This window comes from Varroa destructor, unplaced genomic scaffold (assembly GCF_002443255.2).
Source record: "Varroa destructor unplaced genomic scaffold, Vdes_3.0 BEIS01000006.1, whole genome shotgun sequence".
Classification (NCBI taxonomy): Eukaryota; Metazoa; Arthropoda; class Arachnida; order Mesostigmata; family Varroidae; genus Varroa; species Varroa destructor.
Genome location: NW_019211459.1, coordinates 10,014,410 through 10,157,380, shown reverse-complemented (window position 1 = coordinate 10,157,380; position 142,971 = coordinate 10,014,410). Strand labels below are relative to the sequence as shown.

The following is a 142,971-nucleotide window of genomic DNA, read 5'->3' as shown; positions in this document are numbered from 1 at the left end:
TCGGTGGTAACATCCAGGCAAATGAACAAGGAAAAAAACAACGGGGAACGTAACGAGAACAGCGAATAGGCAGATATTATTCTAAAAAGCGGTGTTTCTCCTTCCACGGTTCGGCCAGCTGTTGTTACGCCTATAATAGCGGGAGGGGGACGGGGGAGTACAAATAATGGGGTAGATTTCGTATATATATACTGCTGTGAGTATATGTACTTCTATGGCGATAACAGCGGAAGCAGCGATGTCACAAGTCAGCGATGATTACATTAATATTGAATAAGCGGCAAAATATTCAAGCTGACAACAGGAGGAAATTTTACGTTGAGGGTATTTGCCGTAGCTGTTGTTGCATTTGTTGTTAGAGTTGTTGTCACTTTCTTTCGTGCTATATTACACCCGATTTGTTTTTGCACATTTTTTATTCGTGGTTATTATCGAATCGGCAGATTCACCTGTGTCGTCACTTCGATTCCTATCGTAACTAGTGCTAGAATTGTTGTTAAAATTAGCAGGAACGGAAGCGTTCAATAATAAGCAACGATTTTCTCCTAATGCCGCTCCATAGAAATGCAGAGGGCGGGGGGTAATAAACGCTGTTTAGCTGATGTAGGCATGCTCTGGTCGAGTGGTCGATGCCTATTGTCAATGAAAAGAATCACTCGCTATTTTACGCCGCTGCGGTTTTTGCGGTCCTGCGCCGATATGTCCTAGCGCATTCCTACATCGGGTAGCATGCGCTGCAGCGAATAGAATATTCATAAATTACTTTACTTATGGGTATTTCAAACGCAGACTGTTGCCTATTTTCCGGAACTGAATCAACGATACGCTGTGGAAAATATGCTCTATGGAAGTCGTACAGCGATACGAAGATGCCATATTTTTGATCGATTCTGTTCATACTGTTTGTACATAATGGACGATAGGAAAAGTAGTCGCGCATGAAAATTATTGCTACATTGATAGAATACAGAAAAAAAAAAAAACGTCATTTTCACGGAAATCTAGCCCCATAAATGTAGTCACCGGTTGTATACTTTTCTCTCGTTCCTTCGGTCTTGCAGTGCATCAATATCTTTAGCGCGAAAAATTACGTTCATTCGAAATTATAGAGTCAACGGGTATTTAGTGCATGCGGGAAACGTGAACCAATGCTTACATATATAATAGTCTTTGCTAACTATATATAACTACGCGATTTATCGTAAGTTAAAAGTTTTGTTACAACTGGGAACCTTATGATAGAGTTTGTGCTGTGCTTTAGAGAGAAAAACGGCTGAAATATATTACTGTTTTGACCTCGGTCATAACCTGCGATCGGTATGATGGAGAACGCAGCTGTGATTGTACCGGTTAGAAGAGTGGGGTGTATTTGTTTTTGGAAGATCCAAGATATTTTCTTTTGCTTCCATTTAGTCAACTTTGGGGCTCATTCCACTAATAGCACTCGCAGGCCTCGATAGAAACTGCTGGGTTGTTTAGCTAAATATCAATGATAAGCCATTAAAAAACTATTTGGTGCCGTAGAAACAGTAGAAAGTCATTAAAAAACAAGATCATGTTTCGGTTGCAGTTCATTATTTAGCATGACAGGAGAAGCAAAAGTGTGACTGGTAAAGTAGATCGTTAATTACAATCAGTATTGGTTATGTAGACGTGGATTAATTCCTGTTAAAGATGGCGACCTTGTCGTTTGCAACAGTAGATATGGCTAAGCCCACTGTTATAAACTAACGCTACCACTAACCCAGGATCGGACCAATAGTCGACTGAAAGCTATATTGTCTCTATGAGCCTGAACAAAATGTAAACTTTACGTGTAGCATATATGATCGTCATATTAGGAGGTAAGATAAAAACATATTAGCATTTGGTTGTCGGCGTAAGCACAATGGAGCATCTATCGATATCTCCTGATTGCTCGTAATCGGAAGTCTAGTCAAATAATTGTCAACGGTCGGACACAATCTCGCTTTCTGTTTCAGACCTTGCTAGCTTCATATCGTATTATGATTGTATCTTTATATTATGCGGATTATAAATGCATTTCCTAAATATCTGCCTGCAAACCATCGGCATTGGGACGTTTCACCCAATGGCGCTTTCCTCAATATCATTTTTAACGGTTTTGCGGGACCGCTATCACAAGAAAAGCTAGCGTTGCTTTCAGCGCACGATAATGATTTATTTTTGACAGACACTTTTGTCACAGTTTGACGAAGTATATACCAGCAATGAAGAGGACTCAAAGAAATGCAGAAAGGCGATGATCAACACAGACCAGCAAAGAAGAAAAGAGACATTTTTGCAGAAGGAAAAATTACTTCTACGAAAGGTGCCGAGAACCGGCGTAATTTTCCTGCTGTCTGCCGAAATGGACGACGAGCTACGAATAGAAATAGCCCTATTGGTTTTTGGGTGTTGAGCAATTTTTCGAGTGCTGGTGGCTTGTCTTAATCCAGACTAGACGTTAGCCAGTAACGAACCCCACCAAGCTCGAAGTAGCGCACCTAAGGGGACCCCCAAAGATGAAAGAAGATTACTGTTCATTAAAATCGAAATATTCTAATCACTACTCTGCACAGTGCTAAACTGAGGCGTAAGACAGCAAATTGATTGGCATCCTTTATAGAGATGCATTAAGGACGTTGAGCTAGTTCATTTTGCATTTGTTGGGGACAATTCCAGAGGTGTCTACTTCTCCCAAACCGCCTTTATCGCGTTTCACTCAGGTTACAGAAACATATTTTTAAGACGTCTCTCAGCTATTCTTTTCATTTACACATGCGCTGTTATCGTGTCTCCACTCTTCTCATATTACTACCACGAAACGAGGGGGTTTAGGGGCATATAAACCCAAATAGTACTACACGAAAAACATTAGCCGAAAACACTCTTAAACGAAAAGGGAGTCTAGTAAAAATACACCGTGTTAACCAAGAACAATATATAAAACGCCGCTATTTGGCAGCTGCTAAGTGGAAATAGGCTGGAGTTTCCCTATAGGTATAGAGGAATCGATTTGTTAGCGAATAGGGCCAAAGAAGAGGCAAAATCCCATTGTCAACTTTTTCGTTGTCTACCTTCTATATGGCACTCTGCCTAGAAACCCGGCTATACAGAAGCCATATTCATTTGCTTAGGGTTTAGTTGATTGTTTGATATCTCTGACTACCACGAACTACTCAACAGTATAAGCTAGACAATGTGTGTCCTTAAATAGCTAGGAGATCCGACTGTTTGCTATAGACCATTGCTTTTAGGTGTAGATGGTGTGAGAAACTTCAACCAGCTTTAGTCGCATTGGCCTGTATCGCTGAACGGTTTATTTTTCGATGAAAAGGTATTTATTTTTTCTCTTTTTTTAGTGCTTACGACATTTAACACATCTTCTCTATGTCATCTATGTGAGCACTCTTAGAGTGTAGTACCAGTCGCATAGCCGGGGCCTGTTATACCATAGAAACATAGACAGTGGCGCAGTCTTGGACCTCGTAACACACTGGGATTAACACTCTATGGCAAAGACAAAACAATACTGTCATAGTCATCGTAGTAAAGGCGTTTCATATTGCCTAGATGCCATGACCCAGGTCTCGTAACGGTCGACCAGGTATCTTGGTAGAGATCTGATTCACTGATCACAGGTTATTTGTTTTTGGTCAACAAAATTCAAATACAACGACCATCCCATATAAATGAATGATGTTTTATTGTATCAGGGAAAAGGACAGGGAAGATTGAACTAATTTTTATAGTAAGCTTGACGATCAACGCTCGATGATAATATTAACATACATGCTATAGACATCAATGAAGTTCTTGTGACGTGTTTGCCTATCGAAGTTAGATACAGGTAAGATGGTCGATGTTGAAAAGTGGGCGTAACAACACATTGGTTTCAGCTGAGAGCTAGCCGTCTGAAACAACGCTAGTATCGGACAAACTGGATTGTTTTTGTTGGAAATATACAGCCGATTAATATCCTGTGCGCTAACATCAACGCTAATGTCAAGGTGCAGATTTCTTCAGATGAGTAGAATATCGAAACCCTCGCACTGAAGACGATTTTGCTTATCCAACCGTATCATCGTTAAGCACGTCTAGCTTAATTCACATTGTTTTTTTTATCTACATTACACGGTACAATGTTGAATTGACAACATACAAATACGTTATTTTATCTTGCTCACTCACACACTGAATAGTGATGTTTAACCTTATACCTAAAGATAGCGGTGTAATTTAGGTACATATGGATATACCTTGGCCAGATACTATCAACAGGTCACGAGTGATTTTATTAGAACGCATTTTACTGCGTTATCCATACAATCGTACGTATATAGGTAACAAAAGAGAAATGACTTTTCTGATTAGCAACAACAAACAGACGGACCCAATTTATTCAACGCCCATTTACGACGACAACGACGCTTAACAATGCAAGGGGAAGAACAATGAAAGGAGTCAAATTATCTGCCATAATACGACAATTAAAGCGTAGACAAAACAAGCCCAAATTACCAAGGCGTCCAGCAGTCACAGTCGGTTATAAAGTAGGTAATACGTTATGGAGTTGCCAATATAACTAAGTGTACCATTAATAAATACACTATAGACAGCTGTCAGTGAGGACAACAACATCGTCTCATAATTGCATGATGTGCGGGCTCAAGCGGACGCATCGTCCTGGTGTAAGCTTTTTAACTAAGCCATTTCTTCATTCTGATTTCCATCGTTTAGACCTGTAGCAGGTCTTGTCCGTAATGCATACCGGTTCTTTATAACATAATTATACTATTTTCGAAGCACTAATTCATCATACGCGACTATATCTAATTCCATTTCATGCGCCATACAACAAGAGTAATTAATAGTCAATGAACATTTTTTTGTGAGCAAATCAATTGCAAGTGACCGTCTTGTCTGTTAGGCCTTTGTCTTTTTTAAGGCACGGACAAAGGGCCAATGTTTAGTCGAAGATGAAAACAGCGAACGGAACGAAAAGAAAACAATCCACCCAATTCTTTCATCGCTGAGACGAGTTATTCAACGTCGAACCCGACGCCCCATAAGGCCACATTGGCCAACTTATTGACGCACCATTGTCGTCGGACGGAGGCACGATTTTCACAGGCCCTCAGCTATAGCAACAGTGAGATAGGCTGTAACGATGAAGTAACAACGACGACATAGTCACAACGACAAAATCAGCAAACGGAATAGCGATACTGAGCTCTGGTAGACATACGTCTCGATGCATTAGGTGTAAAAACACACACTTTGAACTGTTATTTTCGGTTTCAGTTCAAGCCGCAGCAGTGACCTAATATATTGTATTTTCTTCAACGCCTACCACACTTCGTTGCTATCGTTGTTTTTTTTTTCTAACTAAATGTGTATACTATTATACCGAACTCACATCGTTTCTTTCTATTCGCCAAAACAGCAGCTTCATACTAAAGTAAAGCTCTTTTGCTATTTCGATACGGCTTTAACCTTCGAACAGCCTTCATCGGCAGCAGACGCTAAACATAATAAGCGAATAAACGGTTTTATTTAGCGAAACCCCTTTTTTGTGGGCAGTCACAGACAGCCACCATACGCATGCTGACGCCCACTCGAAATTCATGTTGCAGCGTCGCGGTACAGCCACGGCGCGTACATACGAAAGTACATCGTTGCGGAAGGGAGGGGGAAAGGGAGGTAACAACAACAGACAACAAAGATAACACAGCGAACAACGATTTGTTTAACAAATACACTATCATCATCAGGGCGCACAGGATTCAACTGTTGGATAAGGAAAGAAGTGTGCATTGGGGTGCAACGACGTGCCTTTGCTGCTCCGCTGCTATACGCTGTGAACGGGAGAAACTAAACTTGATATTTATCATTAAAACGTCGAAATAACACTGCTACATTAGCGGCCAGCTGGGCGCCTGCGGGTCGGTAGCAAGATGACTACTAGCCATCCCCTTGAAATGAATCAGTGGCGTTTCTTCGTAAGATAGTTATTGTCCATTTGGTGTCGTGCTATGGACGGTGAGTAGACCTGGCGATAGATTTTACCACAACTGGTAGATATTGTACTCCGTAGTCCATCTAGTCGGGGAAGTTCATCAACGATCGACGGCTGTGGAGACGGTCGGCCAGATGGACTTCGGCTCCGTCCGACACGTGCAAATCAGGCTGGACAAAATAATATCAGTTTTCCTAGCAACTACGTAAATGAAGAAGCAAAATTGGTCATTATTTGTTATCCTTGCAGGTGCTGCTGGAGACTAGTATAGGAAGTAGGAGAAAACAGTTGCACAAGATGGTCCTCAGTTGTAGGAAACAGGACATGGCTTTCGGTAAGCACAAGTGACAATTCACCTAATGATATGCGACGAAAAGAGTAGCGAGATAAGTGGTTGGCCTTTTTAATCCTCTGCATCGACAACTTTGCCGAGCCAGTAATTTGCAGATGCGCATTACGTTTAGATTGTTAGATGTAAAGATGTTTTCTAATCCTAAACTAGGAGCCCGGTGCCTTCGCCGAAACAAAGATTACCTCAAATATATCACGGATGAAGGATGTAGTAGATGGATACTAACTCTACTGAGTTTTCATACTGCAATAACCTTATTTTTACGCAATCCTAGTTGATTCGTTCTAACGGAATTCCCGCGTTTACCAAATACCCTTCTGCAAAGGCCACCTGGGACATAACAACTTTCTCATTTCCAATACTGGTCTGTAGATAAAAGCCACTCTAAGAGATCACTTTAAAAATGCGATCCAGCCACAGCCAGCAGAATCCCGTATACCTACCTACATGATGCCACAATCGAAATAATTACGTTTCCATCACAAAGCGTCTTCGACAAGAGACCATACAATTATATTTCTCTGGCGCGAACGCCAGAGAAATACAATTTTTTTTTACCGCCGAATTTGCGTAGTGCATACATAGGCTGTCAGAGAAAAACATCAATACCGAAACAGTTACATCTTCCTTGTGACTCGTTTTCAATCCTGCTGTTGTGTTTCGGCTAATAATATCCTACTTTTTCCTGATCTTTTCACCATTTTTCCCTCGGTAAGCTGTAGTTGATTGATTACGCGACACAACGCTCGCGGATTTTTCAGCTCGTTGCTAAAAAGTTGCAACGTTTTTTGGCTAGTATTTATACACGGACAAGCGCGTGAGCAGACCGCTATCGTGTTGGAACATGTGTAACATGCAACAACAAGCACTGTTCATTAGGCAGCGCTATGTTGTTACATGGATAATTGTATTACTCTTGCGGTAAATGCGACCTTCCATCCGCTTCGCCTCTGATCATGCTTAATAACCAGAGATTAAGACTGAAAGAGGTTATGCAGTCGTTGTCTGTTTGGCGTGTGTTTGCGAAGTCGGTCTGGTATGATGAAACGGGCTATATAGAAGCGCCGCTATTGGCCCGTTGCACCCATATAATTCTGTTGTTAGATCATTATTTTGCCCTGATTGCCAACTATCATTAGTGTAGATTTCTACGTCTTACTCCAGTACCAGCTTTAACCACTCGACCACTAAGGGCTACAGTAAATAACGAAATGTGTAGTTTCTAGCGTATTTGTTTTATATTCATTATATTCTTCATTAAAACGCTTACCCCTAACGTGGCAGAATATACGAAAGGTGCTAGTTGCGTTTACATGTTCAGATCACAGGCAATAGAATACTACTCACTGTGACAAGTTTCGTTTGTGACCTAGCTAACAACACATTTGAGTGATTCCGTCTTAATAACACGTGGTGCGTCTAATAATTGGACATTTACATCAAATGAATGCCCTTCATCGTGCTGCTTGTAGTAAACTATTGGTTCGCGTCGACACGAACGATTGACCAAGAATGATTGATCTTAGTTTGTTCAGGATAGTCGAAGCTTGCTAAGCGCAAGGCCAATAGGTATGACAAAAAAAGGAGCCTACTATTGTGCATATATAGACGGAGCTGTGGCTTTATCATGAGTTGAAGGAAAACGTCATTATCGACTAAACTCAAACATTATCAGATTATATTATGAACAATGTGTTGTGTTCAGAAGAGTCAGAGCTCAACTATCATATATACGTAATAATAGACGCACGTTCGGCAAAAGCCGAACGTGCGTCTATCATTTGGACGAGGGCAAATCATAATATGTGTGTACTAAATAGCAGAATAACCTGTTTTTATTTAGGTGTGAATCTTTCGACGGAGCGTCGACAGGTATTCGTTTTCCTCCGGGTTATAGATAACATTTATTATAATAACTACAGTTTATGACCGTGATAATTATTACTCTCCTTATTATCGATGCCATGGGAATTTGACAAGTTGCCTACGGTTCGAACGAGCGCATGTAAAACTTACTTTCATAGAAGAGCTTATGGCGTTAGCTTTTCGTCACTGACTGCGGCAAATAACCTACGCAAAAATGAGGGAATTTACCCTCCTGGTGAAGCACCGTGTACTCTGATTGATGAATCACTTAGTAGTTACTATGCATAGACACCCTTATTCGTACGACGAGGTAAACGGACGTATTCTAATTATAGTTTTTTTCTTTGGTCTAAGCACTGCATGAATATATCTTATGGGTTAATCGGGTACAAAGACCACAAACGATTACTTTCATACAATATCAACATTAATATTGCTTCCATAGATATAGTGCTTATGTACCAATAATAGATTATACCATATGGATCGAGTTCTATTCGTATTGGCCTATTGTTTCCTGGAAACTTCATGGGTCCACCTTCCTCGAGGTTTGTGACATGGCGTCTGCATTGGGGCACATTGTGAGCGATTTATGAGGTCAACTTGTGTCAAATGGTGCTTGTTCGTTGTCTGATGTATAGCAGAACTTGTTACTCCGATTAATTAATCAACTGTAGGATCGTTTGAGTTGATACTATACGTAGGGCATTGTTTGCCCTGCGTAAACTATCATCAACCAGAATGCCCGGATCATTCCCGTGTAACCATGCTAAGCATACTCGAGGCGTCGAAGAATAGCACTAAAATAAACAAAAAACATATCGCTAATGTGAACGATGGTCGCAACATCAGTGGTTCAGGCCCTGTTGTGTAAGGTAGTCTGGCGAAAAGGTATGCCTATTGCTGACCACGAAAAAATCGCGACACGCCTAAAAGCGCAATCTAAACGTAACTAAAAACTTTTCTGCCTATTCTTTTTCAAATTCGTAATTCATGCCACGGGGCTACGCGTTTCGTGCTTCGGACCATTTTTGCCCATATGCGATCTCATCGTCATTAATTGATTTGATCTTGTCTCCCATTTTGCTCGCCCGCGAGCCCTGGGCCGCAAATGCAGATTTAAGCATGCTACATGCGTGTTCTTCAACGCCCCAACTATATTGAGAAATGAACATATCTAGAAAGCACAATGACCGCCACGTTTACACAGAAGTTCACCAGGCGCCCTCAACGTAGACACTGCTCTCAATTCAGCGAGACTTTATGCTATGATATTTAACATATGACTAATACTATGGATGTATACTACATGCGTTTATAAGTAACACGTAGTGCAATAGGTTGGCTGTTCGAAACAGCCGCACATTTATTAAGAACGTATTACGCATATGTTTTTCTCTCCCTTCTTTTTATCGAACATAAACATTTCTAGTACAGGCGGCCCGCTCCTACACCGACAATGCTACGATTAGTAATAATGTAGCGCCAAGTGCTTGCATACCTCATCGTTCCGTTAGCTTCTTGTCCTAATTCGACCTTGCAACCTTCTCCTTAGACCGTCATCAACAACCCTCAACGGCCATCGCTGCCACCCACAGCATAATCTCTAACATCATCATCATTACTATAGACGACTGGTCAGCGTCCTTTGCTTCGTTCGTATGCAACCGATTTAGCTATGCATCGTCCCGCTTCTCTTTTATTTTATCCTCTCATAATTAAACTGTTACATTGCGCAGTTTAGAGCGTCTGTCTGCGGTGATCGACGGCCGTCCACAATCTTCTGCTCGATTGACTGCCTAGCTAATTGGCCGTTCGCTGAAGCGATCAAGCCTCTGGCCAGAACCCGCCGCCACTGTCTGTTTACTATCTCGATATCTATATACGTAACGTCTTAGTAAGTGGCCCATCCATGAAGGAGCATACCGATAGCCTCGAAAGGTAACGCGACAAACAATAACATTAGCAGTAATGGCGTGGTTTCGCTGATGACAGTCATAATGAAAGCAGCGCATTAAATGGCGTTGACTTTGACATTGTCGTGCTTGTTAATGGTGATGTTTTCTAGTTACGTCGTTGGACGACAATATCCACCCAATCTATCGTGTTTGCAAAGTGTTCGGGCGACGAGCTTTGTTCAGTCAACTGTTCAACGAAACAAACCGCTCTTGCAGGTGGTTCGCGTACGAGACCTGCCGTTCGTGGTGCTGGTAAGAGAATTGGATAAGAAAAATAAAGGCAAAGGCCTAGTGATCAAGGGCTGACTAGCTGATCGCGCACAAGTAAGTGAGCTAACTTTCGTAGCGTCGCCAGGAGACCTCATCAACACAACGGTATGATCTGCACTATGAGAATCTGCAACGAGAGCCAGCCGGACAATTTCACTTCATCTGCTGAGCCCTCTCCTCTAACCCCCCGGCGGCCGCGTTATTCTAGTTTCTCTCCCTCAAGGTGCTCCTTGTCCCGTCCGTGCGATCCAGGCGCAGATACAACGACAGCTCTGACTGCGACACTGCGTTATGTGCGGAACACCGCTGTCGTTGTTGCCACAAAGGTAACACTTACCCTTTACAGTTACCACAATAAGTACTCCCGTGTAGTAGTACTACCGCTTCTATGGTTAAGATTAAAGGCCGTGTCTGCGCGCTTCGCACATTGGAGCATCAGGAGCCAGCGAATCGCACCGCATTTTACGGAGGTGACGCCGCCGCCGCCGCCGCACCCGCTGGGGCAATGATCGTTGAAAGCTAGCCCAATGCTTTCGGATGCTCGACGAATGAGCGAATCGATGCTATCTCATGGATCGCAGGAAGCTTTCTTGCTCATATACCAATAAAGAATGGTGAGTTATGAACAACAACAATAACACAGCTGTAGCCGCAGCGGCCGCGGCATATTGTCCTGCAACGTCATACTGTATTTGCTTTCGCAGACCGAAGTCAAATAGGTCTCGATAGCAGACGAAGAAAATGCAGGTCTACCTACTAGCGGCGTTATCATCTAATTGAGTGTTCAACGGAAGGCTAGCTTGCCAGTGTCGCAGAGGTAACAAATATCCTCTTCCATATGATGCATATTAGCTATCGATCTGTTCTACGGCACGATGCTAGATAGCGACAATGGCCAATAACGATAAAATTGCGGAGATAAGCAGAGATTTTTTTACTTTCGCTTTGTGGCTCTATTCAGTCCGGTAACTATACGATAATAATAAATATAAGTGCGTGTATGCATAGCTATAATACAATGGTGTTTCCATTTGTCGGCAGATTTTCTATATGTACTTTAAGCTATGTAGGAAGTCGATAAAATAAGGACAAGAAGAAGTTAACCGTCCACGTATTGTTTTAGAAAGCACAACGTAAAAGATCGAAAAAGTTATTCGGTCCGTCCTCCATAGCCTGATAATAAATTAGATCGTTTTCTAGGTTCATTTATTTGCAGCTATTTGTTAGGTTCACTGAACGAATTTGTATCCAAAGCTTCGTTTATCATTTCTAAATTATCGAAGTATCATCGACCGTCTGCATGAAGATTTTTGCTGATAATTTAGAATAGCTGTGTTTTTTTTTCACATTGTCACACTACTTAAATCCATGTTATTCGTGCTTAGATCCCATTGAAATGTCTAAGACAAATTGTAAACAATGACAGTGCGAACGCCGCGTCTACTATCAGACCTTTTATCGACTACACCATTCATTAGCACTGGAATATAAAGCATTACGCATTATAAATGGAACAACTCTATAGATAAAAACACACATCTGTTGAACCTGCTTCTATGAGACAGTCGTCTACCATGCAGATAGAGAAACAATCTGTGCCAATGGTACTGTACCGTTACCTCTTACTGCAGCCCTGCTAACTAAAACAGGTCTACCTTTTGCCGGCCAAAAAGCTTTTGAGCGGCCTCACTCAGGAAATAAACCTTAGCTACATCGGTAGGTGTATTTGGAGACGACTTCATCGGTAACTTTTCAACATGACAAGGTCCGCTTCACTTGATAGAAACGATTCATATGGTCCTAGCATACTCCGATCATTCAGGTCTAGATGCTATTAAAACAGTTTTAGAAACTTCATTGGCCTACCTGTGACATCACAGGACTATTTTTATGTTATGGAATGCTTTAACAACTGATGTTTGTCCATTTAGGTATATAATGTTAGCCCGTCGAAATACATGATCTTTATTTGCAGAATTTATTTATGATCTAAATTTGTGAGCGGTGACGATATTCTAAATAAGACTGAGAAAAAAAAATATAGAACTATTCGTAATGACTCGCATTATGGCCTGATAGGAGACTGAGGACGAATGTTTTCGGTAGCACATTGCATTTCCTTAAAGCCGCTCTAATCTAGCGCCGTAAAGGTACTTCAGGAGTGCACAAGCTGGACCGCAAATCTAGTCAAATCGCAGATCAAATTCTATAGTTGGTTGACCAGCAAGAGGCCGCGCCCATACTTAACTGGAGTACCTCGAAAAACCTAAGCGGATAGCCTAAACTTGACCCAGAATCAAAAATCTTGAATGCTCCTTCGCGGAGCACATCGAATTCACTCTTCACTGTTACTGCTGAAATCTGCCGTAAACCGTTCGTTGTCACAGAATGGGACACGAAGCCCAGATAGGCCCAACCCCTTCAAGCCGACTGTACCTAGCAACTAGAGCAGAATCGTGTACACAGTCAACCAGCTATTTGACACATTTAACGACTTCTTACACGTAGTAGTAGCAAACGGCTTGTCGTACATACTTCATATTATTACATAACTGCAACCCAGACTCAATTAGCTATTGGATACCATCAGTAAATTACATAAATCTTAGCGCAAAATTGTACGATGGCCAATGTTTTCTATTGGACAATGTCGCTTTATATGGCAGACAGTTTTCGTAAAGGTAAGCCTGGCTAACGAGAGATGCTCATATAAAATCGTAGTTACCTGATGTCGAGTATTGTATTTCAATAATGTAGTCTATAATATTGTAAACTAAAAGGCATCATAAAATTGCTTCGGCAATAAAAAATGTACAGAGTTATAAATAAAGCTCTTTTGGCAGGACAGGCTTTTACATATCGTAACAATATATAAAAATGTAAATATGGTCTGTACCACTGTGGTATATGTGTTGTGACGTCCTTTCACGCCAATGGCGCGACATCAGCTGTTAGTGAACGATAATGCTACTGGGACAAGCTTAATAACCCATTACTTAGGTCATCATTCATCTCTTCTAGTGCCGCCAAGTAATAGATCAAAATAAAAACATTCGGACGATACTAATGGTCATTATGAGCTATTTGTCTCGCACCAAACAATGTTTCAAGTTTTACTAATATTGGTTGTTATTATCAATATTTAGCCCACAGAGCCTTGTTTGGATAACTCCCCCATGGTAGCGAATAATGAATGGACACGACGAACAGCTCAAGCGTATACGCAGATACAATATGATAACGTACAGCTCAACTAACAATAGAGAAGCGCCACTGAGAAGTATCCATATTTATCCACCTATTACAAACTTCAATGAGAATCTCGTCCGTAGTAGCTTCAGACGGACCCAGGAAATGACACCACTATTTACCGTATAAGCAATACTATCTTCGTGTGTTATAAGATTTCTAGGCGAACGTACGCGCCTCGGGGGAATTAATATTTCAGTAGATTTTTTTTTGTTTCGTTCACACTATATATATATATATATATAGTTATTTCACCTTCCCGACTCGGTCAGTGTTTGATTGCCATTCCTGCTGAATGTCCTCCTCTGGCTTCCTCTGCCGCTTTTCCTACTTCACTTAACGGGCCTTGCTATCTTTTCAAAACTCTTTCAGGCTAAAAGCTGCATTATCGAAGCCAGCCGGAAAGCCGTCATTTTCCTTGTACAACGAAAAGATTTTCAGCCCATGCTGTACGCTATGCATCGATTCTCGCGGACGTAGAGATGGATTCGTTTTTGGGCACGAAATTGCAATTCAGCCATAGCTATTGGGTAGCAAGTGTTTTTTTCTCAAGAAATTCAGTCACTTTCTAAGTGACTGTTGGACGACCTTAAAGGATAGCATCGGATAGGAGATCCGTTCTGACATCGTGTATCTATCTACCGGTAAAAGTCCAGCTATTAGCCCTGTCAACTAGTATTACATTATCGCTCTAAATGCTGAATCTGTTGTCTGAGCCTATACATGTAAAAGCAAAAAATACGCTGATTCAACAACGATCAAAATAGAATCGAAACAAAGGCAGTCATTGGTGAGAGCGACCTCTTCCATATACTGTTTGCTGTGTATTAATTTGAAAAGTCATACCCAGAAATTGCTTTGCCGCATTGGAACCGTCGGACGTCATGGGACTAAGCGATTTATATACACATATATATATATATATAACTTCGCTTTATCTTCTATTCTACATTCGATCCACGTTCTTCTTTACTTCGTCGAGCAAACGAATTAACATTAAACTATTTACTGGCCGTTGACGGATCACTTCTATTTTATGACAACATTAGCTATATCGTTCATTGAAAGCCGTAATCAGCCCAGCAAAATTACGGGCCCGATGATCCATTTAGTCTCTCAGTCAACATACTTTTGAAAGCTAGTTTTGTATGGAAGTATGGAAAAACAAATTCAACAAGTGCGTCACTAATATTTTAGCCAAACATATAAAACGAATAAAATATTATTAATTCACCTATTCATATATATATATATATATATATATATATATATATATATATTAAGCGTATATTAAGCCTATATAAAAGAAAAGTCGACTATGTTGTTCTCGTAATCTTTGATGCGTCCGACAACAATGCGCCTACATAATCAAAATGGAAGAAGCGTCAGACAGAAATATCGCCACGCGGAGCGGAAGTGTTACATCATTGTTAGACAACGCGGTCGTTCAATTACTTGGTTCAACGAAACTATACTAAATCTGTGTGGACGGGTATATTCTGCTAGAAAAAATCTGCCCAGATAGGAGGTACCTGAAATACCTTAGCATATATATATATATATATATAGAGCTTTTGAGACCCAGTTTGTCGCTTTTAGCAAACACATCCCGTGGGATAGAACACCACCTAATATCTACACTATAGTACACATTACAAGAGTGGACATGTGGAGTGCGTTCCAAAAATGGCGCTTATCATCTTCGTGCCTGGGTTCACTCAAAGAACTACACACCTACGCCATTTATAATTTCGATGCAGACTACTAACGGCAGGTATTATGCATGGTAAGACGTAATAATAAATAAACAAGCCACTTTCTCCATTTAGTTTTTACGGCCCAGTTAATTTCAGCGATGAATCTTCTAGAAACTAAAACGGATGATATGGGTGGCTCGTTAACGGAATGGGTAAAATCTGGTAGGACGGCAAAATCGCGACGCTTACTTACACCGATGCCGCTGCGGCAGCCCTAGTAGCCTTATGAACAAACGAAACGGGCTATGATTTTGCTCCGCGTTGACCACGGAACGATTCAACTGGTTCAAAAGTTTGATCATAGAAATTATATTCTTAAAGTGAATTAATGAATTGACCATGCCACATGGCACCAGTGCCAATTGGTTCTGGTTGCCGCAAGCAATTTCGCGTTGTTTCGCTGACACCTCCATCGGCGTGCAGGTCTGCATTTCCGTCAGGCGAAACGATCGCCGATGACGAAATCAACGTCCTCCTGCGTTGTCTACGAGCGCCATATTAACGTTCCGTTGCAGTAAAATCGACTAATTCTACTCGTCTTCGCTCTGCTGCAGCTGTGGCTCTTGGCAACACCACGAATTTTCCGCCTGAGTAATTGAATGTGACCTCAGAATCACAGAATAATTATACAAACAAAAACAACAAATATAAAAAAAAGTATACATTTATGCTCGGCCCTATTCGTTGGTGTCGACCACGAAGCCGAGCTTCTCTCGAACCTAAATTGCGCTGACCTAGCGTGCGGTACAGGATTTACGATGGAAAAAGTTAACCTCTCGAGCAGACGACAAAGCTGTTTTGTAAGTCAAAACAAAAGGATTGCCATGGGAAGCTAAATCGGTAGCCATACATATATATTGTTGTCAATATGGCTGCGCATCAGTCTCTCTCCCTGCGATTGCAGGCCTGCTCGTTTATCGATCCGTGGATAAAGTAAGTAAGTAAACAGCAGTTAAAATCGAATCTAATTACACAATCTTAAATGTCGCATCGTTCTTGAATGAATACTACAGATTTTTTAATATATCATAAAACGCTGTATGTGTTCAGAGTGGCTCGTCCAATCGGCCGACTCGGTTCATCTGTGCCGTACGTAGTCTTCGGTTTGCCAGTTCGTTTGGTAACTATCAGCGTCGAATATTCGACGAGGTTCAGCGAATAACCGACCATTGTCAGGAGATCCTACACGTACATTTCTCGTCGTAGAAAAGTCCAACAGCTGCGGCGGCAAAAATAGTTTGCCATCATCAAGGAATCTAGGAACATTGTCTGCCCTTAATTACCATATGACTATCGCAGTTACTGGAAGCACGAAGAGACTCACTGTGTCGTTGAGCGTATACGTACAGTACGTCGACATAGAGTCGCGCGCATCTGAATTTCTTTAATTGAACAAGATAAACCAGAAGAAAGGAAAGACTAACATTTGCTGCGATGATATCATCGCTAACTAAAGATCGCTGTATGATTCGGCCCCCGCCGCCATAGCCCCTACAGCCCACGCGGAATACCCCGTCGACTTATCTAATATACGCATTCGAACGGTCGAATAGGGGTACGAGTGGAAAAGAATAGGGGCAGTAAGACCCTACAGTGAGGTCAAAAAAATGAACGTCCGAGCGTTGCTGAAGGTTTCCAAAATAATATGTCGACGAATGAACGTTCCTTACCAGTAGATGAATAGGTAAACTGAAATTATCGCGAAAGAGGCAGAATGAAGGGAAAAGACATAGGAAAGCACACGGCTGTCGAGCAAACAGTGGCCCAAGCAAAGAATCGACATTTCTCAATAGAATATAACCTCGAACCTAGTCATTGCGGCGTGTTCTGTTACCTGAAATGATGAATGAAAAGGTTCCTCAGCTTTGGCTCGGTTTGGCTTATCATCGGCGTGTTGGGGTCACTCGGTAGCTTTTACCATATCCCATATGTACGTAATCAAGTAGAGAAAGTAGGTGGCTCAAGATCTCTAATACACATCCGCTAACCTCGTGTGTTGAATTCGTTTCGTACCATACGGATACCGCAAGAACTTGTTATCCAAGCCTCCAAATCAATGACTGTTTTCTATATCGAAACGCCAGAATCTCTCCATTACTAATATTTAGTAAGTATTTTATGCCACTGTATCGGGCTATAGAAATGCTCTAAAGGGATTCCCTTAGCTGACCCTTTGTCGGACGGGAGTGTCTCACAACTTCCGACTTTATAGATTCTAATGACAGTGCCACGGAAAGCTTCATTACTATCGACTGCATCCACTCAGTCTAGGTACATTTTTATGGCTGGCATAGGTAAAGGCATTTTATCTCTTCTAGGAGATCTTTCTCCCTTCCTGCTTAGGTCTCTAACGACCTAATGTGTCTTGCTGTATTTGTCACCTGTCGTTGACAAACGGTTCACAACTATCAGATGAATACCGTCCCTTAGCGGAAAAAATTGTTTTTGACAAAAAGAGTAATTACTTGCAACGCAGTCAAGTCGCCCTAGCAAGTTACGTCAGGTGTAAAATGTAAATCTGTTTGGCACGATACGCGGCACGACGAAAAGGTAGACCATCGTTTGATCAGCAAATCGTCAATACCAGTCTAAAGGCCTCGCAGTAGTTACATTTTACATGAACGCGTTAAACCCTTTTTGAGCTGCAAAGGTTGAATATATTACGTTGGCTTCACTAGGTCTCACCTACGCCAAAAAGGTATATGCAATTATATAGTGAGCAACAGACAGATTTGCTCAACCAAATAGCGCTGCTTTATATATCGTTTATAATATAAGTACTACGCGGATAAACAAGCTCTCAGAATTTCTGTCGACTAAATCTTGCTTTGGCTTGTGAAAAACAAAGTACAAAAATTGACAAAGAAAACGACCAAATCACTATAGCATGTGGATTCGTATCTATTTTAATCAGATATATGTCTTATTACTCTTCCCTATAACCTAGCCTAAAGAGACTTCAGGCCTACATGGCCTAAGTTCTGTATCCAAAGTTATTGGAGTCGTTTTACTACATTGTGACATTTAACCCCTGGAGCTTCATCCTTTACCTAATATTGAAGCTGGCTGACTAAATAATAGGCCGCCAAAGAAAATGTAAGCTATGCTTGAGACATATTTTAAGAGTTATTATTTATTATAAGAGATTCTAAGTGACATATTTTATACATAAGAATATTTTCCAGGAATTCGCAACCGTAACCAACTGTATATATATTCATCATACCGTAACACTTGAAGCTATGGCGAAACATTTTTTTTTCGAAAGTACAATTTCAGGTTTGTTATGTAGAGCTCGGTAGATGTCTCGTAAAAATTTAATTTTTATTTATTACACACGCGGAAAACATTGTTAGAACCGTTGTCGAAATGATCCATGCATACATACACATAACACATGTTTTACGTCCAAACGAGCCTTTTTCTGCCTTAAGGCTTTGTAATGCTTCGACTGCCAAGATGACCAACAAGAAAAATTAGCAGAAAGTAACTCTTGTGTTCGCATGCGGCTTAACTATGGCCGAATCATTTTATTTATTTCTGTTGACGTTTTTTGTACATTTTATAAAAACAGATTTCGAGGCGCATGCACGACATACGCATCTCAGCAATGCCAGTCTTTTTTTTACAGTGTTTCACACTAGCATATGCCTCGTTCTCTCATACAGCCGGCATGAACCTGCGGGAAGGCGTCAGCTCCAACCCTAACTAAAAGATCCATTGATAGAACCGGTTGACGTCTGTTTAGCCAGTGTCAATAGCTCGAAGTAAACCGTGGGGCAATCACGCCTTCACCTGTTTTCAGCCTTGCTTCATTCACGTGAGCGATTTGCCCACGCAAGAAGAAAAGATCAACGACGCACAAACCCCTGGGCGACAAAAAAAGGCGAAGTAGATTGACCAGTGTCATCAAACATTTTGTAGATAGCTCTAGATTCCTGTTGCTGGCCGCTTCTGTAAGGCAGGTAAACGTGAATGAACTGTGACAATCGTGGTAGTAGATGAGGGCGATGCTAAGACAAAACGACGTTATTAGGCACCGTTTTCGTTGCTTTTTATCCGAATTTAAATGTAGCGCCACTGGAAAAACCAGCAATGACAGACACAGCAGTGGTAGCTGCCCGCACTTATTGCTTACCACGTATGCCGTATCGCCTGGCTGGACACGCCTAAAGTTGCTATTGTTTTGGTAGGTAACGATCGGCCATTTGAAAACGTCCGTCTGTAGCATACACGCTGTCTATAGATAGTCGATCAACCCATTGCGTGCGTGGTCATCAGGAACAACAATTGCTAAACATGAAGAATGATATTAATGGAAAAGTCGAAATAATTTTTAGTTTTTGGGTAGAGTAGTATGGTTAAAATAGTAAATAACAATCTGAAGGCGTGACACATTTTCCGCAGCGATTTTGATAAGATCAAGACCGTGTAAGACGGCCACGACGACTGGCCATCATTAGTTGCTCGTCGATGATGCTGACGATTCGGGAAAGTTTGCACGTATACAGTACGTCGATAGCTATTCGGAGACGAAAGGCGAATCACAAAATGCGTTGGTTCACAAACAGGCAAAGGACCCTGCCCACCACTATCTTTCCAAGCAGCACCATATCCCTCTACTGTACATTTAAACACACTATTCATACGTGTATAGGATGTAATTATCTACCAAATGTTCAGATAATTTTTACTATCGCCACCTGCAATTATGCTGTGAACCCACAAACGCACCGGTGCTTCCCTTAGAAACTATTATTGTTACTATTGTATTTAAAATACGGGTTTGAAATGCAAACGACCACAGCTCACCTACTTTTGTTCACTCCATGTTACGTGGACGTAAGTTTGACGATGGTTAATGTGTGTACTCGTTACTTAGTACGGCGATGAGTGTCAAACTTGGCCTGACGGGTCCAAACCTAAATACAAATACTACGGAGTCGGGCCAATGAACACGACATCCCTACCGTAAATGGTGTGGACATGGGTGAACACGCACAAATCTGCGAGGAACGAGCTACGCCCCTACGGCGGACCTCAACTGAACGTTATGAATTGAATTGAATTGAAGTGCCGCAAATCGTAGACAGCGCCAATGGATCTGTGCACTTTGTGTGTACAATAAATAACACACTGTGTATGCGCATCAGTTACTTCAGTTTCGGAGAGCTGGTGGAAGAGACGTGCTGGCCATTTGTAGAAATGTACCGTGCCATCAATTCAAGGTCAACAATCTCGTCGCAAAGTGATGGCACCCATTGCACGCAATATCGCAAAGTTATATAACAATATAACAAAGAAGCCGTGAGTGGGCTGGCTTCTGTGTTGAACTTAAGAGCACATAGAGAACTTCTCGATGACGTGGGTTCTTCAGAAGAGAGGTTTCGCATGCATAATAAAGCTCCGTGTGTGAAATCGCTCCTCCAATAATAGGTCGTGAGGCAGGCCCACAACCCATTGCATGTGACCATCATCATCTCTGTGTTACGTTGGTAAATTCGTCACTGGGCAGAATTTAAAACTCTCGGTCCTTCCCATAAATGTGCATCGAAATTAAATTGTCTATTATATTTCAAGTCAAGGGAAGTAGTCGATTATAGTTAAGCTCAGATTGAGTTTCAAGTGTTACACGCTATTTCAGAAAGAACTTTTCCAACTTACCGTACACAATGTAATATCCCAGTTTAACTTATCGCAAGGTGCCATTCTATATCTATTATAGAATCATCATGTCAATTCGCCTTAGTTTACCAAATGCATGGTTAACTACGTTATTTCTATCCTAAAAATAGCTGCTTTTGCTATTATCTATTTCATACTACCGGAAGTGAAGCGCAGCTATTTTAGGACATCACCTGTTATTGTCTCGTTGTGTACAATGTGTATACGAATTTAAAGCAGAATTTGTTTGTGTCAGCCGTTAGTTTAAACAAGCTCAGTGGCAAATCACCAAAATGACTGGCATATTGATTCCCTATTCATATTAGCACTTGCGTCCCTACTAACAACACCGTACATAGCACATCGAGCTACCATCTACTATATGTGAGCTTTTTTTCAGGCATACTCTTTCAAGTTTCGTCCTCTGTCAACACAGGGCCAGGCACGACGCTACGAATTTAACTATACAGCCACAATTAGTACGATAGCTCGTTTCATCGGGGTTCCCTTTTATCACCTTTTTCTACCTGCCCTCGCCTTCGTGTGGGTGATACTTGGGCTCTTCCTGTTGCTGCCTTATGCATTCTTCCTGCAGGAAAATCGATCTACCTCATGTGAAGGCATGTTGTGCCAACATTGTCGTGCCGGCGTAGATTCGTTTGGTGATGGGGTAACCGCTGGCCAAGACGAAGAGCTTTTAATGATAGAAGGCGAAGCGACGGTGGCGTCTGCAGCGACGACGTTCGTGCCTATTTCACTCGCTGGCGCGCTAGCGTGAACGTTGGCGGTTACGTGGACAGGGGGGCAGACGCTGTTTCGTATGAAAACGTGGTAGCGGTTCGTTATTCGGTGCCGTTACTATTGTTGTCATTACTGGTATGTTTGTTGCTGATTATGTTGTTACTGCTGCGATGGGGTCGGGAACGTGATAATACACTGATTAGATAGAACGTATATACAGTCTGTATATGGGAGGGCGTTATGCAACAAAATGAAGTGGGGTTACGGTTACGTTCTCACACTAGCTGGATAGAGTTTAAGGCCTTTCGCCCAAGTTAATACGGTATTCAAATAGCTAGCTAAGTAAAATCATAAGCAGGAGGGCGGTGATTGAGTCAAAGCTCGATGCTGAAATGCAAGTGAGCGAAATGATTTCAGTACGGTTGTCTGTTACAGCTGTGTCAACCTATTACTGCAACAAAAAGAAGGTGATATAGACCATTGTTGCTTTTACCACCATGACCGACTAAGCCGCGTCATCAAGACATCTTGCTAGTGTATAGCTCTATGATCAATTGTGTACATGATGGAAACGCGTGTTGCAGACATTGACAGTGTTTCTTATTTTCGGCCATACTATGGTCGGCTATAATGTTATTATATGTGCTTCAACTCAAGGGATCGATAGAGAATTTTTAGAAGAATATCAACGTTTTTAGATTTCTTAGTTAATTCATTTCTAAAAAAGTTGGTATTACAATGACTGTTAACCTGTTATATACACCTGTACAAAATTATGGAATTGTTAGTTGAATATGTGGAAATAATATCGCCTTTTGCCGTAATTGTGCTCATGCAGTTGAAATAAGACAGGATGACAGGAAAGCCAACGACCAAAGTGCAGGAACAGGGTAATAAGCGCAGTGCTCCAAAGGTTCTAAAACAACCGGGCGATTTGGGCACTAAATGAAGCGCTTCTGAGCCCGTTTTAAGTGGCATCGAAAAAATTGGCATACGACTGTAGCGTCGGCTATATCCTTGGATGAAATTTGGCTCGCCTCTTCTGAGGTTTCAAATGCTTCAAATTACTAATAACTGTTACGGTATACCGCAAGCCGAGGTCGAACTAACGGGTCCTCTTAATTCGCTTCTATTGACATCATATGGTCGATTATTATGGTGGCGATAACAAATACAAAGACGGTTCGTTACGAAGATTCCTGATAAAGGGTATAAGGGCAAGAAAGGCGGTTAGAAGGACAGAGCCACTGGGCTGGGTCACCGTGTTTGCCACTACAATGAGTCAGACCAGATAACCAATTTTACCTTTGCGGAACCAGTGAATTGTGTCGTCAAGGGAGCATATTTGATGGCATATCTACTACGAATATCGTGAGAATTTCCCTACAAGTTATAGCTATTATATGATTCACGAACAAACGATTACGAAACTAAAGTCAGTGAGCGACTTAGGCTAAATTCGTACTTGTTTATATGTAGATGTTAAAACCCGGAAGACATATTGCCAGGTTCGTAGCCATAACCAGCTATCGTAAACAATTTTAGAGAGCTAAGGCAACAAGGTAGAGAAAAGTGGCGAATAATCGTAGAGGGGTGCAAACATTGCCAGCCTGTCTGACGATAGTGATCAATGTTTGTAATGATCAAACTTGTAAGCTAATGGCTCGACTGCCAGTAACATCCTAATTATGATTTTCGATTAGGGGACTTTTTTCGCTTTCATTTAATCTTCGACAAACATATTACAGTGCCTAGGTAAAAAAAAAATACCTGCTCATTAATAGCAGTATAAATATTATGATAATTCCGCTGTAAGTAACCTGTTTAGTGACTGTTGTATGAAATGTAACTAAGCTCAGATTCAATGTATTCCTGTACCCACTGGCCACGGCTGGTATCGTTAGATTATATTATATTATAATAATGATATTTTTTCCAAAATCTCCGTTGCTCCTAAAAAGGGGTGAGTTAACACTTATTGAGTTCTTGGTGCACAGAGTGATCTCCGAATTGCAAGATTCTGGACAATGTCATTTTGTAGGGCCCTACAAGGACAGAGCCTAGTTATTTAGCAGAGTTTAGAGGCTTTAGAGGCATACTTAGGCATTCTCATTTCTTGATGAATTAATCGTATGTAAGCAGCATTTGATGAAATAGATCACTCATTCCGGTAGGGTAAGAGATGTGTAGGCACTCACATCCTTATTAACCATTATTGCCAATGGGACGCATCCGAAGACACACAGTTTGGCAACTCTCTGCCCACAGAGAGTATTATTCAAAAGGAGCTTACTAATATACGGGTACAGGCGAATCTGAAGGACAGCTTTCATTCTTAAACTAATCGCCCCTGCTGAGGTCGTCTGTAGTCTTGGCAATAACTAACTTGCTCGGCACAAAATATATGATACAGGCATGTTACGCTAAAATCAAAAAAAAAATTGTATGCACAAAGATAATCAACGTAGAATCATTAACAACAGCATGACCCGTACTACAAGGTAAAATTCTGACCGGAAGATCGATCCTGTCAAAGCTATAATTTTCAACGGGTTTAAATAACGTACATGATATAACCCTAACTAAAGGCCCTTCTCGTTCATTTTAAATTCAAACAAAAAAAAATAACACGAAACAATAAGCTGATAGGCCACCGTGTCGTAATAGGCGCAAGTGACGCTAGTTGAAACCGAGCTAAGAAAGACCTTGGGTGACCGAAGATGGTATTAATATGAGTCGGATAATATAACATTCTCAAGAGGAGATACTTGACCCTATTCGTGGATAAGGTTCATAATTCGTGAGGATCCTTATATCTCACAATTGGCCAGGGCTGTTTCCAGAATTTAAAAAAATATGTTTTTCCAAAAAAACGCAAGCTTCACAAGAACAAGACAAAGCTTTTCATATTCCCGGAAGGAAGCGAAACATCGAAACAACTGACCGGCTGGAACGCCACCAGGTTTGTGGAAAGACGAATATATATATAGCATTCTACCAAGACCTAGCTTCGTATGAACAGCTAGATATCCCATTATAAATTTATTACATGTTATTATTACAAACAACCTGATCTTTATGGAACATTTGGCGATGCTGGGGTACCTCCTGAAGTAGATCTCGTGTCGACAACTTCGCAAAGCAGGACATGATCATCACCATCATGATACGTTACCACAGCATCTCATCTATTCTCCACATGGATGTGAATAGGCCGCAGAACTTTTTTTTGCAACTTCTTTCTTCGTCACCCACAATATCTTATCGTTACCCCCCCCCCCCCCCCCCAAAAAAAAAAACGCGCGGCACCATAGTTGTGGCACCTCTGTATGCTTCAAACCGGGTTTCGAACATAAGCCATGGTCATGTTTTTTTATAGCGTTCAACAGCTCACCGTATTACATGGCGAAGCCTTTCGCTTAAAAAGAGGCAACTTCACTAGTGAGCCATCTATAATTCAGCACACTTGCGTCACATGAACTTCCTACAGCCTCTTTAGCGTTATGCTACTGAATAGATAGATGATCGACATAATTTGTCCACCGCTATTCTTTCGTATAACCACCAGACTTCTAGCAGACCCATCATCCTAATGATACATGGGCATCGGACTTCTTATTCTCAAAGCGGAGAAATGTTTAGGCAGGCAAGAGATCTTCTCCTTGACGCTGCTGCTGAGCGAAGATGTACCAGACCCAAGTAAAGCCCCACGGGAGGTCTAGTGTGCGTGATAAAAGTGCGGGTGATTCCAGAAGCACTACCGAGCTTCTGGTATCGCTTGCTGGCTATCTGACAATGAAATCATTCCATAAGAATATGCGCGGCCTCGGTTAGTACTACTGACACAGCATGCCTACCAGTAATGTCCAAACAATTAAGTGCCTAGCGCCAGAAGACGGTCTTGATTCGTACACGATTCTGGCTCCCAGAAGCGGCACCATCAGCTTCTCGTCCGGTAGCACCTGCTTCTGATCAGCTGATCATACCTCACAATACACTGGCGGGTGGCTAACACAAATGGCTACGTAAGGCTATGCCCCTATAGAACTGCATTATTCAGTGGGAGTAGTAACCTACTCCCGAAGGCCGTGGCCATAAAAACTGCTCTTTTCGCATTATCACCAGCTAAGAACAAACAAATTGAACTAATCGAACGAGCGACTGAGTAGATATACACTTCTGTTTAGAAAAAGAGCCCCTTCAGTATTGTACTACAGTGATTATCGGTGGCTTTTCATCTCTTGAATGCTAAATATTGATCACAGTTACCCATTTACATTACAGATCTATATGTCGATTACCGTTTTCGTGGGTTGAAATTTGGGTTTAGGAGAGCCTGAAGACATAAGGCTAAGAGACGCTCACTGGATGAAAATATTTGGATCATCGTATTCTGTTAAAAACTCACAGGACTTGATTTTGCTTTTCATTGCATCAAGCCAGGACGGCCCGTGCAGGATAAATGTTAACGCTGTATTTAACCTTAAACACTCGCTAACCTTCTGGCATTGACCGTTCGTCCGTTGCACGCCTAGGCTGATCAGATCAAATCAGGTGCTGTTATACGCCGTAGTATACGTGCCTATGATATATCGGAAAACAATCTGCCATGGAGAACTAGTAACAATGTACAGCACTTCAACTATTTTAATTTGGACGTCCTGTATCCGGATAGTTGACCGTAGAATACGCACTTTTTGAATGTAGATGCTATAATTTCATAGTTTTTTTTTTAAATTTTCCAATTCGAAACCGTCGTCGCGCCACTGCAAGTTTGCTAGGCCGTTTCAAAAAGAGTTTTCTTGCGTCGCAAAGCGAAACCTGCTAGTCGATATATTTCAATAGAGCTCTGCTAAATATAATCGATTACCTCTATGCTTAAGCGAATTAAGCCAGGAGCAGCTGCATATTGTTCAAGAGGGCCCGTAAGGTGTCACTTATGCAATAGGAGTTAAGTATTTAAAAGACCAAAAATAAAAAACTTACATCGTTAAGAACTTTCTGCATTTTACGTTCAATGATGCGAACATTGAAAGTTTAATATTGTATTAGTACAGCGTACAGTTAGTGATCTTGGGGACACAGCGGCTGACGTGGCTTTGCATGATTATCATAATCCATAATGTTTTTTTTTCCGCTAGAAACGAAAAGCTGATTCGCAATAGAAGTAAAACGAGCGTATATTTTTAGACATCACGTTAACAATTACTTTTGCCAGAAGTATCAGTGGTTACAACCGGGCTTGGTTATGCGTACTCAACGGAAGCTCGAGTTAACCAGACTCCAAACGATATCTTTATCGTCTGACTGAACAACGCAAGGACGGAAACCAATACCTGGCAATTTCAACACTGAGCGTAGACCCACTTTGTTTATAAAACAAGTATTATCCATTTTAAGCAACGCCTTACGGCGTAAGATGCAAAACTTTGAGTAGGTGGTATACTTGGTAAAAACAAATGTGCAATCAACACAGATATAAACATGCTTTTTTTTTTCTACTAATAATCTTGTATAATACTTAGATGTCAATGAAAGCTAAAGCTAATAATGCGGAAATTTAAGGGGTAATGCCTATAATATTAAGGCCAAACCCAATTTATCTAGATAATTCTTAATGATCGAATATAAGATATATGGTAATACGATTATGTGTGCGAGGTTGAAACCACTCAGCAGATATATTACATTTTAGTTTAGACGATTAAATTTCTAAAATAATTAGAATATCAGAAGTATATAACGCAACTGTATTCAACGGCGGTTTCAAACAAAATAATTTTTTAATTTCTGCTGTATAATCCGCAATTATATATATATATGTATATATATATATATATAATGTTTCATACTGGATGTACAATATAGATCCTAGAAACCACCAAAAGATTGGTGTATGAAAGGGAACGGGGCTTTAAAGAGGTAGAAAAACAGGTAAGAATACAATAAAAATGTTATGTAGCAAATAAACTAATTGCGCTTCTCTTACTAACGAGTTTCAAAAACATGTGTTTCTGGGCTTTACATGATACGACTATATATGTGTAGGCGGAACTACCTAAATTAAACACTGACCGGCCTTACTATATGCAACAGGTAGGCTAAGCAACGAGTATGTGAAAGCGATATATCAACAGAGTAATGAGATAATACGAGGCTTGTAAGAAATTTCCGTTCGGACATGGAAAAAGCAACTGTTTGTAATACTGGCTGTTTATATTTAGTAAAATAAAATATATGGCTAGCTTGGATGCTTAATAATTGGGTATCATAGTTAGCGGCCGAACAAGCAAGGCCAACACCTTCTAACAAAAAGGCCAAATAATAAAAATGCGAACCTGTCATGTATTAGCACACAGGTGAAATTGACGATAAGTATTTCTACTTCAGGATGCTAGGACACTTGCATTTTTTGCCACGGGTGTCAACATGCGGCAAACATGAAAATCTACATAGCTGCTCTTCGTCTTGTAGTTTTATTTAGGCAGCAGTATTATATAACAATAGATATTTGTATTTTTTTTTAAAAAGATGGCTTCACGAAAAGGAAAAGATGTGATTCGCGTGCAATTTCACGACGGGCCCATGAAGAACTCAAAAAACTTGTTTTACGGTTACTGTTTCGAAACCTTGACGCCCTCTGTGTGTATGGCCTATTCTAGGTGCGTTATCCTTGTATATGTTAAGCCAAATATCTTGTTATCCACTTTTTTTCATACTTGACCGTTTTGACTTGTCTACGTTCGACAATCTACTCTCGATGACGACCGAATAGCTAGAATGTTATATCCATTAACTTTATTGGTGCGTTAAGTCAAGACAAAATTGCCACTGGTTACTGTGCCAGATGTTATTTAAATGATTTTTTCTTACGTTTAAATACTATTGCATACATTTCTCAACTTATTTTTTAAGTTGACTCATCTCTACTATACTGTAAGCTTTTCCTAACGTGAAACTATATTAAGCGAGTCAAGCACAGCCCATTACATAATAGACATATTCTTACCTGCGTAAGCAGAGAGTCTGTTCGCTCAAACTTTTCAAGGTTATGACTAATTATCCTGTAATTATAGTCCAAAACTCTAATCCAAGAAGCACTGGTATTCGATACCACCTCACGATGATGCTTGCCTATTCACAATGTCGTTAAATTTAATATGTACAACGATACGTTTGGTCTGTTTTCGTAATGCCCTATTCTGATCTCATATTAACGCCTGCTTTTAACTTACGTGGAGAATCTCACCGTCACGTCACCCCAGCGGCACCCATCCCAGGATAATTCTAGAATAGGTTGCCCATACTTGATCTCAGTAGGAAATCGCTTACGAACACAACACTTCTGTGATCGCTGAAACAACCGATACTTAAGAATTTACGGCTCCTTTTTGTAAATCTCCAAAGAACGCCTCTATTGTGTCATCCTAGAATAATCTCGTCCAAGACTATAATTATATCCCATATCTATCGTTAACTAATAACGGCGACCGAACAACCCCTTATTCGTGTCCAACAAAAATCTCCTTCCCAACTAGTTGACCAAGTAGGCTAAAACCAAATCCAGATTTAACTCTGTTCCATCTGACAAAGACCCGAATACGTCGTAAATTACAGCACGCGGGTACTTCTTTCATAACAAAAACACGCGCACCGCACACTCACTGTTAACTAAAATCCAACTGTGCACATGGCAGAGCGATGAACATACTCCACACAGTAGGCTATTCTGCGCGCGCCCAGCTCCCTTGATAGGGCACACCACTGTCCCGGGCGACCTTTGTCTTCTGGGCTTTTAGCCCAGATCTGCTGCAACAACCGCTGTATTGCGGCGAAAACCACTTCGGGCTACAGCATCAGCTGCTGCAGAGCCGCTTTGCTGAAGTCGACTGCGCGAAGTTGTACGTCGGACGTTGCCAGCGCCATCTTCTTACAACGCTGTCGCTACGCCGTGATGGTGGTCTCCTCGCTTCGAATAATTTCAGCGCGGCAGACGAACCCTCTCGCCGGCCGGACACCACAACCACACGACGACGATTTCGACGCTTGCAAATATCTTCGTGGCCCACAAGGTGGCGTGGCTGTTGAGCGAACATGATGCCTTAGCATGAGGCAAATAGCATAGAAGTAACTCATCTCCTTACTCCATTAATTTAACAATATTATTATTTAAGTTATCGTGTAAATAAACCGGCCAATTTACCATCCACCCACATGAGAAGCAACAAAAACGAAATAGCTACTCGTTTACCAGTGCTAATAATACAGTGAAATAGGCACTAAAAAAGAAATCACTTCTTTTTCAAAGAAGCGTCTGCTCAAATTAAATTATAAGGCTGTCTTAGATAGCATTTATATATACAAGTCCATTTTAGTCAACTGGACCCGCTGGTACACAATACAGCACTTGGCCAGCTTAAGCCTAAAGACTGAAATTCGCATCCGTTTATTAGGGTCGAGGGGAAAAACAGCATAAAAAAATGATCATTAACCCATTGAGACACAGTATTTTTGCTGGCACTCAAAACATGATAAACCGCCTAGACATGAACTAAGAGCTTTGTATGAGGTCATGCATAAATCAGCAGAAAAAGTGTAATCTTCTTGGCAATACTGCAATTTCTCTTCTTATGTGTATAGAAATTAACCGACATAAATAGGCGTTATAGGTGGTTTCGTGTTTATTAGATCCTCTTGAGTTTACATATATATATATATATATATATATATATATATAGACATACTGTTTGGACAATGAAATATTTTTCTGCTGTTTCGATGATAACTCGCATTAAGAATCAGGTCTCACCCGAACGACCCTTGGCAGACGTTTCCAATTGGCCCGGTCGGCTATGGGCAACCCGCTAAATTTCAACTTCGCCAACAGAAAACAACTCCAACAAAAATGGGTATGCATATAAAAGCACGCACTTTATATCAACATTAAAATAGGATATATATTGATGCCTAAATTGTATGTATGTATGTATGTATGTATATATATACAAAAGAAATAGTGTATCTCATGTACAGATGAAGTACGAGCAACAACTGGACTTCAATCGGAGCGAGACGTATTCTATTCTAGCAAGTATGATGCGCCGTTGTCTAACTAACTTATAGATTGGCTGACACCGTTTCCGACTGTGGAACTGAAAAAATTTACATCTGATACAACGTGAAGGGTGAGTGACACTTCTCCTCTGAAGTTCCCTATCGTCTTCCAGGGCTAGCTGTTGCATTGTACCTAATACACCACTTGTAGAAGCCACTATGATCGGTGCGAAAGGCCTTTTTTCCAAACGAAAAATTTGACTAGTATTTTTACATACTGGATGCAATCAAAAACGGGACATATTGTATAGGCCGACAGTTGAGCATGGTTCCACCAAGTTCGTGATCCACTGGTTTTCAATTCAACTCTTGAGCTGTTTTAAGCTTCGCTCCGAACCACTTTGAATTTTCATTTAAGTTGGTATCTTGTCATCATATTGAGTGATCGAATCGTTCACATGCTCGCAAGTGTAATACTTAAAAATTTTACCAAAAATGTGAAATTCACAACAATTCAATTTGAAAGCCATGAATAGAAAGTCGTCATGTCTATTATTTACGTGCTCATTTGTGTGAGTCTTGCGACTGTTGTAGCAAACATTTTAATCCTCACCCCCCTCTGTTTAACTATAATATAAAGCTGATACGTGAAACACTTTGGTAGGTATTGATTAGGAACGACATCCAAAAAATAGTTCTCAAATGATTTCGGTTTGAACTTAGAATTTCAAATGAAAGTTTTGGTCGAAAGATTTTTGTTATAGCCGTAACTCGATCGATTACTGAAAATAGCTTGAAAGAAAGTTCACCAATAAGTTTCATGGCTATTGAAAGCTTTTTGTCCTTAAGTTGTTTTTGCTGCATATGGCTGCATTGGTTTCGGAATGATAGCATATGCCATCATAAAACGGGCATTATACCAAATTTTTAGAAGCAAAAAGGGTATGGTAAAGATGCGTCTGCTATGACATTTTCCAACAAGAGCATATACCCAAACAGGATGTTTGCACAGCAATATTTATTCGTCACTGTACTGTTTTCTCTAATCGTAGCAACTTATGTAACTTGTATGTACAATAATAGTCATATTTATGACAAGATAAGTCTTCCGTGTAATAAAAGCATCTGCACACAATTATAATTATACAGAAGGATTATCTTTCCTATAAAAATTACTATCGTATTTAAATTAAGTTTCAATTGTCAGAGCTGAACTTCTACGATACGAAGGGATCATTGTTGCCGGCGATGTTACAGTGATAGACAAAATTGATTCTTAGATATTAGAATGCTTTATGTAAAGCTTGGATAAAAATCGTTCGTCTGCAATATATCACTGTTTTTAAGGAATTTTTATTTATGGTTTGAAAAATCGTTGACGTTATGTTGCTTGCAGGTTTCGAGTAGGTGCAGAAATCCAAATTGTGAATACTTGGGAGTTTATGTAGATGTGCGGAAACGCAAAAACGAAAGGCTGGCCAATATTACGACTTGATGCCGTAATAGACATCCTTAGGAAAGTTACTATTAGTCTGAGCCAGATGACAAATCCTATTGTCTTTGCTAATTCTCTCTGGTGATTGGTCATCATGCCTATTAACGCGAACTAATTATGAACGTAACTTTGACACTTTCTGTTTTCTGTATTCGTTTACTTTTCACGCGGAAGAAACTACGTAATTATCCACCATGTCACTTTGATGTCAGTACGCGTGCTGGATTTTAACTACATAATTGCTCGAAGACGTGGTAATGGCGGTAATTCTATTAAGACGCCTGGGTCTACAGAGCATAATAAAAGCAAATTTCCGTTTAAAGAAATTGGCATGTCACGTACCCCTTTGAAAAGATATCATACATGGTTACAGTATCCGACGTATGAGCAGTGTGGGTCAAATTGCGACATATAGTAGGGAAAACAAAAATATAAATAATAATAATAATACGGATATTATTTTAAATATAAATTTAAAAAGACTTGCTGAAAGCAAACTTCCACAAAAAAGAGGTTGGTTGGTTGAATTTGACAAGATTTTTGCTATAATTTCCATACCTTTCGGCTCTCTCGCTCGCCCCAGTTACAAGTGACTGCAACAGGCCCTTCATCATGAGCTATTTTAGCCCCCAGCAACGGCCACAACCGTCCTTCGACAGCTCCACTTCACTTGGCAGATTGCGCGACTGGGATGAACCCGACCCGTAGCTAAAAGCGTCTATGAGTTTGTCGTTGACGACACGCTCGACTGCGGGCGCGCTGTCTTCATTCCTGATCTTGTTATAACACTACGGGATGCCACGCTGCAATTCGTTCGTTAGCGAATCAAAAGAAGATGCTCACGTAACCGCTGCGTAAGGGTAACATCGAACGTGTCGATATTCCTTTGTTACATTTAACCATGTGTACAGACATTTATTCATGGATAGATATAGATGGATTATTGACAGGTGACGCCTCGGTCAGAACGAGTCCGCTGGTTTTACCTTACCGGGTCCTTATTTTGGTCATTGCCCGGTCCCGGCTTCAATCCTGGCATAGTCGGCGGCCAAAGCAGTGCGTCATATTATTGTTGCACAAAAGATGTCTTCAATAAACCTGCCCAACGGAGGCGATCGCGAACGGGCTGGTTTTCCTATTACTGTAGCTACCCGGCAAAAGTCTAGCTTGCATTTTTTGTAACTTGCTGTACTTATTACATTGGCATGTAAAGCTTGAATAACGCTGTTCCACTGCGTTTGCTGATATGTTATGATCTTATGGCTTTCGTAATTTCCTGTGCGTGAGCGGTTCTTGCTACATGTCAGCAATGAGTCCGATACTGGTTTTTGTAAGCAGCGGTACATTGAAAGCTACTCGGTTACTATTCGATCCCATCTCAACGTCTTTCTAAACTCCCAAATACCGAACATTATTAAAAGGTTCGCCACTTTCAAAGTTGCTGCTCGTGGGAATACAGTGTAAACGTTATGTATTCTATTAAATTGCATTCAATATATATTTTTTGGACAAGTCAGTAGCGTCTAACTCTAGAAAAGTTCGGCGCGCTTTTTCAAAAAAATCTAACATGTCTACCCGCGTGTTTATGCCGTTTCCATTGACATTTCGAATCGCATGTATTTTGTTGGAAAGAGATAACTGTTATCAGCAAACGCAGATAAACTACCCATGGCCCCTGGAAAAATCTATTCAATTTCGCTGTCTTAATGCCCTGCACATTCGGCACATAAACATGTTAATAATCCTTGAGATTTTAGCCACTTCAACAGAAATTATTGTCAGTCTTCCTTTTGGATGATTTGGGTGCAGGTCCGAATACTTGAACTCGATTAGACCTTTGGGTACAATCAAGCAGGCACCTATCTGATCTACCGAACAAGGGTTACGACTCTTCTATGGATAGCATATTCTTGCTGGGTACGCCAAATACATTTAGATTTAGCCATATTTAAGAGCTTTATCGTGTTGATTTTAACAGCAGTACTCTATAAGGACGGCGATATAGGCACAATCTGATAATTGTAAATTATCAAAAATTTGATTAGAAATTTCAAATTTTTTAATAATGAAACAATGCAACATAGTGCTACAGATTGCCGGCGGGCATTCCAATGTAGGTGCATTCCCATGGAGTGCTTGACAGCGATACTGGTCGTAAAACTTGAAATCGTAAAATCGATGTTACCGAGATCTTTTATAGATTTAAGCACCCAAATACCATCCAAGTTACAACAGTATGTCGAAGCTTCAGAGGTCGGCTCATTGGAAATCGGAAAGGGTTATGCTCTCTGTTCACGATATTGAAACGCATTTTCTATCGCTATTTGTAACGCAGGTCGTTCTACAGGATTATGATAGCGACTCCATAATTTAAGACGACTGGTAAACATATTGTGTTTTATACTATAGGGTGCTTTTCATATGTGCTAAAAAATTAAAAATATAATTCGAGGGAAGTGCCTCGCGGGCTGTGCTATCAGCAAGCTCCTCCTGCAAAAACAATTATTGAGGTTTAATGCTGAAAAATCGGCTTTTGAAGTAATTAAATAACCAGGAAAGTTAGCGCCTAACGACGTCGAAGGAAATTAATGTATCTGTTAGTTCAAATTATTTTGTTAAATACTCTAGGTAATGACAGTAGATACATTCAGACATCAGATTGTTTTTGCTGTACAAGGCCCATTATTGGATTATACCACTGGCCTGTAGTGGTCAACATTTGGGTTGGCGCTGTTTCGGAAATCGACGTAATCATATATTGCTCAAAATTCTGGGGGGTGCTGGGGGGGCTATACCGTCCTCATTCGATTTACAAAACCAAAGATGCAGAGCTTTTAACGCCAAAATCATGCCACCTGCTTATTTCCTTATATTTTTACCGTCAGATATTACGAAAAATGGACAGGAAAATACTAAACTTCGTGAAATCGCTGGTTACAATTTTGTCACCGCCCCTCAGAGATTCAACGACAAATCTTATTCAGGACAGCATAGGCCAGATGCGATAATCGCTACGTTTATATCCAGATCTGCTTCACGGCATTGAACCGACGTTCTGACTAGAACACCTACTCCACCGCCGCTGAAGCTTAGGCTGCGTATAACTAATTTTCCGGCAGTGTCTGTATGCTACAGCAGTGGTTACGAATTCCAATGGCAATTTTTTCCCTGTAAAGCAATACGGTAAAAAATAGATCATTCGATCGCGGCCATCTCTCATTGATACGTATATACGGATGTACGTATTTTTAGCAAAATCATTATATGATTTTGCTTAAAAATAGCTTAATGACAAACGTCGACACAATTTCCACTAATAGTCGACCATGGTTTCACAATATGACAACAGATATACGAAGTTGATAGTGCGCGGTTTTAATGCATGTAATTGCTCGTTGCGTCAAAATAGGTGGTCCACGACACCAAAAAGACCTGACGGCGACTGACCGTAAATCGAACGGTAAATGGGTGCGCAAAGTACTATCAGTGGGGCTTTATAGTAAGGGTGGCATCTTTACAGCAAAAAAAAAAAACCGTAACAAACGACTCTGCGAAACAAGAACTGAACACGAGACCCAAGCCTCACAACAAATACCAACGCTAATAGAACTGAAAAACAAATCTGTTTACTGACGTCGAGTACGAACAAGCCGTAGTCAGATACTGTCTTTAAATTTACTGCGCCATCGGTGTGCTGAGTTCCTGTCAGCTAATTAGAAATGGATTTGGTATGAGGATAAAAATAAAGGATATCGCTGCTTATTAAAAAGGTTTAATAGCCGACATATATGGCGTAGGGACGTTGAAACGTATCTGATTTAACTCATGCTCTTCATGCAACCCGGTCAAACTCTAACGAACGCTGCCAGTCGCTAAGAGCTGTCTGTTCCAGTAACTTATTTGCCCCTGTTTCTTTGTTGTGTCACCAACAAAGATAACAAGAGATATACTAATCGCTTCAAACTTACGCGTGTAGCATCACTTTTTAGCGCTTTACCCCTCATGATTCAGAACCTGTCTTCAACTAAAAATGGATTTCTTAATTTTAACCTCGCATATTATACAATAGCGAGATATAAACATATCGACGATAAACTTCTTAGTGAGCTACGGAAGCAGTATTCGACCCCGATACGGTTAATGGCAACAGCTGTTGCAAGAACTTTATGCCCGTCGTCAGTAGTAACTTCAATATCTGCCTGTAGAGATATCTCTCATTTTACTAATCCGTGAGAATGGGATCCAAACCTGTTTTAAAGATCCGATTCATAAAAAAAAACCCAGATTTCATGATTCTCTTGAAGTACGTGTAACCGAATCTAGAACAACATAGTATCGTACGTCACGACTAATGCAGTTTTATTTTGAACAGGAAGATTTGATGATGGTGATTATGATACGCGCGGCCATTCATAAAATCCAGAACCGTTATTCAGTATATGCATTGTTCTTTAGAAGTCCGTCGCAGCCAATGAGGTCAGAAAGATAATAAAAAAAAAAAAAGGACTGTTCATAAATATAGTCCAAGCGAACGGCAGGCTGAAGGAATAACTCTGACAGTTAATGAATTAACACAGTGGCAGTACCGAAACGAGCCCAAAGGACTCATGCTTTCGAGGCCAAAACCCATGAAAAATCCTGGCCCACAGTACAGCTCGGACTTGTTAAATGCTCCAAGCGACTGTCTGTAGAAGAAGAAATGAAAGTTCCTGTAAACTGCAGTTCAGTACCGATGAGATCAAACAAATTACCTGAACGTAAACCTTTAACAGATGGCCTAACGAAGAACTATCACTAACGGCAACGGGTCTATATAGAGTTGTTTCGTGTATCTTGTTTTAAGTATAGCTGTTCCACTATAACAACGACGAAAAAGAATGCCATATCAATAGTATGGAACAGTGAATGCTTGATTATGGCCAACGTAAACAACGTAGCCAACAGCTAAATGTAGTCATACAAATTATTATTATGGGTACTTATCCTATTTTCTTATGTACATAAAATGTAAAAACAAAAATAATAAAGATTGTTTATAATATTATGATTCAAATTGACATACAAATTGCTCTAACTCTGCATGTCGCACTTAACAACTGTCTCGTATTGTGACGTCAGAGCATTATCAAACCGACTAGACGTTTCGTTGGCGCTGTTTGTCCTTCCACCAGAGTTAACGTATTAGCACTGAAATAATAGTACAAAAGAACTCACCATTCTCTATATTAAGTCGTGTGAATTCTTGAGCATCCGTTGGTGAAAGCGGTCTTCGGCGTTCCGTCTGTTCAACATTAGGCACAAGTTGGAAGGCTCCGCTAACTTCGTAAGGACTCACTTCCAAAAGATGAAGAGAACGGGGGCTAGATATGACTGCTATCCCGTTTTCTTCATAACCTGAATCGACCAATCCATTGTACTTATGCATCATTTTCGGGTCGATATGGTCGAGTGAGCTAACTGATGGAGAACTGGTCGCTCTTTGAACTTTTTTCTTCAAGTCGTCCTTAAAAAAACATCGGATACTGTTCAAATACCCCATCCGTATTCGATTACGTTTCTGGTAATAAACGGAGGAAGAAGACGAGGCAGAGATCAGACCTTTGTCGCTGCAACCTTTAGTTCCGTTGTCCTTCCATTTTGGTTTTGAGACCCTCAAGGATTTGCTCTTCTCTCTATTTGATTTGCTTGGTAGTGCCGATGTTACGTTTGCGACTTTTACTTCTTCCTGAAGGTGACATTCACACACATACTCCTCGTCAAGCTTATCGAATTCGAGTACCGCATTTTTTATCGTGTCGACCTGTACCCCTGTATCGGTTGTCTCTACTGCCGATGATATGGCTGTAGTTGAAGATCCCATAAGCTTTGGTTGCTCTATAATCGAGTTTACGCGATTTAGAAGGATTGCCCTTTGCTGAAGTTTTTCGAGAAGGGAACGCCTAAGCGATGAGCCTCGTTCAGGACAAAGTTCGTCAAGATTTAAACGATATCCAATACCAAAGATCGACCCTTTAGATGAAGCAGATGAGGACGAGTCTGTCGTATCGGGCTCGTGACGTCCTGTTGCTGATGATTCAATGTTGTCTAGATTAGTTATGTTACTGTTTTCTGGTAGTAAATCTGATAACGTACCGGATCGTGGTGGAGGGGTTACCCCCATCCGAGGTAGGTTCCGTGTGGGGCATCGAAAGCTCCTGTTACTAATTTTTTTTTGTGTTTCCGACGATAAATTACTTCTCTCTAAATGTCCTATGCTACGACGAAAAAATGAGTGCTGAAGTTTAGGCCCATTAACTTCATTTTCACTCACGGGTCTAGGTATGACTCTAAGGCGAGGTAGCGGTGAAGAGATGTCAGATATAGAAATTTTGCGGGGACGCCCTTTTAAATTGCGGTGCTCCTTTGACTTTTTAACTCGAACTGGATCAGATTCAAGATTGTACGTCATTAGAGAGCATGGAGAGTCAGAAAAGACTTTTAATTTTCCACTGCGCTTCACTATTTGAGCATATTCTGGACACAATAGCTGCTGTTGAGGTTCACTCCAATTTTGTGTAGAGAAAAAACAAATGTTTTCCATATCCTGAAAGCTTGGCGGAGCCTTAGGAACGACAAGATCCTTCGAGACAGCATCGACTACTCGAGGAAGGTGATCTTCAGAACCCGATGACTTGAAGTACTCTAAATTTTGCTGTTGTGTTTCAGTCGTGCAACACTGGCAGGGTTCATAGGTACAGCTAGGTCCAGGCACATGCGCTCGATATGGGACCTGAGAGTCGACTCCAGCTTCGCTCTTTTGCATATCGAAATAAGGCAACGAATGTGCCGTGGAAGAGGAAGCCTCGTCCGTGGCAGAAAGCGAGTCCAATCTATTTTTTGGCTCGGAGCCTTGCCAATTGTCGAAGTGTTCATTTCCATCTCGGATGGTCCGATCTGAAAATGCTCTTCGTAAACACCGCTTAGCCGCTAGCAATGGAACGTTTTCGATGTCATTATCCTCGTAGACGGAACTATAGTTGAGGTTCAGTAAAGGTGGACCCCGTAACACAGCTGACTCTTTAGTGTGCCGACATAGCATACCGTCAGAAAACGTATCGGCAGATGGGCGGGTCCGTAGAAATTTCAGCATTTCCACTCATAGAAGTACGAAGCAAGCTGCGGTAAAAAAATACATCTAGTTGGGATGATCATGAGTCAATCGAATATATACTTGTTAGCACTCATAACTCACAATCGCATACCATTCGTCTTTATCGAAGGCCTCGTACCTACAAACACGTATAATCCACAAAGTAAACCATGAAACGAATGTTTCGTTCACAATCATTTTCATAACCACTGAAGTGTCCACGAATCTCACATATCAAATGAGTGCATCGCTTCAACGATTCTTAGGATACTGAGGAGACCCGGACAGCAGGTCTCGAAAAGGTGTCCCGGACCAGGCCAAGTCTACCTCCTTTGTGCTGGCTTTAATTCAGTCAGCCGCTAGACTAGACAATCTGCTTGTCTACGCGGCCATGTGCCCGCAGGATTCTAGCAGGCTTAATTATGTAATGGCGATCCCATGAACCTACGGAACAGTAGTGTCTGGAACTAGTGCCGGCAAACACAGAGATGTTGTGCAAGAAACATTCGGTAAAACCAACGTGCTGTAATATAGGCGACTTTCTCAGGCGCTGCAGTGTCTAAACTCAGGCAAGTGTTCTGACCTTAATCAGATCGCACACCCACCTGCGACTCCGGCGTGGGTGCGGCGAAAAGCAGCAGTATAGCACAAGACTTTTCTTTGATACTGTCACCATGTCTGGAAGTTTAGATGTAGAACGCTTTGCCTATCGGAAATACATCGAAGAACGAAAACCAGATCACCGATGAGCGTCACACGTGAAATCATGACAAAGGTCATAATAATAGTTGTGTTGGGTTTTATCTTTTCATGTTCATCTGATTGTGTACGCATTACGTAGCGATATATAGTAATGACTTTAAAATATATTGTCAATAAGAACCTCTTTTTCATTGGTACGCCTATGAATGCGATTTCAGTCTCCGCTCACAGTGGTCCTGTCTCCACGAAACCCCGGGTAAATCAATCATGATGGTCCAACGAAGAAACCTTCTATATATAATAGATATGGTGCGCTATAGTCGTGAATCCAATATGTTTCTTGCTGAAATAAATCTGGTTTGTGATTGAAAACAACTTTACAGCCCAAGGAAACACCACGTCGATGATCCAAATTTCCAAACATATAAGTATATGTCCGCCCCACAACCCTCATGTTCACATAACGTTAGAGCCCCTTGAGCTTATCGTCTTTATCGTTCTATTCGCTTCACACTCTCTTGAATTTGTCACTCTTTTTTATTTGATAATGAAGAACAACCGTAATGGCCACCGTCGCAGCCCGTGCTGCTTCTGTCGCCGTTGAGTGCCTTGTGGCAAATCGACAAGCGTAACGGTTTTTGTCCAGGGGTTGCAGGCAGCAAGCAAGAAGGAAAGAGCGGAAGAGAGAACGAATGAACGAAACGAGAGATAAAGGCGGAAAGGGGGCCTATTTGGACCGATTTCTGCTTTTGACGCAACCACCACGATCGTGCGCGCCTTAGCCGCAGTCAACAATGCGGGCGACCCAAGCCGAGACACACCGTTAGCATGCCGGTGTCCTTATATTTCACCCCAGACGAAAGAACTCCCAGCCACTGGTATCTGTTGCCACTACCGCGATATCAGAGTCAACATGGTCAGTGGAAGCAACACGGGAACAGCGCCGTCAACAATAACAACAGCATCAGTAGCATCATTCCGACTGTCATCACTAAGAACGTTTTGAATCAAACAATTTCATCTCACCCATAGAATAGCTTTGGTGGCCGAAGGAGTAAGCTAAGCTAGGTAAGTGCCCGATCGCTGGCGGTTGTTCTGACTACTGCAATCTGTAGTCTACGGCCCGTTTCCAAATGTATTCCTCGCTAAAGAGGCTTACGCTGAAATCAGCTTGAATTAGAACCGACGTCAGTTGCCGCTACCGACGATCGTTGCGAGGTCGTTCAGTAAGGGTCTTCCTGTGATTTTCATCTTTCCTATAGATAAAGGTAAAAGGGCGTCCACCAATGCAAGTTGCCTCTGAGAAACAGAACTGGTATGCTCCAAGTGGCAATTGACCACGCTAGGACATGTAGTTAGTGCAGTTGTTTGGCAGCACAAAGTTTATCGCGGTACTCAGCCTTGCCGCTACTGTCTCAACTGTCGTCTAGATAATCAGCCATCCGTGACGTTTTCGAACGGCGGTGCATCAAAAAGATGACACCAGCCGGAGCTCAATTTAAGTTAATACAATTAAGCTACTATTACTGCTAAATAACGCTACAGGCGAGCCAACAAAGCAAAAGTAATACTAAAGAAGGTATGTTTTGAGAAACGCAAGTATTATCATATCAAGATTAGGTTATGTTGAACAACGCTATCGTCGATGCTACTGAGCGAGCGCTTTGATGTGTTTGGAGTATTCTTTAAATAGAGAAGAAGCAAGATTATTTCAAATTAAATTATTTGCAGCAAGCTGACGAAAATGTGATCCGAAATAGTCTCATATAGAATTACCTATTTTGATGAATTACAGCATAAACCAATGACGCCCATTGTATCCTTTCAAAGAGGAATAGGTATTTGTCTTAGATTCGAAGCCATTCTCATACTATTCGTAAACATCAGGTTCGACATTTTATGGTGCTAATTTTAGAGTGTTTTTGAAGCCGCCGTATTTTTAAAGAACTCATAAAAATTATCATATTTGTTTGTAGTTATATTTGCTTGAGTCATTTCCCATTTCCAATAACTAGTTTTCGGTATGATGCAATAACGCAATAAAAAACTAAAAAAGAAATAAGCAAACATCTTTCAAATTGATTAAAACTTACGCCTTCCTATGGCTACTCCCTCCGGAATATGTTGCTCGCTTAGACCGCTGCTGCCGTTGCACCGAAAGCCGCGACCCAAAAAGACACGGTTAAGCCTTAAACGAGGTCCTTTTCGACGCGGCGGCCACTGACCATTCTCGCATGTGGGTTCAATGCCACATTGCACACCTTTATGGGCAACATCATTACACGCACCGCTTCGAGCGAGTTTTATCCCAGACAAAACATCATTCCGTTCCAGAATACGTAACGCAGGAAGTAACCCTGTCTTGCTTTTGGTGCCAGTGCATTTATTTATAGCGTCCTTGTCGCCATTGACATTTGAAATCACTTGCACACCATCAGCGTTCTCAAGCGTGACAGACCGGCGTCTTTTACAGTCTTCCGGAGTTCCAGGACTTTGTCTGTTATTTACACTAGCCGACATCACTAGTGCCGATTTTCTGCAAGAAGCGGATTCGACGCATTCCCAATGACCAGACGCAGGATTAAAAGAATTTCTCTTTGTAGCCTCGGGGCCTGCGTTAGCGTTCTCAATTGTACTCACCGTACTCGTTACGGTCGACGCACGAGTCAATGAACGAGAGCCGAACCCTGGGTTTTGGAGCAATCTTGCAGCGGCGATCTGGTAGGGAGGAGGACCTGGCAGCGAATCTCGCCTACGGAACAGCATACGTTGCGGCTTCGGCGGTGGATCCGGCAGGGGTGTAGCCACATATTGACGTGAAGGCAATGCCGGTGGCCCCGATGGAGGTATCCAGTGAAAGTGAGCTAAATGAGCTGGGCAAGCTCGATCAGCTGGGGCGTGTGACAAACAGCCTAAACAATGTGGATCTGCCACTATGCCTGGTAAGAACATCGCAATAGCGGTTAGATTCGCCAAAAAAATAGCGTCACTGATAACACCTTCTGACAGCTTCACTTGATACGCCTAAATTGGTAAGTCTTATCTTACTACTAGTTAAATTCAGTTTCAAAGAGGCATTGTTCCAATTGCCAACGTTTCAATTGAACACAGATACACTTGCATGTATCCCGGTGAAATCTATGCAGATATAACGTTGACCTATCAAGGGTGCTTTGTCGACAAATAGCTTTGATGTTAATGTTCGAAATAAAGCCCAGTAAACTGAACAGAGACAGGTCAGCAGAGATCTGAGAGCGGTCGGAGTATCGCTGCATAACGCCCACCAGGATTTTCGAAAGACAATGTCATGACGGATAAAAGGACCGCATGTGCTCGGAGGGGATATGTCTGTACGTCTGACGATGGTTACTCGCGTTCTGGTTTCGATTTACACTTCTAGGAGAGGCTATTGCCGTGAGCTATTTAATATGGCCTTTTAGGGTGTCCCTTAGCTTCCATGCGTACGATGAACATTTCAAAACCGATGGTCAAGCAATTAAAATCCGTCAAATATATTATGAAACAACAACCAGAGAACAAACTGATTCAAACCTAATAAAAATAGCGCAATAAATCATGAAACAAATTCATAATGTAATTATCATTCATAGTGTAATAAGTCCTACTTAGTTTAACTTTCTTATATTGAAAGTGCATTAAGATGATAATAATAGGAGCAAAAATCTACAATTATTTGATAGTACTAATTTTGTAAAACAAATATATCGTTGTCATTTTCGTTGTTAATTACTTACAAAAATATACCAAAAGATTGAGTAACACATGCTAAAATAGATACAGAATGAGTAAACGATTCTTTCTGTTAATGCTACTGTTGTTATTACTCTTATTATATGTGTATTAATAGTAGTAATCAGCTGAAAACCTTTTATTACCTACTTTTGCTCAGTGTTATGGCAAATTACGTTAAATATATTTAGACATTAGATATAAGCCCGCTTGATAAGTATTCCAGCGTGTTTGGGAAACAATTTCGCGCATAAAGTTGCGCGTAACGTCGAATTAAGGGCCGTCCGCATTGCAAGAGTAGGCAGGATTATAATAATCTAAAGGTAGAAACCGTGAATTGTGCGCCTAAGCATGATGCGCCTATTCATTCTACTATTTTCGTTTGGACCTGAGTCAAGTACTGGCCTAGTCGGATTCGCCAGGGAGAAGTCAGTGTATAGGTCATCTGACTATTACTAATATTTACAAATAAACCTTGGCTAGACCTTTGGTTGGCTTTAGGCCAAATTTTCGTCTCAACTTTTTAATAAATAGTGGTGTTTCACAATGCGAATAGCTGAGCCAGTAAGTAGGTAAAACAAGCCGGGAAACGCCTAAAGCTGACAGCGATAGCAAACCTGATTAACCGCGAAGCGTTTCCAGATTAACGATGATATAATATGCATTAGATGAGGAGACTCCAGCTCTGAAATAGTCCAGGATCAACGAAACACCAAAAACTCATAAAAATAATAATCGATAAAGTCAGTGGTGACTAATTCTATGCGACCTCTTGGAGCAGGCAAATGGTCCCTTGAATGGCTAAGGTGCTCCTCAGAATTGTCGTATATGCCAGCTTGATATGAAAAAGGATGTCAGACTCAACCAGGCAGGCTACAGTTATGGCTCAACATAGCCAGGCTTGAATTTAATTAGCAGTCGTCGCTCTTAGACCCTTAAGTCTTGGGCGTTCGCCAAGAAATGTTCCTTAAAAAGAGCTAAAGGTGGCTCAACGAGGGTCGACGAGGTGCTCAAGTTTGAATCGCTATCAAGTTTGCTGGTATCGTACCACGCTCTATCACAGCGTTGGTGCGAATACATCGTGAAGACAAATATGACTCCCTTCAGCATTAAGACATACTGATTTGCGAGGACTTTGATGGGAATTAAGAAAGAATGCAACATTTCTACATGTAGCGCAGGTCTTTATCGTTTATATTCGTTATCGGTGCCTCGAAATTTAATCATATTCACATTTTAAGGCCGCATTTAGTTCTAAACGAAAGTTCTTCCTATTAAGTTTGCAACACAATACTCGACATAATATGTTCTCTGTCATTAAGTTAGAAACACTTACGTTACGAAACCTTTTTACCTGTAATAAATGTTACCTAGTATCATGTAATGCAACACAACTATTCTACCGTGGGGCCTGGAGTAAATAGTCATAGCTTTTTTTTTTGGTTAAAAAAGTGGCAGTCATTGTTAAAAATACAAGAAAATAGAAAATATATGAGATATGATAAATCCAGAATTTGTACGCAGCCACTCTGCTGGGACCTAATGTAAAGTCGTTCTTTATGCCTTAAATATCCCAGTGTATTGAGCGGAGAGCGAACATAACATAGCACAATATAGTGTGCAAATAAAGTACTATATAAGTTTATGCGTTTTGATGAAGTATTACTAAAGGTTGCCGATCATAATACGTATTTTAAGAACCGCGTCATTGTTTTACCAAAAAGTCACGCTACATTTTACGAGATGCATGTTAGAACATATGTGCAAATCCTGATTTTCGTCGGTGGTCTCGTAGGAATGATGATTATTAACGGATTTGTTAAACGATCAAAATGGCGATATAGGTTAGAGTAAAATAAACAAAGCCCATTTCGTGGGTCTCGCTGTTCACAGCGATGTAATACACTTGCCACGCCAGGTGGGAGCAGAAAGCCGGAACGAACACGTTAACGTAAACCGCTAATTTAATAATGGCTTCTGTGTTCTTGTACCACGCTTCTCAAGTAAATCAAGACGTCCTTATACATATTAGAAATTTAAAAAGGCGGGCAACGTAGCATTATCCGATATGTAGGATGCACAAATACCTGGAATAGCATGAGAATAGCACATGCTTAGCGCATACCCTAGTTTATTTTGAAAAGTAAAATACGCACGAAATTACTAAATCGTGAAAAATAAAATATATATATATATATATAAAAAAGCAGACCTTTCCGCATATTGCCTGTGAGCATGTCCAGTGACGTACCTATATTGACTGAACTTAGATGTTTATTTTCTTACGAACTGAAATCGAATACATAACTTCTTAGCTTCTTGAAGAAGTTATTACGTTTACACTTCCTCAACTCGGTTTGATTATACACGAGAATTATGCCTATGGAATGATCAGTAAATGTTTTCTAGAGACGGAACCATCCTGGACGACAAGCACCACCCTAACTGTATAACACCGATAAACTTCCTTTAGCTTAGAGGTACGAACGGGTTACAGATAATAACATCTCGTACTTTGTTCTTTGAATAAACATCAAACGGTAGCGGCAAGCCTATCTCGCAATCAGCTGGCAAAAACAGTTTACGGTCGCTATTTGTTTGCCTGCACTCGATAGGCAGCATTTAGTTATAGCCTATAGATAGTTATAGCCTATCTTCTGCTTGAAACTATTTATCAGTCTTATGGAATGAAAAAATACATCGACGATCATCCGACTTTTCGATCAGCGCGTGAATGGGTTCTATGCAAGCACATACAATACGCAATATAGCTTAGGAGGTTCTTGACCAAACTAGCAGCACTTAATTTGTCTCGTCTACAAAATTAAATTTAGATCTGAGTTTATTTGTATTATCTTTCCTGTGTCACACATATAAGCGAGTTCCCTGCAAAACCTAGCTTTATATCGCTATTGGATAGTTTGTACTCACATCGATTGAATTTAAAGCTTTACGTACCTGGACCAGTTAAATACTAGAACCAGCCACATAGCACAGGGATATTCTAAACTGAAAATGTTCCATGATTAAAATTATATCGCTAAAACCGTATTTCATCATTTTAGTTCGTTTACTTCAGGTTATTACCGTACGGGTCTCTTCAATAATGAAAGGATAGAAAAATAACTGAAAATCAAGCTTCCTTTCAATGGCATAAAATTCTATGGCGATCTAGTAACTTTTTAAATATGCGAACTTGTAAAGTATCTAAATAATCAAACTGACCGGTATTCATAGGTTCAGTGTTAAACGTAATCTTTTTTTGACTCCTAAAATTCTATTGCCCGAAATGTTGATAAGTGTCTGTGAAGGCATTTTGGTTGAACTAATTAGAAATGTTAAATCGAATTTGATACAATTGAAAAAGAAACTGAAACTAAAAGCTCTGAGCTATGCGTCTTTTGGATGCATAAAAAAAAACAACTTCACAGAAAAATAACCGTCATCACTTAAGCCTATTCTCTGTATAACTAGAAGTCTGTTCTTGAGTATCTGTCTGCCTGTCGCCCTAGAATTATTTTCGTAGAGTGGTTGCTTTGAGCTGAGGATTTGCAGGTACACTAGAATTTCATTGTAGCAAAAGCTGCGTGTGAGATAGGCCTGGTTGGATGAATACTGTTCTACCACGAGAACTCTTTCTCTTATAAAGCGTAATGCAAATTCAAGCGAATAACTGCTTCGCTCTGCAGTCGCTAAGAATTGTCGCAGGGCTTCTGCAGGGAAGTTGTTTACTCTTTGAAACTCTAAAAAAAAAAGGAAGAACATTGAATTAGAGCAGATTCTTCACTCTACCGCTATACACGAGCAGGGCGAGACTTGCCAGCTGATTCAGTACATTACTAAAACTCGATGCCTACCAATCCTGAGTCTATAACAAAAGAAGCACGCTAGATAGAACAGAATTAATTTCATACATGACACTCACAACTATACTTCCATTTAACCATATCAGCAGGCGCTGAGTGAAGCCCTCGATATATATCTACTTTTTCCAAATTGAAAATTTAGAGCATTCAGCCTCGCTCGACAAACATTCTTTAAATCGAACTTTGCTTGGCAATTTCGGTTAATCCTCTAATGTGCTAGCCGATAAGCGAGATATATGCGTATCTACTTATCGTAACGAGCAAAAATTTATTTAAATACTTTGTATAGTCTATGATTTATTACCACGAGAAAAAAATGTCAATTCTCGTGGCAGAAACACAGAAGTCATACTGTTAATCCTATGATGTCATAACTTCTATAAATCGTGCCTCAGTTTGTGAGTCGTAGAATTATTTCAATAGTTCGCTCTATACGTTACTACTAGGAAATATTGAAAAATGGTAGCACAAGTATGCATATCTGCTCACTGTGACTAAATGGAGATCGGCACCACGCCTGTGTCATGTTGTTCACAGACTTAATAGGTGATCTTACGATTTTACCTCGAAAGTTGTTTTAGTTTCAATATGAAGCGAGCGTGACTGCAATAGCGTGCCTCATTATTAAAGTATTTCAGTTAAGTCCACTTTCTTAGAATGTTCGTGATGCCAGTAATTGGTATTGCTTCGATGTTTCTATATAGCTAACTTTCTAGAGCTTCCTCCCCTTTAAAGAAGTTTTCTGAGGAAGTTATGTAGGTGACGGTACAAAGCTGTGACGCTAACCACTGAACACTGTCATATGTCGACCTTGATTGAAAGGGAACGAATGCGAGATAGTTCACATCGGGTTTGCGATCCTGTTTTTGCTAGTGGCTGCTCATTAGCATAGACCAAGTTCAATCTAAAAACGTTCTCCAGTGACAAATATGCCAGTACTAAAATGTCTCGTAGTTGTCAGTGTGCTAGCCGTATTTCCCATTCCAATGGTTTACTCTACCGAATGTCATCTCCGCGAGCTCGATCTGTGCTTAACTTCAGCCGCCAGCATTAAAGCGGTACCAGTAAACGATGATGAGATTGACAAATACTGCAACCTAATCAGAGAAGCTATTGAGTGCCTATCAGCTTACGTAAAGAAGTGTGCAACACCTATGCAAAGGGAGGTTATCGCCTTCTTCACTGGTCGCGGATTCATAGAGCAGGGTGAAAAATTCTGCACTAAAGGTGACGAACTTCGAAATAACTACCTAGAGCAAGCCCCATGTCTCGCCAAGGCACAAATTGACGGAAAGAGGTGTATGAATGATAGTCAAGTTGCTTTCGAGAAATTTGAAGAAGTACCATTCCAAAACAAGATCACATTCGTGTGTTGTGTGTATGCCCGATACAAAAAGTGCTCACACGATATTATTGAAGCTACATGTGGCGTCAAGGCGGTCGAGAGTAGCAATACCATGATTCGGCTACTTTCATCTAATCTCATTCCAACCGTTTGCTATGGCTTCGACTCGAATCCCAGCTGTGCCTCGCTCCTGCCACCAGCCGGCACCTCACCGAAAAATAATGGCAAATCAGTCGTCAGCAAGCTCATATCAGCGTACGTAAGGTCGTAGAAGGATCACGAAGTTTCCGGAAAATCAAAAGGTCGAAAATTCAAATATCGATACTGCTGCTAAAGCTAAGAAAAGTTATGGAATGACATTTACTCTACATTTCAACTTAGTTCCGTATCAACATTTCATAAGGTATATTTGCCACATTGTATCGCTTATGCGTATACAGGGTTATAACTGAGACACTCGTACTTTGTAACCGGGTGGGTAATTAGGTTTGGTATCGTTTACAAAATGCACAGGCAAGAAGGCACATCCGGTAAACGAGATTAAAAAAGTGATCATCAAATATTTTAGGAATCAGGCTATAAAACCTGAAATAGTCTTGAAAATTAGCAAACAAATAAACATTTTGATCAAATACAAATGAGCAACATAGGTCCTATACTGGCTAATTTTTAAAGACGTGCCTCTCTTAGGTCGAAACCAATGCAAAATTTGCTATAGTTTGTAGAGCATTATTATTATTTGTATTATACAGAGTACTATTATCTGTAGAGCATTCATTTTTAACTAATAATAATACATGTTAGAAAGAAAAGTCTATATTCACAGGTAATATTAGTAAAACTTACATTTAGAAAGTTCCAGAACTGTAATAAAAAAAGCCATGGGCAGGCTGTAGTAACATACGAAATATTTCTGGCATTAAGATTTGCTAGACATAGAGGATAAAGCATGAACTTAGAGTAAGCAATTCGATTTCACCATAATTCCAATCGAACCCTCTATTTTTACCGAATTTTTACAATACTTTTTCCATTTACAACGGTTGACCATCGGTTTTTAATACAACGACGCCTTTTAATTCCAATGCGCGCATTATCGAGTGTGCAGACTAGCATTTCAGGCATTATCTTTGACTTTAGTTCAATCAATATTCCATAATCACGCAACTGAGTAAAATAAACGTTCTCGTTTACTTTCACCAGAAGCAAGTTGCAAGTAAAAATAAATCACTTATTTTCATGTCATTTATCCATACATGGGTTTTTGTACAACTTTTCTGAAACGAATTGCTCAGAATGTCCAACAACACTTCCTGCCTTTCCAGATATTCTATAGTGGACAGCGACTGGTCAGGCGAATCGTGTTCGTTAAGTAACTAAAGAAGAAAACATATTGAGAATAAACGTTACACAACCACAATGCGATACGCCTTTACGCAGTAGCGCGCATATGAGGTATTAGGTTATTACTAACATTGCGTATTCTACCCATCTATTGGCAATGCGATGCACAACAATTTACAGCATCACGCATGCTCAGCCACTACCTTAATAGATCGCAGCTTGAGCATAGTAATATCAAAGTACAGAATAGCGTGCGTCAAGAAGCTACTATATAAAATCGGCTAAGCTTAAAATTCTAATTTTATAATTTTTTTTATGGAAAGATCTTATTTTATACAGTTTCAGTAGAAAATATCGCTTGACATGATCATAAACTTGCTCATTTCCAAGATTATAAGTATTTGTCACATGTTTTTCCAAGGACGAAGACCGGGGTTGTTTTCAAAAATTTTTGAGAGGAAAACTCAATTTTGAGAAACCTGTACTCGGCCCAACTCGATATACTTGTAGGTATATCATTGTCTTTGGTCAAATATGTTCCGAAAATCGTTCTCGCTAGTAATATTATCCTGTTTGGGATATAGGAAGCTCCTTCTGTACTCGAAAGGCCTTTTATCTTCGTAACGAAACTTCCATGTTAACTGAACAAACTACATTTTGAAATGAGTACTTCTACAATAACATTAAATAAAAGAAAAGACATCCAAAAGATATTTTACAACTTATTTCTATGCATCCTTTCATTATATCATTCTCATTCCTATTCCTGTCTTATTTACCTTTGGGATCTGTTTTTATTCATAGCTAATTTCGATTGCTTTATTATCATTTCATTTTTAAACCGAAACCTTTGTTAGGCCAATGATATTAATGATCGTTATTTTATCTGAATAGTTTTTATTTTGCTAAATGTTAAAGTGATCGAAAATTGGTGCATCCACTATAAAGCCTGAACTCTAGGTAATGCTATAGTTATTTGAACAAGACAATATAATGGTACTCTTATAGTGAAGGAATGCTTACGATGGATATGGGTGTCAAACCCACTATCTAATAAACCAAACGGTGAACAAATCGGGAGTTCTTCAGATAGTTTTTCTATCTTCATGATGGTGTAGCGCTAGCGTACCTGTTTACTGACGTTGGGAAGACGCGAGGCGGTCTACGTTAAGACCCGGATGAAGCTTCGTTTCAGCCAGCCACTTGAGGCAATGCCTAATAGCAGTCCTGGGTGTATAGCTCAAAGCATTCATTTAAATGCATCTGCTCTTGGAAAGTTCAGACATTTACTACAGTAAAAGGAAAAAAACTCAAATAAACCAACAGTCAACACGATTTCTTTTTATTCAATTTATTTCAATTAAGGTCTGTGGATATTTGACTATAGTGTCTAACCATCATATATATATTATAATATCCAGAGTAGCAGTATTCACTACGGCATACCATGTATTTTCAGCGGTGTCACCTAGCATACTTAACTGGATGGTGACTTGGATGAGTAGTTCTTCAGCTAACATGTTAGTTCATAAATTGTTTATTAGAGACAATATTTACTCTGTTTGTGAATATGAAGTTACTATATATACATTCAATACATGTGTACAATTCGTACAATTTCTGCTTGGTTTAATGGCGAGAACATCTTATTGTTATCAAAACCAGTTCGCAGCGGTATTCTTATTACACTACAACGAAAATCATGCTCATATCGGTAACAGTATGCCTTCAAAGCAACGAATAGAATTTCTTTTTCGGCACAGGCTCGACATGTCGGGTATATCTGGATACTGGGCGGATAGAACAGATCTTCAAAAATAGGATTATTCACCTTTCACAACAGGAGAGATTCCACAAATGACGATGCCTTAATCCTAGCAATGTACATGACATACTGCGTTGCCCAATGACAGAATGAACATTTAGACATAATCTTGGTAGAAGGTTCGATTCAGAAAGTTCGTTAAAGCTTCACTTCAACTGAACAGACTTCTTACGTGCTCAACTTTTTTTGTCTTCAATTTTAACTATTCTGAACCTATAGTGTACCTAATATTTGCATGTATTTCACGTAAAGATCATTTTGCGTTAAACACAAACTTTTTTTTTCGAATTATCTGGCCAGACGATACTATCTATCATAGTTTACAACCTACCTTCTCAGATTGATTGGGTGTCTCTTCACCAGCGTAATTCTAAAACCAAAGCGTTTTCATACTTCTCAAACGTACAGTGAATGCCCAATTTGTATCAAGTTTATTCTTTGACTTGAAAAGTCTACTAAATATACCCATCGAGGGCATTCGAAGCTCCAGCACTGATATCGTAAGAGAGCTTCTTTGTTTGAGGTACTAAAAGAAACTAAGGAAACACGGTTATGAAAACTGTTAAACTTTACTTGTCGGATACTGGTAAAGCCATCGTTAACAATGATCGTCGGTAACACAAGTGAATATTTCCTTTTATGTGTCTAACCAAACAAATTTTGTGATTCGGCTTCAACAAGTAATTGCCTTCTGTTGCGATCCCTTACCCACGGGTCTCGCGCTAGTACCATTTCTATCGCTGGTGGTACTGCAGGTTTGCCGAACACACATCTCCCAGGTATCGAGTAACGATGTGATGGAATATTGCGAGGGCATCTTTCCCAGGTGAACGGTAAGGGAATCAAGCACATCTGACAGGAACTCTGTACTCGCATACTGGGCCCTATTAGCGTTACAGCGAGGTGGATGTTCCGGGTAGTTTTCCGGGACTGTCACAGAGATGGGTGGTACACATGGAAGTGTCTTGTCGTCTGTCCAGAAGAAAATTCATAATGGGAAAATAGAAAAAGAAGACGGGAGTGAATAATTTTTTAGCTTATAACGTAGCAAATAGGCTGTAGTGATAACATTCGAACCTTAATTAAATGACAAGCGGAACTTCAGTTATGAATGACAATGCTAACCCTTCCAAGCAAAAACATTGTTGCTACTAAGAAGGCAAGCCCAAATTATATGGGCGAAATATTCTATGATAAATACCATGATATGATTACCATATATATATTCTATGATACATAAAACTATGCTGCAATATCCTACATGTCTAGACAGAAAGTGGAATCAATTTGTAACATGGAGAGGTCTTTGCGTTGCGAAAAACAATCGTACTAGGAGCCTCCAGTGAGCAGTATTACTTACAAAAGCAGCAAACTGCGTATTTCAGCTAGGTATCAGCCCACGTCAGGTCGCACTTACCGAGTTGGCAGATAAGATTGACAGTCCGACATCCACTATGCTGAACTGGATCTAGCTGTACTTTGAACCGCTGGTCAAGATGGGCAATTTCGCCCTGAAGGACATCGGGAATTTCTGCTGCATCTTCAGATCCCGCCGCAGGACGACGGCGCTTAACAGGTGGCGACGAAGGTGGAGATGGTGGAGAACTTAAATACGCCGCGCCAGTCAACATTGTTATTGGCTGACCAAATACTCGTTGAAGCGTGTGGTTGAACATTGGACTTTTGATGTTCGCGTTGATAGCATCTAACAGTGGCTGCCATAGGTTGTCGTTTTGTAATCGGGCCATCGACTTCACCGATGGCACGTGACCAATATGGTCTCGTGGCACGGGTAGGCCGAGGTCGAGTTTCTCGAGGACGCCCTCGCACTTCACCAGCACTTCCATTGGACAGCGCCGATTACTGTCCGATAAAATTTCGAGCAAGGTGTTCATTTTGCTCAAATCCTTCTGCCGATCTTCATCCTTGTCTATACGTGCAATCATCCGGCGAAGCGGTTCAATGTATTTGCTTAGCTGTTTTAGCTTGTCAAGATAGACCTGTTCCTCGGCAGAGCTGCGGGCAGCGGCTGTTCCCGGTCCCACCACGGCATGACCACCACCATGCTGTTGTTGCTGTTGTTGTTGCTGTTGTTGCTGTTGTTGTTGCTGCTGCTGCTGCTGCTGCTGTTGTTGTTGCTGCTGGGAATGTTGCGCGGCAGGAGATGCAACTGATCCGATAGGGGTATTGAGAGCGGACCCTGGGGAAGGGGCGCCCATTTGCCCTCCTCGAAGGTAACCCCCCTGAGCACTGACGCTTACAGGTGATGGTGAATGTGCGTACCCTGCGGGGGACGGTGTCATTTGGCTACAGCAAGTGCGTTGAAAACAACAGTGTGATAAACCAACGACAGTCAAGTGTGAAAGTGTTATTAAGTGGCTTTGCGGTTTTGTTTGTTGCTTAGATGTCTAAACATTGTTGTAGCTTTTGATAGCTGCTATTTTAGCGTAAAATGGTCGGCTACTGCCGAAGACGTAGGCAGGAATACACTTAGATAACGTGGACTCAATACACAGAATCAACAAAATGCAAGCAAATACACAGAGTTAACTGTTCAAGAAATGTCAGCTGCGATTCAAAACAATGTTGTTAAGAAAGAATGGAAAAAAAATAGAGATATTTTATGGGAAATAGCACTAACGCATACGTGGACGATTGCTGATTTGACGTGCAAGTGAAAAAAATTATATCTGGTAGTATTAGCGAGACGGAGATCTTCAAGACGTTGATGGACCAAGTAGGCCAAATCGACGCAAAACATGAGCAAAGACAACAATAACGGTCGGTGGCTACTGCCGCGCCCAATATTTGCTTCCGTAAATTTAAAGCCAAAATATTGAAAAATACAGTTAGAATATAGTTTTACATAATAGGTCATGTATTTTTTTTTTATAAAATGATTAGTTACTTAGCCATTGATGCACCCATCGGAGACTGTACTGCGCCTTGGTTCGGGACCTGAAGAATCGCAAGAATTTATTTCCTGTTAACAAGTTTCTAAAAGAAACCCTGTCATAAGCGCCTGGTTGAAGGCGCTTATATACCTTCCTTACATATTCCTTATATTCCTTACATAATGGATATGCGAGTATATAATTAATCACACCAATTCACAAACATACTTCTCTGTCCAATACAACATCCGTCTAATATGAAACGTGCAAAATCAAATCAAAACCTTACTCTTATTGCAGTTTTTATCATACTTCTCACCATTGTGTTTTGAGGCTGCTGTGGGGTTATCTGCGGCCGCATCTTGTTTTGTGGGGGTCCTCCCATAACCATCATACCCTGACCGGAAGGACCGACTCCAACGGTGGGTTGAGGTGCCCTCACGACCCCGCCCATGGGCTGGCCCATCATCATTGGATTCATTGGACCACCCTGGTTCATTATCATTGGCCTAGCCGACTGCATAGCCATTGGATTGAGTCCTCCAGCGCCGTTCGGCTGCTGCGGATTATTCTGCTGCGCCATCATATCTGCTGGACTTCCCATAGTCGCACCACCTATTGGCATACCCATCTGGGGAGGGCCTTGTTGTTGCTGTTGTTGACTGGTCATAGTACGAAGAGCCATCATAGGGTCAGGTCCACTTGGAGGCCCGGCATGACCAACGCCACCGGGTCCGCCGGGGCCGGGTACCTGTCCACCGCCAGCTGTGCCTGGGTTCTTTTTTGGATCTGCGATGCGAATCCACACACACACACACACACACACACACACACACACACACACACACACACACACACACACACACACACACCACACACACACACACACACACACACACACACACACACACACACACACACACACACACACACACACACACACACACACACACACACACACACACACACACACACACACACACACACACACACACACACACACACACACACACACACACACACACACACACACACACACACACACACACACACACACACACACACACACACACACACACACACACACACACACACACACACACACACACACACACACACACACACACACACACACACACACACACACACACACACACACACACACACACACACACACACACACACACACACACACACACACACACACACACACACACACACACACACACACACACACACACACACACACACACACACACACACACACACACACACACACACACACACACACACACACACACACACACACACACACACACACACACACACACACACACACACACACACACACACACACACACACACACACACACACACACACACACACACACACACACACACACACACACACACACACACACACACACACACACACACACACACACACACACACACACACACACACACACACACACACACACACACACACACACACACACACACACACACACACACACACACACACACACACACACACACACACACACACACACACACACACACACACACACACACACACACACACACACACACACACACACACACACACACACACACACACACACACACACACACACACACACACACACACACACACACACACACACACACACACACACACACACACACACACACACACACACACACACACACACACACACACACACACACACACACACACACACACACACACACACACACACACACACACACACACACACAGAATTTACATATTTAGTACATTCAATACGATATAATTAATCATTTTTATTATTTATGGCTTGTCAGATTGAAAATGTGGTGCACTATGACATACTAAATGTGATTAAATACGTGGTAGCTCAAAACTACTTACTGACGTGAATGATAAGTCGGGCAACCAACGAAAGATACTGGTCCTGGAGAGATAAAAAGAGCGAGACGCACACGTATTGTACAATGAACATACAGGAAGAATAGGCGTACGAAGACCCTCATGGCACTTACAAACAAGTGCCTTACGTAGCTGTAGTAACCGCACAATGTGGACTTCGAATAGGAGGCGTTAGCGGGCATTTGTTACTCAACTATGGATTGCTTTCGTTAAACAGACATATTACAAGATTTGCGGTGGACGACACCGGTCGAGTTTAACCTAAGCAAGATATAATTCCAATAGCTTGCAAAAAATCCCGAGGCGGTCCTCTGAGTGCCATAATATTTGAAACATTACCGCAAGCAGTTATGTTTAAAATCTAATTTTGATGTTTTGAATATTCAACAAACAGATATCGTTTATTTAGCGAGACAGATGTGTCTAGAATGAACAAGCTATTTGATACCTGTATTTGTCTTCCTATGCCCTCACTTTATATATGATTAGCAAAACGGTTGTGGATATGTTATCCGAAAAAAGTGGAGCTACTGTTGCTTGCCATAATCTACGTTCAGCTTATTTTTGTTATAACGGATGTAATGATCAATATAAAATATAGAACGTGACATCTTCCAGCTAGGTATGATATATTCGTTGTGAACTAGTAAGTAAGCGCACACGCGTTAATGAAAGGCTACTAGTGTACTAATAAGGATTGCAGTAGGATATAAACACATTATAGTATTTCTAAAAAAAATATCTTGACAATGATGCTCCGATGTGAGTCGTTCGGGATAGATTTTTGACTTGCAAAGCAGCAGAAAAAATGTATAGAGACGTTAAAACTATTTTACTAGCGATTTTCTTCGTTCAGGCGCATTCTGTCTAACCTTTGTTGCAGATCTGTTGAAGACATGATTCTCCATTTCAGCGGCATTCTTGTACTGTTGATTAGGTGAGTTCCTAATGGCCTCCTCGCTGCAACAGTAAAAACAACAATCAGCACACATACGAGAACAACAGAATTCTTCGAAGAAATCAAGTCCCCGCGATTATTATTATAGGGTCACGATGAAGTGTCCAGGCCCTTAACTGTATGAATAAACGCCTCATTCCGTGTTGAACGCTAGCCCTCTAAAGCATATTCCAGAGCAATACCCGATATAAAATTCGATACATCTATTTTTTAAAGTGGTGAATGATCGTACCACAAAAGACTCCTAATCAATTGCAGAAATAAGTAAAGTTGTTCTTTGTTGTACCTAGATAAGAGCGCCTAAAACGTGTCCTAATACGAATACTTGAGATCCATCGCAAATGTCGAGCTTTATACGAGAAATCACTTAGCAATGAAGCGCGATAATTTTGGGTACGAATTTATGATTTCGCATCTTTCATACTAAAAAAAAAACGAAAACTGTTCTACTTTATAGCAGACGCGCTGTTCACTTAAGCTAGGAAGGACTTTTACCGTTAGTAATAGCTGGTCGAATAATAATAGAAGCATGGAAAAAGTACTCACATTTTTGAACGAACATTTTGCCGAAAAGCTGGAGTTTTCCACGAGTTGTCGTTCATCGGCGCACTCATGTTTCCTCAACCTTCAATAAGCTATTGCTGCTTTTGGTCGACTTTTTGTTAATTCTTTCGGTTATTTGTTCAGCTGGCACGCGTTCAAGGAGACGGCGACTGCATATTAATCGTTAAGGAACATTTCTTTGTTATAATTTAAATCATTTATAGTTAAACATATAAAAGGATCCTACCTGAAACTTCAAAAAATAACGTTTTGTTGATTCGATGTTGTAGAACTTGTCGGCCCAAGCATATACTACGCGCAGCACACTGTTGCTTTAAGGGAAAATGCAATTCATTCATTGACAGTCTAACAAATTAATGTGTAGCCAAACACGGAACCTAAATAGTACTCAAGAATGGGTATCTGGGGTGGACGGAGCGGCCTCGGAGCGCTTCATGACCATTACAGTGTCAAGTACCTATCCAACCACAAATACTCGATCAATTAAATCAGATTAAAATTAGAGTAGAGTTCAATAAACAAACTATACACAAACAGTCCACAAAAAGCTTCGCAAATTTCGCACATGTTGGTATAGCTTCTCGTTAAAAAAGCGTATACATGGATTGTAATGCGCGTGAAAAGGTTTCAACCAATCCTAAATAAGAAAACAAATAACGACTAATAGCAACTAAGAAAGTGTCGCGTAGCTTGGGATTTTCCAATAGTTGGTTCTATCTGCCAGTAATGAAGCTTGTTAAAATAGGCTGCATACTCGTACGATATACAGGAATTGGAAGTTAATTTTATCTCGACAATTTTTTCCTGCGCCATGGTTTCGGCCAATACCGCAAATGTTATATTTGTTCAGAATTAGAATAGCATTACTAGATCATACTTCATCAGTATAATATTATTATGTACACTAATGAGTTCATACAGCATGAACTGATTATGCTTTCGACGTTCTCCCGACGAAAATTTTTGCACCCAAGAAAGCAGCACACTTCAATCAATTCATCGACCGACCGATGCGTACGGGTCCAGTACACAGGCAAACACTGATACACACACGCAGCCACTTCCCCAAACGCACTTTATTTTATTTATAGATAAATAAATGACGAATTGCTGTTCTTGCGCATACCGTGCACCAACCACACTGTTTAGTTAGCTGTCGAACACTGAGTGAATTAGACAAGGATCGATAGCAGAACTCCACTTAAGAGCACCCTCACTAAGAGGTCATTAAAAGCCGCCACACGCGAATGAATGCATTACTCAGAGAATTCGCTGTGTAAGGGCGACTCAGCGATTGGCTAATCGATCTGACAACGCTGGGCATCAGACTCATCGGCTCCATGATTGTGCCAACTAAACCTTTTTTTAGAAGCAGAATTAGTGCGTTTACGCATACAGCTGGGATCGGATGATACATGGACATCTTATGTCGCGTAGAACTCTCCCCAATTGGTAAACTTGGCTCAGACGAGACTAATGCTGACTAACGCAGCCCTCCATTAAGCTTAACCAGCTCTGTAAGCTTATCGAATAATACTATGGACTGACAAGAAAAGTCCTGGGTGCTTTCGAAATCAACTGACCGCTGTCACCTCTAGATGCCCATTTTGGCTACGTTGATCAGTGGGCGATTTTGAGACACGTGGAGTAATCTAGGTTTGAAACAAGGCTTAGACGAACTTTTTTTTTATTTTGAAATAAGCCAGCAGTCTAAACTAGCGTTTAATAAATAAAAAATGAAAATAGAAATATTATTTGGGGCTAACAGAATTTAGCATAACGGTGACTTTTTCCAGTTAAAAAAAATGAAATGAATACTTATTGGAAGAAGTTTAAAAAGACAAAATATAGTCTCCCGTTCTGCAAAAAATAGCCCTCAAACATCGGTTCGTGGATCCCAAACAATCTATAATCGAAGTAAGTTTAGAGGACAAGAACTGAGTAAAACTTCCTTGTGGAGTGGTGGCGCGCCAGTACTATTACTAAATAACTGTGAGTTAACACTGTAGTTACTTCTAGCCAGCATACATCTTTCTTTACAAATTTCTTAGTTAAATGCCCAAATACTGGGACTATTTAGACTTTGAAGATATACAGTAGAGGACGTTTACTTTCATTAGTTTTGTGTAATGAGGGTCAACAAGCAGACGTGTCTTAATATAATAGTAATATAAACATACGCCTGGATGGAGAAGATGTGGAACTTTTAGCGTGAAGTAATTTATTGCTTGTTGATCATACCGTGAGTTTTCTAAAAATGGTAGCTCTTCATGATATCTGTGAATAATGATGCTAGAGCGAAATTAAGCAGAATACGTATATTAGATATGCTTTCGATGTCAGGGTAGTTGGACTACTTTTTCCCTTATCACTCGTTTCCCTTTTATGTAAGCAAACAATATATATATATATATATATATATATATATATAAACAACAAAACTATATATATGTTATAATATCTGTGATACGTAATATATAATCTCTATGAAAAAGCGTAGGCGAAAGGAGATCCCTGAACACGGATTTTTTGTATTATTGCACTGGATTATTTTATGTCGGTCAGCGCGGCACCTTAGGGGGGTAGCCTTCTGGCTAAAAGAGCCAAGGAATAGTTCAGGCTCCGTCATAGTCGTATATTACACAATATATGTGACAATCAAGTTTTATATATCATGGAAGTAACTGGCCCCTAGACTGGCCTAAGTCGGACGTTACGAATTGTGGCGTGATAGTACACCGCGTTGTACTGAGTGAGCACGTTTTTTCCAAACTCTGGTGACGCTTTTTAAAACAACGTAGAACAGGAAAATTTGCTAATTTTGATTTTTAAACTGGTGTCAGGATGTGTTTCAGTTAGTCTACTAGCCTTATTCCAATCAGCCATATGTTATTTCAATGCCTTATTTAATCAGTGTTATTAATTATATTGCGTCTTAATTAAATTATTCAATAAATAGTATTCATTATCACTTATAGTAATTATTACGCATATCAAATAAAAAACGCTTATAAATTTAAGATGCGATGTTTATCTGTACATAGAAAACAATTAAAGGAAATATTTAGTTGGTCGTAATGGTGCTATCATGTCAAACTACACGCTGGTTTGGACTGTGACTTGTTTATGACGCACTTATTATGATTATTAATACATTAAAGCTCAGTATAACGCCACTTTTTAAACGAAGGCTTTTATTTACTCAATTGTAGGTTTATTATTTGTCACTAAGCTTTCAGAATATATTTTTCAAAGACAATTTGTCAACTTATGTTTATTTCTACAACGTGTTTGCTGCTTATGATGCTTGTTGACTTCGCCTATTTACAGTATCGTAGATTTTTAATCTAATCGCGATGAATCGCTTTCTGATAGAAGAGGAGATCCTTTTCTAGAAATACGAACATTGTCTCTGTGAGGATATTGTCGTCATTTCACGATTTTTGAAAATGGCGCCTGCGCGTTCGGCAACTGGCAAATTCTGTAGTATGTTCTCATTTTCTGTAATTTATTGTGTGATTAAAAAATCTTTTGCGTTTCACAGCACTCTAATATGAAACTACTTATCCGCAAACGCCCCATTTGACCACCCCATAGAATCCTCTGCTGGAACAATGATCAGGTCGTTGAGGACCGAAATACCTTGATAGCCGCTATTCTCTAAAAAGATGCATGTTTTTTTTTCATTTATACATCAGACTTGACCACAATGAGCAGAAACCTTATGGGCATGCTTGCTATACCGCCCCTGTAGTTCTTTCGCAACAACAGCTTTGAAATTTTTTGCCCAAGTGCACATGTTACGAAATTCGTCACCTTCTTCCGTAGAATCCATAGCGCGCGCGAAACAGCTAAGAAGGACAGAAGCCCTCTGTAATGATCGTAGATTATGCAAATATGTCTAGCTTATACGCATGTAATGATAGTATTCTTATCGTATACGTCGACGATCGTACTCTGTATAAAGGCAGAAAGTTACAGAAAACACTACTAAGTCAGTAAATACAGCATACAACAGTAAGAACCCTAAGGTCCGAGTACAGCAACTACTTTCTTTTTATATTTACAACATTTAAATCAAATTACATTTACTTACATTATGTACATGTTTTGTATCAGTTGCAAAAGAATACTGTCCCAGCTGCACTGGAGTACTCTACGAAAAATATTTACATCAGCAAGCGAATATATCTCAATTCTTCTTTGGCATCTTTCGCTCTTCAAGGTCCTGCTCCTTGTAATAGTGCGGTGCCACTTCGAAAATCCACTTGTTATCGATCTGAATTACCTACAAGCCAAGTTAACAGTCCAAAATATTTAACTATACAACCTTATTTCAGCTATCGAAAAAGACCTTTACTCATCGGATTAGACTGGATGTCTGCTATAGGATGACAGGAAAAGCTTTCATTTTAGATCTGGCTCGCTTACCTGTCGCATATATTCTTTAGTGGTAAACACAACCTCGTGGTAAATCAGCCATTTCGGCAAGTCTTCGAACAAGGCTGAGTTCGGATGCATCATAACTGTCTGGTTGTGTTTTACCATTTTGTAATGGCCGTTCTTCGACAGAGTGACGGCATGATAAAAGTAGCCGGCGGTTATAGCTTTACGAACAGCGACCGAATCTCCTTCGCAGCTTAGCAATGGAATCTCCACTCTGCAATAGTCGAAATATTGATTCGTTAAGTAAGCATTGAGGCATATATATGCTAATGTTTGATGTACACGTAACACAATGGAAGCATTGCTTCTTTCTTCTGATGCTGTTTTCTTCATTATCGGATTTAATCAGGGTTATACGTCAATGCTGATACAATATATTATAGCATTATATTTATTTCCAAAAAGCTTTAAACTTAAGGTATTAGTGAAGCAGTAATGTACATTTTCAACCTAGGTCAATTAGTGGTTAAGTGCCGAATGCATCACGCGCACGTTTGTTAATGATTCATTTTACCTCTCTATAAGTCCTTCCAATTGACCCCTAACATCTTGTGCTCTCCTCATGGACCGATACTGAATATAATTTTCATAGCACCTGCAAATATAAACACACGTATAGACTTCTGTAGATAACTCAATCCACAGCTATACGCCGTAGCAGCATGGCACTGATAACTCTGAAGCAAAATTAAACTAAAAGTAATTATCGAGAATCTCAATTACATTGGATCTTTTTGGAGATAGACGCAAAGAAAGAACGTTCAATTACCATTGTTTTGAAAAGCCGGATTGTACCCATTGGTTGTACACAGCTAGCAAGGTCAAATGGTCCCCAGCAGGATCATGAAAATTTTTTCGTGCATTGTCCGCATGTAATGCCTTATCCTTCGGCCGATAAAATATCGCCGAGTTAACGGACAGCATCGCCGATACTGAAAGGATTTCATCCGAGCACCGGTATTTCTCGCTGGCTAGAATCATTTTTGCCATCATTGGATCGACGGGAAATTCGGCCATGCGACGCCCTAGTTTCGTCAGCTCCCCAAGGTGATTCAGTGCCCCAAGTGCGTATAACTGTTCGAGGGCAATTATCAATGATTGATGCGGTGGAGGATCAAGAAAATCGAAATTGAGAAGGTCGTGAATGCCAAGCGACTTTAGCATTAGGACCACGTTGCCCAAATTGACCCGCTGTATTTCTGGCACCGTATTTTCCTCCAGTTCATGTTCATATGCCCATGCTGTATACAATCGAAAACATTTGCCAGCGGCCACTCGACCGGCTCGTCCCGAGCGTTGTTTAGCGGACGCTTGCGAGATCGGGGTAACGATAAGTGAGTCCATACCAGTTCGAGCGTTGTAGCTGTTTTCTTTACAGAAGCCGGGGTCGATAACATAAATGATGCCGTCAATGGTAAGCGAGGTTTCTGCAATATTCGTGGCAAGGATGACCTTGCGACCACCAGGAGGTGTGGGCTCGAAGATTTTTGCCTGCATGTCGGAAGGCAGATTGGCGTAAATTGGCAGTATCACAAGCTCCTTGATCTTCGAGCCTAGTTTGCGTGTTCGTTCTGTTAGAAGTTCTTGGCACGCTTCGATCTCTTCTTGACCAGTAAGAAATACGAGAATATCACCCAGAGGCTGAGTAATATGTATCTGCAAAACAGTTACAACTGCCGCGTCAATATAATCTGCTTCTGGCGCCTTCGTGTAATAAATATCGACAGGGAAGCGGCGACCGGGAATTTTAAATATCGGTGCGTCGTCGAAAAATTCTGAGAACTTCGCAGCATCCAGTGTTGCTGAAGATATAATCAACTTAAGATCGGACCGAAAACGAGCGATGTCTTTAACTAGGCCGAATAAGATGTCGGTATGTAATGTCCGTTCATGAGCCTCATCAATAATAAGGCACGCGTACCCCTCGAGGTCGGGCTCTCCAAGGAACTCTCGTAATAACATACCGTCAGTCATGTACTTAACAACAGTTCGCTCCGAGGTGCAGTCCTCAAATCGAATCGAGTAGCCAACTTCATTTCCAAGTTTTACGCCCATCTCTTCTGCGACTCTCGCAGCAACACTCATTGCGGCAACTCGCCTCGGTTGTGTACAGCCTATTTTCAATTTATTGCGGGTGTAGCCAGCCTCATAAAGGTATTGCGGAATTTGTGTTGTTTTTCCTGAGCCGGTTTCACCTTCCACAATTAATACCTGGTGGTCTTCTATAGCCCTAAGGAGCTCGTCTCGGAACGGGTATATCGGAAGAGATTTTCGTGTCTCCTCAATAGTTAGCCTCTTCTTTTCACGTTCAGACATCTGAGGCTTTTCATCATCCTTGTTTTCCTTTGACTCGCCAGTTTCCGTGAAAGCCTTTGTAAACTCAATGGCGTCCTCAATGACTAGCTCATACTTCTTTTCATCTTTCCGCTTCTGCTTGGTCTTGGCGCCGTATCGTAACGTCGCCTGAGCTAGTTTCTCCTCTTCCCATTTCATCTGTTCTGAGTTCGGTGCCTTCTCTTTAGCGTCCACCTCAACGTAGGTGTCCATCTTATGTTCGTCCGGCATCACGTACCTGCAACCGGCCGCGAAAAAGCAAATCGCTACATAACCATAGTGTACAACACTTACGTATCGAAACACTTATCTATTTCCTAGCGTCATCCAAAACACCATTCGTAATAACCGACTCTGTTCTAGTAGCTACGGTGACACATAATGCGAAGTTGACAGATGACCCAAATTTGATCGCCCGACAATTGTCCGCTGCAGTAAACTAATTCTTTTGAGTATACGATACCCGTGCACTTACGCACAACGCAAATTTTGTGTTTACTTTGGCATAGATGGACAACGTATTGTGATTTGGTGTTGGAGGGTATTTGCTCCGTGCAAAAAAGATTCAAGCAAAACATAACTTTAGGTCAAAAACATGTTCCCTTGTAAACATTCTACCTGGACACCCGTTCAAGATCCTTTGCCTTCTCGTGTGCCTTTGCAATTTCGAGAAGTTGTTTCTTCTTTTCTAGCTCTCGTTTCTCACGGTTAGTAAGCTCCTGGTCGCCAAAGAGATACTCATCGTCCTGAATGTCCTGTTCCAGCTCGATCAATTTGTCTTCCTTCCTCTTCATAAGGTAAGCGCGCCGAGATTCTTGACGAAGTTTAGGGATTATCGAAGACCGATCCTCCTGTAAGTTGCAAATGACACTGGATTGCTTAATCGAATTTCCTCCCGCTTGTTATCATAGTGTGCCTTCTTTTTTCACTCACTCATGAAAGTAAAAATCATCATTGACCTATGGTACACGAACGCATTGAGCTGACTCTTCTTTTTAATGAACACTAGTACAAAATGCGTTCGATGTCGGGATCATTTGAAATAATAGCATATGAAATCTGACTTGCCTGTTCTAGTTTAAGTCTTTTAGCGGCTTTTTCGTATGCGCGTTGCTCACTCGACGACGCCATATTTCGAGTTTTTGCTTTATCCTTTTCTTGAAGTCGTCTAGCAAACGCGTCCCGGTCTTCAATATCTCGGAGCCGCTCCTAAGATACAATAACAAAACGGGCATATTCATTACTACGTTCAGCTGCAATTAGTTTTAGTCGCATGAATTTAGGGGAGGATAATTTGTCATCTGAAACGCAACGTTTTTCCAAAAAATTGCTCTAACGTTTGTTTTCCTTCCACAAGTGTTTGTTAAATCATCTAGCGTACCTTGTCATCATAATCCTGTTCTTCGGATGAGGAGGTCTTTTGTTTCCTTTTGTCCTTTTTAGCTTTTTTCTTATTTGATTTCTGCCTATCTTTGTTCGAAACTCTGGGAACGACTTTAATGGCTTCGTTTTCATCTTCGTCACTGCTCTCGACCAATTTGTATTGCCGGTTGCGTTGATACACCTAAAACATAAATCAGTGTATGAGCGAATCGTAATACGTTAAACGAAAATATTCCATTGTGTCTAACCGGGCCACCATTTATAATTTCAATAGGAGTATACCAATGTGTGAAAAAGACTCAAACTACAAAAAGCAAAAATTAACGACTAGATCAAAAAAAGTTGCTATTAAAAAAAGAAGTATTAAAACAGATTATTAATGGATTTTTAGTTAGATAATAATATGAGGCGATCGCCTGCTGCTGAAATGCTAGTCCATTGATTGAATGAAATTATGGTTAACGCTTGTTATAGGGGCGTAGAAGTCAGATGTTGTCAAGTATAAACCGTACGTACAAGTGAAATAATAGCTTCATGAAGATATTTAAAGCAAAAAGAAAAAGTACGTTGGTAAAATCATATACTGTAGATTGAATCAAATGCTCAAAAAAGTGATGGCTCAAGAGTGGCAGCATTTAGTGAGTCTTCTACATGAGAAATGTGACATGTGGTCAATACCTCTTTCATGGCCGCCTCGTGAAGCCTCGCAGCAGATGGTGCTGTCGATTTACTTGGGAGACGTGCCATTAAATCGCTTGCGAATTTTCGCATCTAAAAATCAGAAAATAAATATTTATGTTTTCGCTAGCTAAATTTCGATCACCATTTTCGTTTGTCTAATGTTCTTCTCGTTCCGTTTCGAGCAATAGTGCAGTTTAGAATGAAACAAGCGTTTAGCGAAAGGAAATTCAAACGTGTCTGATTCTTAATGTCGCTTGACGAAGATTACTGACATCGCGGGACATTAAAACCTAATGGATCAACAAAGAGTGCTCATTAGGTAGAACTGGACTAAAAAATAAAATAAAAAACTATAGGTAATTTACCCTCATTGAGTCGACCTCGACAGCCCCGGTGGAGCGAATCTTGTCCAGTAGCATTTCCGAGTCTGTGCTTTTCTTTGCGAGGGACAGAATAAATTGTCCAATAAGACGGTCGCTCATTCCGAGGACCTCGAACAGCTGCTCATTCACCCATTCTTGGTCGGAAGCCATTTTTCTTGATCTGTCAAGGTAAGAATTTTATATTTTCTGCACGGTTCTTTATAAGTGCTGATTCACATAAGCTTCACAGATACGAAAACAACAAACAGTTTTGAGCAATCTGTATCTACGACGGGTCGTATATACGTGCTTTCCATAACATACGAAGTGCGTTCCGCGGGTTTCGATGTTTAATTGTTATAGGAACACAACAGCTACGGTATGGTTAATTGGATTAAAGCTGCCGTAGCCTATGCCAGTGTAATTCCTACTGCTAAAAAAAAAAACGACTAAAACTGTAAAAAGATCATTGTGAACTTAAAATATAGCCTGCATTACTGAATAAGTCCCTGAAGAAACCTGTAGAAGTATTTTTTTTGCGAAAATTAATGCTGCTATTTGTATTGCTGCTGACACTCGAAAGAATTTCCTACATATTTTGCTGAATTTCTTTCTAATATCTTCTAACTAGAATATTAATAATTAGATACTCAATAAAGACTGTCGTATCTTACTGTCATTTTCTATAACATTCCTATTGTTTTTCTAATAGACAACACTTTCCACACTGTTCGTGTGGAAAAACTATATAGCTTTTGTGAAGGAGCTTTGTGATGTTCACTCACCGCAATGAAATCAATTACATTTCATTCGATGGTTAACATTCATTGAGCGCATTTGATGTACTCCGTTCGTGGCTGTTCGAAAACTATACACTGACAGTTTTAGATCTGTGTTACCGGGAATGCATCAGACTGTGAAGATCGCAAGAAAACGAGTCGACTGGTCTCCCTTACGAAAAATGCTATAGAACGATCTGTTTTTACTTTGGAACTTTGTGTTGCCAAAAAACAGTCACATGTATAATATAAAAGCAATCTGAACATTTGCCTAAGAAGAGCTTTATCTAATTCTATTAATTTCAGTTAAACTAAAAATTTACATACTCGAAAATGCAGTAGTCTCACAACATAATAAAGCCTCATCTTTTGCTATGAGAATATCAGAGCTAAACTCATATTCAATTTACGTCGTCAGCAAATACATGTTTTTACGCAAACGCTTTTTGATAGAAGTTTCCCCCTCAATGCGTCCATTCAGGCAGGCAGAAGTGGTTGTGGTTGTGGTTGACATGGCTTAAACAGCCAGGCTGTATCTAGGGTTCAATACAGTCTTTGTTTATTGTTATTGATGCTAGTTTATATACGAGTTGCTCGTGCCTCTCTGCTACGGCTGCGGGTAGACAAGCTTAGCTCTATTTAGTCAGTGTGTAGTATCTACGTGGCAAAACAAGTTTTTTGTAAAGAAGCCTGTTGCGGCGGCACAGTCACTCCTCAGTGGCTCTCACTCGACACTTGTGAGCCTCGCAACTAGTTTCTACCGCATGTAACGGTAAAAGCAATACCTGCAGCGTATCAGTGGATTCGATTCGTGAACGAAATTGATCAGTAGCAACGCAAATGAATTTGTTTGTTATACAAGCAGTGACAGCTGTCTGTCTTCTAGTTAATGCGGTGGTCGTCGATGGATACTTCATCGTGGTGGATGCGCACTCTGAAGAGTGCTTTCACGATCGCGTAGTCAAAGGCACGAAGATGGGTTTGACGTTTGAAGTTGCCGAGGGCGGGTTTCTTGACATCGACGTAAAGGTTTGTAGTCCGCAAGAAAATAAACGTGGGGGACGCATATGGTTTCGTTCACGCCGTCATGACGTGCATATTTGACTGCGCCGCAGATATCGTCCGACGTATCTCCGAGACTATTTTCAAATATTACATTTATTATGTACACAATCTTTGCCACTAAGTATAACCTTGCCTTTTATAGATTTCCGGTTCGATTTTTGCAACATTCAGCGGCATGGGAGAACTTAGGAATGTCGCAACCCACGTTGAATACATCTTTACCATTCGGCTGTACATAGAACTATTTTTCCATATCCTTATACGAGTCTTTTATGAAATGCTGTCGGAATCGCTGCCATGAATCGAACTGATAAAAAGCTAACAATGAGTAACGTATGTTTCTTAGTCTGACTTCTACGGTAGCAGGCTATATTATCCTTTTCAATTTTATAATTGTTCCGGTTCACATGGGCTTTTATGGGTGGTTGCGCATTACGTGTGGTTATGTCTTGTAAAGATGCAGTTTTGAAAGGATAAGGTTGATTTTGAGTATTTTTTTTTTTCCAAAATACGTTTAGCTTCGTCGATTAAGGTAACGTTCATGTTTTAAGCTTGAGGAACACGCATAGTTTGAATCAGTCTAAACTCAGTTTTTAATCGTAGCTTTCATACTATGAACCAAGTCCGCCAAACTTTGCAGAAACATATAAGTATTTTGCCCGCTACATTGTGTCATTAAGCAAACTCTCGCTATTTGCCAGTTTTCTAATCTAACAAACGTTTTTCCATTTGTTCCGAGGCGACTTTTTGACTTCAGAGAAATCAGCATTGACTTCGGCATTCTGTTTTTAACAAGAAAGTATGCAGTGTTGCCTAATGTTTATTGAAGTTCGATAGAGCGTCCAACGTATTTTAAATACGCTAGAGGCGATTAAAGCTTTTGTTGCAACGCTAAAAACCTTATGCATTTGTCGATTACAGATAACCGGTCCAGATGAAAAGGTTGTCTACAACGGTGAACGCGAATCGTCGAACAAATACACGTTCGCTGCATATATGGATGGCGTGTACAAATATTGCTTTAGTAATGCCATGAGTACTATGACTCCGAAAACCGTCATGTTTACGATGGATATTGGCGAGGAGCCAAAAAAAGCTGATGGTAAAGGTATGGAAAGCCGTTGTCAATATCGTTTATATTAGTCGTGGCTAAAAACGTGTTTAGAAAAAGTACGAAGATAATAAAACTGTGTGATTTTGTCAATTCTGATAGTTTATAGAGATAATCGGGCAATGGCTGCAGATTCTTAGTTTATATCTTAGTGAAATTCAGATCGTTAGTAGTTTCCTATGGTTTCACACACAGATTTCACCTGTTATTTGATTCCCCCATCTCACACTACCCATCAATACTTGGATGAGTATTGAGTAAATATCTTTGTGTTTACTGTCAATAGACGGTCAAGGAGAAAACAAACTTGAGGACATGATCAGTGAGCTGCATACGGCAATGACAGGTGTCAAACATGAGCAGGAGTACATGATGATCCGAGACCGGATTCATCGGTCAATCTCAGAGTCAACCAATTCGCGCGTAGTCATTTGGGCGTTCTTTGAGAATCTCATCATCATCGCCATGACACTGGGACAGGTTGGTTCTAAGTCGACGTACTGTGACGCAGCTAGGTAAAGGGTTTATTGTTGCAAACTATTATTGATAGTATAGTTCTTTCATATGTCCCCGCTCAGATCCAAAGCATTAGAGATTATTGGAGCTATAAGCTTCAACCTATCTGCCCGCAGATCCGTATTAGATCTAGGAAAACAATAGATAACGTGCAATTGCTGCATTATCTCCGGAAATCGAATCTTATTTGAATTTCAACTCGGATCTCTGCGCGTCCTATTACGGCCTTCGGGAAACACATTATCACTAGGTCACCCTAAAAACGAAGATGGCAATAGTTATTATTTTTCTTTTCCCAGTGCCTTTGTTTTAACAAGCTGTGGTGACGGATTTTAGCTTTTTCCATTTGGAGTTCACATGTAAGTGTGCTCTGTTAGACTTCTAAATTCGCCATTGGAACTATTCTTATGATTACGCATTGTCAATTGTCACTTGTGGAAGTGACACATTCCTTGAAATTGTTTCTATTTTATATATCTATAATAATAATAATAATAATAATGAATCTATTGATCTAACTGGCTAAAGGAGGTTGCTAGATATTAGCAAAAAACTAACAGACTTGGATGTTAATCTTGTTTTTCCGTATTATAGGTTTACTACTTGAAACGAATTTTTGAGGTGAGGCGTGTCGTCTAAAGACATCTATATACTATTAAATGTCGTTGAAGTACTGAAATGTCCAATCATCAGTATCGATCGTCCGGACATCTCCAAGACCTCGCGCGATAACTTAAAAATGGTCGAGGGCAATGATTTGTAAAGGTGGGATAGGGTGCAATGGATGCAGTGAGTAGAAGTGTTTTTCTTCAGTTATTTTTAGCGACAAAGCGACTTATCGAAAACTGCTGAAAATTATGTGGAAAAGGAAACTCAATGAATGAATGGCCTGAAGTAGCCGAGTAAATACCTTTTAGGTGTGCACAGCACGCTAGTGGTATCCACAGCATAAATGGTCGTGAATGTGATCTGAATAAATATACATTGAGTATTTATTATACAAGACAAAGTGTTCTTGATTCCAAATTGCGATTCCGATGCTGCAGTAGTTAAACTGAAGGAGTTATCTGGCAGACAATTATTGAAACTATTATTTTTTATTTAATCTTGTCATTAAATCCCAGAAAACAAGTTAGAACAAAAAGCAGGGATAGTCAATGAGCTTTACTAACCATTATTTGCTGTATATATGGAGGTACCAATACATTAGCGCGCATGATGGTGTTTTCGTATTCATGGCGTATTTTCAATAAGTCTGAATATTTTTTTGCGCTTGAGCCGTCCTTTCTTTGGCGTTTACAACTAGGTAAAGATAGCAAAGTTTAGGGGTAGCTCATAAAGCCTAAATAATAATAACATAATGGGGTTACAAAGCGGGATGAAGTTCTATTCAAGCAAAACCGATAGTCTTAGTAAAGAGAAACATCGTCGCAGTTCAGAGTTATCGCTTTGCAAAAGTTCCATTTGCCGTTCCGAAATAATCTCTCGAATGCAAGCTTGCTGATTATGATCAACCGTATTTGGGGTTCATCCGATAAGGTCAACTAAATGCACGTAAAGCGGTGCTATTTGGTCTGGAGATAATGTTACAATGTCATGCGTATTTCTCCATTTTTAAAAATCAATGAGATAGGGCCGAACAGTGATTAATTACTTTGTATGCAGTTTTGTTTCTCCTTCCTTACAAGTTCACCTTAACCAGATGTCGTACTCTTTACCGTGCAAGCTTTGAGGAAATTACTCTAAAAATATTGCTTCTATAGTTCTAACTGTTAATGTTATTTTTTGGTACTCTGAGCGATATATATTTAAGACATCGTCATCGTATGTAGTATTTTCTTTTTCTCTTTGAATTGCTCTTACCGAATTACTCTTAACTAATTTTCTGAGCGATACAATGGGTGCTTAATAGTTCATTATATTTTACTTTAATGGTTAAAACTTCACTTGATAGATACTCAGCATCGATTGTTGCCTGCTCTTATCTTTAATTATACGACTTAATTCTATAATAAACAAATTAGAATTATTTGCGATTTATTATTTATGACACCATGTGAGTGTTCAGTGCACCAGTTTATTTTACCTCTTTCATGTACCGTAAGTTGAGGTAGCGTTATGAGGGTGCGATTGATTTTTATTCATTATATTCTGAAGACAGCATAAAACAGCTACGTAAATTTCCGAGTATAAAATGGGCTGCGAACTAGGTCAATTCGAACGTTGCTTAGAGCTGCTAACACGTAACATATCGTTCGGATTTTTCTTTGAGCCCTTAACGACCGGACCTTCTAACCTAATTGTTCAGCATACCTTCTGCGCACGATCGACAGGTGTGCAAACCTTAATCTGCTTCAAACTAGGGGAATGAGAGCTATATAACTGTAAGCGTCATGCTACCTACATCAATTTTTTTTTATTAATCCAAACATAAAATGGCAGGAAACATTTACATTGGAGCTATGCATGACTTTGCAGGTAGCCTTAACTACGCTGCGGTCACTGAGGACTTAACTATGAGATTTTTTAGATTGGTTCTGGTCCTGGTCCTTGGCGGTTTAAATTAGTTTCAGTTATTCGTGAATTATTATTCTGCATATCAATTTTATTATCCGCTAATTAATATTGTGGTTATCAATCTCGATTATCCGCACATCAGTATTGGTCTACCGTAATACTTTCAAATTACAAATGCAAGCACGATGATCGAGCCTACAAAATTTTACTAGGAAGCTTTTATTAAGGAACGGTCACGTCAGATCAGCAGAAAGATTCAAAATTGATTCCCTTAATAAAGCATTCGTTTAGAATATCTACTGGGTAGATCAAGGATTCGAAGTCACAGTCAATCACAGCCAGTGTGATGGTTAACAATAAACATGACTTTTGTTGATCTATTTGAAATACTACATAAATAGACCCGTATATCATGCCCTAGTGCACTTATAAACATGCAAATAATGCATGACGTTCAATTTTGAAATTAAACCAGGGTCACTCCATAAAGTACAATTTTCTGTAAATTTCTACAAAGGCTTTTGGCCTGTTGTCCACCCAAAATTTAATTTTATTGGGACTTTTTGCGTGCAGCGTACTTAAACATACATCTGACGATTTCGTTTGACATACTGTTATTGCAGAAAGAGTGTTTTGGAAACGACTAGTCTGTAGCTTAGAACTCAAGCTGAAACTGCGATTGAATAAACGTGACTATCATGAACACATTTCTACCGCATACGAAAAAATTCCGTTCAAGTATTTGCTGTCGTTTAGATATAGCCTTAGAAATAAAGCATTTAAACAATTCTCAATTTAGACGCGCCGTTTTGTGTATAGACGAGAAACGAACGATTAGTTTTAAAATAAACAAATATCACTGTAATTTAGAAAGAGAATAAGTGCGCACTATGTGTCCGCTCTTCCACTTTGCAAAATAAAACTATCGACTATATATAGTGATATAGTTTGTTTCAAAACCAGCTTTTTACTGTTTGCCATGAAAATCCAAGTCTGAAAACGTTAGATCTGAAGAAAAAGTTGGAGTTTGAGGATCTAGTGCCTCAACGATGTCATGTTTTCTCGTACCTAGTAGGGTATAAAATGCTCGGTTGCTTTTGAGAGCAATGTTTTTGCAAGGACTTTTTTTTTTACTGGACTATCCTTTTTTTGAAAATATGGTACGAAAAAGGGCAGAACACAGTGTTTGTCCCGACCCCAGAAAGTTGTCCGCGGATCGAACTATTCGAAACCAATTCTGGAACACAGTTTAAAATCACAACTTGTTACCAACCGAAGAAAAACTAATCTTATATCATAGACAACATTTACCAACAGTTTCTATAAACCTAAATTTCGTATCTGCATTGACCTAGTGGTCTAATAATTGGTTCGAATACTTACTACTAAACAGCATTCTGATTCCCACTGGTGTGTTAATAACCGTTTTCGCTTATCTAAGTAAGCAATAAATGTTTGTTTTAAACAGGCGGACACGTGTGGAAATACTACGCACAGCAATCATCGAACGGAGACATAAGTATAGCCAACGTCATTTTTTTTTCTTTTTATCTTCTTACACGTAATGCTGTTGTGGATCCGCCTCGGCTGGCTGTCGGCCAGCACTCGGAGTTCTATATTATTTATAATTTAACAAGAATAACATTTGTCAAGTAGCTCTTCCAATTAAATATCAAAAATGTAACGATACAAACATTTCGTTGAAAAGTGTCATATTGTTACTGGTTTGTTAATCTTGTTTGCGTTGTTCCTTCGACATTTCTTGTGTGACCTCGCGGCCAAATTTGATGACGTTTGATACCTCCTCATGTTGTCTCGTTGCTTTCTCTCCTTGGTTTCTGTAATACGAGTAGATAGCAACGAAAGCGCAGACTATCCCAGATACCGCGGTAAGTGCATACGATATCGATATGAGTGATTCCTGAAAGTAGAAATGCGTTCAGGGTATCGCTCAGTTAGTGTAATAGTAAATGTGACGCGCAACTCCTGGCCGATTCTTGCGTCAAATTCAATATATGCGATTGATTGCCTTTTACAATAAAAATGAGCAAATCTATTAATTTTTCAAAATGAATTTGACATCAATAATATATAAGTGAATTGTATCTACTGCCCTCAATTTCCTTCGAACTGGTGTCGTTGTCGTAATGTCAAAAATCACGATGCAGTTGCCGAAATATTGGACACGACATTTCTGTTTGATTATACTCCATTTCCTAATGGTCAGGTTTATTATTAATGTTAGAATGCTTGCCTACTAGACGTAGGAACACGTGGCAATCTAAGTCTAAATAATTTCGCGGTGGCTGGAGCCCGCCATCTGAAGCGATACCTAACGGTTCAGGTACCGTACGTAAAGCTGGAAATATCGTTTAACTCGACGCCTGTGGGCCGAATCATAGTTCGGCAGTTAGCGTTAAAAAGCAATAACTCAATAATAGAAAATTCTTCATGAACGGGATACGTATTGCTTACTTTAAGAGGCGTGGCGTGAGCAACAGAATACACCTCAAGAAATATGGGTCGCATGAGAATGAAAATGACGCAGCGTACGACCTCGAAGTGGGGAGCAAACCAGCTAAAGAACGTATCACAGGACATAAAAGGCGAACGCAGTTTAGTTTGTTAACTTATCGAAATGTCGAACACACAGAGTATATGCAGTTAAAATAATCGAACAGAAAGACGCAAACCTTGTAAGTGGCCACTTCGGATAACTATAAGTTTGCATATCCTACTGCGAGATATTAATTAGGGCTTCCCTGTGACATTTTCGAAGGCTCATATGTTTAGTTGTGATCACTCAAAGTGATATTGATTATTATCATGCAAAAGTCATAAATTAGATGTACTGATATCATCCTATTAATAAGGGGTATTAACGCTTATGGTGAAGTTATACGCTACAATAAAAATCAAGCTGGAACAAATAAATGTTTAGTAGTAATTGCTTTCATTACGCACCGCTTATCAAAGATAAATCCAAGCGCCTCGAGGAACGCGTACATATAAACAAGGATAAACACCAGCGAACTCCGATGCATATCCTATAATATAGGTAATCCATCAAGGACACAAAAACGAAGCTTTGAATATGGAACAGATTCTATGGGACAAACTTTAATCTCACATACCAATAGACATCCGAAATCTCCTCAAAGTTTACTTCGACCTAAGACAATGTCTCAGTCCATTAAGGGCTATAAGGTCTACTAATTTTATGGCAATTCAGTAGTACAAGCGTTTCTGATAGAAGTCGCATGTAGAAGTTATTTATTCAAGTATCCTATAAAGATTTCCAGCCGCCGGCTTACCTCTTGAGATCAAAAGGCACTCACGGCGGAAGAGCGCATAGGAGAGAAATATTGTGTTTTTAACGAACTACATACGTGGTAGTACTGCACCACCTCTCCGTAAACAGCGGCAAAGGGGGCAAATTGAAGCCAAGTGTAACCGACCCAGAATAACGAAATTTGCGCCCGGAAACGAGGTCGCTCGGGTTTGGTAGGTGGTACCTGAAAGAACACGGTATGAGTTCCCTGTGCATGTTACGCAAATCGCTGTCCAACGAAATAGACGCTGTTTATATTGAGGTAATAAAGTCGTTTTCGCTCATTACGAATTTTTAGCCTCAAAACGTTTATGATTGACGATCAGTCATTATTTCAATATATACGATAGTTTGTTTGATGGGATTTTATGTCTATAAGCGAAGTAGTTACTTTGTGGGTCCATCCTGTCCAAGGTGAACCGGGTTCCCAGCCTGGCCCTTTTATTATCGAGTAAAGTTTATTCCGATATCCTGAAAAAAAACCATAAAAACGGCTATTTGGTTTGATTTCAGGTGCTGTAACCAGCCCGACGCAGTCAGTTGAGAATATCCACAGAATCGTTAGATACGTACTATACATTTTTGTCAAAAAGTTATACAATTGTCTACGTAGCTGTTGTTTTCACTCGGTTACTCTGTTATAAACCAGTATAATTTTCGAATTTAGATATTAGGCATAGTCAAATCTTGCCGCCAAACAGTAGGGTTCATAGTGCTACTATCTCAGAATTAATTCCATTTTGAGTTAACGAAAATCAAGCTCCTTGAGAACAGGCAGCTGACGGTGACCCTATTATTTACTGACTAATACTGGTTAACTTATTATTTGACAAGTGTCTTTAACTTTACCTTCTCGATCTCGTACATTCCGATAAATTTCGCGAAATTGATGCAGTTGAATGTAGAAGGTATCGAAGGTGTTAATTTGTTTTGTAATTCCATACGAAGGCGTCTCTTCTTCCTACACGTAGAGGCATTAAAAATCGAGATAGACAGAGATTCCCTCTGGAAATGTTGGTATGGCTAGTAGTACAAAATAATAGTACTGAAAGCTCAATATAACGCTCGATTGCTAACGAACTATGGTAGAATGCACTATGCACGTGTACGTCCTACGAGCCATATAACTAACTTCATCATACATACAAACAAAACAATGTAAATATATATATAGTATAACAGTGATGCTTAATATGAAATCCAATAAGTAACGATTTGTCTCTTGTTTAGACCATATATATATATATATATATTGATGTTTCTGAATGACACATATACTCGTATAGGTGCATGCAATTCCAAAAATATAAATTCGCAGTTCTCTCTCTGTATATTAACACCGGCGTATAATTTCAAGTGCTAATCATGATCGACCCTGTTTCCTAATTTAAGTTTTTTTATCGTTATACAGTACCTCCTGATATGTACCGAATAGACGGTCCCAAATCACAAGAAATCCGCCGTAGTTGCGGTCAAGGTATTTGGTGTTTCTTCCTGAAAAATTGAAAACCAGGAACAGCGTTGGGACTCATCTAAGCGATCCAATCAGCAACAACATGGTTCATCATTTTCAGGCCTGGCCGTCAAGCTTCTCAATGGTGTGTTTGTTCAGCGTGAAGATATTAGATAGTAATTACTCTTCGCTCATGTTTGAAATACGAGTCTTCTGTCTCTGCAGTGATACGTTTCCTATTTGGTTTTAGAAAGAACTAGTTTTTTTTTCTAGAACCACTGACCGCGTCCTGCTACGGCGACCAGTCTGACAAAGTTTTTCTCAATGAAAGTAACTGAATCTCCCCTGAGGTACAACTGACCTTCACGTTAAATGATTTCAATGTATAAAATTATCCACCAAAAATGGTCCTCTTAGACAATAAATCCATGCGGGTGTGGATACGCGCGTACTAATAATCCAAATACAGTGTATAGAAAAATTCCTGTAACATATTAGCTTCGAAACTTACCATGATGAACACGGTGGTGACTTGGGGTGATGAAAATCCATTCTATTGGGCCGAGTTTCGGGCAGTACTAGGACCAGAATTAATTAGGAATCAAATATACGTAAGCAAATAATCTTGCATATGCATTGTTACTATTTAAAACTAGACAAACACAATAAAGCACTTTTATGGTACACCCTATCATATATATGTTGGAGGCAGTTTTATTTAATCAACGTTAATAACAAGCCTGGTAAGGGAAGGTTAGGGTTTTAGAATGATTTGGCAAAACCAGTTGAATTTGTAAACCATTCCATTACTTATTTACTCACTTCGCTGTGTAACCAGAACTGAAATAGCAAATTCAATGTTTTATGAATGAAGCACACTTTCGTAGGTACGCCAAAGAGCGCGAGTGGCACGTAGATAAGGCCGAAGTGTACGAAGTCATGAAAGTGGGATAGTCGAAGTGATACTGATAAGTTGTACTCCTCTGATGAATGATGTACCTGATGCATCGCCCAGAACAAATGCACCTCTGCGGCGTAACGAAGCCCCGGAAAGAAAGATCAGCAGTTTTTTTAAGAGGCGTTTACAGATGAAGAATAATTTCTTTTGACTTGGGAGTGAGATAGCACAGCTATTTATCGACTGCACGTATATATTCGTGCTAAATAGTTAATGGAAGAAATGGTTCAAACATGGTTCTGATGTAAAAAATGTTCCTCGGAGTGGTCTGTCGGCCGATTTGCAGAAAACTATGATTAATTAAAGCCAAGCAAGACCGACAGGTGAGCAGCGACGATCTCTCCAGTCAACTAAACAACTTTTCGGCAACCCATATTATTGCAGTGGCAGTGGCACTCTTATCTTACCGTGTCCCATTCTGTGGAAGACGTAGAAACACAAATCGAAGAAAATTGCTCCAAATATCCAAGTGTCCCACTGGTCCCAACGTGACGCATCGATCCAATGCCACCTATTGTAAACCTGTGTCATTTTAACATAATTCTGTGTTACTTGATTATGTGTGAATACCTAACGTTCACATTTCATTCTAAACAGCAAAGGCATTCCTTGTAGTGCACTTAGGTATGATTAATGTTAAATGTTCGCTTCGTTTATTGGAACAAACGATAGTCCAGCCAGGCAAAATGACTACGGGGAGGCTCAATACAAACGGATTCAGTAAAATCATAGGGAAATAATTTCAGAAATGTTTTCCTCACAATGTTTACAATATAAAAAACACGCAAAAGACTGTGAAGCTAATGAGAATCTTTGCCGGTTTCTTCAAAGTGAATCAAGCTCTGCTAAGTTCGTTGAAGAAGATTACATATTCGCAATTTAATTCATTAACTAAAAAGGAAATAAGCAGTGACAATGGCAGTGAGAAAAAAAATATGGTATTCATCGGTCATTTATGCAAAAGTAACTAAAGGGCATCTTTTACACGTTGTTTCGCTGTGTAGATATTTACCTGGTCATACAGGTAGAATTCACCAAGACCGACGATAAGTCGTATGACCTATGAATCGTACAACAATGAATAACGTCTCCTTAAGTACAATTTCACTCCAGCAATATGAATAAGTTTAAGTTGACTCTATTTGAACACCCTGCGTGTGCTTTTTTATAAGATCTGTCTCAAGAGGAGGGCTCAAGGCCTTTGTACTGTTCATTTCAAATAGTAAACAAAAGTAGACCACAATTCATCAAAACAATGTTATATAATGTTCTTTCTTTAAAAATTTAAGAACAGCTGGTGTCGTTTTTCCAACGTATATAATCGATTTAGCTCCAGGGAAATTCGAAGAAGAGACCTGTTAACGCTAATACGCGCATCGAATCTTGTTTTAAGATTACATCGTTGTGGTACCAATTTTGCCCCGAACATCGTTCTCCTTTCGTAAAATTGCTTAAAAAATAATTTACAACTGTGTCCATACTGTCTTTTTTAAGATAGGTTACACGAAGGGTTATTTTGTCCTATTTAGTTATTGCGTTTTATAAGAAGTTCTGTGTGTTTCCTATATAATACAAATTACTTCGAACGAGATGTACTGACAGATTAAAAGCGATGGTTATCATCGTTGACCTTATGTCAGCTCTGTGTGAAAATGGTTTAAAGGTATTTTGAATAGTAGGTAATAATTGTCGAATTTATTGTACCTGTTATATAGATAACGGCGGTACGTACCTGCATGATCATACCTTGACCAACGTTGACGATTACCTCAGATGGATGAAGAATCTTTCGTCCGACAATTAGAAGGAAAATGCCCTGAATAATAATAAGGTTGCGAAATGCCGGTACGGTCTGTTCAAACAAAAGAACAAAAATTTCATAGATTTCGCATAAACGAATTTTCTTCCGACAATATATACAATTTTCAAACTAAGTATTGACGAGCAATGCTGAATAGATTAGTTGATGTTACAAGCCCTCATTTTTCAGCTCATTGAACCGAGAAAGCTCTTTCTTTATGCAGCTTTCTATTTATGTAGAAATAGCAAAAAAAAGCAACATTGGAATCAGTCGTTAATTATTAACAATCTAATTAGTTTCCTAAAAAATATTTCCGCGACAGATATCATTGTACACGATGATAGCTTTAGCTATTCTAGTTGTTCGGAGAATAGGCCCATGTTTCTAAGCTGTCACACAAAGTTGTTCAGGCCTTTACATCGCACACGGATAACGGGATACGAGAAGAGTACGGGGTATTAGACCAGTACGCAAAAAGAAGACGATTTCTATGTTACGCAAATAAAAGTTCTTAAAATTCAAATAAAAAAGTAGAAAGAAAAGTTAATAAATTTTTTTTTAAATCTGCTTGTGAATTCAGTTAATTGTTTTTCAGAAGGGTCGTTAGGCTAAGGTAGTTTCTGATAGCTATACTGTCAGGCTTTAGGTACATAGGGTAAGGATACTAATAGATCTTCTGGTTCAAAGTGGAAATTGCTTTCTTATTGTACGGCCACATAAGAGCTTTTGTTTTAGACTGGGAGCTCCACATCGAATAAAAATACCCAAATTACAATGAATTTTCAGTGGACAGCAAGGACTGCTGTAAACAACTCTATTCAAATAGAGTCGTATGATTCGGAAAGACATTTCCTTAACTTAATCTCTCTTCCTAGAATCGGAGCTAACTATTTTTGCACGATCTAAATCTCAAATCTAACGTTTGCTATAGCCATGATACTCCACATACAATTAACCAAATTGATTAATAATTTTACATTGTTGAAGTAGAAAACAATTAGAAATAAGTTCTAACGGGAAATTAGATGGTTTTTATAAAAAAAAAAGATATAATTTTTGTTAAAAATTGTTGACGAAAATATAATCTCTGCTACTCAACCTGTGACTACAATATCTATATATGCATTTCTTACCCACCGAAAGAACCCATACGATCCTAGAAAAATGGCAACGAGTAAAGTAGATATTGCATTCCAACATGTCACCTGATCACTTTTCTATAGCTGATTGACTGACTGGTGAGAAACTGGGTCTTTGCGATCTTTGGGTGCGTGTTGAGTTGCCTGATCAAGCGGAGGAGTCTACCAAACCCTTAGGACATATAGTCGAAGTCCTTATACGGAAAAGTTGAAATTGAAAGTAGTATGGATATTATTCAAGGTCATCAAATGCGCAGTAGCAGTATCTATGGCGATTTAGAGAAGTGTATAACTAGCAATTGCACTGAGCACTATTAAGTTTCGGTTGCTTTGAGCATGATCTAAGGAAACATTAAGAATATAAGTTGTTAATAACCTTGAAGCTCTACTTTTTATCGGCAAAAAAAACATTTATGTTAAAGTTTCAAAAAGGTAGCCTTCTTTTTCTCACCGTAATTTTTCAGTCATTTACTAGGCCTCTCTGCGCATCGCGTATTCAAAGCAGAGTTCCATGGTTATGTTTGGTACGACGATTCAACCCGGTTTCGTTAGCCTGTTCCATGCAGCATAACCACTTTAGGCACAATGTTATGTCAATAGGTTGTTCCTCGATTTTAAATAAAGTCATAGTCCTTGATCGATGATCAGAGGAAAGAACTACGATAAACCAATCGTTTCGTCTGTTTCTTGTCCCACTTACACCGTTACTGCTTTCAGGCCAGCTGATTTCATTTGAACCAGCACATAACTTCTTCCAGATCAGCCCGGAAAAGTAGGTGTTCATTAATATCCAGCTGTCACAAGCTATTTTCTCAAGGCTTACTTTGTACTATCTCGACACTTGCCCGTAAACGTTTCGTATTCATCAGCTGCTGGTTGTAGACCTGGGATAAGCTATCGCAGAGAGTGACGTTGTACAACCTAATCACTTGGGTACACCGCGTAATAATAACGTTACGTCAGAAACATTTTCTAATTTTCAGTAAAAACGTTACGGACAATGAAGCGCGGAACTGTCCAGTCGTTGTTGCTGCGTCGAATTTGACAAAAAAAAAACTTCGGCGAAATAATTAACGGTTTCACGTGGTGCCATGCTTGTCCTACCGCGTTACATGCGTAGGTTTACAAAAGCAGCAGTATGAACAACCGGTCCAAAGTAGTCTTACGGCACCCGTTGTTGGTAAACAGGCCTGCTTGCTTGTCGCCCAGTAAAAGTACTATTTACTGCCAAAACAATGCCATCTCTGGTTTGTTGGTTACGACTGCACAAGAGCATCGTTCGCATGCACTGAACAATCATTAAATGACAGATTTCACGAGTACACTTAAGAGTACATTTTTATTTATTCTAATCTATGAGTTTTAATAGTTATCGCGTATTAGATACGAAATTTCAGTCATTTTAGCGGTAACCTTTTGCGTTTAAGACCAGAGAAACAAAGTTCATCGCTACTACAAATGATAGCTTCATCGGCGTAGACACGACGAACGTGGAGAATTATTTAAATTACATCGCATGTGGACAAGCCGCAGTGAGGACGACGCTGTAGGTAGTAAACGGTGTGGTCAATCATTTTATTTTTTCTTTTATGTAACGTTTATAATAATAAAAAAGGAGTAGGAACGTCAAGTTACTATTATATTAATAAGTCCTATCACGTTACGACGCAGTGTAGTCTATTTTAACGTAGTAAACATATTGTTAGATGTAGGACAGGCCTCGTCGGTCCCTTTCTACATATTTCGTTAGATCCTAAAAAGCAAATACATTAACGTATTTCGACAAATTGCCATCTTTGTCAAGGACTTATCACCCTAATTTATTTGATACTCTACTGGGAAGCCGAGTGCAGAAGAAGCTACTTTTGATACCGGTATTGAATGCATTTGGAATTGAACCTAGGCGACTATTTTTATATAGTGATAAATTTCTATTGATTGCCATAAGCAATGCTCGTTATATATTTAAAAGTATTATTTCTTATTTGATCTACAAGAAATAAGAAACGACTTAAGTAGTATATATACAGATTGCAGACATCCATGGTTGACCCGCACAAATTAGAAGTTCGTTTACATTTATCGAATATAAAGTAACTAACTGATACGGTAACCAGTTCACTACTTCACACGTAAGACTTGATTCTGGGACTTCTGTGTCTCTGCCGTACGAAGAACTAGGCAGACAAAAAGAAGCCTGGTTATAGTGTTTCAGTGTCCTGCAATATATCAATTGACTTATTATATATACACATATATATATATAGAGGATAATTTCAGTATTTTTCCTAGAACTAAATGTGGAATTAGCGACAAACTTTGTGTTCCATGATGTCATGAATGAGATCTAGTTCGAATCGATCCTGCTGCTGCTGCTGCTGCTGCTGTTGCTGCTGCTGCTGCTGCTGCTGCTGCTGCTGCTGCTGCTGCTGCTGCTGCGTGCGAGTCTCTGTTCTAGTTGACAGGCCAGGATAATGAAAAAAACACTACAAACAGACACGTTCCGTTGAAGCTCATCTTGCTGCCGTGCTGTGATGGCGCTTAAATTTCGTTCGTCGCGCGAGACAGGGAAGCAAGTATGCATTTCCAAGAGTAAATCGTGCCGTTACAAAATCGACCCCCTGGGCGGGCGATGATATACAGCATGTCAACCACTGAATCCTTACTTTCATTTGCAGCTTCCGCGATCAGCAATGCCTCATATATTCTCCTGTGAGTGCGTCGCTGGGCGGGGCGAGCGAATTTACTTGAATACAAATTTTTTAAAGGCTTCACCCGTTACGGCTTTGTAGAAACATAGCATTAGCTTGAAATATCATAACATTCGCAGGCACAGTGGTGATGACAACAAATACGCTGGTGGCCGACCAAGCCACCGTTGCTTCTATCGCATTTTTGTGCGCGACAATTTAAATCACGTGATTCAGCGGTGAAATGGAGCCAAGGCTACTGGCTTGTTCTATGTTCTTTCGTTTTCGCGGACCTTTTATTGGAATAATGTTGGGTTTAAACATGTCACAGAGTCAACGTTGATTTATGTAAAGGATTCGCATCGCTAATTTTATTACGCCACCAGCGACGGGCCGGAAACGGGATGACTGAGGAACCTATTTAAATATAGATCATTGTCGCGTACTTCTAGAACATAGCCGTGATGGCTATCCAGTGGCTTCGTCGCCTAGCTATCTAAAACCATTCATCTGTATATATCATCCGCCAAAAGTATGCCCTCCTTAAATAAAAATTTTGAACGAATGTATTAACACAGCCATCAAAATGTTAGGCTGCTGGAAAAAGATGCGGTTTCTCGCGGCTTGTTGTATCTCTGAAAAACGTTCGTTACTAGCGGCGGCTGAAGACGCGCAATCAGACTTTAGCATGTCTGAGACATTTTGACAGTGACATTTGTTGACAGATGTCTGCTTTTGCATTACTAGATTTATTTACGTTTAGGTATTAGCGCGTCGAGCGAGTTCAGGCAAAGCCAGGATGTATTACTTAGCATCGGCGCTTTCTGCTGCTGTCGCCTGACTTCAGAGCTCGATGAACATTTGATTGCAAAACTAGACTTTTAAAAAAATTAAAAAGCTATAGAAGTATTGTTGTAAATAAATCATATGGAGTAGTACGGCAATGTAGATTAACCAGGTTGAAAATTGCTCAGTTTATCTGTAAATATTCCATCTGAGTGTTACTGAACCTACCTCGCCATTAAGCATTTAGCGTCCATCGTGTGAGAACGCTATGTCAAAGTTAAGGCTTACGTTTAGCTATTATTTACCGTATCAGTTATCGGGAACTAAGTTATCGAAGTTTTCCTGTATCTCCCCTAATGGCACTGCGCAAACACAGATAAATCATTGCACTATCTTGACCGACTAACGAGTATCATTGACTTAACGTCTTCTTTCGGAAATATTCGCAAAAAATATTTTTACACCGGTCGCGGAAATCCAGGCACAGCTGATTGTTTCCGATTCTGCGATGCAAATGATTCGATGAGCTAAGCATAGGCGTATGACGCTATCGTACCACGTGTTGTCAAGCTGTGTTGCGTTGAATTTACCTGTTTAGGTATTTATTGATATCTTACACTGAGGCAGAAAGGCAGATGAACAATAGGATTTAACGCTTCGGATATTTGACAGTTTGATTCGTTTAGCAGGATAGATACGGCGTCGGGTCTTCCATAGACAAGAGCTCCGCTATAGACGGAAGCTGAAAATTTTATATATAGCCAAAGCTAAGTGGCGCTTGTTTCAAAATTAGAAGTTAGCTCAATACTGGCTTACCGCGTAGGTACGTAAGAGATGAAACGTCGTTTCATTCGTTGCGCGCAGTGCCATCTAGTGGAAGAAAAAGGGGCGTGTCAATGGCATCACAGGTGGATTACGGTGAGTGATTCTAGCTGTGACAAGACAAAGCTGATTTTTCCTCAAGCATAACGTTCTGAAAAAACGCTCGTGCATACACTGGCCTAGGTTGCCTAACAAAGAATGTTTGTGCATAATAATAGGGCGTAAGGCCTGATTCAGTTAGTAATCAATAACTATTGACCCTAGTTTACACAATTTGCTTTAAGACAAGCGTATGCAACTATTGTTGACAATCGCGAACTACTGGGTTTAAATAAGGGTAGCGGTGACTAGCTGCTTAATTACTCTAGCAAAGAGGGTGCGATCGCAAAGCACGAACTTGCCCTTTTTCTCAGCAGAACAACGCGGTGTCAAAGTGAGTTTCAAATTATTATGCACCGTAACAGATGGACAACAAAACGACGCAAAAAGAATGTAATAGGCATCGAAAGTTCAACTGGGCATCTCTGTGTTGTTCAATGTGGGAAACCAGAAAAACACCTACAGCCCAACAAGATACAAGCAAAAGGATTTGAAAAAAGAAAGCCCAGCAAACTTAATAGATAATTAGCCGCTCACTTTTCCTGACTGTCAATTTACAATTAACGCGACAGAAATCTCGTTTGGAAATCACTGTATATTAATGCATGATAGCATATTTTGAGCTTTAATTCTATTGCGTGATAAAGAACGGAATTAAGGTCATCGGGCTCAACGAAACAGGATAGATTAAGCAGGTGTTGAAAACTGTGGGATATATTCGATATCATAAAGATCGAGCCTTTAGTTGTCCTTCTTAGAAATACCTGTTAGTCCCAGTTTAAATAAAAGAGGAATCAGAGCAAATCAGTTCGGTCATCACGTGTTAGAGATAAAATCGACGCCAATGCCATAATTTAGACTATGAGCCTAATCCGCAGATCGTTTGACAAAAAAAAAGCAGAATTATATTGGACTACAGATGACAACAATGTTTACCTACTTTTCGTCCTGATCAAGTCAATGTAGACGAGACCATTCCGCTTGAGAGTAATTTGTGTTTCATACGGTGTGCAGAAAACATTCGGTTTGTTGCATCTTTTACGCTGTCATTGTAAATCGTATCATATACTTACGATATTAGCCATATCGATGTATTCACTGCCATCGTTCGTCATAAATGCCTCTTCCGGAGAGACTAGATACCAGAGTGCGCGGTATGGAAGCGACTGCTCGCGGAGCCATTCCAGCAAATCTGCAGCACCAAAGGACAACTCACCGTTTGTAATATTAGTACATATGATTGCTGGCATTGCAAGATTTGAACACGGAGCTGGCTACTCCTTGACCGAAATTCCTGAAACGAGGTTAGAGAAAGCAGCAACAGGATCCTTGAGTGCACCGGGTCGATTTCTTCAGTAAGTCGATTGAGTTCACCAGTGAATTACGTTCCCTCACTGAATATAAGGTGATTTGTAAGAGGTTGAACTTGGAAAAAATTCTCCAGCCGGTGCGTATTTACAACAACGGCGACTCGGCAATACCTTAGTTCTGCAGCGAACGCAATAGATTATCCTTTGTGGTCAACTTCGTTTGCCATAATTAGAGGCGCACTAACAAAGCTTTGATGCTTCTCGTCAAACTTAGCAAGTAACAGGAGCACAAACATCACGAGGTTGTCTCCATAAGCGCCAACGTTTTTCGTCAACAACAATAGCAAACCTGGCTGTGAACGTCTTTTTGTGTCCGACGAATTCAGATCTTCTTTACGCCCACTGTCCGAGTTGAACAGGTGAACCTTTTCAGGGGTTAGCTGGGTAAGCGTTGATTAAATAATCTATATAGGAGAACGCGACCTCTCTAGAGTGGGTAATCGACTTCTCGATCTATGGAAGAAAAATATTGGGTTCGTTTGTATGGCAGAGCAATATAATGCTTGCCAATATACATTCACGAGCACTACTGCGTTTTCGAAGTATTTTGAGCACTAACGAAGCATGCTCACTTCCTAGATTCCCGTATTGAGCGTGATATGAAGAGCGCAGATCGCGTTCACAGAGACGACGCAAAAAGACGAAGCATTTATGATCAGATTATTCTAGAGAGCGCAAATTTCCAAATAGCTGTTACTTTCAGATACGATATCGTGCACCATGGCATACTTAAGGGAATCCTCTCCCGGAACCGTCGTGGTGAGGGAAAAGGGAGTACTGCTTGGATCCCATGCTTTTGAGGCAGAGGCGCGCGATCTACTTTCGTGGCGAAGACAGCCATCTGTTTGACATGTCTGTTACACAGACGGCTTAAATTAACTTTATTTATTAACTTAATTTAATTAATAATAATAATATTAAGCTTAAATAAACAAAGATCAATTCAAACTCATAAAACATCACCTACTACTTTGATCGACATACAGACGTTATGTTGCGTATTGCAAAAATAGGCAATTAAGGTGATAAATTAGCGCGAAGATGATCGAACCGAAGACCGGACTCTATTAAGAGCCTTGCTGCTATCAAGTTCCATAATATCTTGCCTGATAGGAAGCTCCAAACAAAGACAGGAACTACTGCACGTTGAAGATATAGAAGCGTATACTTGTGATTAACGAAAATATAAGGGGAGAAAAGCGCAAGATTTCATCAGTTGCCGCAGCTGCATGTTACCGAAAATAACAAGCTTTGTATTTTTAGACAAGATTTAGTTTGTATCTGGACAATATTGCTGTTTCAGCACGGCACGATGACCTCAGCAAATGCAATATTTTTGCTCATTTTCAAAAATTTATTGAACACGCTAAAGCTTACTACGTAAACAACGACAATTTGATGATACGGCAAACCCCAATCCATCGCTAACCTAGATTCTTAATCTGAACGCTGAATTAATAATTTTAGTTTAGGAAAATAAATGAAAAAGTTAATTGAACGCTAAATAAAACAATCAGTCTTAAAGTATTTTTTTCTATTTCGCCGCATTGATTCAATTGACTAGAATTAGTACAACTGATCAAGCGATTCAACTGTACTTTTATAATCCGTAGCTCTTATAGATTCTGTTGGGATCTTGGCATTTCATCGTTCGTTTGGATCTGTTTTGCTGGTCTTTTTCATTTAGTTAGTTTTCTTTTCTGTTTAGTGGTAAACAATATGAACTTCCTAGACGGGTGGTCGAATCGAAGGCAAACTATCACAAATCATAAATGGTAAATAAGGGCGTTTTTCGAATTAACCTTTCCCAGGGAGTTTTGTTCTTTGTATTTTCAGTTGTCGATAGAATACCTGGCCAAACTTGACAAAATTAAGCACAATCACTTTCGAATAACTTCGCTAGAGAATAAGTAAAACGAGTATTCGTCCAGTGTCGAATAGTCACCACCCGCGTTTTTCAAAAATAAGAAAATGAGAAAAATCATCAACCTGATCTAGCTGGAGTGGAAGAAGAATATACTTTTACAGCCGTATGCCACAGATCAAGCGTAAATATTATATAATTATTTAGCCTTGTCGCTAGCATATGTGCAAATCTTATCGAGTCGTTACCCTGACCATAATACAACTTGTGACGTGTTTCGTTACCAGTACGTACTTACTAGTACGTCCAAAGCATGTAATGGTAGAGAAGTTCGTTAATCGACTAAAAGCACTGTCTTCCCATTCCTGCTTCTTGCTTGACGGTTGCTGGCGACCTCCACACCTGCCTCGAACAGCCAAGGCCGAGCCCTACTGTGGCCTTTTTAAACACACTCGCAAATTTGGTTGCCAGGTAGTCGATCCCACCTTGACATCAACTTTCGTAGGACACACTAGAGCTATATCATCGACATATTTGCGACAAACGTAACCTGAAGAAGGATAAATTAAAGAAGGAAAAATCATCCCTTATTAGAGAACACAAACATTCGTGCTTACATGCGAATGGTAATAGACTTTACAATGTAGGTAGCATCTCTGGGGTGTTGCTACACGCCAAGCTCCGTCGTGATACCTGGACGTAGACAAGCAGTTGGAACGCGGCCACAAAGTTCCTTCTGTATTTGATGGGGTGAATTACGAAATTTACGCGCAGTATCTGATGCAAATTCTTTCCATCCTCTCCGAAAGCGTAGGCCGTGATTCAGCTGTACTTGCGGCCTTACCCGGAGGCCTTAGATGACCTTTAGGTTAGTAACCTCCCTTTTTAATACCATATGGCGAAGAACGTATACGTTACGACGGTAAAAATATCACTTTTGGGTTTGATCGCCGATTTAGGACATTACCGTACAAGCAGTTAACGCACTACGGTAATTTGGTGACTTACCCAATTACCTTCTCGTGCTTTGAAAATAATTTATTGATATTTGCAGCAGGGGGTGCACTGCCATACGCGCTGTTTTTTTTGCGGCAACGTGGGAAAGGCATGCTTCCAGCGAGCCCAGTGAAGAGATGCTATCCTATTAGTGAAAGGCTATGTTATCCTTAAAAGAAGGGGCGATCCAACTGTGCTATTAGCATGGCGGAGAATAGCGGCATACATTTTCTGTTTTTGTTGCTTTCCGGCTTGCTAACCAAGAGACTGAACAGCTACTTAGAAGATGCACATATCATTCCAGCAGAGCAATGTGGGTTTGAGAGAGAACGTTTCACAGAAACGGGGTGCGAGATCCAGATGGCCAATATTAGAACACAAGCCACGACGCGCGGTCTGCTATACATGGTGCTCGGTAACTTCAAGGTAATCTCTGACTCGGCGCGAGGTTATGCTCACACTGGTCGAGGTGGGTGTTTCTATGAATGAGCTTAGCTTTCTCCCTGCGATTCTTCAAAAACATAAAAAACCATCAATGACAGGGTGGCCGAACTTTTCTTTTTAGGCACACAACTGGGGAGATAGCCCAAGCCTACCCTTATTTTCCATTTTGCTGAAAAGCCTCTTTCATCAAAGAAGAGGGCTAAGCAAATCGGGTGAAGTCATCCTGTATGCAGACGACTTCTGCTGGCATAGATGGGTCGAACAAATTCCAAGTGCAGCGAGCTCTAGCGGAGCTCCACGTAGTAGTCGCAGAGTGGCCGCAAGCCTGAGCAAGTCAGAGCCGATGAAGTTTAGAAGAGGCGGTAGGCCAGTGGGCACTGACACCTTATACTTCACCAGGTAGCGTGTTGCTTAGATAAATCGGTTCTCGTATTTGAGGTCGGTGATCTCTGCGAACGGCAGTACAGCACGCCACCGAAGGATGCCGGTCCGGTAATGTTGGCCGCTGTGGTCGGGGGCGATCAGTCGCAGCATATAGGATGCGTGCTATTTGAGAAGATCTTATAGCGAAGAACCTTGAGCATCTGAATCGCATCACCGCCTCCTTCCTTAAAATGAGTGCAAGTACTACACGTACTGACCCGAAATCGCTTCACGTCCCTCCTAGCTGACTTGCCCCTACTGTCCACGGCCCATGCCGTCACCCTAAGCTCCCAGCAGCGTAACCTTTCAAGAAGAAGCTTAAGAACTCAAAATAAAATTCACAATTAACGAGAGTTTCGTTGCTTTGGGTGCGATGAGAAACAGCGATTGTAAAGGGATGAACTGACTAAACAGATATTTTGTCACTCGCTTTGCCGTGCATTAGCAATGAATCGAGGCTTCTACGGGTCTGACGATACATGTAGATGCTCCTGTTGCAGACGAAATTGTGGTAGATATCATGCCGTCCGTTATCCTTTAGTACCATATCTGGCCAACTTCCCAGACTGGCCTTATAAGGTCAGCAAGACTCGTATATCGCAGACTGCCTCAAATGGTTCTATATACTCTCTTTGATACTGAGACATTGTGTTGCTTACCTGTACTTATGAAGTTTTTTTATTACTACCGACAAAGGCGGATAAATAAAATGTGATGCAAAGGATTCGAAGAGCCTAATACAAGCCATTACCATGCGATATTATCCTGGCATGTAATGTGGGTTCTTCACATCGTTTAAAAAATATAATGATTTCACATATTTATCAGAATCTCATAGATTACAACGAAGAGAGCGCTGAAACTCCTACCGCAAACAAACGACGACTAGAAATGCGCCGGGTATGCGAGTTAGTCAGTAAAAACTGACGCCAGAAATAGAAGGTGTTAACGAGAATATGGCAGCAAACGTAATTACAAAAACAGTAATCCAAGCGATTCACTGGGTGTTACTGCTATTGTAGTAGCTCGAATATCTTGACAATTTTTTGTCAGTGTGTCAGTTTTCTGTGCATAAGTATTGGAATACAGCAGAAAGAGAACTAAGGGCAAACATTCAAAACTTTAACTTATATCCCTATTGCTGACTTCGTATATTGCGGCTATTAGGTACCATCCTAATGGTTTGAACGATCAATTTATAAGTCTAACAATATGTCCTATAAAGATTCATCTAAAGTCGTTTTTGAGATATTCAGAGTTTCTCTATTCTTCTTTGGATTTTCCTGATGTCACATAGCATCAAAGGTCAGTCCAGGCCGATGCAACGGCACGTCGGAGCGCTGGTGACCCTGAGTCATTAGTTACATGCAAACAGAAACCGTCAGCAATCGGCTGGTGACCAGCAAACCATTATAATCAACAGCGAATTACGCCGTTTTTATCACTGTTGCCCATGATACAAAAACAGCAATAAAAATCAATAAGAAAGCTACGATAGATGCTTGATTTTGCTGGGTCCAGTTTCGCTTGTGATAGCATTCGTTTTCCTTCTACAAACGACACGGTAACTTTAGTTGTAAACCAGTCGCGCGATCCAGCATTATATGTACCTGCTACATAAAAAAAAACACACACAGCTCCACGAGTACTTTGCTAGTTCGCGCGGTTCCTTTTCCCCTAGGAAACATTATATTCAATTCTATCTATCTCACATTAATGAACTGACATAAATTCTGATTTTTCTAAAAAAATATCAAAGGTATAGCTTGAGATTCTATGTCTTATTTTATTATTATATTATATTATTATTATTATAGAATATACCAGTGACGTTAGGGCAAGATCGATTCTCGACTAGGATAGAAGACAGACAGTAAATTAGCTTCCCCGTTAAATTTGCAAACTGCGTTTATAACGAAGACCTAATTAAAACATGAAAGTAAAAAATAATCGGGAAAGTTATATAAATCTTAACACAATAAAGACACAGATGGTTTTCCATTCGTTTTAATTTATAGCCTTGCTTGTTTACGTATCATGACACGAGGAAAAGCATTAGGATAGCTCCATTAGTTAGGGAAACAGGGAACACAGAATCCACTTCTAAAGATCTAGAGTATATCGTTAGCCTTTCACTAAACAAACAGTTTATAAGCTAACGTAATACCATCTCACTGGTTACAGACTGATCAGTAAATCTCTGATCATTATTATCGAATCAGTACTGGCTGACTAAAAGAGCTGAACCAAGCTAATCACTCTGCGTTTTTAACAATTAGTCAAAGTTAACTTATTACAGTTACAACAAAATCGCTATGAGTTTAATAAATGCCCTTCGTGACATTACTGTATCTTAACAACCATACGTTCGCCTTATCACGCATTCACCGATGATTGACATAAAGATCTTCTAGTTGTATAATCGAGTTCTTGAATAATGGCTCTTCTATCTTGTTTCCAAATCTCAAAAATGTAGGAAATGCCTGAATTAGAATGTTCTGTAAACACCCTCGGAGACAATTGTCATAGGGACTGTTTCCTACTGTACGGCATAAAGGACAGGGTGTTTTTTCTAAAAAAATATTCAGGATCAGAATGTGCGGACTGTGCAATAGAAGCCCTGAAACTGCTCACACCAGATCCGAACATATCATTGTGATCAGATAGTGGAAGATCTTATTTCAAGTCACGATTCGCTGTTACATGTAGATTGATCGATCGATCTGTCGCTAATTCATGCTAGTAAATTTACGAATACCGCGTTTGATATGATTCAGTGATATACATATGAAGTCATAGTTGAATCATCAATGGACTGTCGATCTATATTTGGTTAATAAGTGATTAGATCGATATGTTCTAGTAACAACACCACTCAAGCTAAGTACGACCCTGAACCGCTCGGCTTACTCCTTAATAAAAAAAAAAAAAAAAAAAAAAGAAAACTATAATAGATCTTCATGTTGTAACAGCGCAATAGGGGAAGCTCCGATACGTCAGCATACATCAATTGAGAACTGGACGAAGACGTATGATAAATCGGATCGCGCTAAGCATCATAATCGAAGAATAAATTTAATGTCATGGCGCTGCCATACTTATGACGGACTTCTAGATTTGCTGCTTTCAAGTTAGCCAACTTTGTTGTATAGTCTGAGATAAGTGAATGCCAAAAATGAGTCTAAATATAGTCTGATATGTATCTCGGATCACCGCCATAGAAATACGTCGAATGTGTAGTGAATGTAGCAACGGGATGCAGCATACGCGCATAAGTTACAATAAATCGGTCTACGACCGATAGTGGCGTTAAGCACGTAAAAATTATTGAAGGTAGGAATGAAGGTGAAACTTAGGGGAAAAAAGCCTTCAAATTTTCCATATATCAATTTCATTTAGAATCCTAATGAAATGCCAGAATAGCGTTACATAAACCCAAACATATTTCTAAATGTATTAGCTTTTAGAAATAAATATCGTTATCATACTTCTGTAGTTGTAGAAAAATTCGTAAGATTATAATTATTGTTCTACTATAATCCTCAAAAGCTTTTGTTAATTCACGCTATCTACATCTCTAGTTTTTCAAGCGGCGCCAGTGAGTATCTGCCAATTCACCGTAGCGTTTTTGCGATCGTCACCAGAAAAGAAGCTAGGAAAAAATTCACTATGGTGCGTATTATCTCAAAGCCCATCAGAGGGGCAATGATCATTCGATCAATACATGCGGGAGCCGCGCAAGGATTATACACAAGGCACTACCCTGAATGCCCATTTGGACACCATAAATAAAATGTCAGTATCGGAACCTCCGGAATGGACCGTCTGCGTGGCGAGCAGTATACGTTTACAGTATTATTTTTTTACAGTATTACGTATTACAGTATACGTTTTAGCGTATGGTTGGCATCGGTTTCATTGAGAACAAGTAAAAAATAAACCATTCATCAAAATAACTACTGGTTAACGGGATCAATGCGGAGTACCTTGTCAGGGTAACGGAATATCCGTGGCCGCCATCAAGTATGGCTACGATCATGTACGATGCAACCTGAACGAATGACGTGTAAATACCAAATTCTGGTATAGCGTTTTACAAATGGGTACTATTCGTTGGGATTCACGATTTTAGGTCTCGCATTCTGGATTATAATAACACTTTGAAGAATGTGTGACATGAATGCCCAGTGATGTTGGGCCTGCATTTATTACAAGAATTGTAACGCGATTCTTAATCCTTATGTAACAAGCCACAATCTCAGAGTTATTTGTTGGGCTCTGGATAAATGTTAAGTCGCTCGACAGTTACAGCCCCAAGTCATGACCTTCAGCTAAAACCTAATAACACTGAAAACCGGCGAAATTTATTAAACTCAGCATTTCGTTACTAATGTAGTGAAGGAACCCCCTACACTTGATCGTATTGCAAAACTTGAGTTTCTCGTTATGCTATACTGCTGATCCTTTTGCATTTACGCACGTCTGAGAAGATATTTTTAGGGCTTACATACAATATTTAATTCGCTTGTCAAAATGTCGAAATAAAAGAAAAAAGTTTGAGTAGTAGCTGATTAGCACAGCTTTTGTTAATCACGGTTTGTATTTTTGTAAGAAATTTGCGTTTTGACAAGGCATTGTTGATTAATCAGTCTGAGCACTCTCCAGATGAATTCTGTCACGACGCTTGCATTCGGAGAACGAGTTCAGAAAGAAGATACCATTAAAGCGACTGAAGCGATGATGAATATAACGCCCCGTTAAACGTAATGCCGATAAGATTTGAAGGAAATCGATAGCCGACTCTTTTCGGTTTCTCCTTAAGGATACACTCAAAGTAAAAACATTCAGGATCGGATTTAAAGTATTAGTTCACTGGTCATAGCGTAAGTGAACTTAATTTTGTTTAGAAAATTGATTATTATACTATTATTTTAAATAAACGAAGATAAAAAAACAGTAGGTATTAACGAACATATAGAATTCTAATAGCTCTAATTTAGACACATGCGTTATATATAAACGATTAAATTACTGCCGAAAATGGAACGTTATTAGTATTAATAACAGTGACAAATATACTAGACAGCTCAAAGATTTGATGTTGGCTTCTAAAAAATAAAATAGTAATGAATTTGTTGCTTGAAAAGGCTTAGCTGATGTATATTTAGTTGTAAATAAACGTAACTCCCCTACTTTAATTATCTTACGCTTTTTTTCGATAACGTATCCAACAGCTGAAGGCAATCATAGATGGTTATGATGACTGATCATGTTCGAACCATGCCGATAAACTATGATTTTTAAGATGTCATCGATTGTTTGATGTATTATATCATGATACGACCATTGTTTATTCCTCTTCTCCTTCGTGTTGTTATTGTTATTACTATGGCTATCCTAGTTGACTAGTCTCCACCACACCCTCAACTTAGTGGTATTCTTTAGATACCGGTAGATGACCTTATAGGTGGATATAAACATAGATTTCGATCACGATGCCCTATGAAACATTTCACGTATATATGGGGCGCTGCGTAACCGCTCTCTTCATTGGAAAATAAGTAGCATTAGTAATAGGGATACTCTTGAACCGACAATCAGCTATAAATAGTGGTAGAACTAGAGGTGACACTGGAAATGTTTAATAGTCGTGTACCTACTCCATCGCAGGGTTACGTGATGAACGTATTGCATTGTCTCAACATAATGCGAACTATAAAAATGATTAAATTGGGTTAGCAATCCAAAAAGCAGTCCTGTGTTGATGTGTCCGATACTAACTAAAAAAGGTTCTGACGAACAAAGTTCCTATATCCGGTTATACTATATTGACATGGTTCGGCCGCATCCTACTTAAGTTTATTTAGTTATGAATCTTGAAACAGGAACAGTTTTCTCCAACTTACTAGTATATATCTATATGAGCCTTTTCTAGATATTGCTTAATGCCACTTGGACGGCACTCTGTCGTCGGGCCGTGCGTTTAATAAGTTAGGACTTATTCATATTTAACGCAAATAGAAGTCGTCTATTTTCTCCTAGTCAGCATCCATTGAGACATCTATCTAGGAGCGATAGGTATTACCTATATAGATAAAAAAAAAAAAAAGGTTACTAATATTTTTGAAATCTACTGTGTGTTATGTGACTCACAGGCGATGCCCATATCTCGTACAACGCCTATAAAATAGAACGAGGGTCGATCTTAACTCGAGATAATAGTGTTAATAATTTCAACCCAAAAATATTTGCTATTCTTCAATAACACGGTTTTCCCTGTGTGCTACGTTCACAACACGAAACTATTACCCGAGGTACCTACATTAGTTTGAGCGACACTTATTTTGCCCTCATGCAACGGTGCTTCTCGAATTGGCTAGCCATACTTTACCGATTTCTGCTAATGGAGCGTTCATTCGCATCACAGCTGTCTCTACTCTGCATGATTTTTTAGATGATTAACTCGTTTATGATATGGAATTTACAAACTTGTAACTTTCTGCTGAAACTGCAGTCATCACTGCGTAGCAGTAACTGTAGCCACTATGTTCGATTCATTCATATAGTTCGTTCTTTAGTAAATATACTGCTTTTTATAGTGCATATAATAAAATATACACGGTATGTCTACGATCAAGGCATAGAACAGATGACTAAAAATACAAGCTCGCATAACTGAAATAAGAAGGCACAAGACGCTATTCTACCACTGTCGTTTTCAGGCATATGCTAGACCTAGAATCAATAAGCAAAGCTATCGAACAAAAGTAATGCATAGTAACTAAATACCATCATGCCATGACGATAAGTCGACCTAGCAAATCAAACGAGTACAGCTTCTATGCTACTTGTTCTAAACTGGGGCCGAATATGGGCAGGACCCAGTTTTGAATACAATCGAGGAAACTTCTCAGTGCGTTCAGCCGACAACGATTCAACGAATAACCTTGTTCATTCACTGACAATAGCGTTGAAAGGAATTTGTTTTTAACATTCAAAACGCTTCAGAAGTCGATCTAACTAGCGGCCATTTTGCAGTGGCCTACCTGTCAGACACCACCATCGAGAAGGTTCGGTTGTACCTTGCCTAATTGGGCAATTATTTCCATGCGCGTAAACCTCTAATGTTAATCAGCCTAACGTGTAGCAGCACACATGCTGACTGTACTCAGTTTAACGCGTCTCGAATCTACCGGTATTATCAAATGATTTCTCCGGAGTAAGGGTTTTCATCAGCCAATAACGCCTTTAGAAAGGAACACGCAAGGATCGTCCACCTTCTTATAATATCTATACTCTCCTACACTGAGATACACTGGTATCCGGACTTTGCACATATAGTGCCACGATAATTTCCTTATTTCGATAATCTCTTGATACTTACTGATTATCCTCTGTCTGTAAAACGAATGGCATTGACGCTGTCAACTGTGCGTTCCTTTTTGCCGGCGACAACCTGAAATGCCTCAGGATTTGCCCAGAACCGTCTTTAAGAGAGTCTGGTATAGATGCCAAAATGATTGTCAGCTTTCCAGAGATAGGCCTCAGTTTGTACTTGGCTAGCCTTGTCTGTGCTTTTTTTAAGTTGACGAGTCTCCCTATCAAGTTCTACTAATCGTCGCGCGGGCTGCCCCCCTTCCCTTCAGGAAGTAACACGCAGGTACAGGAGGTGATCTGTCTGTCTCTGTTAATGAACTGTACGGCCAGCGGCGATAAGAAGGACTGAGGGTAACATTATTTTATAGATACGCTAATGTAAAAATAAGTGCTTGTGCATGCATGTCCCGATATTTAAAACGATAAAAAAAACAGTAATTTTGCACTCGGAATACGCACATAAGTATAACCATATAGCGCACTGGTCTTTACGACATGTAATTGTATCTATGACGCGCATAGCAAGATCAGCTAAAGTTCATCATATGGCAATCAAATTAGCCCAAGGCCTAAAAATGCTCGGCCTGTTTCATCAACTCCATACTTTAAACAAAAAACAAATAAAGAGACTTTGACTAAAAATTGAGTTACTATATTATTCAGTATGATGACAATGTGGAATGAGAAACATTGCGACATGAATGTTTCGAACAAACCCATAACCGAATCTTGCGTACGTGCACTTTTGCACGAGAGACACGTTGGCTGGGTTTACATATTTAGGCGCGAATCTTCCCAGCCCTCCGCTATAATACTTATTATGTATACACATTATGTTCTATTTGATATAATTTTACTACCTAATATCAAACTAAGCTCTAGCTTAAATAAGCTGCTGAACTGTGGAAATCCTGTGAGTGCCGCGTCCGTAACAGTTCGGAGACTTCGGATAGTTAAGAGCAAGGATAATTTATCCATTGACATACGTTAAAAGCTACCTATTGTTTTTGATTATGACATGATCTTTATGTATTTGATTTAGACATAATTTTCCTTTAAGCTCCCACATATGTTTCACGTAACTGTTACTAGCGCTATTACAGCTTATTGTCGCAGTGCTACGTTGTGAAGCGGATGCTACTTCACATCCGCGCAGATCAGAGCCATACAAAATTAGTACTAATAATAATGCGTACCTGTCTAACGTGACATGCCACCGTACTCTGTCAACTGTCAGATGAAAGCGATGCAACTCGTTTCCAACATAGCGCCGGGACGGACACGTTTCCCGCAGGAATTAAAAATATGAACCCTTCAATGACGTGATACCGCATCCCCTGAGTGGGTGGACACCAAAGGCCATTTGCCGGCCATTGTCGATCATTTCGTAAAAGGTTTATCAATTGCAGGAACCTCACGTATCTGCGCTACGAAAATTTGATTGGTCTGTAGTTTTTTTTTGTATTGACATTCAAGGTGAAGTGCCTATTTTACTGAACTCTGGAAAAAGAAGACCCGGTTTCATTTTTTTTAATTTATTTTCCTTTTGTCCTATTAATTTACATACAAAAATTAGGGCTGAGTGTTATTCTAGTAGACAGGGTCTGGACATCTGTCGAAAATGGTGCGGCTGTTCCTCGTTATAACATAATGTCCTTTACGGACGCGAGCATGAACACAACGGAGCCTTTATATGACGTTGCATTCAGATGAAGTCCCGATGAGCGCGAAATTTTCTACAAGTGACTAGCACAGGTCGTTGAAGAAACGCTTGATCGAAACCATGTAGCATTGGTTTATACTCTGCGCGTACGATAATGTTGCAGAGCTCACTAATAAGCTAGTTTAAACATGTTTGTCGTTACATTGTGTCCGTATCTCACCCTGTGCGTTACAATTGAAAAAGGCTCTCTTTATTGGTAGTCCTTCCATACGTGTTGGTATGATGCACAACGACCAGACATGTCCTAAAATATGATATATAATTATATACTGTAAGGCCGTGGTGATGGCTGGCGATGAAAGGAACTCAGATGTGTTTTGTTCGATGGTAACTTGTCGTCATAAAGATATGAACAGAAACGCTTAACTATATATAGTCAAATATAGTGGAAAATGGGTCTGAGAACCCGTTCACTTCTTAAGTTTGGCTACATGCTGGCCCAGCGCGTACTTTGAACCACCATGAAGAGCAACCGAAATATTAGAAAGCTTAGCGCTGTTCTCGTCTGTAACGTAAAAATGGTTATTGAGAATTGTAGATATTCAGGTATGGCCGAAATGAACTTCCTCACATGGAGCTCTGCTGAAAAACCCATGTACACCTAGTAAGTATGGATCGCGCCCGTTGGGCTGTAGAAAGTATGCTTAGAGTATAAGAACAATTACAAATCAGCTCGTAAGAAACAACCGTTTGCGTCATAATAAGAAATAATTATTTAATTTACAAAAAAACCGAATGTTTATCTAGTATATTCGCCATATGGCTTAGAGAAGTCGTTCCAGATTTACCGCATTTCTTTAATTGAACCTGCTTAGTTATATGAGTTCTTTATGCGTGTGTTCTTTTTTTCAGTTAGAACGAATCTAGAAATGCACAAATAGGTAACATTCGAACTGAATTTAAAAGTTATCTAAGTTGCGCTAGGTGTCACATACTAAGGAGGTCCTAACAGAATGTATCTGATTGCCTTCTCCATAGTAAACGTCGTTTCTCTACAGCGGTTTTCGGCTTCGGACGGGCAATGCCGACAACAGAGTGAATCTTCGAGCGCTTCAGTATTGCGGGCCGTTTGGATCCCTACAGTTGGTTAGATAGCGAATTTAGGCGGCCTAGAAAAAGGACATATTCCTTAGGGTCTGTAGAGCTCGTTTCGAGTCGTTGAACTAGTGGAGTGTGAGCGGTGTATTCTAAGTGATTATTCGTCCGTCGTTTAAATCTAACGAACCTATTATAGGGGCTGCTAATCAGACCTATTGCCGGCCTTGAGTGAGTGGCCTGGTCTTTTCGAACGTGCCACCTATGGAGATGAAGTCAATTTGTGCCACTGTCCACTCTAAGATCTTAAGCTTTATTCTATGTTTGATAAAGGTTCAATATATTGTATAATGGCTATTCAAATTAAGTATCTGGATCATGATAGCCTGCATAAAAATGCGCCACATGCTCGAAGTACGAATTGCATTCGTGTAAAACGTCTCCTGAAATCTATTTTCAATTTTGCACACGGTTGCCGTCGTGGTTTGGAAAGGAATTGCTTTTCGTGCGTAACAGCAGCCTCTTGTATAGAAAAACATTTAATTACCATTTCAGTTGATGTTAATTTTTATGAAGTTAACAATTAACTGAACTTAGTGATTAGCTCCGCACCCACGCAATTTGGTGTGTCTATAAACTACTCGGGGAAATCAGCATGGCAAGTAACGTTACGCCCAGTGACCGTCTGTCTGAACATCTCATAGGATTGCCCATAGCATAGAACATACCAATAAATTAGACGGTTTCGTTTGTTTAAAAACCACCCATACAGATTCACTTGAACTCAAACAATGTAATGATATTTGATCGTTTTGAAGCCGTTGCCCATTGTGACAAAAAACGGCAATTCACAGGAGTTTTCAAAAAATTTACCTTTTTCTAGGGAGACTTTGAAGAGCTTATACACTGCAGTCGTTTCGCTAATGAATATAGAGGTTCATAGATCAGCACATCGTAATGTTATCATTAATAAGTGTTATGCGGTATATATACAACTCGCAATACTTTAGCTCAATGCAAGTAATATTACAGCCACGTAAAAACGTTTTTTTTACTGTTTCTATAGATACGGACCCGCAGAGCTGTGAAAACAGACATTAGACATTACTCTATAAGCGTCAAAGGATCGCTCTAGACAGTAAAATATTTTTATTAAGCTATAGAGTACTAGTTATAAGCGTAGTTATTCCTGAGACAATAGTAGAGGTTTTCTGTACGTTTTAATTAATTTTCAGCTGTAGTTATAAGTGATATAACGAATATATGCTTTCAGAGGAAATTTTATAGATCAACGATGGAACTAATTGGGCTCCATATCGTGTACAAGATCGTGTACGATTTTAAATTTGCGAAGGTAAGTAAAAATATTCCTACTGCAGCGCAATGACTTATCTACCGACGTGTTTCATCTGTGTGTCACATGAAATAGACTCAGTATGACCAAGTAGGTAATCTCTTTCAGCGGCAATATTGCGTGGATCAATGTCAATGACTTTTACAAGGAGCTTTCAGAAGTCACAAGAGAGATATTGCTTTGGCACTAGCTTCGGTACACCCATCACAGGTAGCATCGAGCCATAGCAGCAACAGGTAAGTCTCAAAGGCGACGCTCACTTCGTCAAAGTCGTCGACAGTTCCTCATTTTGAAGTAATTCAAATATATTCCTTCTCCATTTCGGTCGGTCGCTATGAATACATCACTGGGGAGCATAATGGCTAAAATTGGCCCGTCGCCATATTCTATTGCTCATTAGTTCACGAGAACGCCAGCTCGTGAGTGTACTGGACTAAATCCAGGCTAGCTGTTAGATCATGACACATTGGGACGTTTTTTTTCTACATCTGTGCGGAGGGCATTACGTTACGCGAAACAAATTCATTGAGTACACTTGTTAGAAAAAATTAAGAGCTTTAATATGAGCTATAATATAGTAGGGAATATACATACATAACTGAAAGATCGAAAATGAAGAACGAGTTTCAAATTAAGTCTGCCAGCAACCTAAACATACAATAGGGTTGCTAATAAAAGTCTAAAAGCGAAAGCAGCTAAACTATTTTATAAGGGTTCAAACGGCAGACTGTATGCAGTACTCTGGTGGTTGATTGCAGTCTAATAATGTGGTCTTCTGGTAGGAGTCATTTTATCTCAAGTTTTCCTGTCCATAAGGTATAATAGCTCAGTCTGTACCCCAACGATTGATCACTGTGTTAGTATGTAGTATAGAATATTGTCAAAAATACCTGCACATCCCACATAATTTTAGCGGTATGCATGCCTTCACGTTTGTGCAGAACTCGATGACATAACATAACGGTATTCTCATTAAATCACAAAATATCGCCGTAACAGAGGGTTTGGTTGCTAATATGCGAGCCACATACGACAGCTCGGTTTACGGACCAACTCTTTAATGCGCAGAAGCACGATAAGTAAACGCAATCATTTGACCGACATTTGAATTTCGCGCGGCTTGCCTGCAGGAGATGGTCATAACTAATTCCGTAATTCTCATGCTTATACGTGTGCCTTCCAATCCATTCGGTAGCATTTGTATAATGTAATGAAGACTCGGCCGAGTTCTGAGACTTAGTAAAATTTGAAGAAAACCATGGGAAAGGGTAAAGAAAATTACTTATAAGGCTGGAGCTCCAACGCCACCTCAGTTGTTGCGAGGCGCATAGAGTACTTTGGGATTCTTTTACACCTGCACCACGTTTTCCTGCACAGAAGCCTTCCGGCGAAATTCTGGAGAGCTTCAACGATCAAACCTTGATTGGGCCTTTGGTTATACAGGTGGGAGAAAAGCAGTGAACGTTGTACGTGTATAGAAACGTAAAAACGCACACCAAAGAGAGAAGCTTGTTGAAAAACAAAAGTTAGTAGCGCGGCAAGTCCACGTCATCCGATATCCTTCGAATTTTGGAATACTTCTGCTTATGAAGATGCTTATCAGTTTTAGGACACCGCTTATGCGTAAGTATAGTTCTTTTGAATTTTTATTCCTTGAACTGATAATGAACTTTGGCAAGCAAGAAGTCGCCAACACTACAGGATGGCGCAGAAGTTACCTATGAGCTGGCTCCTTTGATGTAGGTTATACTTGCAACGCAAGGTATACATGTCTTCTGTTTACATATAGAAACATAGATGTAATATCGTCATCGTGTTTAGTTAAGCTAATCCTCTACTTATTGTCAGTCTCATAATATTACGTAACCGTATAAACCGAAACGTAACTTTGACGTTTCAATTTACTGCCACCAAACCATCCCCGAGCCACATGTTCGTCCACGTTCCGGAGAAGCTTTTCTGTATGGACACTCCAATTACACCTGGAGTAATGTCATTTATCCTTCATGTTCTATTCTAGTGATTACAGTGACAGCGGTGGCAACCGCAGACGCCGCAAGCATCAACCGCGATGCAGCCACAAACCGTGTTATTGAGTACGATGTTAGCGGGCGGGCACCTGATGAGGAAGTTGTGCCCGGAGGGCTGGAAACCGGCCTGGGTTTACAATTGCCAGCAGGAGCGGAGCTTGTGGTAGGAGATTACGTGCAGACTACGTTCAGCTGTGAAGACGAGCAACATCAGAAGTACGGCTATTACGCCGATGTCGATAACAACTGCAAAGTGTTTCATGTCTGCAATCCCATACGAAGCCCCAGCTCGAGCCCGCAGCACCTACAACAGTATCCAGGTGTGTTGACTTGTGCCTGTGTAAACACCAAATTTAAACACGGAGTGTATATTTCCTAGAAGATGACCGAAAAGAGTAACAGTTTTGTGTAGTTTAGCTAGTTAATTTCCTCACATGATATCCACCTTTATCTCTGAAGTTTCATATAATTTTACAAATAATTGGTTTCATAAGCCAGCTTTAAAACAGTCAAGGCAGAAGTTCATCTACCTCGAAGAAAGCAAATGCCGTAGGAGGTCAATAAGTGACAACTTTGCCAATGGAAAGGATACCGTGATAAGGCTTAAAGCAGAGAAACCAGCCAACCATATGACGATTGACAGGTGTTGACATTTTTTTTTTAACTATTGCTTACATTCCGACATGAAACATGGTAATGGTTATTCTTTACGGAAATTAATGGTGTGTTTATGCGACTTCTTCCAAAGGCGGGCATGTTGCCCTAGCTGTTACACTACGCGAGCGTTTTGATCAACAAAAAACATAACGATTTCACTATCTACATAAGGATGAACATGTGCGAGTTATGACGAAGGAGCTGTTTCAATCAAAAATCGGCCAAAGATGCCCCTCTCTCGTTTCACGGGCGCAAAGGAGCTCCAAATTGAAATTTTAGTTCATTTATATAATTGTACCTTAATTAACATAAAATAATGACTAAACGACACATAAAATATGAAACGTTCAAATAGACAGATTTCAACATGTACAGCTTTTAAAAAGAAGTAATGATTAGAAATAAACAACCATTGCTTCCGCTTGCACATACCGTAAACCAATTACAGTACGACATAATCTGTGAGATTTTTCAGATGTGAACGTGCTACAATATTCATTTTATTGTGGTAACGGGACAGTATTTGATCAGTTTTCGATGACATGTGCGTTTGAGGATGACGCAATACCGTGTAACAATTCGCCGGAATTTTTCTATCTCAATGATAATCTTGGCATTGAGGATGCGCCTCTGCTGACCGATAACGATATCGCTAGAAAAATGGCTCTCATCGAGGCTTCTCGTGGACAACAGTCGACCCAGACTGAAGCCTCTCCAACTCAACCACCCGTCGATGAGGTAAAGGTTTTCGTTCACATGTAGCTAAAAATCATTATATCAGTCATATCTTGCTACTTCACATTTAAAAAGAAAACGTACTTTTGCAAAAAACACCTAATGCAATGGAATTGCTTTTGATCTAGATGCAGTTACCTGAACTGATCCACTTAGTGCGGATCGTGATACGTTAACGTAAAAAACGTCGTTTATTTAAAAAAAATGTAAAGAGGATAGAACAATGTAGATTAGAGTGAAACACAAGATATCTAATCTAGAAGATTCTGAACGTTAATAGGATCTTGGACGGCCGTTACAATCTCATGGGTTTCGATTTTGGAAATTGCCCTTACTATAGGTAGGAATCTGACGATGGGTAGGTATCCGGCAACTGTATTCGTTCAGCGCATTTTGCTAACAGGCACAGATCGTTGAAGAAACACCTGACCCTAAGCAATTTAAAATCTATTACCCTCATAAACTCAATAGTTTTCCACGTACATGCTATTAGATGTCCTGCTTAATCTCAACCTTTTTTTTTTTAAACACTACTTAATCAAACGTATTTCATAGAAACAATATTTGTTAAGCAATAATAATAATTATTATTATTACTACTGCAGTGTTATCCGTTTAAGTGAACTTTCTGCTTGACCAAGAACATTTGAAATACATACGCTTCATCGACTGCTTACTTTCGGTCGAACTTATTGAACCGTACAGTATATTAATGCTCCCCAGTTCCTTAGCTAAATATGAATTCGATTATAATCCCTTAATGATCATGCTTTAGGTGGTATCAGGCTCGGATGAAAGTACGCTTTCTACAAAGGCACCGTTCCGTGCTCAAACACCATCGTATGGCAAACGCCACTCCCCGCCACAGGCAAAGAGGCCCTTGGATTCACCCCAACAAAAACAAACTAAACCATCACCACAGCAACAGCAATCGCAGTCAAAGAGGCCAGCTCACCAGCCAAAGTACTCTACGGTGTCAACGGTACAGCCATCAACGCACACCGGCAAGGATCAAACCACTATCGCCAACACCAGTATCACAACGTCAATATCTTAATCGGGTTACAAATAATGACAGTCTCTATGGCGATTTTTTCTCGTGCGAAAATTGCAATGGGAAGCGCACACAATATCGCCTATGAAGACTATAAAAGCAAAGACCTATTAAAAGCAAACTAATGCCACAGGCATGGTCGAGCTTGAGGTTAGGAGGCGCTATCAAAGGCGTCTATTTGATCGCGCAGGTTACGCCCCCTCGTGTGCAATGAGCTTCAGATCCACCGAAGACAAGACTTCCGCCTATTTCGCATTGAAAACCCTGTATCTACTAGAGGTAGCTATTTATACTATCGAGTCGACCGTAAGAGAATATGTGATTATGAAAAAACAGAGTATTTTTTGTTGGCTTGCATCTGTGGCAACTCGGAAGGTTTGATGGACACCGGGAACTGTTTGCCCGGTGGCGTGTCGTAAATGAGCAGAATCCAGGCAGTACCAAACGCTGCCGAAGATGTAGAAACAATAATAATAATAAAGTAACGTGTATCGATAAACGAGAGCTTTGACTACTTCAGGTAAAATCGGGCTTGGATCTCTGCAATACTAGACTTCACAGAAAAGCTTTGGAAACACACACGTGTCACAAACGACACTACGTATTAATTGTACAGAAGAGATTTATTTAGTTCCTATTTTTAGTAGCGCTGTATAAAATTGGTCGTTCGTGCGCCAACTCGCTGAAAATTGTGTTCGTTGAATCTTGTAGTTTTCTGCTTCTACAAACAATCAGAAAAGCCAATTTGTGTGCATTAATGAGAGTTTCTGCTCTCGAGAAACGTCAATTTTTGGAATAGATTTGTCACTCCGAAGCTGTCGTTAGTGGCTCTTTGCGCCAGCAAACCTTAGCGATGTCACAGTATTTGCCGTCATTTGCTGTCACTTTCCGTAAAAAGAGGCTTCTCCATTTTTGTTTACGTTCTTCTGTGGTGATCTTTCGTTCGACCAGCAATCAGCGTTGCTCATAAAATGATTTGCTTAAAGTTCCGCTGTTGATATCGTGTCACATCCAGATTCGGTGCGTAATGTCGAACTAAATTCTGATTACCTCGAACTGTGTCTGAGCAAACAACTCAACTGCTCCACTTAACTTGAAAATACTTTGCACGGGAGTAGCTGTGACTGGGTTCGTCAAGTGTCTTGGACGACAATTTCCCTTCACACGTTGAGGTGTGATTGTCCGAAGAAGAAAACTGTTAGGGAAAATCGAGCCGATAGAGATTCCTGTTGAGTTTAAAATTTATGGAATAGCCGGATATGTTTATGGTATAGAAATAACGTACATGTTTATTTTCCTAAGTAAGTTGAAAAAACGACGTTTTGCTTTCGTGCATGTGGAGACACATGCATGTGGCTTGTTCAATATTTTGAAAAGCATCTTTGAGGCTCATCACAATCTATTCATGAAGTTCGTGTAGATCAGTGCACGTAGTTGACTCTGCAATTTACTCTAAGGTCCTACTAAGAAAGTAATCAGAGACGTGACTAGAAGATTCGAAGAGATCGTACGAAGGTTACTTCAGAGAATTCCATTAGAACGAACACCAATACTTTTATAGGGCGTTTCAAGGCGTCCGGGTTAATCTTGGTAGCATCGCTAGATATGGCCTCTGAACTGTGCCACGATTGACAGCCAAGATAACTGCATTTTTTCATCAAAAACCGTAGGCCTGCATCACTTTCGCTCGGAAACTCCTAACCGTCAGTTAATGGGAGAAACAAACACAAAACCGATGACAATCGTCAAAACACAGCCATGTTCTGACAGTATAGAAATATTTAAGACACTATATCTTCCTTCGTACACGAGACAGTATCAAATGCTGTTGGATTTGGCTGGATTGGGGCGGAGCGTCCACAAACTCAGTTTAATTTAAAGCGTTTAAAGCAACACTTACAGCTTATTTTGATCGTAAGAGGAACAATTGTAAAACTTTTGCTGCGAGAGAGTTATTGTGGCCTGTGATCAGGCCCTAACGAATGTGTCCTATTATGCAACCAACCTTCGGCAAACAATAGCTGTTACTGCAAACTAGCTGTTATCGACGTGATGTAGATGGATGCTTCTAATATCCTTATTTATTTCCTCTGCTAGACAAGAGCGACACATTAGACGTGTCGTTGTTCTCCGTGATGGGACTTCTTTGATGTAACGGCTAAACTGATGACACAATCCGGCTAACTGAATCGTGTGAAAAATCCGCTTGAAAAATATTTTAAGGTTACTAGGCAGTCATTTGCTACTTTTTGGGCTAACAGCTAGGTCGGTAATACGTTAAAGGCTTGCAGAACCCCTAGTTCAGCCCTCAACAGCCATTGACTTCGTGTGCGGTGAACACAGGCACACCGCTCTCTTCTCAGCTACTTATCTTGAAAACGCTATAAACTGTGCATCTTTATGAGGTTGATTATAATTTCTATAACAGTTACCAGTCCATGTTGTGTGATTTTTATCGTTACGTCAAGTCCGCTGTCATATTTGCTGCCTGCGACTATCTGCTTAGTCCTGCAACGCCAACTGCTAACTGCTATCGGAAATCGCTAACTCTCATAGCATTTTTAGACCAGCAATTGTTTCGCCTTTTATGTATAATAGACCCATCTGAACGTCGACAATTGCGCGTGTTGATCTGCCCGATGTTATAGTTGTGCGCATTTTAAACAGCTCTGATCAGCAACGTGAGATATGACGCTCACGAAAACAGTGGGAAATCCTTATTGCCTTTGTGCTCGGATCCACTGTACTTCCCTCAACGCAGTCCTGCTTCTGAGAAGTGTTTCACGATACGTGTACACAGCTCTATGACGATGTATGAACGAACTCGAACGCTAAAGCCATTGGTAAAAATTGTAGGTTGCTGACTGAACTACTGTTGCGACGTTAGTCACGTACGGTTAGACGAAGCGTACATATACACGAAAGCGTGTGTTTCATTACGATAGCTGGGATCATCGCCGAGACAAACATCCCCAGCCACTACTCCAATCCGTACAAGCGGTATAAACAAGTGGTGTTTTCTTAGAATCGTTACCCAAGACGATTATTTAGAAAATGTAAGTATACAATAGCATTCAATTATTGGACGACGCATGCGCACCTCGTTCCCACATCGACGTAGACACTTTACGAAACAATGATACTCCCCTGAGTTCTGCGAGGAAATTCCATGGCCCACATTACCTCTATACGGATGTGTGAATATTTTTATTAACAATGGTGTAAATAAAATCTGTATTCACTCTATCATTCGGACTGATGAAACGGTTAGAAGATCTCTATGCCGACGCCTGCATATCGTTATCGGAACAAGTAGGTTTGGATCTCTGATCGGATCTTTTGTATTAACAGCAAATTGAATATATCTATGCGCCAGACCAGTGTAGCAAAAATCAGCCTTATTTTTCTGCTTCATGATGTTACACAGATTTTTGATCGATGGATGCTTTCGAACCATCTCTGGAACAAGCCAATCGATGTAGAGGGAAAACAGCTGTCGTCAAATGTGATTAGTTAGATTTGGCCAAAACAGCAAACGTCTCGTTAAGACCGAAACAAACTTTTTTGCACGTATATATATATATATATATATATATACACAAACAAAAGCAATAAACGTGCTTCAATCATATATTGATTGGTAAAGTAATTGGGATTGCCGATTCATAGTTCAGTAGACGTGCATAACGTGCAACATCTGACATTAGCACACTCACCTTCCAAACCGCTATGATTTGGGTGAACATGCACGACCACAATCAATCATCTATAGGAGCTAAGAAGATATTTATACGCAGTTGTGACAGTCTGTGTCTATATATACCGTAGTATGTCTTTATAGCCAAACGATGCCAGGCAGGCAATTACGCATATGACTGACGTTTTCTTTTTTAGCCAAGACTCTAATCCATTAACATTGGTGTAGTCATTGTTGTTCTTGCTATTACTGTTTAAGCTGCTGTCGGCTGGACCACTGGCACTGCTGTAAATGGTTATTTGTCCAGGGCAATGACGGGTCGTCTGAGGGGGATTATCCTCAAGTGGCGGGGACTAGGTGTTGTGGGCGGTGGCCGTTGTAGTGGCTATAAAGATCGCTCTACCGATCATAATTGCCGCTCATCCTGCGACGAGAGGGGGTTCGTCCTTTCGGATACGGCTTGTTTAGTTCTTCGTCGAAGTCGTCACTTCGTTCGTTGTCTTATTCTGCTGTGCAAAATTCGCGCCACAACGTCTACGACCGGTTACACCAATCGAGCATTAGCACCGCTGAGTTCTGAATATTGTGTACGTTCAGCGACGCCCAAATGAGTGAATCCTCTCCGCCGGTTTCGAAAACGTCGCATCTTTGTTGTTGGATAGAAGCAAATGGCCGATCCACGAAAGATGACAATTTCGCAATGCGCTGCAAACATATCGCCTTTCGCGAACCCTTTACGGTGATCAAGTCTTCTGGTGAAGCGGCACTAGAGATCTGGTTCTTCTTTGTCTACTATAATTTCTGCTGGTAGTTATGCCCTTTGCAAATTTCAAGCAAGCCAGGGCAATTACCACGACGCGGAGACACACACACACACACACACACACACGCACGCACGCACGCACGCACGCACGCGCAGCCACCCACAAAAATTTTGGACACAGTTTGGCAGTCGTCCGTACATAGCGCGTAATTTTGCCTGCCTCCCTCCCTCGGCAGCTATTACATCGCCGTTGCGGATCGTTTTCTCTCAACGATTCGGCGATCTCTCTTCTACGAGCCAGTGAAACCTCTTCCAACAGACATCCACTCGTGGAAGGACAGTTGACAGTAGTCAGACGATCGCAGTGGTCCTGCTCGAATCGCGTCTATAGACTGAAGTGACAAAGAGGAAAACTAGATCCCATTGATTTCTGGCTTCTTGTCGAGCATTTAGTGGAGCAAGCAGTTTCGGGAGCGCGGCATTTTATCGTCTAGCCTTAGAAGGTAGCTCAAGAAAAGTTTGTGCCTAATCTACTGCTACAAAGTAACAATGTAAAACTTGGCATTGTTGTAGAATAGCAGTGCTAGTGATGCTAATGAACTTGGTCTTGTGTGTCGCGCCAAAAAATATTTCCAGCAGTGTCGAGTAATACTGAAATTCGTTTGCCAGCCGGGAATATTTGGGGAAAAGCTCTTTGTTAGAAATAACTGGGAATAAACTGCTAAAACCTGGGTTAACGCGTTCATCCTTAAAAGTGGAGTTCTGTAATAAAAGCAAAAATATTGCTAACTCTCAATACGCCACATTTACAACTTGAACAGGATACATATTTAGAGAACAGGAACGTATGGTGAGACGTGGGTAAAGCGCGTACATAAAAGCAGATGCTCGTTATAGACGCGTGGGAGAATGGTGTATTTTATTTAAGCTTTAATAAGAAAATAACGATAGTATCGTAGATACGGCTCAACAGTGAACGGAAACAGATTGTAAGCCTGTTTATACATGAACTGTCGATAGTGTGCCTTGAAAAAGCGTGTTAGGCGTCACCAGCGAGCACGTCCGGTTCCCATTTTTAGGTACATGCTTGTATAGTCCGTAAAGAAGTTCGCCTAAGTTACCCGTCGCTTCGTTCGAAATCTACTAAAGAGAAAACGAGATAAGCTGAAAACTACTATTAGAATAAGATCTAACACTGGGAGACTAGTTAGTTTCAGGCCAATGTAAGAAACGTCATTAGCATCTAATTTGTGTCCTGCTATATATGTTTTCGGTTATTAGAATAATGCTAGTCTCACGGACGCACCAGCCGCTTCGGTTGCAACGGTTCACACTAATACTGATCGCTACGTTCCTCCTCACGTCGCTGTCTTTTGTAACTGGCGGCAATGCCAAATCAACTTTTTCTCCGCAAGAGGCCAAAGGCTCAACAGATGTGCCGTTTAACACCTGCGGAATATGTGGTCGAGCGGAAGGTGAGTGAATGAAGCCAGTAAGTTTGTTCAGAATGTTCGTACAGTCAATCAATATAGTTATACGTTTTAACTTTGAATCGGCTTCTTACAACGATATTAGAAGTTAGGTCTATCTGCGAATGAGAACTGCATTAAAGAAATTAAGGTATGCATAGGTGCAAACGGAAAGGAAATGGAAGAGGAACGCTACCCGAAGCCTGTATGCGGAACAGATTCAAATGTTTATTCGTCGTTGTGTGCCCTTCAACGAGCCTCCTGTGAACAAAATTCCCCTATTGAACGTCAAGAGTGGGACCTCTGTGCGGACAAACAGTCTCTTTGCCCGGACAAGGCATGTATAGTGTAATTTTAGTACAACTGATATTATCAACAACAGAATACCAATCGATAGATTTTCCACACTGTATTCTCCATGCCTATGAGAAAGTATATGCAAAGGCCCTGTGACCGTATTAAGATCCTAGATAGATGCAGCAGCGGCCCAAGAAATATCCTTTAATTAATTCGATTTGACGTTTAGTGCCTTGATATATATGATCCGGTTTGCGGGGAAGACAAGGTGCTTTACCTCAACTACTGCGCGATGCAACGCAAAAATTGTGGTAAACGCATGAAGATTATCGAGCTTGCATATTGTCTGTCGGAGGCGCGCAAGGCACGAAAACTTGCTGGATGTCCGGAAACCTGCGCTCCAATCTACGAACCAGTGTGTGACTCGCAGGGGGACATTCATTACAACGAATGTTTCTTCCGTAAGACGGTTTGTGAAGCCAGCGGTGACGACCTGAACAACTCGCACGTAAGTAACCTGCGAAAACGACATTTCGAAATTATCGATGTCGTATTGTTTCCTTGCGTTTCTCTGAACATATGTATATATGGGGGATAGGAGGAAGCATCTAATTACCTATTCTTGGGCCTACTACGCATAGTGTTGCTACGGCAGACCTCGGTCGTCTTGAAAGTCAGAAGAGTTCAATAGGAACCATAAACGTTCGTTTTACTCAGTCGGTAGAATTAGTCATTAAAACTTGCCCGCCCAATGGCTGGTAGGAGCAAGTTTTCGGATTTGTTCGCTCTGTAATAATTAAATCAGCAATTAACTATGAACTGGATTTTGACATCTTCAATTGGCTTTAATAGCAAATGACAGAACAATGCTTTGCTTAATATGCCGGTACCATGTATATCTGTTCACACAACTGTAGGTGAAAATGCTTCCGCTAAAGACGTGCGTCGATTTCGCGTCGTCACGATGTCCAGAGAAATGCTTGCCTATCATGGACCCTGTGTGTGGATCTGATGGCAGGCGTTACCTGAACCATTGCAAATTCGCCCAAGAGAACTGTGACAAGGGTACAAAGAAAATGCCCTGGGTGTATTGTCTAGGTGAAGTCAATCTAAAATGAACCCAGTGATTAAGTGAAAAGATGAATTAATAAATGACACAAAATGCATCATCGACGGAAAATAGATGAGGTAGTTGAACGTTGACGACGGGGACATTAAAAATCGCCGGATCTAGGTCCTGGGTCACCCAAGAGATTTCCTGAATTTTCAGCTGAACATATATGGAAGAGATCGATTTCAAGTGCCTTTGATGGCGATCTGTCTGTTTTTTGTGGAACGAAAAGTCCTATATTAGGTCCAATCACATTGTAGTGATCGATAGGTGTGTGGGCGAACAGTTGGATTTAGTAACGTAATTATAAGTTGTAAGTTGTAATAAGGAGCATTCAGTTACATTAAAATATCGAAAATGTTTTGTTGTTTAGCTATTTAATTGGTTTACTGTCGACAACTCGTTTACTAGGTACTTTCTGCACCCCAATACGCAGTTCCGGCAACTGACAACTTGAACCGCCATGATCCGTCGCTGATTTTCAGATATTCCCATTAGCCTTAGCATAGGAAACACACATGAGTTGAAACTAATGCTATTAAGAAAAAAAGTAATAGATTTTAAAAAACAAGAGCGCAGTTACTTCAATATTATCGCTTTATTGCTTGGCCATCTTTGTTCGATCATACGGAGTCTCTTCATCGCGCTATCGCTTCGTACCTACCCCAGAACGCCTTCGCCATAGCCAATCCACGCATAGACAATGCATTGTCCTGTTATATTATTAGCAGTATAACCTTATAAAAGTGTTACCTTAAATGTGTTTTTTTGTTTTGTTCCTCACAATATCGTAGTCGATTTATCGCTCCGTTTAGCATTGAGCTTTGGTCCTATTGATTCTCCTCCAGGAAAGGGCACCGCGTATGCGCATACATAACTATAATGCGTAAAATGTGATCAGATACTATCTCATATGGATTATCCTAATAAGTAACGTAGTTCAATCTGTCAACATAGATCTGCCTGCATCTTGCTCTAATAGAAACTTTCATGGAAATGTTTGACAAACAGACGAGCATACTAGTTGTTGTTGTTGTTGTTGTTGAATGCTTACTCTGTCTGCTGGATTATTGATCCTTAGAGGATATCGTTTGTGAGCTTTGAGCCCAATTTTCTTGTTACTATTTCTAGCGAGACCAAACTTTTATCTCAATATGTGCAGTAAGGTAAACATCTAAATTCGTTATTTTCCAACATCACCGCATAATAGGGTGTAATATAAAAAGGTGTGTTAATACCTTTTTAAATAAGTTTTATTATCTAATAAAATATAAACATTTACATATTCAGTACATGGTAAATACGGTAGTAAAATATGATCAAGTATTTACACGATGTGCGCAATAAGCAGCGATTCGTTTTTAGTCTTTTTATCTATATAACTTTGTTCTATATATATATATATATATATATATATATATATTGAGGAAGCACGTACTAATGGTAAAATAAGAGCTGAAGGAGATAGCACATGTTTCGAGGACGTCAGTCTTGAAGATAATATTTTTTTCAAAAAACAGCGCGCAGCACAAGCGTATATACTCGGTATACGCAAAAACAGTTGTATAATGTATTGTTACAATTAAAACGCACCAAAAAGAATCGACGATAGCTTTATGTATATTTGGCTTTAACAAAGATCTGCATATGTTAAGATGTGTTTGGTTTAAACAATATTCTGATTTCAAACACCTTATTCTGCTTACATAGAACAAAACATCTCTGACAGTATGAAAAAAGTGTCATATTAGATAAAGGGCTGGTCATTTTAAGTGATTCTTTTCCATATTCGCCCAAATAATTTCCGTCAACGGATTATCGCAGATAAGGGTTTGTCAAAAACAAACCTCGTCTTTCTCTCATATTCAGGGTGATGGACAATGTTAATGTAGTGTAAAATAGTGCAATTTCACACTGTTTCCGGTATTTTACTGTGTTTTTTTATTAACACTATGTAAAGCAAATTGACAAAATAGCATGAACAGGTATCAAGGTCTGCATCTTTGTAAAAGGCCCATGAACGAACTCTCACTTATGTTAGAATAACGTCTTGTTTTAACCAGTTAGAATATTTTACTTTTTAAGAGAACACATGAAGAAACTTACTTGGACAACTTGGAAGTAAATAACTTGACGGTCTAAATCATTGCGCTACGCTGTTAATTATTGTACAAAGACTTCCTACGCCTATCGCCACATTGAGACGCGGTTCTGATGCGCGCATGATGTACTTACAAAGCACGATATGTAGAGGTAAAATTCAAACGATATTTAACCTCGAGCGTGAACCACCCCAAGTTCATTTACCAACTGATACCGAAAATTCGAAGGGGAATCCATCTGAATTTGGTACGGAAGCAAACATTGATAACAACTGACAAATCCTGATGCCGATGTGATTAGCAGAGATTGCTAAGGGATGTTAATATCCCTTGAGATTTGCCTAAATATTTTACATGAACTGAACATGAAATTCTGCCCATAAGCACAAACGAATAAACAAAACGCATAAGCACACAAGAAAAAATTGCGTTCTTGGGCAAAGCGAACTTCTCCTAGCTTATTGCTAATCTATATACCATCAGTGATGGACTTTTGCGTATCGATATTGCCAGTGCATAGTAGACTGGTCTCGTGCGTTTAGGCATTTTCGCTACACAGTATAATAAAAGCAGGTTAGATAGTATAATATTTCGAAGCGAGAGTGTCCATATACTCGCCTACATATGTAGTAATTTAATAAGGCCTATGAAGCTACTACGGAAGCAGTACATTGTTATATAACGCGAATATTGTTCCTGTATTGTATAGAAAAATATCTCGCACACGTACCCACATGCTTCCCAGGGCACGAACTGGTCATTGGCTTTGATACTTCTTAAAAAACACAACATATGTGTGCTATGTCCCTGTTTCGTCTTATCCACCCTCGGTAGTGACTAGACAAATGAAAAGCTTTGTTACTTTGTGAGTTTGCTACATATCTTAGGAAGACACGAAATTGTTAGCCTATTTCCGGCTTTACCTGTCTCGGCCTGAATAGGTCGCAATTGGTAGTAACTCGACTGATGTACAGAGGCACATGTCTGTGCACAGTTCGCGTTAAGTTCGTATGAATACGCCGAAGCCAAAACCCAGCCCCTTTGAAGTGCTTCTTTTTTTCTTCATTTACCAGTGCATGTTGTTTTTTCAGACACTTGAATTCGTCACGCAACTTACGGAATATTCAAAGTTTCAACATCCTGAATTTTAGCAAAGTTTTTTGACGAGCCTTTTTAGCCAGATTCACCCTAAATGAAACCCATCCTTAGACTCCGCTCAGAATTACTCATTCAGTATATAGACTCCTATTTTTTTATTGGTTGCAATGCTAACAATATGACTTATATAGCAGCGGTATCGCTACTTTGTTGTATGACGATAACAAAACCTTTTGAACAGGGCACTGGAGTGCAGCATGCTATGCTACATAGACCTTGTCATATTGCTTCCACGACAGTTCTAATTTCAATATGCCATGTATTCACAAAAAGATCAGCACGTTTTTTCATCACGGTTCGTAGTACACTTGGCGACGCCCAGCGCAACCAAGCTTCCCTTCGCTCAGCGATATAAACAATCGTTAGTACCAGAAGAAAAGAAAGCTATTACTCTTGCTACGAGCTCATAGGCAAAATGTTTCAGTCTAACGCTTTGAACGTTAACCATTGTAAAACTATACGTTGATATTTCGGTCGAGACCCGGCTCCTATATTTTAAGTCCTCAATCAAACGTCCGAAAAATTCTGAAATGGGAAACAACACCCAACGCAGTGTTATTTGTTCACTGGCATTACAGAAGAATAATGCTTGGTAAAACTATAAATGTGGCGCTATTTGTGATGTAACGATGATGCATACTTACTTCGAAAAGTATACTGAACAATTGGTTCATCTAGCAGCTCCTGTCAGGATCTCTGCATTGGCAGTTTAATGAATCCTTGATAACGGTTCCGCCGACAACGACGCACCGCTAGCCAGATGCACAGCGCTAACAGACATACACAGTAGGACGCCATTACTGTTGATTCTTGTGGCATTCGACACTGGGACACCGCGAAGTTGCTAGGCGTGAAGACGGACTACAATACAAAAACTGATTAAGCTTCTTCAACAAAACATTACTGCTTCTCAAAAACATCGTACAGAAAACTTCCCGCATCTGTTTTAAATAGCATCAGAGAGTATGTGGTAACGTATACTTCAGTAACTCATACAAGACTCTAAAACAAATGGTTTGCTTATTCTGAAGCCAGCATATATATATATAATGATTGTCAAATAAGAAGGGTTCGTAGGGGAACGCTCCCCGCGTTGAAGCTTTGCAAATAACCTACAGTACATTTCCAAATGCTAAATGAAAACATGATATACGTACAAGCACGAACGCTGGATTATTCTTATTTCGCCAATTGAACGACGGCAAGGTCCACTCTGGTACCGGACCTTGAGGACCATTATGTTCTATGGAGCAGCTATGGTGAGAATGGCCATCAAATACAGCGCGCGGATTGAGCTTCAAAAGACGCGCAGTCATGTCTTTAGCGCGTGAAGAAATAGACAAGGAAGACTTTGTATTAGATAGAGATCTGTCAAAAATGCAGTGTTCTTCTCATGCAATTCTAGCACAAAAAAAAAGTTAGAAAAAAGATCTATAGCAAAAACATAGATATCGCTATCTAAACAAAACGCTGTCTGCCATGACAGATCCAACCGGGCGAAACCGGATGTAAAATTCGAAGAATACGAATAAAGGGTATAGCAGACTCATTTGATGCTGTTTAGTTGACCCACCTTCATAACCTGTGTCAGCATCATGACATGCCTAAACAAATCATAAAGAGGTTTAGAGAAGGCATAGTCCGGATAACGCTAACTAGTACGCTAGTAGTACTAGTAGTCATCGAAATATCTTCGGTCCAATTTTTTTTTTGTGAAACAGGTACTGCTTGATCAGTCTATTGTGTATGTTTTAAGGCACGCGTATTAGTGCAAGCAGTGAATTCGGATATATGACCATCAGGCGGCACAATTTTTTTGAGCCTGCGAAGCTACGACCTGCTCCCATTTGAGGAATATCCCAGTTTCATGTAGCAAGACGTACAACTATACCTTTAGAAAGAACTTCCCATCGTTCCCGATTACCATCGGAGTTTGGTCCACCGTCGCGATCCTGACACCCTCGATCATTGGCTCGGTAGAGCGGAAAATGCTGCAGGAGGATTGGTCTAGTGTAATGAGGTAATTGAGCCATAAGCGCTTCGCAGCTACGATCCACAGCGCGACGTTCGTGCTGAATAAATAATAAATATATGAACCGGTTTAAATAATAGATTTAGAGCCAGCCTACTTCTACAAGAATAATAGTTATTTTAAATTAATCATTTAACTAGTCCTACCTTACAGGACGCAGTCCCCTCCAGAGCGCCAATCTGCGGCAGTCAAGGGCTGCCATTACAAACAAAGGACATTAACCCACAGAAAAAGATAATGTCGGGTTTATTCTCATACACACCACCGTTCGACTGCAGTTGAATATTTGTTCAATTCTGTTGAGCTCCTTTTCAGCTTCAGTGCATATCGCACAGTGGTCTCCCTCGAGTGCTATCGAATTCAGGGACACGAATGCACTTCCTTTGACCGTGATGAGTTCCACGCCTGAATCTGACTCTGAAAACAGCCTCTGAAAGCGGTCTACGAGCACCTTGGTCATCCTGTGTGGGAAAATAAACGTAACAACCGGGTCACAACAGTAAAGCCTCTGGCCGTCATCATACTGTCCGTACAATTTACGGCGTCCATCCTTTCGACAAATAAATGAATGTTATATCTTAGAGAAGTGCCACGGTGATCGATGGGTCAAATGTAAGACGTCAACTGATATTTTATATTTACGAACAACTGAAAGATAAGTAATCACACGTAGAACCAGATCTTTCTGTTTTCTAGATAAAATCGAGGACCACCATATCCCATCCGACGTATCTGGTGCGTCTACGCCATTACGTCTAAATCCACTACGTCTTAAATCTTAAAATTCGCGACAAGTTCCACTGCAGAGCATACGAACTACGTGGGTATACTACAAAGCATACAGATAAATAGGAAGCTCATGTAATGTGAATGTATTTTCATTTATATAATGCGTTAAATCTACAAAGCAGAAAATGCTTAGTCCTACAAACTGCGTAGACTATGCCGGGCCTGAGCTGGTGCGACAGGTGTATGTACCTCTAATGTCTTAATCCAAAAACTATCGTTAAATATGCCACCTTAACTCTGAAGTCAATTCGGCCCGAATACAAACTTGTAATGGAAGCCAACGTCGTGGTTTCCAGCTGCCACGATAAACTTCGTCTTCTCTGCCTGAGGAAATATCCGCTTAAAACGTTGAACGTCCCGGTTAAACTGCACATTGTCCATCCATTGACCCTCATCGAACAAATCGCCTTTGAAAGAAAGCCATGCCAGGAAATAGTATAATTCGGCTCATGCTAGTAGGTACAACTCATTAGGTAGAGCATAACTAAAACATACATAGTATCTACGACACTAAAATTAAAAATGCTGAATAGCTCTGGTAATGCTTGAATAAAATCTTTGCTATTTACTATCAAGCAATTTATTATAGCTCTTCCAATCATTATATTCGACTATTGCTTCACAATATCAACCAATACAAACAGTGTTACCTTTTATGTTGTGTGAGCACCAGGTAATGGTGTTAGAACCAGCTTTTCATTGATTTAAGCTGACAAATTTACATGAAATCGTCTGTGTCTTGATCAAATATCCTCGATATTTTGTTCTAATAGGCAAGGATTCCCTAAGCTGCTTAGATCAAATACTCACCAAGGAAAACGACCACTTCAGGCTGATGTAGAGTCATAGCAGTAGCGAAGGTTCGTTTCATCTGCCATTCTCGTCGAAGTTTATCAAACCAGTGGCCACGAAAAGGACCCAGCAAATGGGTGTCAGCAACCATCATTACCTAACGTTTTTGAAAAAAATCAGTGCAAAATAGATGAAAAAAGGCAACAATTAATTAATTAATCTTTAAGATGCTTTTGTCATCACTATGCATTAGGACAGGAGCAGGGCTAGCAGTTACTGAGGTTTTCTATTCGTGCGAGTAAACAAAAAATCTCTGTATAAACAGTGGGTCCTGGTATTGTTGTACCTTGAGAGGAGCCGCGTTGGGATCGGACCGGATGTTGTGCTCCTGAGTAGCAGAATCTAACAGAGGCCATGTGCACTGAAGAAGCACAAGGTAGTATATTACAACCTACAAATGAAAATGGAATCATTGTTACCGACACAAGAAGCAAACCATCTCGATTTCATTATGATAGTTACGAAAATGATTGCACCTAATATAGGAAAAAGTAAGAGCCTGCATACCAGAGTGATAAGTCTAACTTTAAGCCACTTTAAGCCAGAATTAACCGCTGCCCCGAGTTGTTATGTATATGCATACAATATTCATCGCTAAGCTCCTTTTTACATAAGTTTACCTCACAATAGATGATAATGCACGCAAGTGAGAGAAGAATCTTCGGTACGTAACGTCGCCAGAATGACCCTTGAATGTCCATTAAGAACGCAGGCGGTAGAGACATATGGTGAAGTGTTCTCTGGAATCTCCTGAGCGAAAGTCTCGATGTCGACTGTGGTCCGGCCCGGTCGCTCTCAATCGCGAAACGGAAATCCCTATCAGCGTCAGACGCACCCTGAAGACCGCGCAGGCTAAGCGTTCGGGCTCTGATGGTAGGTGTCGCCTGGGAGTCTTCGTTGTTAACGTTATCTACGTCGGACGTCTGTAACACCATCACAGCGGCCCCACTGTCCCCCCGCATTGAACGGGAAAGCCGACCAATGCTGAAATGAAAATTTGGAAAAACTGGAATGAAAACATTACTCTTTTATCTAAAGAGATATATGCTAAGTAAATGTGACCAGTATGATATTTAAAATGTCTTCTAGGATAAGCATTCAAGGCATCACATTGTAGTTGTAAGGAACCCGTTTATCAGTTAATAACATTTACAATAAAGTGTTAAGCAACTGCTAAATCTTATTTGACTAGATCAAATGTATAACGTATCCAAGGAAGTAACTTGCCTGTCTCGTAGTTATAATATGCCCACAAGATGAAAAGTTAATCAAATCTGAAAAACTTTTGGCCTACTGGTTATACATTGATATCGTTAATCTCATTTCCTTTTGAAAGCCTGAAGACACTATACTCGATTTATAACCTACCAAATAATGTCGCTTCTCGTCATTTTTTCCGAAGCTCAGATTATTATACAGTAAGACGCCGTATAAACCGTGTTATATTTTTGCTACTTCATGCTGTTTGTAATATAAGGGCAAAAATATACACATCTTTTAATCGTTATGAATCGTAGGCATTCTAAACTGTGTGTCGTATCCTAGTTAAACTGAGTAAAAGATAGCAATTTAAAAAATGATAACTGCAACTAAAATAGCGTATTCGAAATTTTTAAATTAAGATTAACGATTTAAGGAGTCTAAACATCTGAAGATGCAAAATAATATACATAATAATAAAATAAAATATATATTTAAAAAAAAAGGCCGTAAACAAGATGATATCTCTTGCATGGCTCGACATCACCTTATGACCGAACATACCCGACAATGCCACCGAATTTGATTTCTTTCGAGGGCGACGCCATACTCTCGTATTTTTTCCGCAACTCGCTCATGGAACAGACCACACACGTTTCTAACTAGCCCGGTCAATTCGCAAGGGACCCATTTTTACTGAGTTTCGGTATTTTCAGTATATTGCGTGTAACTTTGAAGTACTTAAAATGCCAGTTTGGTCCGACAAACCTTTTATACTCCAAGTTCTATTACTGTAAAGAGCCGCCTCAATTGCAGCAATGCATTCTTATATTTCGGATCCTGATATTTGGTCATATTTTTGTTGGTCCTCAACACTTCCGTCTCGGCTCTCGAAACGTTTGCGCCCTTCACTCAGTGTGTCTCCACTTAGGGCTTAATGTCTTCACCAATCTTCGACAAAGTTTCCCGGCGAACAACAAAAGCTTAAATAATGAGCCTCCATTTTCGAGATTATAAGGTGATTTTTTCTTTGAAACCTCTTCTTTCAAACTCAAGCGGTTTTCACATGTTAGCAGCAAAATTCCGTCTGCTAAGGTCGCTTAGTTCGAAAGTTATTTCATTTCAAAACCCGTTAATTTCGCTTGTAGCAGCCTAGTACCTATATCATAATTCAACTGAAACCGGCACAAAGCAGTTGAAAATCTGCCTCGTGTAACTTATACTATATATATATATATATGTACCAACCAGAACTGTGGCATGAAACAACGGTAGCGAATCTTTCTATAACTTAGTAACTTAACGGATAGCGTATTTAACGTAGGTTCGACCCGAGTATAGGTAGAGTTCGTCTCGTGCTGAAAGCCAGCCGTTTGCTGAAATGCCTAGTGGCGATAGCGGACATAAAACCCGAACCAGAGAGGATAGTTGTTAGTTAGCGAGATTGTACGCCCCTTGTGGATACAACCATAGCTATCCTAACCATTACTCAAAAGTTTAAATATAAAAAATGTGCGAACAAAAACACGATTCTGTTTCCTTACGTGCGCTTAACTTTCTTACTTGTGTGAAAATTGCCACTTGGGAGTCTGCTGTGTTTTATAAAACCATTTATATCTACATAATGAATAGCAACGCAAACCTTTAAAGAGAAATAATTGCATGTCCGCCAAACTGGGTAAACTTTGCACTAGCCACGTAAAAGTTTCAGTCAATCTTCAAAGTTACGAACAACGTTCTACCAGTCCAAGGAATCATGAGTACTACTTGTATGTTTATCTGAATTCTCTCAACCTAGCGCCGAAAACACAAAAAAAAGATCAATTTGCGGCGAAGGCACGCGTTATAATAATATGGAGATTATATATATGTGTTATGAAATGGAAACTGCATTGCACAAAAGGGAAAGGACTGACTAAGTGAAAACGGCGGCGCTGTGAGTCGAACCAATTGTTGGGTTGAAATACTTAGGCCAACCGGGTCGGCTTTTTTGCGCATTCTAGTCAAATTAGTATTAAAAAAAAACCACTAATCCAGGACAAAGGACGAGCAGAATATAAGTTCAATTTATATTCCAGCCTAATAGCGCTCACCATCCTGGAAAAACCTAAAAGTGGTGCCCGGTGCCCCTATAGCGTCCCAAATAATGTACATAGTATCTAATATTTACACATCCCTGTTGGCTTCATAAACGAGATTATGTAACAACAGGTCATGATGGTTTAGGAACAACAACAACTATCTCAGGACAGACTCAGAACAATACTTTGCAAGCAAGAAATACCATTCAATAAGTCGTCGGTTGCAAGCTCGCCTTTTTTTTCGAGCCATCCAACAGCGGCACTTTCTTTTATGGCGCAAGACTGATAAGAATGACGTGGACGAAGATCGGAGTCCGTCGAATATGATCCTTTGAGCCACTCATAAATTTACGATATTCGGCGACCCACTTCGAGTACTTAAATAAATTATATAAATCCAATATAAATTTGAATGAGTTTTCCCATTTAAGCGAATTATTTATTCACACAGGTTGTGTAGTACGGTCAGCAGGTGCCAGCAGGACTTAGGACCCTCTGCTGCATAGTCAGCTAGCCAGCCCCCTATCAATAGGATCATAAATGCAGTGTTTTTCGTACAGGGGTCGAAAAATAATTTTCACTACCCTTCAGCATAATTTTTCCTACCTATGTAAAAATTCGTTCCTCGTTTAGAATTGTATTTACAAGCTACTGGCTGGCAAGTCAATACACACATATACCTCACGTTCAATAACAACTCGACATACTAGATATTAGAACGCTCAGACATACAACGGTATCGAACAGAGCGAAACTTTTTTCTGTCCCTAAATGTTTCCGTAAGTTAACCTACCAAGTAATATCGCGTCGGTCTTCGTTGTCGCTCGTTTGCGTTCCTATCGAAGGCGCATTCACAAACACATACACGCACAAACAATAATGTACACAATAATCCTCGAGATGTTTAAATGATTTTTCTCGTCATAGCGCTGTTCCAGAGCAATACTATTAAGCTTTTATTTCGGTTCTCCATCGTTACTCTCACTGCCAGTTATCTCTAAGATCTTTTCCTGTTTGACCGACCAATTGTGTCGTTCTAATCAGTTGGAAGCGACTAATGTTGCGATATTCCCTTCGATGCCGCTCTGCCACCTGATCGACGACAATCCGCTGCCGCGCTCTTGTTTCTAATCAAACTATTCGATTTCAGTGAGCGGATCAGCGACACGCTCGTGTTCAAATTAAGCTCAGCTTACTACAGCTACCAAGCTCCACATATTTATATCAACATCAGCCAAACAAACCGCTCGTAGCGGCAACTAGCTAGCAGACATTATCGCCTTAAGCTGTGACCACTATCCTATTGCAATTAGAATGTTTATAAAGATAAGTTCATAAAGCCACTGCAGGGTTCTGTTCTGGTAACAGGCACCTATAACTATTTATTTAGGGTTGGCTCCTACACTTTACTTTCCCTACATTGCGCTGTTAGTGCTCTGCAGTTTGTGACCCCACACAGAATTAATATGATCAGAACAGAGGGCTGCCCTTGACCGCTACAGCCAGCGGTAGTAATGCGCTGTTCTTCTGTTGGCACGTACGGTTAGCCGAGCTCTTAGTGTGCCTCGGTCGTTAACGATGAACGCCGCTGGCGACAAATAGTAACCGTAGGCTTGCTTAGAATAACACCCACACTTTTCGTCATTCAACAGCCAACTGTTTGGCTATAGGAAGAACAACAACAACGTCTAGAATGGCAACATTTCTATCATAGGGTGCTCACTATATCGCTGGCATGAATGCTGCGGAGTAATCCATATCGGACTCGCTTACTTCGAAAGATACAAGCGAACAGAAGCGGCAAAAACGAATTTTGTCTAAATGCTGCCTTATCCGCAAATGTTAAAAGTGGTGGATGGTGGAGAGTTCGTAGCAGCATCGTCTGATATGATGGTGGGAGAAAGATCCAATGGCCGATTTCAAGGCCTAACCGAATGATCCCGTTCCGTAATATATATGATGCTACTTGTAGCAATCTGTAGAAATACTGTTGATAAGTGAAGTTTTATTGAGCAGCATTAAGTAAGTATGTCTATCCATATCACAGCTTTGACAAAGACAATTTGCATAAATAAAGAAGGTTAGTTTTTACACAATAAATTTCGCTGACTTGCTGCCTGCCGCTTTGATGAATATCCAGTGAAAAGATATTTCTGTATACATTGAGCAGTGATTACACCGATTTCGTTTTGTTTATTTTGTCTTCTTAATTAGCTATTCATAACAATAAAATAAGCATGAGAATGTTAAAGGGTTAATTTCGGTGTTGCGTCAAAAGAAAAAGGCGACCTTTTTCCGCTTTACTTTAATCATCAGCACCTGCCTGGTTCTATGTTTACCATTATACACATACTATATAATATATGCAATGCATGTCAACATATACATGCCAATCGCAGAGCTTCCGCTTCCAGAATCTGACCAGCCTAGGACAACAATCAAGTATGCGAATGCGTTCATTCGTTGACCAGCTGGTCAATATCGATCACCAACCTTAAGCTTTTTCCTGTTTGTCTCTGTTGAGCACGTGCGCGCTCATCGCAGCAGAGGCGGTGGAGCTCTTACATGGTCGGTATACAGTGGCAGGCGATATTAGAGCCGCTATCCCTCGTTGTGCGGGTATTCCTTTTATGGACTCAGTCGGTCAAATAATATTTAGGCTGTGAGTTCTTAACTTGTGAGCTGTCCTTAGAAGTGAAAACGGGATTGTGCCGTGGAATGGCGCGAGATGCCCAAAGATTTCAGCTGCTTAAACGGAGTAAGTAAAAAAAAAGTATCAGGTCACCCATTAAAATGGTTGTATTGCAGCATTTGTAGTAATAGGTACTCTATTTAGATTATGAGGAATGCAAATGACACGTAATTGAATTAGCTTCGTATTAAGAAAAACTGCGGGATGGTACTTTTCAGTAGTTGTTCTATAGACAAGCAGACAAGAAAAAACGTAGTATATTTTAAAGTGTAAAATGGAAACTGCTGAATAAAGTAACAAACAGCAAAACGATTGTAATTTTTGTGTATCTACTAATGCATTATGTGTTAACCCCTATTAGAGGTTATGCACTTATATAAGACACGCTAGTATTACCCGTGTGCCATTGAACAGAAAGATGATTTAAATTATACTGCAAGAGGGATATGAAGACTGTATCCCTGGTAAATCTATAACCGCATTATGTTAATGCATATTTAGCATTGGGAGATCTGGGTTGTAACGGAAAAAAAATCAGTCAAAACAAACGTACTAATAGTTTTCTTTTCCCTTATAGTTGATCCCATATTGATACGCCGTTGTAAAACCACATTGATCGAATCAGGTGGGCATATCCTGGACGCAGATGACCTCGCAGATGCATTGCGACGCAAATATCCTGAATACGAACGGAGAAAAAGAGCAGCTTTCAAGAATCTGATAACTGACTGCTTTCGAGCACTCAACGTCGATGAAGAAATGCTTGAGGCTAATAGGACAGGTATATTCAATAAAATGCGTCACTGCGCTGACGTTATTCCTACTGTATATTTCTACAGTTGTTTCAACCTAAAAATTCAACTGTTTTTTCGTTTCATTCAGCTAAGCATTTTTGTCCTTCTTCGAATCGGTATTTTCTTGTCGGATTTACGTGACATATAATTATGATTTACATCGTTGCCAACCAGATCCTTTTGAGACTAATCAATAGATCAGATACGCTCGAACGTGTATATACTTTTTGGTATAAAATTAACATTGCTTTTTTGGAATATCTTAATTTTAGAAAGTAATATGGCAAATCGTTCATTGATAAAATTGTATTCGTCGTCCACACCAAAGGGATCTACAGATGACCTTATTCCGAAGACACTAAACTCCAAGAAGCGCCTTGCTGAGGGAGACGGACATGTTGATGGTGAAGTGGAACAGGCTATCAAAAAAAAAAAGAGCAGCAGAAATGATAAAGGGGTTCAACTTGCTTACCCCACGGTGAGTCAACTCCATAAGTGCATCTATTTAGCATACAAACGTACTGAACTGTTGAAAGCTATATTAGGGGTCACAAATATTATGTTTACGATAGGAGTGTTCTAGCCAGCATTTTAGCCCAACTTCAAGATCATGATCTCTTTAATCTTACTTGGAAAGTATATAGCGCATGACGAAAATCAGTATAGGTTGTGTTCAGTTTTTGTTCATTACTTACAAATTGCGTAGAAAACTTTCGGAAGCTTAAACAGTTAATCTTTGTTGGTCATTTCATTATTATTTATTACAGATGAAGTTAGCAGATGTAGGTGGAATGGAAGACAAATTGCTCGAGGTTGTTAATTTGCTAATGCACATGACCCACCCGGAACTTTATCGTCATCTGGGGGTTCTACCACCTAGAGGGTTTCTCCTGCACGGACCTCCAGGGTGTGGTAAAACCATGCTTGCTGGAGCTATCGCAGGGGAGCTTGGGCTACCACTACTAAAAATTGCAGCACCCGAAATTGTAGCAGGGGTAAGTGGGCGAAAAGTACAATATCATTGTCCCTCCATTCCCTATTTACTATCTATTTAGTGTGGTGTAATTTACAAGTTTTATAGTATAAAGTGAAATGCTCCGACTTCCTTTCAACTCACTTAAACGTATGCTCGACTCGAATATGTTTACCACCTAACGATGGTAGAGCACTGCTCGCATTTGAGTTTAAGTTACGTGCTGCAAATCTCCGCTGCTTGGTTAATTGTACTCTATAATTTAACACAGAGTGTCCTTGTGTATTTTTAGATATCGGGTGAATCAGAACAACGCATCCGGGACCTATTCGCGCAGGCTGTCGCTGCCGCTCCATGCGTGTTCTTCATTGATGAAATTGATGCTGTTACGCCGAAACGTGAAACTGCACAACGCGAAATGGAACGCCGAATTGTAGCCCAACTTCTCACGTGCGTTGATGACCTGAGCTCACGAGAACTGCCGCAGGAGGTTCTACTGATCGGAGCTACGAATCGACCGGATAGTCTTGATCCTGCTTTACGACGAGCGGGCAGATTCGATAGGGAGATTGCCTTAGGGATTCCTTCAGAAAAATCGAGGTCGCGTATTCTACGTGTGCTTTGTAGGAGCCTTCGGCTGGAGGAGAACTTTGATTTTGATAGGATTGCTCATTTAACACCCGGATTTGTTGGAGCAGATCTTACAGCGCTCACTAGAGAAGCGACCGTTTTATCTGTCAAGAGGTTAATTTTATCAATTGAAGAAAAGCGTAACGCATTGAAGCAAAATGATAGCTTGGCCGAGGCCATGGAAGCAAGTAAGCTCGAACAGGTAAACTGTAGTGATAACAAATTTGCGATCTTACTCGACCAGGCCCTTTCGACGCTCAAAGCAGAGTGGGATTTGAATGAAGAGGAACTCGACAGTCTTCGTATTCTTCAGGCCGATTTTGTCGAAGCGATATCCTTGGTGCAGCCTTCAGCAAAACGGGAGGGTTTCGCGACAATACCCGACGTAACGTGGGAAGATGTAGGAGCGATGAACGATGTCCGGGAAACATTGCAAGTTCATATTATGACTGCGGTTAAACATCGTGAACAATACGACGCTCTCGGGTTAAACACATCAACTGGCATCCTCATGCATGGGCCGCCTGGCTGTGGCAAGACTCTGATAGCTAAAGCTGTTGCGAACGAAAGTGGTATAAACTTTATCTCAGTAAAAGGTCCTGAGCTGCTTAATATGTACGTAGGGGAGAGCGAACGTGCTATTCGTCAAGTGTTCCAACGGGCTCGAGCATCGGCACCTTGCGTAATTTTTTTCGACGAGCTTGACGCACTCTGTCCAAGACGCTCAGATGCATCAGACGGTGGGGGCTCCGCATCGCGCGTCGTAAACCAACTGCTTACCGAAATGGACGGCCTAGAACCGCGTAAGCAAGTATTTATTTTGGCTGCGACAAATCGACCAGATATCATTGATCCTGCGATGTTGAGACCTGGTAGACTCGATCACGTCATACATGTCGGCCTTCCGTCAAGAGACGATAGAGTCAGTATTATTCGAGCGCTTACTAAAAACGCAACTAAGCCACCAATAAGCGGGGTAACATTCGACGAGCTTGCCGATGCCACGAATGGCTTTTCAGGAGCCGAATTGGCTGCACTAGTCAAGACGGCATCGATAAGCGCGCTCACTGAACAACTAGCGAAGGATTCTAATGAGAAGGTGGTCGTAGAGGCAAGGCATTTTAACCAAGCGCTTAAAAAATTAACGTCAACGAAAAAAAACAAGAGATAGTAGATGACCATTAATGCAATTGAACTGTACTTTAATATGTACATACAAAAACTACCACTGTAATTATAATTACTTTGTGAAAAAAAAATACAAGATTGCTGAATAAACAAATTAACAAATGAAGAATATGCTCCGAAAGAAACAGTTCCTTTTAAATCGATTTTGCTCCTAATCGTCTTTCTCATACGTCATAAAATATACCTAAATATGTAAGATGCGATCAATACCAGGAAGAAATCTACTTGACTTAATTATTCTAATTCTAGTGGATTTCATCTGATTTTTGTAAAGCAATCAAGCTCATATTCGATAGAGGCACACGTAGACTTTCCCGCTATATGTCAATCCAAATTTTTAGGATATCCAAGTTTGTTAGAAGCCACTCTTTCTATAGGTTTTACTGGCTGCAAGGGCTTATTCTAAAAGGTACCTAACGTAAACTACAAATCCTACAGATATATATAAGCGCATACGATAACAACAATGTCGTGATAGGAAGGCAAGAACAAAAGTTGCAAATGTACAGTTTTTACATACGCCGTTCCTCTCTGCTTGTTACTACAATTAGATAATTTAATCGCAATATAGTCAACCCCAGCGGTCAACCACTCCGATGAAGGTCATTTCGAGGTAGTTGCAATCTTTTTTTGGGCGCCTCAATCCCTTTTGCATTTTTACTGACACCAGCAGCATTGTACGGCGATCTTACACAGACCATTCGTAATGTTTCTCAATCAGTTTCCTGGTAGTCCTTGTATTTTCGTCTATTGAGCAGCTCAATCTGCCATAATATTCACACCGTTTTGCTTATTATAGCAATTTCGTTAATCTTAACAATCCCGCTTCGATAGCGCATATCGTGTTTAGACATTGTTGGAAAGATCACGAGTTGTCAATGAAAAAATAATCGGCACGGTGTTTTATTGCTCTACGAAGTACAGATGTCCTTTATATGAATTGTTGCATAGAAGCTTGTTTCACGCATCGATATAATACACAATCCTATTTTTGGTTCATCTAACCGGAAAGTTAAAGGGCATTTAGAATACTATAGATATTGTACAGTATAGTGACGTGACATCATGCCCGATGTTACGATTTCGAAAAATTACTGTTAACTGTACTTTGTATTTGGACTGGGTGGAGTTTCCCTTCATGTTTGTGAGGAAGCTCCCGAAAACCACACCAATCATGTTGAATCCTATTGTGATAACCTTTACCTTTACTTTAGCCCTAGGTGTGAAGCATATGCCAGTTATAGCATGCAATTTCAATAGCAACGGATATTTCGCTGGCTTCGAGCATAAAAAAGTACTGGATATGATAAAATATACTAAACGAATTTGAGCCAGCGTTGATATAGTTGTTAATGGCAAATAAAACAATGACTGAATTGGGTGACCTGCGTTTCGGAAGACCTTCTAAATGAGTTCGATTAAGTTTTAAACAAATCAACTTTTTACATGGAATAGAGATAAACGTTCTACATTTTGGTATTAAATTGCACTATTGTATAAGCCCTATTTTTTTCCGGAACCAAGGTGTGAGTCCAAGTGAAGTCCCAACCAAGTGAAGTCCGTTGGTCACAGCCTAAACCTTGACGACACCACAACAGCCGAGATATCGAACAAAAAAATTACGATAATCAAAACCGTTGATGGACAGGAATAGCAAGAGTAACTTTCATCAAATTATTTTACCATTTATTTTCCTGTATTTATTTACAAACTAACATGTAATTGCTATCGTAACAACAATGTGAGTACAAGGCATTGACATAAGTTCAGTTTTCATTGAACATTATCCATGCCTTTCTCCCTCTTAGCTGTCAGTTCATAACATTCCAAATATGTGAACGAATTTATCTTTACGATCACGTTTTTATTTTTTACGTTATCAATTTAGCTTTTTTTAGTAAACATTTTCAGGGTTTTTTCTCGTACAGGAGATAACTGTTTGAAACGACGTGCCGCGAAGAGTTTCCTTCATTGGAGGCCAAAAGCGTTTTTGAGTTCTTCCGTATATAAAATCAATGGTATGAGGTTTATATCGAGACGCAGAAGAAAGCAAAATACTACAGCATCCCCGCATAACATCTAGTATGTATGTAGAAGAAACTGGGAAATCGTTTGAATGTCTAAATGTCTAATTTTGTCACCAAAATTATATTGGAAATCATTTCTAAACAAAGGTTGTTTGGTCTTGCGCGCCGGACAACGAGTAAGTGTCCGTAAATCGGAAACGGATTCCATTGCTGAACAGCGAATAGTTACTATCAGCCATAAACAATACGTTAACAGTCACCTAACGATGATCCACATGGCGACCCTGGATCTTCTTAAATGATTGTGTAATATATTCCGTGGTCTTTCCGCCGTTTCGGTCACATCTATAATCCCAACAGCCTGCCTAGTTTGCCGGCTAATTTTGTGTACCCTATCTATTTGGGGGCAGTTCTATTGTCTGTCTGTTATGCAGTGCGAGGAAACTATAACGTTTAATAATAATTTTATATTGAATTTATCGCTAATAGACCCCAACTCTTGCCTCTTAAACATTCGACTCTTCCTTCATTCAATATGAACACCATCCGATGTAAAAAATGTATAATCTTTCACCTTAATTATATTACTTTGAAATCAAATGCTGGAATAAAGCTGAACAACATTAGCAGGTAAGTGGTCAACTGACCGGCGGTGTCAATCACAAGTCAGGATTAATCCTACACCTACTTAAGGTATGAAGACGCACCACTGTTTTTGAGCTTTGAGTCTTCCGATAATCAAAAGGACCAATCATTCATTGTTGAAAATGTGTCCCCTTGGCGTTCTCCAGTCTTCGCGTTAAGCACGTAAACAAGACATTGTAAGACAACATCTACAAGGTTTAGAAAGGGGTAAATGAAAAAAAAAAAGAAAATGCATCCATACAATATATACTGGTGTGTCGTTTTAAACAATGCTCACTTAAACATTACAAGTAACCAATGAAGCAACGACGCAAATCAGTCAAAATCAACATCAATTCTGAACCAGAATCCTATGACAGGTTTTTTTGGTCGTTGTTGGTTACCACCGAGTGCATTTTTGAATTTAATTTAGGCACGATGCATTGTAAATTCGTCATACACACACACGTCCAACATAGAAAATTTGTAAATGAACACTTATCTGTTATTGAGTAATCCAAACAGTCACTCGTTTACTCACCCGCTCAACTCGACTGTACACAATTCATTCTTCGTAATCTCTTTGTAACAATTATGCCATTATCTCTTATAATAAAAATACGCTTATCATCATTCTGTTCAGGGCAATTACTAACTATAGCAGCATTTCTTAACGGTACAAAGAATATATAATTCATACCCTTTTCTGTATATGTATGTACAATATCTTTTGTTAAAGCGGCATGTTTTCCCACTAAACGCACACTGGCATAGATTCACCTGTGATGACACATGGGCACAGACATACAATATACGATACATACGCGTTCATATAATCCCCTATATCTCATCAATTTCCTCATACATCATACGGTTCGTTTCATATCGCAATATCAGCTTCACTCCAAATTCGTAACTCCTATTCAACATCACGTCATCAGCATTATAATTACATTAACATGGTCAATCATTTTCGCTTCTATATCGATACACGTCTATTTCGTTTTTTGTCTAAGTCGAAGTACAATCTTGTAGGTACAATATGTGTTCAGGGGTTGATTTACGATTGTTTTTCCGCAGTTAGTCTGTCTGTCCATATTTTTTACAGGACAGATCGAAGGCAAAAGAGTTAATTTGAATATACAAGAGGCGGAAACAGTAATAGATATTTTTTTTGTCATTATTAGAGAAGAATTAGCGATTGTGAATAAACCGAATCTATTAATGGTGACAACGATTGAATTCTGCCATTCTGATTAATTATGCCAGGATAATTTTTCGAGTAGTGACTAATTGTAACTGTGTCATACAAATTTTTATGTGTTGTAACTTATTGCATTTACTTAGAATATTTATATTGCTATCCGTAGTAAAATGTGATAGAAAATTATTATTAACAGGTAATAAAAAAAAACGTACGTCTAAAGATCGCAGCAGCTGCTATCATCACTCTTAATTTCTAGGAAAACTCTCCTACAGAGTTTAATTTACTTTCTCCCTCTTCGTGTCTCCCATGTCCGCGACGCATATTCTTCTACATTTACGCTGGAAGTGATAATAATACTATAGTATAAATAATTACATATATTCTATGCAGCTAACAAATGGTTGTGTTATTCCTACAAGATCACAAGAATGGGGTTGTCGTGTCAAATCAACGCTTCTCGCAACCCTAATAACTAATCCCGCGCATTTTGTCGTTGGCTTCATTTGTCGTCACTTTTTTTACCCCAGTGGACGCCTATCTGTTTCGTAACATTAACTTGTGCTGTACCTTATGTTTGTCACCCTATTGCCTTACCCGCACATAATTCCCAACTTGCAGCGACTGTGAATTTGCTTTTGTTTCGTTTCGTACACTAATCCGGGCTGGCAGAACTGTGAAATTGCTCTACGCTAATGTTCTAGTACATTTTTGGCCAGCGATGCTCAAGCCGACCCGCACTTTTCTTAAAAATGCGCTATTTTAAGGTTACTCGAAGAGGTCAGCTGACCCTGTTTGACGGCTGGAGTACCATGAGCTGCAGGAAGATTAAGACTCAAGAGAGTTTCTCCGGCTAACTTCATATTTTCCTGATCAAGGCTATCGTTCGATAATTTTAAGCTTTCAAATTACATGATGATGAGCATTCTATTTGGACTTTAGCTGCGCAGTTATCCACTCGAGTCCTTGTGTCAGCCTGAAATAAGAAATAGCATACAAGTGGAAGTCACGGCAAACAAAAGCCAGTTCTTATATCAGACATATGTGGATAATATTTATATGTATTAATGAAGCTAGGCCAGTAATACGTTAATACAGAGAAAGATCATTTGCGTACCTCGATAGAATTCAGTCATCTCGTAGGTAATGCAAGACAGTAAGGTACAATTTCTCGTACTATTGTAGAATTTTCGTGGCGATTTACACACTCAATTTTAACGTTGATCACAGCGTTAGTCCACTAAGCGTATTACGTCAAATTTAAGATTCTTTTAAATGTGGTTTGCGCAACAGTATAAAAAAATGTTTTGCTGATTAAAATCAAAGCTAATTAAAAGGCGCATAATCAATGGGCAGTACTACCGTTAGTGAAGGTTTGACCTGACCAGTCTATACAATGGAGTTGTTTCGTACGGCGGAAAGCACCAAATCACAACTGAACTTATCATAAAACAACTACGGAAAAGTAACCACAGTAAAAGCATCAGTCATCATGTGTGCTTCGGTACTTGCTTAAAAACGAAGAATGCAGCTTTATTCGTTGTCGTGTTTACTATGCGAATGGCAATTAAACCCAGTTCTTTTTTAAGTTTGCTCTGCGCGATTCAGATAACGACAAGTTGGAGAAAATAGACAAACGATGCGTACGAGAGTTATAATAGCGAAAAAAAGACATGTGAAACTCTGGGTTAAGAAATTATTACTGGACGACGGAAATGCCGTTTATTCAGTTCTACACGGCCTAATGAGTTTCTTTATTAACATTGCACATAAAACTGCAGAAAAGGGGCACGTTGTGTTATCGTACCCTTCGCCTGTGAGCGCGCAGCAAGGCTGGATTTGCCAACGGTGTTTCTTGACTGCTGTCAAATTGAGCTGCTGCGAGATTTCTGCTGGACTTAAGCATCCCTTGACGTCCTGCTTATTCGCGTAAACCAATACGGCAGCTTTGGCTAGATCTTCATGAGCAAGCATTCGCCATAGTTCTTCCCGAGTCACCGGGACTCGTTCTCGATCTGTGCTGTCCACGACGACTATCAAGAACTGTAGATGACCACAAGGATAAGATGTACATTTTAGTAAAAATACTTGTCGCAAAGTGTTTGGGCCCATCATTGAACAGAAATAACATCAAAGCGATTGCGAAGCTATGATAAGAATAACAAATTTCTCAGTTATCAAAATTAATTGACCATGTTTCCCTCGCTTGTGAGCAATTGACGACAATCTGAAGAGGGATACAGTTAATAGCCGCTTTTGAAGGGAACAAATCTGTCCGATTCTATATATCTTCAAGGAAAAGCCTTCCATGAACTAAGCGATCGCTATGGCTCTTCATCTCTGACAAATAAAGCCAGTCAGATGATATATGAATAAAGCACAAAAACAATCTCACCTCCGCGTTCGTGTAGTACGTATTCCATGTTGCTCGAAGGCTTTCCTGTCCGCCGAGGTCCCACATGATAAAATGGATATTTTTCCATACCACCTCTTCGACGTTGGAACCAATCGTGGGTGACGTGTGCACGACCTCACCCATCAAACTATGCCGAGGCGGGAAAGATACAATTTAGATTGTGGTATTGCTTTTGTTGTGCCTTATCTCAGTGGTATATCATCTGTTGAAATTAGTCACAAAGACGTATACTTTTGCACCATTTTTACGTATAATGTTTAACTAAAAACTGCATAAACCGAGCACATCATGATTTTTTTTACTTCGTTTCCAGCGTCAGTAAACTGAAAAGAAGTGCTCATACATTGCCTAGATGGTATATACTCACAATTGATAGAGTATTGTAGTTTTTCCCGCATTATTCAAACCGACGATTACAACCTTGTGTTCTGTAACAGCAGAGCAAAGTACAATGTGATAGGTCAACTTATTATCGAAATCATTACAGTTAGAAATCCGTATTCTCAGAGCTCCAGCTTCTTTTATAGATAGAAAAATCTACCACAGCACGCACTTTGAGATATAAATAGTAGGGGTACTTATCTGATCCGAAAGTTTAGACAGGTACATGTCACACTAATACTGGTCAAAAACGTATCGTATTGCATTTTATTTTTGAAAAATATAATTCATAGCTGAAATGTAATCTTGTTATAGCTTGCGAGAATCAAACTAAAGGCTTCATGGGAGATACGAGATACATAAATATTCGTAACACTACCACCAGTGGAAAACAAAATATAAGATTAACGAAAAAATAATTTTTCGGCGTAAAAATGGCCGTACTGGCTACCCTCGTTTTTTTTTAAAAAAAAACTATGCTTTATGCTCTTTTTGAAAATAAAAAGGAAAAAAGAATCACACAAAATTATTGTCTAGGCTAAACTATGCCTTACGACCTGGCTCTATTATCCGTCTGATGCAAATTATATGGGCATCTTTACGGCCGTGCAAGTCACAATTATGAGCATTATAAAAGCTCACCAAAAAAAGTCGAAAAACCAAAATTACAGAAAATACATTGAATCATTTCATATAGATCTGTTTCTTATATTGATATTAAACTACATCACTCCTACACGAATGGAACCCATGAGAAAAGCAAAGAAAAACAGAAGATAACCCTTTTTACGTATGATCAGATCAGAAGATTTACAGAATCATGAAAATTTATTTACTATTTTTTGTTGATAGGAATGATCTCTCAGTGAGCCTAATGACAACATTTTAAACCTGTCGGACGTTTTTTTATAATGTTTTATTTATAAAACTGCTCACAACTTTCACAGCTCACGAATTTATAAATAAATTCGTTAGTACAGCTGTGAGCAGTTTTATTTCGTTGCGCACGTTTGCCAAACACATTAGGCAATACAAAGCAATATTTTCTCTATAGAGAAAACTATCATCAGTTGCAATACGAGGTAAAAAAACAGAAGTCTGATTTTGAGGAACATTGCGCTGGACAAAAGCATACTCTCAAATGGACTGTAAGAATCTACAGTTGCGGCTATCGTAATACAGTTAGTTACACCTAGGCACTGTGTTGCGAGACCTTCAACAGGTTGTTAATTGGGTTCTCATGAAAAAAGAATGCAATTTTTGCATAGTTTATTAGAAAGTAAAAAAATACAGTATAATAAATCATTTCCCGTGCAAAAAGTAGAGTTTTGCCATAAAGTGTCTATAGGAACACTTCACTGTTTCCAGGTATATGAATAAAAACCCTAGCTTTGTTTTTATCTACACTTGCTAAAATAGTATACCTATCTAATAATATTTTATGGAGTAATAGCAATCAGATGAAAAACTATAATACATACTTCTTCCTGAAAAATAAAGATGACGATTATTTAGTTAGCACGTTTTGTTAACATCTAATATTTTTTTGATATCAAAATACTTTACGAAGTATTTTACGCATAAGATGCTTATTAGTTATCGTTTGGAAACAAACACATACGAATAAAATATGCCGCCAAAATCACGCGGTCACGTCAAACAACACAGAATTTAGTTCATATACATATTTTTTTCTCTCTAAAATTTTAGTCTGAACCACTTTGTACACAGTAATCTACACTTAAGCTGTGAAATAAAATTCTTACACTTAACATAGCTACCTATCAATTACAATCCGTAGTAACAGATGTCAAGACGAACACATTTCTGTTCCATCAGCAACAACAATTCTAAATGATTAGTCACGCTGACTACAGGTATCATAGCTTTCGTGTTGAATGTAACTAGTTGTTATGCTTTCGAAGTTCCGTCATCGGTAACTCCAATGTTCTATCGGTCCACCGCATCGACCTGCACGTAGTCGAAGCTACAACTACAAGTACAAATGTAATCGAACGCAGTATACGCCGTTGTTATAAGGTCTGACTTTGTGCTTACTATGCAGAGAATGAGTTTATGCGTTCTGCAGGCGTTGCTGGCGCACCAAACCTTTGTGTGGCCGCTCTCGCTTTCCAAGACCGGCGACACAATTGTGGCTTGTTGTGCTCCAGCTGGTGCCATCACCGCACCAGCCTTTGGTACTATGGAGAAAAACGAGCAGAGTTTGACGATCGTGACCGTTGTATCTGTTGTAACGCTTGTTGCTCCTGTTGCGCCGTCCATCGCTTAGTTTTCAAACAAAAAGTAAACTTAAAGTGATAAAGAACAAAGCATAGATGTGGCGTATATTTGGGTCGCGGGGAGATGGAAAAATATGGGAAAGCAACAGCAAAGATAATGGATTTTGCAACTCTTTTATTAACGTCAGTAGTTAGGCTGTCATCACGCGATCACCGCGCATACGATGAGTAGAATTATTACCATAGCGGGATGCAAATTCTAGCTAGTAAAGTGTTCGTGACCTAAAAACACATTTTCCGGAAAGAATAAGCGTCTAGAGCTATCTGTTGCTAACACAGCTCTATTTCAGACTTTTTGCACGAATTTTGCATGTTTTGCTGTATATTTCAGCGAACTTTATAGGTTCATATTCGCCGTGCAGCCTTTAAGTGAGATTTAAAGCCGCTTAAATAAAGCATTGATAGCTGTTCCCTCTATTACCGCAGAGAAAATATGACGAATTTAACATCAGATAGTTTAGCTTTACGTCGGGTATGTAAGTTGAGAGAAAAAATTATCTGTACTGAGTATCCGTCATTTACGTTATTCCGTTTTTAGTGGGTTGATCGCTACTTCTATTACTATTACAGTTGTAGCGATATCGATTGACAAATATTGTGCAAAGCACAAACTTACGCCGCAGTTAACAGTGCCGTCAACAACATACCCCACGTCTTCAATAGCTAGTGCATAAACATAGGTGCGTATCTTGCGGATTTATTCATGTGGTCCCGCAGCACTTAACAAGTATTGTTTGTCATTCAAGTGATCTTCATTTAACACCACTATATTGTTCGAGGTCTACAAAGTACAAGTGTGGCTACAAAACGGCCGCCATTCTTTTTCGTTCGTGTTGTCAGTAAAAATATTCATTTGATTACGAGTTATTGCAAAAAAAAAAACGCTTCTATTTGTTATATAACGGATGGCACCCAGTATTTACCACCATAATATGACTTGTCTTTTCTATGACCGTACAAAGGTAGCGAACAATTCCATTCAGTTTGGAATACGTTCGGACGATACATACCTTCCTTGGAGAAGAGACTCCACAGCTTGCTCCAAACGAGACCCATGGTTGTTAGGTTTCGAAGAGCCTGCAAGGGCTCCTCCGCCCTTCTCCACACACTTGGCACACCAACCCTTCGAGCGTTTGCCTGCCACAGGTTCACTCACAAATTTCAAACTTTGAACGGTGACAAGTGGCCACAGTAGCCAACATTGCACATTGACTTTCCTGCTGGCATTGAATTCCTCCAGGCTGCGATGGCTGGCAATAATGCCGAACACCAGCGTCAGCAAACGAAGTTCCTGTATTGGGCACCAACACTCTGAGCCAGCAGTCGGGCAACCACGGGCAGCCGGTAAAACGATAAAAATGAACAAGACATCAAATATATGATAAACCTTTTCGGACCACCAACAGCAGCAGTAGCAATAGCACGCACCCAACTTACAAAACAAGCGACAACACGGAGAGCATCCAGCCGACCTGACGAAATACGCATACATACACACCCAAATATATAGAGACACAGTATCTAGATAGAACGAACGGAAGCAGCGGGACCAGCAGGAAGCCCGCGGAACATATCGAAGACGGCTGGATGCATGTATCACGACTAGTACGACATCTATTACCAGCCAGAAATCGATGTTCGAATGAGCGGGCAATTTTCGACTGATTTACGTGATGAGGGAACGGTTAACGCGCAATTTGACCGATAGGTGTGGGCTGCGCGGGCAATTTTGAAATTTTGGCTGAACAAGTGTGTCTGGGAACAAGACATAAGCAGGAACATGATGCAGGAAGTCACAGGGTTAGCTAAGAAGAATCGGCTTATCTAGTGTACGTCATTTGGGTGTTGAGGTGGCTGGCCCAAAAAATATTTAGTGCTAATTGTAATGGCTTTCAAAAGTTTGTATGTTTTAAAAGTGGATGGACTAAATAAGGGTTATTTTTTCATTCGATAAAAATTTGAGTAAAGAGTTCTGCTTGATATTGTAGGACGGTGGTAAGAATACCTTATGATACTGAAGCCCATGCCCATTTGCTCATCCCAATAACTTTTGTCCTTGCTAAAAGAATCAAACTTGATACATTAGTATCAATCCCGGTATACCGATTACAGTAAACT

General features: G+C 40.1%; 11 protein-coding genes and 1 long non-coding RNA gene across 52 annotated transcripts in view; 5 read left to right on the top strand and 7 right to left on the bottom strand.

Annotated features, from left to right (window-relative positions):
• Positions 1–43,329, bottom strand: part of LOC111252621 (heat shock 70 kDa protein 12A-like) — a 72,366-nt gene extending 29,037 nt beyond the window's left edge. Inside the window, exons 1-3 of one of the 15 annotated variants that reach the window (XM_086992161.1) lie at positions 29,545–29,817; positions 29,115–29,233; positions 28,889–29,013 (exon numbers count right to left, since the gene is read on the bottom strand). Coding sequence is in view for 3 of the 15 variants with exons in the window: in XM_086992155.1 (XP_086848281.1) it covers positions 42,353–43,211 (859 nt within the window). In the remaining 12 variants the exon portion in view is untranslated. Of the gene's footprint in view, positions 1–28,888; positions 29,818–42,352 lie in introns of those variants that run through there. The other 14 variants (XM_086992165.1, XM_086992158.1, XM_086992162.1 and 11 more) reach the window with 14 other exon arrangements.
• LOC111252622 (uncharacterized) lies at positions 18,652–21,279 on the bottom strand. The gene is made up of 3 exons (XR_002674295.2): positions 21,139–21,279; positions 19,613–19,767; positions 18,652–19,428 (listed from the first exon to the last, which is right to left on the bottom strand). It is a non-coding gene; the product is annotated as an uncharacterized LOC111252622 (long non-coding RNA).
• Positions 43,330–48,804: 5,475 nt separating the features above from the next.
• Positions 48,805–49,491, top strand: LOC111252608 (uncharacterized). Its single transcript, XM_022810791.2, has one exon. It carries the CDS (start codon positions 48,805–48,807, stop codon positions 49,489–49,491), a length of 687 nt encoding a protein of 228 aa, XP_022666526.1.
• A 2,388-nt stretch (positions 49,492–51,879) lies between these two features.
• LOC111253489 (mediator of RNA polymerase II transcription subunit 15-like) lies at positions 51,880–59,990 on the bottom strand. 3 transcript variants are annotated; one of them, XM_086993306.1, is made up of 8 exons: positions 59,865–59,990; positions 58,721–58,887; positions 58,089–58,176; positions 57,199–57,241; positions 55,603–56,072; positions 55,298–55,347; positions 53,807–54,696; positions 51,880–53,361 (listed from the first exon to the last, which is right to left on the bottom strand). In XM_086993306.1, exons 2-8 carry the CDS (start codon positions 58,786–58,788, stop codon positions 53,063–53,065), a joined length of 1,908 nt encoding a protein of 635 aa, XP_086849432.1. In that variant the 5' UTR covers positions 58,789–58,887; positions 59,865–59,990; the 3' UTR covers positions 51,880–53,062. The 3 variants fall into 3 exon arrangements, with proteins under 3 accessions (XP_086849432.1, XP_086849431.1, XP_022668671.1); XM_086993305.1 differs by having other exon boundaries at positions 59,642–59,966; XM_022812936.2 differs by having other exon boundaries at positions 59,658–59,966.
• A 1,910-nt stretch (positions 59,991–61,900) lies between these two features.
• On the bottom strand, positions 61,901–69,183 carry l(2)37Cb (DEAH-box helicase 16 lethal (2) 37Cb). 5 transcript variants are annotated; one of them, XR_002674687.2, is made up of 11 exons: positions 68,730–68,994; positions 67,948–68,125; positions 67,580–67,672; positions 66,900–67,082; positions 66,587–66,727; positions 66,137–66,369; positions 63,954–65,756; positions 63,699–63,779; positions 63,170–63,398; positions 62,835–63,026; positions 61,901–62,609 (listed from the first exon to the last, which is right to left on the bottom strand). XR_002674687.2 is itself a non-coding variant. In XM_022812934.2 (10 exons), exons 2-10 carry the CDS (start codon positions 68,113–68,115, stop codon positions 62,931–62,933), a joined length of 3,027 nt encoding a protein of 1,008 aa, XP_022668669.1. In that variant the 5' UTR covers positions 68,116–68,125; positions 69,051–69,183; the 3' UTR covers positions 61,901–62,930. The 5 variants fall into 5 exon arrangements, 3 of the variants coding, with proteins under 3 accessions (XP_022668669.1, XP_022668667.1, XP_022668670.1); XR_002674688.2 differs by having other exon boundaries at positions 61,901–62,589; XM_022812934.2 differs by lacking the exon at positions 68,730–68,994 and adding an exon at positions 69,051–69,183 and having other exon boundaries at positions 61,901–63,026.
• A 124-nt stretch (positions 69,184–69,307) lies between these two features.
• LOC111253491 (transmembrane emp24 domain-containing protein 2-like) lies at positions 69,308–72,424 on the top strand. The gene is made up of 4 exons (XM_022812944.2): positions 69,308–69,752; positions 70,710–70,896; positions 71,186–71,379; positions 72,010–72,424. The coding sequence occupies exons 1-4, from the start codon at positions 69,564–69,566 to the stop codon at positions 72,052–72,054; spliced, it is 615 nt and encodes a 204-aa protein (XP_022668679.1). The 5' UTR covers positions 69,308–69,563; the 3' UTR covers positions 72,055–72,424.
• Positions 72,425–73,472: 1,048 nt separating this feature from the next.
• Positions 73,473–89,037, bottom strand: LOC111253490 (alkylglycerol monooxygenase). Of its 7 annotated transcripts, XM_086993315.1 has the most exons (14): positions 84,933–86,372; positions 83,066–83,167; positions 81,407–81,526; positions 80,687–80,734; positions 80,082–80,196; positions 79,539–79,744; positions 79,228–79,294; positions 78,678–78,757; positions 78,113–78,224; positions 77,655–77,734; positions 77,322–77,447; positions 76,897–76,979; positions 76,408–76,510; positions 73,473–75,853 (listed from the first exon to the last, which is right to left on the bottom strand). In XM_086993315.1, the coding sequence occupies exons 3-14, from the start codon at positions 81,416–81,418 to the stop codon at positions 75,662–75,664; spliced, it is 1,224 nt and encodes a 407-aa protein (XP_086849441.1). In that variant the 5' UTR covers positions 81,419–81,526; positions 83,066–83,167; positions 84,933–86,372; the 3' UTR covers positions 73,473–75,661. The 7 variants fall into 7 exon arrangements, with proteins under 7 accessions (XP_086849441.1, XP_086849437.1, XP_086849438.1 ...); XM_086993311.1 differs by lacking the exons at positions 83,066–83,167; positions 84,933–86,372 and adding an exon at positions 88,085–89,034; XM_086993312.1 differs by lacking the exons at positions 83,066–83,167; positions 84,933–86,372 and adding an exon at positions 86,907–86,975.
• LOC111252666 (uncharacterized) lies at positions 86,879–108,575 on the top strand. 6 transcript variants are annotated; one of them, XM_086993321.1, is made up of 8 exons: positions 86,887–87,008; positions 102,187–102,294; positions 103,517–103,597; positions 103,706–103,833; positions 105,041–105,220; positions 105,618–105,947; positions 106,751–107,022; positions 107,795–108,575. In XM_086993321.1, the coding sequence occupies exons 5-8, from the start codon at positions 105,184–105,186 to the stop codon at positions 108,074–108,076; spliced, it is 921 nt and encodes a 306-aa protein (XP_086849447.1). In that variant the 5' UTR covers positions 86,887–87,008; positions 102,187–102,294; positions 103,517–103,597; positions 103,706–103,833; positions 105,041–105,183; the 3' UTR covers positions 108,077–108,575. The 6 variants fall into 6 exon arrangements, with proteins under 6 accessions (XP_022666655.1, XP_086849444.1, XP_086849447.1 ...); XM_086993320.1 differs by having other exon boundaries at positions 102,187–102,342; XM_022810920.2 differs by lacking the exon at positions 102,187–102,294 and having other exon boundaries at positions 86,879–87,008; positions 106,760–107,022.
• Positions 108,576–111,248: 2,673 nt separating this feature from the next.
• On the top strand, positions 111,249–123,521 carry LOC111252390 (uncharacterized). Of its 3 annotated transcripts, none has more exons than XM_086993325.1 (5): positions 111,249–111,385; positions 113,815–114,008; positions 114,164–114,339; positions 114,529–114,807; positions 122,265–123,521. In XM_086993325.1, the coding sequence occupies exons 1-5, from the start codon at positions 111,354–111,356 to the stop codon at positions 122,277–122,279; spliced, it is 696 nt and encodes a 231-aa protein (XP_086849451.1). In that variant the 5' UTR covers positions 111,249–111,353; the 3' UTR covers positions 122,280–123,521. The 3 variants fall into 3 exon arrangements, with proteins under 3 accessions (XP_086849451.1, XP_086849449.1, XP_086849450.1); XM_086993323.1 differs by lacking the exon at positions 122,265–123,521 and adding an exon at positions 115,217–116,173 and having other exon boundaries at positions 111,255–111,385; XM_086993324.1 differs by lacking the exons at positions 111,249–111,385; positions 122,265–123,521 and adding exons at positions 112,721–113,036; positions 115,217–116,173.
• LOC111252389 (metallophosphoesterase 1-like) lies at positions 117,008–127,534 on the bottom strand. 5 transcript variants are annotated; one of them, XM_022810193.2, is made up of 10 exons: positions 127,348–127,534; positions 122,964–123,327; positions 122,630–122,734; positions 122,302–122,440; positions 121,757–121,898; positions 120,965–121,163; positions 120,562–120,742; positions 119,828–119,988; positions 119,315–119,531; positions 117,008–119,195 (listed from the first exon to the last, which is right to left on the bottom strand). In XM_022810193.2, the coding sequence occupies exons 1-9, from the start codon at positions 127,380–127,382 to the stop codon at positions 119,358–119,360; spliced, it is 1,500 nt and encodes a 499-aa protein (XP_022665928.1). In that variant the 5' UTR covers positions 127,383–127,534; the 3' UTR covers positions 117,008–119,195; positions 119,315–119,357. The 5 variants fall into 5 exon arrangements, with proteins under 5 accessions (XP_022665928.1, XP_086849436.1, XP_086849434.1 ...); XM_086993310.1 differs by lacking the exon at positions 127,348–127,534 and adding an exon at positions 125,828–126,336; XM_086993308.1 differs by lacking the exon at positions 127,348–127,534 and adding an exon at positions 124,108–124,475.
• Positions 127,535–127,834: 300 nt separating this feature from the next.
• Positions 127,835–132,026, top strand: LOC111252388 (nuclear valosin-containing protein-like). 2 transcript variants are annotated; one of them, XM_022810192.2, is made up of 5 exons: positions 127,835–128,382; positions 128,942–129,097; positions 129,383–129,588; positions 129,878–130,105; positions 130,376–132,026. In XM_022810192.2, exons 1-5 carry the CDS (start codon positions 128,343–128,345, stop codon positions 131,882–131,884), a joined length of 2,139 nt encoding a protein of 712 aa, XP_022665927.1. In that variant the 5' UTR covers positions 127,835–128,342; the 3' UTR covers positions 131,885–132,026. The 2 variants fall into 2 exon arrangements, with proteins under 2 accessions (XP_022665927.1, XP_022665926.1); XM_022810191.2 differs by having other exon boundaries at positions 128,894–129,097.
• A 1,539-nt stretch (positions 132,027–133,565) lies between these two features.
• Positions 133,566–142,528, bottom strand: Arl5 (ADP-ribosylation factor-like 5). Of its 3 annotated transcripts, XM_022811115.2 has the most exons (5): positions 141,864–142,522; positions 138,540–138,600; positions 138,152–138,299; positions 137,564–137,799; positions 133,566–136,732 (listed from the first exon to the last, which is right to left on the bottom strand). In XM_022811115.2, exons 1-5 carry the CDS (start codon positions 141,907–141,909, stop codon positions 136,684–136,686), a joined length of 540 nt encoding a protein of 179 aa, XP_022666850.1. In that variant the 5' UTR covers positions 141,910–142,522; the 3' UTR covers positions 133,566–136,683. The 3 variants fall into 3 exon arrangements, with proteins under 3 accessions (XP_022666850.1, XP_022666848.1, XP_086849453.1); XM_022811113.2 differs by lacking the exon at positions 133,566–136,732 and having other exon boundaries at positions 137,439–137,799; positions 141,864–142,528; XM_086993327.1 differs by lacking the exons at positions 133,566–136,732; positions 141,864–142,522 and adding an exon at positions 140,335–140,589 and having other exon boundaries at positions 137,439–137,799.
• Between the last annotated feature and the right edge of the window lie 443 nt (positions 142,529–142,971).

Coding starts and splice junctions, on each gene's coding strand:
- LOC111252388 (XM_022810191.2), top strand. CDS start 128,343: ATGGCGCGAGATGCCCAAAGATTTCAGCTGCTTAAACGGA. Junction 129,589..129,877: donor TTCAACTTGCTTACCCCACG/GTGAGTCAACTC, acceptor TATTTATTACAG/ATGAAGTTAGCAGATGTAGG. Junction 130,106..130,375: donor CACCCGAAATTGTAGCAGGG/GTAAGTGGGCGA, acceptor GTGTATTTTTAG/ATATCGGGTGAATCAGAACA.
- LOC111253490 (XM_086993311.1), bottom strand. CDS start 88,261: ATGCCAGCAATCATATGTACTAATATTACAAACGGTGAGTTGTCCTTT. Junction 81,527..88,084: donor ACATCGATATGGCTAATATC/GTAAGTATATGA, acceptor TTGTTTGAACAG/ACCGTACCGGCATTTCGCAA. Junction 80,197..80,686: donor AATTCTACCTGTATGACCAG/GTAAATATCTAC, acceptor AAAATGACACAG/GTTTACAATAGGTGGCATTG.
- LOC111252390 (XM_086993323.1), top strand. CDS start 111,354: ATGCCGACGCCTGCATATCGTTATCGGAACAA. Junction 114,009..114,163: donor AATATGTGGTCGAGCGGAAG/GTGAGTGAATGA, acceptor AGGTATGCATAG/GTGCAAACGGAAAGGAAATG. Junction 114,808..115,216: donor ACGACCTGAACAACTCGCAC/GTAAGTAACCTG, acceptor ACACAACTGTAG/GTGAAAATGCTTCCGCTAAA.
- LOC111253491 (XM_022812944.2), top strand. CDS start 69,564: ATGAATTTGTTTGTTATACAAGCAGTGACAGCTGTCTGTCTTCTAGTT. Junction 69,753..70,709: donor TTCTTGACATCGACGTAAAG/GTTTGTAGTCCG, acceptor TGTCGATTACAG/ATAACCGGTCCAGATGAAAA. Junction 70,897..71,185: donor AAAAAAAGCTGATGGTAAAG/GTATGGAAAGCC, acceptor TACTGTCAATAG/ACGGTCAAGGAGAAAACAAA.
- LOC111252666 (XM_086993318.1), top strand. CDS start 105,184: ATGAAGATGCTTATCAGTTTTAGGACACCGCTTATGC. Junction 105,948..106,750: donor GCACCTACAACAGTATCCAG/GTGTGTTGACTT, acceptor ATAATCTGTGAG/ATTTTTCAGATGTGAACGTG. Junction 107,023..107,794: donor CTCAACCACCCGTCGATGAG/GTAAAGGTTTTC, acceptor ATCATGCTTTAG/GTGGTATCAGGCTCGGATGA.
- Arl5 (XM_022811113.2), bottom strand. CDS start 141,909: ATGGGTCTCGTTTGGAGCAAGCTGTGGAGTCTCTTCTCCAAGGAAG. Junction 138,300..138,539: donor ACTACAATACTCTATCAATT/GTGAGTATATAC, acceptor GCCTCGGCATAG/TTTGATGGGTGAGGTCGTGC. Junction 137,800..138,151: donor CGTACTACACGAACGCGGAG/GTGAGATTGTTT, acceptor GGTCATCTACAG/TTCTTGATAGTCGTCGTGGA.
- LOC111253489 (XM_086993306.1), bottom strand. CDS start 58,788: ATGAGTGCGCCGATGAACGACAACTCGTGGAAAACTCCAGCTTTTCGG. Junction 57,242..58,088: donor TCAACAGATCTGCAACAAAG/GTTAGACAGAAT, acceptor TTATCTCTCCAG/GACCAGTATCTTTCGTTGGT. Junction 56,073..57,198: donor CCGACTTATCATTCACGTCA/GTAAGTAGTTTT, acceptor TTCGCATCGCAG/ATCCAAAAAAGAACCCAGGC.
- LOC111252608 (XM_022810791.2), top strand. CDS start 48,805: ATGCCAGTACTAAAATGTCTCGTAGTTGTCAGTGTGCTAGCCGTATTT.
- LOC111252389 (XM_086993309.1), bottom strand. CDS start 124,181: ATGAGCGAGTTGCGGAAAAAATACGAGAGTATGGCGTCGCCCTCGAAA. Junction 122,735..122,963: donor GCATTATCATCTATTGTGAG/GTAAACTTATGT, acceptor TTTCATTTGTAG/GTTGTAATATACTACCTTGT. Junction 121,164..121,756: donor GACGTTGGCTTCCATTACAA/GTTTGTATTCGG, acceptor TTTCCCACACAG/GATGACCAAGGTGCTCGTAG.